General features: G+C 46.0%; 4 protein-coding genes across 7 annotated transcripts; 2 read left to right on the top strand and 2 right to left on the bottom strand.

Annotated features, from left to right (window-relative positions):
- The first annotated feature begins 62762 nt into the window (after positions 1-62762).
- On the top strand, positions 62763-69921 carry LOC103633202 (transmembrane E3 ubiquitin-protein ligase FLY2). 2 transcript variants are annotated; one of them, XM_020540873.3, is made up of 15 exons: positions 62763-63352; positions 63945-64014; positions 64911-65038; positions 65389-65504; positions 65646-65706; positions 65929-65992; positions 66071-66148; positions 66245-66402; positions 66503-66562; positions 66667-66760; positions 67817-67984; positions 68480-68808; positions 69045-69161; positions 69239-69399; positions 69488-69921. In XM_020540873.3, the coding sequence occupies exons 1-14, from the start codon at positions 63188-63190 to the stop codon at positions 69338-69340; spliced, it is 1710 nt and encodes a 569-aa protein (XP_020396462.1). In that variant the 5' UTR covers positions 62763-63187; the 3' UTR covers positions 69341-69399; positions 69488-69921. The 2 variants fall into 2 exon arrangements, with proteins under 2 accessions (XP_020396462.1, XP_020396461.1); XM_020540872.3 differs by having other exon boundaries at positions 62782-63361.
- A 563-nt stretch (positions 69922-70484) lies between these two features.
- Positions 70485-81109, top strand: LOC103633201 (receptor-like protein 4). Of its 2 annotated transcripts, XM_035961095.1 has the most exons (10): positions 70485-71052; positions 71281-71562; positions 72898-73956; positions 74283-74430; positions 75025-75096; positions 79671-79742; positions 80103-80174; positions 80262-80339; positions 80425-80609; positions 80703-81109. In XM_035961095.1, exons 2-10 carry the CDS (start codon positions 71460-71462, stop codon positions 80828-80830), a joined length of 1917 nt encoding a protein of 638 aa, XP_035816988.1. In that variant the 5' UTR covers positions 70485-71052; positions 71281-71459; the 3' UTR covers positions 80831-81109. The 2 variants fall into 2 exon arrangements, with proteins under 2 accessions (XP_035816988.1, XP_008653116.1); XM_008654894.2 differs by lacking the exons at positions 70485-71052; positions 75025-75096 and having other exon boundaries at positions 71109-71562.
- Positions 81110-81733: 624 nt separating this feature from the next.
- Positions 81734-89103, bottom strand: LOC103633200 (probable ADP-ribosylation factor GTPase-activating protein AGD11). Its single transcript, NM_001346568.1, has 3 exons — positions 88893-89103; positions 82291-82386; positions 81734-82211 (listed from the first exon to the last, which is right to left on the bottom strand). Exons 1-3 carry the CDS (start codon positions 89007-89009, stop codon positions 81924-81926), a joined length of 501 nt encoding a protein of 166 aa, NP_001333497.1. The 5' UTR covers positions 89010-89103; the 3' UTR covers positions 81734-81923.
- Positions 89104-89430: 327 nt separating this feature from the next.
- Positions 89431-114407, bottom strand: LOC103634303 (putative disease resistance RPP13-like protein 3). 2 transcript variants are annotated; one of them, XM_020541366.2, is made up of 4 exons: positions 113997-114407; positions 104741-104959; positions 89837-92438; positions 89431-89727 (listed from the first exon to the last, which is right to left on the bottom strand). In XM_020541366.2, exons 1-3 carry the CDS (start codon positions 114260-114262, stop codon positions 89846-89848), a joined length of 3078 nt encoding a protein of 1025 aa, XP_020396955.1. In that variant the 5' UTR covers positions 114263-114407; the 3' UTR covers positions 89431-89727; positions 89837-89845. The 2 variants fall into 2 exon arrangements, with proteins under 2 accessions (XP_020396955.1, XP_020396954.1); XM_020541365.3 differs by having other exon boundaries at positions 89431-92438.
- Between the last annotated feature and the right edge of the window lie 29216 nt (positions 114408-143623).

Here is a 143623-nt window from a genome sequence, read left to right as displayed (position 1 = left end):
GGCAGCTCATGGCCTAGCCGTCGAAATTAGCCGCAATCACCGAAAATGCTTACTGTTCGTGTTGTGGTAGTGTACAGAATGACTAATGAGAAATTATGCATCAAAACCACGAGGATGGCTAGTGAGAAATTGTACACATCAAAAGCACGAGGCACATGCATATTACCTTTCATCTCGTAGACTTGGGGTGTTTGGCATGGCTCCAGTTTAAAACTCCAAGGAACTAGCTATAGCCTGTCAAATACTCTAACTCCAGAGTTGCAAAATCTATAGAGTTTTTAGAGCTGCAGTGTAAATTTTTGAAGCATCAATTTGCTGCTCCAAAATCTTTATAAAAGCAAAGTAGATGTGGAGTTTAAAGTTATTTACCCGCCACTTCCACGGGCTGTGAGAAAAGCAACTTAAACTCCAGAGCAGAGCCGCTCCACCCAGAGTTTTAGGGCTGTTTGGCATCACGCCACTGCACTACGGAGCAATTCTACTCCAAAACTTTTGAAAGTCGCCTAGTGGAGGGGTGAATAGGCGAAACCTGAAATTTATAACTTAAAACACACACTACAAGCCGGGGTTAGCGTTAGAATTAAATTCAAGTCGGAAAGAGAGGGAAACAAATCAAACAAGAAATAAGGAGAGTGAAGACGATGATTTGTTTTACCGAGGTTCGGTTCCAAAAAACCTAGTCCCCGTTGAGGATGTCACAAAGACCGGTTCTATTTCAACCCTTTCCCTCTCTCAAACGGTCACTTAGACCGATTGAGCCTTCTTCCTTAATCTCACGGGTCACTAAGACCCCGCAAGGACCACCACACACTTGGTGTCTCTTGCCTCGCTTACAAAGCACTTGAGAATAAGAATGGGAAAAGAAGAAAGGCAATCCAAGCGACAAGAACTCAAATGAACACAAAAATCTCTCTCACAAGCCACTAAGTGTTTGGAATGAATTTGGGGCTTGGAGGGGATTTGATCTTTTGTATTGTGTCTTGGAGTGAATGCTAGAGCTCTTGTATTGAATGTGATCTTCAGAAAACTTGGATATGCCAAAGGTTGTGGTGGTTGGGGGTATTTATAGCCTCCAACCACCTTGTAGTCGTTGGCCAAGGCTGCTGGCGCCACCAGACAGGTATTGTGCGTGTCCGATGCGTCGTCACATCAGCCGACCATTAGGGTTCGAAGCTCGGTCGACCGTTGGAGCTTTGTCCTCTTGCGGCACCGGACAGTCCGGTTCCCTCTAACTTTGCGGCTCTGACTTCTGCGCGTCACTGTGCTGCACTGTTCACTTTGTAGAGTCGACCGTTGGCGCGAGTTAGCCGTTGCTCTGCTGGCATACCGGACAGTCCGATGAATTATAGCGGAGTACGCCTGCGTTTTCCCGAGAGTGATTGGTTGACACCTGTACGGACCTGGTGCACCGGACACTCCGGTGCGCCAACTTTCAGCACACTCAAGTTCTTTGCTCCATTTTAAATTGAGTCCATAACTTGATTATTTTATTGGCTTGTGTTGAACCTTATGCACCTGTAATACATGAATTCTAGACAAACTAGTTAGTCCATGTGTTTGTGTTGACTATCAACCACCAAAATTAATTATAGGAAAAGGTTAACCCTATCTCCCTTTCAACTTTGTGTGGAACAACTCTACTCTGGAGTCTAGATTGCTTTCTCATAACTGGTGGCAGCGGCGAGTAAATACCATTAAACTATATGTCTTGGTTGCATTTTAAGGATTCTAGAGTAGCAAAATAGGTACTCTAAAAAACTATATTGCAATTCTCAAGACTTCATTGAGTTACATTTTTGAAGCAATAGTAGTCTGCCTCTGACCCGTTCTGCCTCCGGTCGTACAGCCCCGCGCCAAAAAATCATCTTGCTACGGTACCAGAGACGTTCGTCTTAGCAAGAAACAGCACACACCAACACATCTAAGCAACAAACAACACACACCAACGCTTATAAGTCACGTTTCAACGCTCTGGGTGGCCGGTATGGCACTAATCAAATAACACCATAGCAGTGCCTGTGTTCGAGCGGTGTATGTGGCCCAACGATGGTGCGGCCCATTCTACAGCCCATCCTACGGCGCCTGCCTTCTACACCCCAGGCTACGGCGCCTGCCGCCTCCACTCCAGCGACGGCGCGAGCAGGATGCCCACGACCTCGACCTCCTCCTCACGACCACGACCACGGCCTCAACCGCTCCGCCAGCTCCGCCATTTACGCACACGACTTCAACCTCGTCAGGCTCAGGCTCCGCGACGGCCGCCACCTCGCCTACTGCGAGAGCGGCGTGCCCCGGGACCAAGCCAGGTTCGCCGTCGTCTTCTCCCACGGATTCACCGGCTCCCGAGAGGACAGCGTTAGCGCCTCCCAGGTACCGACCGATCCAAGCAACGGTGGTTGAGTACAAGCTGGGAAACCTAAACGGTGCTGCAGATGCCTTGTCCAGAAGGGAGGAACTTGCTTCGGTATTCAGTTTGACTCTGCCGACATTTCAGTTATTTGACAAATTACGAGCAGAACTGGCTACTGATACACAGGCAGCTGAAATACGTACTAAGTTGGCTAATGGTACCATGCGGGCTGGTTGGACAGAGGTAGATGGCTTGCTGTTGTTTAAAGGGAAGATTTTCATTCCTGATGCTTCGGAATTATGGGCTACTCTTTTGGCAGACGCTCATGACAGTGGCCATGAGGGTGTCCAAAAGACCTTACATTGGTGTCGAGTTTCATTTTTATAATTCACACGCGGTTGTCTGAATTAAGGAATTTGTCCGAGGTTGCAGCATATGTCAAAGAAACAAATCCGAGCACTTCCATCCAGCTGGGTTGTTGCAGCCTCTTCCAGTGCCTTCTGAGGTTTGGAGTGATATTTCTATGGACTTTGTTGAGGGATTTCCGGAAGTGGGTGGTAAATCAGTGATATTTGTTGACAGATTTTCTAAATTTGCCCATTTCATTCCGTTGGGCCATCCTTACACGGCTGCCTCAGTGTCCCAAGCATTTTTTGACAGCATTGTCCGGTTACATGGTCTCCCTTGTTCTATTGTTAGTGATAGAGATACAGTTTTTACAAGTTCTTTTTGGTCAGAATTGGGGAAGGGGGAAATGTTATAGATAATTTTGTTGGGTTGCAATATCAGTGACAGGCTGTCAGCCTTCAGATATGGATAGCAGCAGGGAGATAGCAGATTAATACTATACTATAAATGGGTTTTCTTAGATGTGCGATTGCTTTCTTTATGTAAGGAAATAAAGGGGATGCTTGTATGTATAAAGGCTTACCCGTAGCTTGTTTAAGGTTTTTACCGAAGGAATAAAAGATTTCAACCTTATTTATAAGGCCTCTGATAAGAACAATGCGAATATGAATAGTGCCATGATGGGAAAGTTTAGAGGGCTTTATAAAATAATATTGATATGTTTGTAACTGTCCTGTTTGATAGGTTGGGTTTTGCTTGTTGGCTACCTGTAATGAATCAGTGGTTAGCAGCTTCTGCTGTTTTATCCAAGGTTTTCAGTTAAGTGCAGAAACTACACTTATTTTTTCAATCAAACAAGCATTTGTAAGCTACCAGCTCCTGGCTTCAGCTTCAACCATGCACAAATCTCTGTCCACAAAATTCGACTACTTGGTTGGGCCAACAATTGTAAGTTACCAGCTCCTTCTATTTTGCTTGAGAAAATTTGATCTTGGTTCAAATATCAATGTCATTCCAAAAGAGAGTAAATCGCTAACAAGAAGTTTACTGGTTCCTTTATTAAACCGTTCCTTTCATTTTTTTAAACGAACAATAATTCATGTTGTTTGCTGATAGGTTGGTCGCATTATTATGGCAGGGGTTGTGGTCGCATTATTATGGCGGGGGTTGTGGGGCAATGGAAATAAGTCATTTGAAACAACAAGAACAAATAGGTTTTATGTGGTGCATGTTAGTTGAGAAATGCTACTTGAAAATTTTATAGGAATCCAGAATCCTAAATCCAAATTGTATATTTAATAATTAGAAGCAGTTTCTCTTGGTTAATTTGTTCTGCTACAACTATTATCATGACATCCTTAAAAAAATATGAAACTATTATCCATTGTTGGTTGTCCATATATCTTGAGTCTGAGTTGTTGTCTTTCCTTAGTGCATTTTCCAGTGAGAAGCTAATTTAACGTAGAGTTTTCTATTGAGAACTGAGTGCAGCTTGCATTTTATTTCGGCTGTTGGAGGAGCTAGAACTAAGTGCAGCTTGCATATATCTTGGAGCTCTGCATAAGATTAGTAACACTGATTGCTTTGTTTAGCCATTGGTCGATGTTCAAATATATTTGTACCTTATGCAATGTGTACCTGAGGTCATATCTCATTTGTTTGTTTGCATGAGCGAATCAAACCATATAGTATACGAGCTTTGGATTAGTAACACTAATGCTTCCCTTTGATATGCTTATTATGTTTAGTGCGCGTGTCGTCCAGCGACGAGTCGTGTCACAGCTGGCCGCCTCCGCCGTGAATGTCGTTAATTTATTCTGCATTGCAGACTGGAGAGACCACGGAGCCGTCACCGCCGTGAAGGACCAGCAGCAGTGCGGCAGCTGCTGGGCCTTCTCGGCAGTGGGTGCGGTATCATTTCCTTGCTTGTTTTACAAGATCCATTTTGATGGCGGCCGTGTAGTCTTAGTTGAGTGATAAATCCAGGAACCGAGTGGGTCCAGGTCCACGTGAAAGGGATCCTGTTGCGATGTTGGTCCTTACTTTGGTCACAACACAGGTCTGGTCAATTACAAAGGTTATGCTTGCTGTTGCTTTTCCTACATGTTAATAATTTGAGTTTACCAAAGATTCTTTATGATGTTCGGTTTGCATTTTTATCATTAACCATGCAGAGTAAATAAACTAATAAAAAAGGTGTGCCTGGCGAAACAATAACCTAAACAACAAACAGAGAATCAGAAGTCACTGATGGATCACAAGTATAGCAGTGGGTAAGATAATTTGAAACACAGAAGTAATATGTTAGCATTTTCAAGTAAATAAGTTAGCCGTTTCAAACAAATTACACTGCTCTTATGCTAGACTACAGTAAGAAGCCTTTCGGAGCCTTTTGCAACTGAAACTGAATAAACATATCTTTTGGCACATTTTTCACAAGATACCCTATTTGTATTCTGTATACTGATGGTGTCTCTGATCTATTGTGCAATGTCGTTCTTCCTAGGAACATGTCTGCCAACAATACTGAAGCTGTAATTATTCAGTTCATGTAGAAGATAAGAACTTTATGTTCAGCTAAAAGGAGTACACATCTTTTAGAACTGGTTATCGACACTGGTTGCATAAAACACCAACTAGAAGGCGCATACTATTTAGATATTTTAAGGTTAATAATTGAGCCATCTTAGTAACAATTAGAGGATAGGTAAATGACCATGCGATGCAATTGTCGTTATGGCTTAGCATTTTTTGTGTCCTTAATTCTCCAACTTTCTTTTGTCGTGTGCAGATTACCACATTCAATATTTTCTTAGTTGTCCTTGAATTTGGACACCGGGCACAGAGCTGATCGAGAGCCATGGGACATGGACCAGCTAGCGAGGACGACGACGATGGAGATGATGGATCGTCAAGCAAAGCAAGCCACACACAGCTGATGAGGTGCTCTTGCTCTGCTCTGGCCATGCATGTATTTCTCCACTCCTCAGTGCAGTACGTACCTGCTGTGCGCGGTCGGCCGGCGGCCCTATCTAATTCTGAAGCATGCATGCATGCTGGTAATAGTGACGCGCAAGCCTGATGCATATAGTATTTTGGTATTGTTGGGGGCCTTCGTCCTCCGAAGGTCCTCAAAAACATGATTTGACAATGTTTTCCAAGTGGATTATGTGAACAGGTACCTTCGGACTCAGAATTACGAACATGAAGTGCGGTCGGGACGAAGCCTGAACCAGACGAAGGACGGGCTGATTACCAAGCTCCACGAAGGATGGTGCACAGCCGAAGCTGTGCGCAGGGAAGCTTCGTCGCGATAGCAGAGAGGGGAACCGACTTAAAGATGAAAAGACTACGTGGGCCTTGTCAGATTTCCATAAGTCATTGACAAATGTAATGGACATAAATGTAATTTTACGTGGGCTGCGTCCCGCGTCTATAAATAGATGAACAGTACTCCCGTACTGTTCACGCTGACTTGGCATTTGCTTTTGCGTCACACTTGTACTTTTTATCTTCTCTCAGGACCGAAGGTACATTTGTAATTTGAAATCATTTCTATTTTTCCATGTTAATAAAATAGAAATGATTCTATGATGATGCTTATATTATATTTCATGCTTTATATGAATCCTTCGTCATTACTTGTTATGTTTACGAAGGTATGTCTCTTATGACCTTCGTCCGAAACTCATTATTTCCCGAAGGGACATAATGCTTCGAAGGACGAAGGACTTTAACATTTAACACTTTTTATGTTGCCTTGTTCTTAACTCTTAGCATTTGAGAACAAGTCCCCAACATTGGCGCCCACCTCCGGTGAACTCACTTCCACTTCGAGTTTTTTGAACACCTTCGGAAGCTATAGACCCTCGCTATGGCGCCGAAGAAAGCTTCAGCGACTGGGGCTGCAGCACTGCAACCGCTGGACCCCAACCAGGAGACCGTCTCTCTCCGGGAGGCCCGAAACCAGAAGAGGAAGGCTGTCAGCCCGACGATTCAGGAGGATGAACTAGACCAAGAGATCAGGGACATGGAGATGCTACATCAACAGGTGCAGAGGAAGAAGGAGAAGATGGCCAGGCTAGCTGAGCTGCAGAGGCAGATAGACGAAGCTTCTGAAGAAGTCCGTCATCTTACCCACGATGAGCAGAACCGAAGGCCTCAACAAAAAGACCTTCATCAGGAGGGCTTCTTCAATGAAGATGACTGGTATGACAATTTTCATCATGGAAATTTTGTTTTCGACGATGCTTCTCCTCTGTCCGCTGAGCTGCAGGCTACACCTTGGCCTTCGTCCTATAAGCCACCCCAGCTTCCCATGTTCGATGGCCATTCGGACCCGAAGCAGTTCTTGATGAGTTACGAAGCAACAGTGTCTTCGTATGGTGGCAATGCTGCAGTAATGGCAAAGTCTTTCGTTATGGCCGTCAGGAGTGTTGCTCAGACCTGGTATTCCTCCCTTCGGCCAGGAACGATCACTTCATGGCAGAAGCTGAAGGATATGTTATTGACCAGCTTTCAAGGATTTCAGACGAAGCCGGTCACTGCTCAAGCCTTGTTCCAGTGCACTCAGGATCATGAAGAATACCTTCAGGCGTATGTCAGAAGGTTCTTGCGTTTGAGGGCGCAGGCACCAACGGTGCCCAATGAAATTGTCATCGAAGCCATGATCAAGGGGCTTCGTCCTGGACCTGCTGCTCAATACTTTGCTAGGAAGCCTCCTCAGACCCTGGAGAAGCTGCTCCAAAAGATGGACGAGTACATTCGTGCTGACAATGACTTTCGCCAAAGAAGGGAGGAGGCCTTCAGATTTTCTGAAATGACCAGGGGCTTCGGAGGAAGATCCTATCCGAGGCATGTCAGGTCCATCCACAACTCCACTCAGAATGATGATAAGGGGAGTCAGCAGAACAGACCGCAGTGCTCCTCACAGGCTTCGGGGCAACAGCAAAGCTCCTTCCGACCACCAGCTCCAAGAGGCAGAGGCGCCAGGGGCTTCGGCGGAAGATTCGGGGATCAACCCAGAAGAATATTTTGCTTATTCTGTGGTGAAAACAAAGGTCATACTACCAGGATGTGTCATGTTACCATTCAGAAGCAAAAAGAGATAGCCGAAGCTGCCGCGCAACAGGCTCAGCCGAAGCAGGTCATGCACACTGCTTCGTATCATTCGCCCTACATCCCAGAATATGTGGGCAACCATCCTACAGTCTCTGCTGCTTCGGCAAGTCAGCCTTCAGCTTCCTGGCAACAGCCCCCGCCTCCACCTCCGTTGCAACAAGGCCAGCAGCCAGAAGGGAGCCAATATGCTCCACATCAAAGGGACTTCAGAGAACAGTCCGAAGCTCGCACGGTCAACAGCACCGTGCCAGAGTCAAAACACATCTATTGACAAATATCCTACCTTAATAGCAATCTTTTTTCATTCAGTTTTATTTTTTCTAATAAAGGACATTGTTTAGGTTTCATGTAATTAGTTTCGTTGATTCCTACAAGAAAAATATGTTTTCTTCACAGGTTTGTGATAATAAAAAGGACCTTCGGACTATCGAAAATCCTTCGAAGCAACAAAAAGTCGTTCTAAGGAACGCAGAGTAAGTCTGACGAAGTCACAAAAAGTCGTTCCGAAGGGAGCGCAGTGTAAGTTTTCTGCTCCAAAGTCGTTCCAAAAGGAATGCAGAGCATACAGCGAAAAGTCAACGCTGATAACGCCTAAGTAAAAGGCGAAGAAGCTCCAAAGACGTTCCTAAGGGAATGCAGAGCTTATACCGCCTAAGTAAAAGGCGAAGAAGTTCCAAAGACGTTCCTAAGGGGATGCAGAACTTACAGCGAAAAATAAACGCTGATTCCGCTGAAGTAAAAGGCGAAGAAGCTCCTAAGGGAGGCTTATAATGAAAAAGTCAGTATTGATACAAAAGATTGTGCCCCATTGCAGGAATGTGTGTATCTTCGGCACAAAATATCATTTTGCATAACATAACATCATCACATCATTTTGCATAGCATAATCATCATACATCATGCTGCATGTGGCACAAGAAGGGGGCATGTTATCGATATTCGGAAAATGCTTTGAAAAAGGGCAAATCATGCCAAGTTACAGGGAGAAACAATATTGATTTTCGAGGTATAGCTTCGGAGATTATTTTTACGAAGCTTGGATATTTCTTATCAGAACACTATGGATATTGTCGTGATAAATGATAAATTCTTCTTCACGAAGCATGAAAAGAAGGGAAGGTGTTTTTTCGTCGAAGACTCAAAAATGGTACGTGTTTAAAGTTTCATGCATCGTAAAGAATTGAATCATAAAACAAGTATATTACATACAGGATTACAGAATATTACACAAATCATATATCAAATGTTTTTTGTAATAGCACTTAGTCTTCCCTAAGTACTATCTCTGCAGCTTCGTTCAGCAGTCGATCGACAACCTGATCCATGATAGCTTCGGCCATCTTTTTAATTTCGTCGTCATCTTTAGGCTGAGGGCCCGAAGATGCTTTAGTAGGATCTGAGTGAGGACGGGATACTATTACATCATTATTACAGATCGCGAACGAACTATAAAAATAAAAGTTATAATGTAATGAAAACTATTCGTTAGTACCTATTTGCCCTTCGGGCTCTGCGTTTTTCTCAGCAGCCTCGGCTACTTTTCTAGCCTCATGAATCCCTTTCTCGCTTTTCTGAATGATTTCTTGGGCCATTTCTCTACCACCGTTGTCCCAGATGTCGGTGAAAAATTTTCCCCCAACCGCGCTAGCTTCGGCTGAAGGATCTTTTATATCTTCAGTGGACAAGGTGGCTTCGGACTGCGATAAAATCTTTACATGTTCACATCCTTTCCCCTCCAAAATAGTGGCAATCCCTCTGGCACCAGAAAAAGCGCAGATGTCTCCGCGACTATTTAAAATTTCTTCAAAGGCCTCCGCCTCATGATTGATCCATTCCAGGGGACCTTCGGGGTTACCTCTTATAAAGTTTTCTTCTTGCGAAAATGCGCCAACGCTGGCGAAGCTAGTTTTTATTTTCTTGACACACTCTATAGATTTGTCGAAGCATTTCTTCTTGGCTGACCGAAGCTCTTTAACAGTTTCTTCTAAATGATTTGCCCATTGGTCGCTGAGTTCTCGCCTTGTTTCTTCAAGTATGCATTCCTCTTTAGCTCTGGCTAATTGTTTACGAAGGTGTTCAATTTCACACTTCTGAGCTTCGGCCTGACCTTTGAAAATAGCTTCGTCTTCTTTTATTTTATTTATTAAGGAATACAATATTTTGTCTTTTTCGAGACCTTCGTTCCTCAGTTAAATTACTTCGGAACGAAGGTTGCTCAGGGCTATAGTACATCCTTCGTCCTCAGCATCTTTCTGTGCTCTGAGGGCATTGCTGAGTATCAGGCCCTGCAGACAGGAATATGTCTGTGTTAATAGTTTTAAACAAACGAAAAATCTTGAACTCAACAAAAATATAACAATTCCATTTGTCGCACCTTTAAACTGTTGTAAGCTAGGCTGTCAGCCAGATCGTTCTTTGACAGCACCGAAAGTCCGTCTTCTAAAGTTGGGAATCCGAAGCTTCTGCTTATCTCCCGACAGACAGAAATTTCCTTGCTGTCGGGGAGGCAATACAAGAAATCTTCTTCTCCACTGCCATTAAATATCAACGCCCCCTTTGGATATTTCAACTTTTGGGCATAGTGTTGGGCCTCTTGTTCTTCTTTTTCTGATAATTTTTTCCCCGAAGCATGACGAAAAATATAATCACGAATTTTGGGGGATGCTTCGGGGGTAACAACACCAGTTCCTTCAGCAAAAGTTGGCTTTGTTATTTTTTCTGCTTCACTTTCCAAGGTTTTTGCCTTTGTGGATTCTGAGGGCCCAGCTTCGGCTTCAATTTCTTGCTCTGGAGCTGCAGAACCAGAAATTTCAGCTGTTGTTTCAAAAGTAACAGCAGCCTTCTTCGGAGGTGTGCTTGAAGTCTTAATTGTTTCTAGTACATCTAGCACATTCGCCATTCTTCTTCTTTTTGGAGTCATTGCTGGCGCTTTTTGATTTTTTGTTGTCTCAACATTTGCTGCAGGACTCACAATTTCTGGTACTTTTTCTTCAGTTGGTTTTTCCACTTCTGCAATTTTTTCTGTGGATAGTGCTTCGGCCATTTCTTTGGTTTCTGGCAGCGAAACCTTTGGTTCTTTTAGTTCTATCTTCTTCGCCGTTTCGGTCATCTCTGCAGCTGCAGGTGGCGTGACTGGTCTGATTGGCTTTTCAGCTTCGGTGACCGAAGAAGATTTTTCGGTAAACTCCGGCACCGAAGCTGGTTCGATATAACGCGGCCGGTGAGTGAGGATTTTTATTTTCTTTCTTTCAGGCTCCGGCTCGCTAGGAGCAGTTCCAGCTTCTTCTTTTGCAGAGGTTATGTTCTTCCTTTTCTGCCTTCGGATGGGGTAGCAATAGTCAGGATAAACAAACCCGATGGCATCAAATACCCGATTCAGCCTTTTCTTTTTTCGGCCTCCGAAGGCTGCTGACATTGCAGTATCTTCGGCCTTCGAGTATGTCCCAAGCAGCTCATCACTTAAATTGTCAATGCTTTTCAACCACTCATCGTCTGGCTCAATAAATTTATCTTCAAATTTAAAAGTGTACTTAAACCTGACAAGTCCACCTTCGTCGGCCTTTTTAACGATTTCTTGTGGCATTTCCCATTTCTCCGCAAGCGGCCACACCCTGAAGGCAATATGCTCTTGTACTAAGTCCCTTGTTCCTATAAAAGAGCAGACAACGCCGAAGGCTCTTTGGCACTCTTCGGCGGCTTCGTTCATTTCAACCTTCGGCCTCCGAAGGCCGAAGCTTTGCCAAATAGGACGCATAATTATACCTTTGATGTCTTCTCGTGCTGATAAGTCATTCTTCACATAAAACCATTCTGTCATCCAATCCCCGGGCCATCTCTTCCGAAAGGTTGGTACGGGACAGCTTGCCCCGGAGCGAGAGACGAAGCTGTAGCAGCCAAAGTTATTGTGGTACTGTTCTTTGCCCCAAGGCTTTGTTTCATATAATAATTCATGTATATTACAGAAGCTTCTTGCGTCAGGCTTCAGACCTTGGCTTCTCGAGGCCCACACGAAGATATTTAGCCTTATAATAGCCTCTGGAGTAAGTTGATGAAGATAGACTTCGAAGATTTTCAACACCTCCACGACAAAGCTGCTCAAGGGGAATCGCAATCCGGCTTTCAAAAAGCTTCGGTATACCACAACTTCATTTTCTTCAGGGTGTGGACAAGTCTTTTCCCCTTCGTCCGCCCTCACAATGGACAGATCCCGGAAATACCTTCCTCTCATATTAACAAGATGATTCTCTTTGATAGTTGATTTACCATAAACTGAATGGCTTGGTCGCCAGGGGCGATCTTCGGAGTCTTCGCCACCGCTGTCCACATCATAACTTTCACTGTCACCAGTATCTTCAGACAGCCCTTCCAGAATTTCCCTGGTGATCTTTTCTGTGTTGGTCTTCGACATTGCTATAAGAAACCCTAAGTTCTTCTCTTCATCAAGACTCAGCTTCATTTCAGCAGCAGCCTTCTTAGCAGCTTCAGACATCTTCGGAAACACTAAAAAACTGTTTTCAAAGCCGAAGCTTCAAAGCTAAAAGCTTAGCAGATCACAGTGCACAAGAGCTAAAAAATGAGTGAGCAAGAGTGGCTGGCCAGAAAGCGTGCCAAATGAGTTTGTGGTATGATCTTATTTATACGCCCAGGGCGTTGAAAATTGAAAGACCCCACTTGTCAGTGAAAGTTGCTATTCTAGCAAAGGGAAGGTGTTTTTTCGGACCTTCGGCTCAAGGCCTTCGTCCATTTCGCAATCTGAATTTATCATTAACAAATTAATATTGCGAGGGGCTACTGTTGGGGGCCTTCGTCCTCCGAAGGTCCTCAAAAACATGATTTGATAATGTTTTCCAAGTGGATTATGTGAACAGGTACCTTCGGACTCAGAATTACGAACATGAAGTGCGGTCGGGACGAAGCCTGAACCAGACGAAGGACGGGCTGATTACCAAGCTCCACGAAGGATGGTGCACAGCCGAAGCTGTGCGCAGGGAAGCTTCGTCGCGATAGCAGAGAGGGGAACCGACTTAAAGATGAAAAGACTACGTGGGCCTTGTCAGATTTCCATAAGTCATTGACAAATGTAATGGACATAAATGTAATTTTACGTGGGCTGCGTCCCGCGTCTATAAATAGATGAACAGTACTCCCGTACTGTTCACGCTGACTTGGCATTTGCTTTTGCGTCACACTTGTACTTTTTATCTTCTCTCAGGACCGAAGGTACATTTGTAATTTGAAATCATTTCTATTTTTCCATGTTAATAAAATAGAAATGATTCTATGATGATGCTTATATTATATTTCATGCTTTATATGAATCCTTCGTCATTACTTGTTATGTTTACGAAGGTATGTCTCTTATGACCTTCGTCCGAAACTCATTATTTCCCGAAGGGACATAATGCTTCGAAGGACGAAGGACTTTAACATTTAACACTTTTTATGTTGCCTTGTTCTTAACTCTTAGCATTTGAGAACAAGTCCCCAACAGGTATAGGTGAACTGAATCTGATGTGGTGAAGTTGCTCGCTCATAGAATTCCAGTGTACCTGCTGCAGAACTGGATGGCCAAAAGACCAAGGTGTACAACTGTACATACAAGGACCACATAATCATTTTCATAATTGAATATTAGAACATACACCGCTGATTGTTAGCTTTTGCTTACCATCTTATTGGTTTAATATCATCAATATACTACTAAGCCTCTGCCTTTTAACCTTCTCTTTAAACATGCAGGACTCAGGTGGGAGACTTCAAAAGCATGTACTTCTGAAGCGTGACAATGGAGATGTCGTGAGCTTCTCAAGTCCGTCCATTTCGGACACCTGATAGCTAGATGGACCTATCTGCCGGCATCACCAGGCCAGCGCACCAAATAAACGAGCCCTAAGTCAAGTAGTACGGTCGGAGCAGCCCTTGCACCCACTACAAATGTAATTGCATGGACAATGAAAGGGAACAATCGTTGGGGGATTTGGAGAAAGAGTTGGAGGCAAAAGTGTCGGACACCCAGTGCGCTGCTGCTGAAATTCAGGATCTATTGAAACAAGTGGATGCTCAGCCGGTGAATGTGAAGGATGTGGATAGAATGCGTAGGGAGATGCAGGCTATTGAAGATGACATTGCCAACACCGAGAAGGGGAAAGCAGCACTGGAGGATAAGTTCTGGGAAGTTGAAGCTAAGCTGGTTACCAAGCTTGAGGAGCTTGAGAGGCATGCTCATCAGTTCAACCAGGCCCTCAAACAGTACGAACATGCCGCAGCATCTCCTATATTTTCTAAATTTTATTTCTCCAATTTATTAGAAATTGCCTATAGGTACACCTAAGAACAACCAATGCTAACCGTACCATTCTTATTTACCTATTATTGGTTCTTTTTTTGGTAGCAAATAATCCTTTCAATTCTGATGAAGAAAACTATATATAATCATTGGTTGTTCTTATATAATCCTTTAATTTTACACTGAAACTTATTGACTGATTTTGAAGTCCAATGATTAGTTTTCAAGAATTTTTTTGGGAAAAACATTTCACTAAACTTTTGGGGCTTCGAATAGCCAGCTGGCATCGTGTTATGTTTGTTGTTGTTGTGTTTACTAAACAAAAAAAGCAAACAAGTTTGAAATGTTAATTTTTTACTGTGGTTCTGCTGTTTGTATTTGCTTCAAATGAGTAAGGTTTGTTAGTTCTGTTTGTATTATGTGCTCATTTTCACACTTCTGGGCCACTTTTCAGGTTGAAACCTACTGTTGCTTTTCAGTACATGATAGATTCAAAAGGATCTTCTCCTGCTGAGATGCTAGGTACTGGTTACAAAACAGTACTAAAACCTGCACTTCTGGCTCATGCTGAGGAGAACAAAAGGATCTGTCTCTCAAATCTTGAAAACTTAAATGATCTACAGAAGCAGCTGCAAGGAAATGCCAAGGTTCTAGAGGAGGAAAGGAATAATATTTTCAGTCTCCAGGCAAAAAATGACGATGTCAGTCCATCTTTTCAAGCACTACATTACATTTTATAGCCTATAGAGTAAATGTGATCTGAATTTTTTTTGTCCTTACTCTTCCATTTGTATGCTATCTCTGAAATTACTTGCAGCTATGTTGTGCAGTAGTGGGAACTTTTTTAGGTTCTGGAAGGTCAGGGTGAGTTGGCTTGGGTTCAGTCGGTGATCTTGTTTTCTCACGCATGGCTTGTGGTTGCAGGGATGTACTTCCACGAACTGATCGAGATCTCACACGGCGACCGACGGCGGTAACACCGCTGATATGCAAATGCAATGCATGGTAGATCTGTGTGCTGATCTGCCCGGACATCGTCCCGCCATGTATGTTTGGTCCAAAATTCTTATTCTTTCCCTTGGTTCCTCAGCAGACTAATGCATTAAATTGCCCATATGTTTTACAGGTAAATGAATATTCTTGTGGTGTAGACACACTCAACATTTGAGGAAATGATTTTTAGCATTTCTTTGGCTGGAACTTGCATCATGGAGTTCAGAAAATATACTAAAGGCACTTGGCGTGTTCCAAGTGTGGTCAATGGAGTTGATGAAGATAGCAGCCAAGAGCTAGAATGCATAAGGAAAGCCATTTTTACCTCCTCGGTCAATGTTATTAATGTCAGGTTTATGCAAATCAGGGTGAATGTTAGACCTTTAGAATTAAGGTTAGCATGAGCATAATATATAGAAAGCATTGAATACATCAGAAAACTAATGGGCATCATTGCCAACATTTTAACAAGTAGTTCTATTCAAATACCAAGCATATTGACTTAATGATATGGTGTGAAAATATCATCAGACCTTACAATGTACAGGAAAAATTATAGCTTATTGTTATGGTAGTACATAAATTTAGGCAGTGTAAGAGTGAACTATTCGCTTCATTAAGATTCAACACTACTGTACCAAGATTATTACCATGGGATTTTGTGAAGTTAGGAGAGCAGTAAGCTTTGGTTGCTGCTGGAGAGCCTTTGCTCCATCAAACCTTCCACAAGTGTGAGGGTCATCTCTTTCAAAGTGTCCATCACTATTACCCATATCAGAACCCATTTGAGGTCGAATTGGTGATGGACCAGCATGATTTGGAACTACATGACCACTAACTGACTTTTGCTGGTACTTTGTACCTGCTCTACCTTGATGCATTTGAGCAGGTAAATTCATAAACTCTATGTTATTAGTCTCAGCAGAGAATGATCCACTAGGCAGATGCTTGGAAGGATATAAAGGCCCACCAACTCCACGAATATTTGGCTGGCTACTAAGGGCCCCGGGATGTTGATGACTAGAAGGTAACTGCTGGTTTGGAAGTGGAGCTTGGCCATGCTGCTGGCTAAGTGGTAATGAAAATCCAGTCCGTGTTATTGATGTCAGGAGAAGGTCGTTATGCCTGGCATCACTATATAGCATCATAAAGTATGTATTCTTCAATCCTATGCATTGCTTTTGCTTTGTTCTATGTTATTCACAATGCACAAATTCAACATGTAAATAGCGTGCTAATGTTTGTGCCCAGTTTTATTTTAGATCGATGTTGTGGGTGGTCAAGTCATCAAAAGGAATTCAATGTGAGTTTCTTTCACTTTCTAGAAGGTCAGTTTTATTTTAATCATTTCATGGAGCACTAAATTGAATCTATTGTTGTAGTTGAGCAGTTCACCAATAGTTTGCATCCTTTCCATTTTCTGCATTATCATTGCTTCTTAAGTTAAAGATGGAAACATCTTCATCTTTGGAAGCCAACAAGGCAATGTGCTACAACTCTCTCTTTGACATTCTAATCTCCGAGAAGTTTACCATGTTATGTGATGTGCTAGGTGGAGCATTCCACGTCAGTAAGCCAGACGATGTAAAGAACAGAAACAGAAGATGCAAGCGACTGGAATGAAGGAAAAATGTGCAGCCTATGATACATGTACATGTAAAGATACCAACACTTTTGTTTTTTACACCCATTCCCCTCCACCTAAAAAATGCTTGTATGATACTCATGATTGAATTTTTGCCGAAGTTCCTTGGCTTTACAACTACTATGTGTTGACAGTAGTAAACTGGTAGATGGTGGTGGTTGCATTGCATCTAGATGATAGTTCGGCAATTGATGGTACTATATAAAGCATCTTCATGATAACCATGGTTACGCTAATACATCGAGAATAGACAACCTGATTTTGTAACTCCTAAAAAAAGTTACAGCGTACGAGCACTTAACTATTATATGTTTTCGTTGCAACGCACGGGCACTCCCCTAGTTGTTATTGAAAAAGCAACGTTGTATCCAAAAGTTCTATATCAGTGATAATATTCAAAACCCTTTGGAAGAATAGATGGTCAGAAATACCTGTTTTATTTTAACTTTTTCATCCATCAATGACAGCAGCCTTTATAGAAGAAACGCTGATAGAACAAGATCCCTATCATGTTGTGTGTATTTCCTCTCGTACAGAGGCAGCATGACGAATTGACGATGGACAACTTGATTGGTCACCGGCGACTGGTATGAATGGTCGCTCACGGGTCTGAAGTACCTCTAGTAGGTGGTGAATAGCCGAATTTGATTGATTGTTCGGTTGCTGGTCCGGCAGCCACGCAATATCTGTCAGATCGTTCCAGATGATTGTTGTTGTGTGTTTGATTGCACTAAAGATAATAGGTACTTGACTAAAAAATACTAGTCTATCTGTTTGGTTTTAATCTGTACCGGCTTTTATTACTTATACAATGTTTTTTTGTCTTTATGAATTACAATTGTATCAGTCCAAATAGTTTGCTTAGAATTAGCTAGCTGTCGGCGTTTCGAGACCGGGAGGTCCCTAAGCCGACGAGTGAGTGTGCCGCGTGCCCCAGCCCAGATGGGTCGAGCGCGTGGGCGAGCGCGAAGGGGGGAAGGCGAGGTGGCCGGAGACGGGCGTGAGAGATGTGGAAATCCCGCGGCCTTCGTGTTCGTCCCGCGCCCAGGTCGGGTGCGCTTGCAGTAGGGGGTTACAAGCGTCCACGCGGGTGAGGGAAGCGAGCGGCCCCAAGAGAGCGCCTGTCCCGTCCTCGCTCCCGCGCGGCCAACCTTCTCTAAGAAGGCCCTGGTCCTTCCTTTTATAGTCGTAAGGATAGGATCCAGGTGTACAATGGGGGTGTAGCAGAGTGCTACGTGTCTAGCGGAAGGAGAGCTAGCGCCCTAAGTACATGCCAATGTGGCAGCCGGAGAGATCTTGGCACCCTGCTGGTGTGATGTCGTGGCTGTCGGAGGAGCAACGGAGCTTGGCGGAGGGACAGCTGTCGGAGCGGTCGAGTCCTTGCTGACGTCCCCCTGCTTCCGTAAGGGAGCTGAGAGCTGCCGTCGTCACAGGGCACGCGGGGCGCCATCATTGCCTATCTGGCGGAGCTAGCCAGATGGGACACCGGTCTTGTTCTCTGCGGCCCGAGTCGGCTCGGGGTAGGGTGATGATGGCGCTCCCTGTTGACGTGGCGGGCCCGCGCCCGAGGCCGGGCGACGTGGGGGCTCCTCCGAAGCTGGGGTCGAGTCTGTCTTCCGTTGCCGAGGCCGAGCCCGAGCCCCTGGGTCGGGCGAGGCGGAGGTCGTTCGGCAGAGGCCAGGGCGGAGTCCGAGCCCTGGGGTCGGGCGAAGCGGAGTTCGTCGTCTTCTGGGGCTGAGCCCGAGTCCGAGCCCTGGGTCGGGCGGAGCGGAGTTCGCCGTCTTCCGGGGCTTAGCCCGAGTCCGAGCCCTGGGTCGGGCGGAGCGGAGTTCGCCGTCTTCCGGGGCTTAGCCCGAGTCCGAGCCCTGGGTCGGGCGGAGCAGAGTTCGCCGTCTTCCGGGGCTTAGCCCGAGTCCGAGCCCTGGGTCGGGCGGAGCAGAGTTCGCCGTCTTCCGGGGCTTAGCCCGAGTCTGAGCCCTGGGTCGGGCAGAGCAGAGTTCGCCGTCTTCCGGGGCTTAGCCCGAGTCCGAGCCCTGGGTCGGGCGGAGCAGAGTTCGCCGTCTTCCGGGGCTTAGCCCGAGTCCGAGCCCTGGGTCGGGCGGAGCGGAGTTCGCCGTCTTCCGGGGCTTAGCCCGAGTCCGAGCCCTGGGTCGGGCGGAGCGGAGTTTCCTATGGCGCCTTTGGCAGGGCCTGACTGCCTGTCAGTCTCACTCTGTCGAGTGCACTGCAGTCGGAGTGGCGCAGGTGGCGCTGTCCTTCTGTCAGACCGGTCAGTGGAGCGGCGAAGTGACGGCGGTCACTTCGGCTCTGCCGGGGGGCGCGCGTCAGGATAAAGGTGTCAGGCCACCTTTGCGTTAAATGCTCCTGCGACTTGGTCGGTCGGTGCGGCGACTTAGTCAGGGTTGCTTCTTAGCGAAGGCAAGGCCTCGGGCGAGCCGGAGATGTGTCCGCCGTTAAAGGGGGGCCTCGGGCGAGACGGAAATCCCTCGGGGTCGGCTGCCCTTGTCCGAGGCTAGGCTCGGGCGAAGCGTGATCAAGTCGCTCGTATGGACTGATCCCTGACTTAATCGCACCCATCAGGCCTCTGCAGCTTTATGCTGATGGGGGTTACCAGCTGAGAATTAGGCGTCTTGAGGGTACCCCTAATTATGGTCCCCGATAGTAGCCCCCGAGCCTCGAAGGGAGTGTTGGCACTCGCTTGGAGGCTTTTGTCGCACTTTTTTGCAAGGGGACCAGCCTTTCTCGGTTGCATTTTGTTCCGGTGGGTGCGCGCGAGCGCACCCGCCGGGTGTAGCCCCCGAGGCCTCGGAGGAGTGGTTTCACTCCTTCGAGGTCTTAATGCCTTGCGTAACGCTTCGGTTGGTCTGGTTGTTCCCTCATGCGAACTGGCCGTAGCCCGGGTGCACGGTCGGGGCCCAAGCTCTCGGGCTGGTATGTTGACGCTGTCAACGGTTCGGCCGGAGCCGGGTTTGCGAGAGCAGCCCCCGAGCCTCCGCACAGGGCGAGAGGGCGATCAGGGACAGACTCGGCTTTTTACATACGCCCCTACGTCGCCTTTGAAAGGGAATTAGGCTTTCACCTAGTTTCCAAAATAATTTTGGTGGTTGAATTGCCCAACGCAAATCTTTGGACTAACTAGTTTGCCCAAGTGTATAGATTATACAGGTGTTAAAGGTTCACATTCAGTCAATAAAAAGACCAAGTGTTGGATTCAACAAAGGAGCAATGAGGCAACCGAGGGCACCTCTGGCTGGAGGCACCGGACTGTCCGGTGTGCACCGGACAGTGTCCGGTGCGCCCAGAGGACATCAACTCAAACTCCTCGCCCTCGGGAATTCTCGGAAGCCGGCGCGCTATAATTCACCGGACTGTCCGGTGTACACCGGACATGTCCGGTGCTCCAAGGAAGCGCGGTCTTCGGAACTCATCAGCCTCGGGTTCGCGCGGCAGCCGCTCCACTAAAATTCACCGGACTGTCCGGTGTGCACCGGACTGTCCGGTGTGCCAGCGGAGCAACGGCTCCCTGCGGCGCCAACGGCTCCCTGCGGTGCATTTAATGCGCGCGCAGCGCGCGCAGACGTCAGGCACGCCCATACCGGTGCACCGGACATCAAACAGTACCTGTCCGGTGTGCACCGGACACCTAGGCGGGCCCACAAGTCAGAAGCTCCAACGGTCAGAATCCAACGGCAGTGATGACGTGGCAGGGGGCACCGGACTGTCCGGTGTGCACCGGACTGTCCGGTGCGCCATCGAACAGACAGGTTCCCAACGGCCACATTTGGTGGTTGGGGCTATAAATACCCCAACCACCCCACCATTCATTGCATCCAAGTTTTCCACTTCTCAACTACTACAAGAGCTCTAGCATTCAATTCTAGACACACTAAAGAGATCAAATCCTCTTCAATTCCACACAAAGCCCTAGTGACTAGTGAGAGTGATTTGCCGTGTTCATTTGAGCTCTTGCGCTTGGATTGCTTCTTTTCTTTCTCATTTGTTCTTGAGATCACCACTCTATTGTAATCAAGGCAAGAGGCACCAATTGTGTGGTGGCCCTTGCGGGGAAGTTTTGTTCCCGGCTTTGATTTGAGAAGAGAAGCTCACTCGGTCCGAGGGACCGTTTGAGAGAGGGAAGGGTTGAAAGAGACCCGGCCTTTGTGGCCTCCTCAACGGGGAGTAGGTTTGAGAGAACCGAACCTCGGTAAAACAAATCCGTGTGTCTCACTCGCTTATTCGCTTGGGATTTGTTTTGCGCCCTCTCTCGCGGACTCGTTTATATTTCTAACGCTAACCCGGCTTGTAGTTGTGTTTATATTTGTAAATTTCAGTTTCGCCCTATTCACCCCCCCCCCCCTCTAGGCGACTATCAATTGGTATCAGAGCCCGGTGCTTCATTAGAGCCTAACCGCTCGAAGTGATGTCGGGAGATCACGCCAAGAAGGAGATGGAGACCGGCGAAAAGCCCACTACAAGCCAAGGGAGCACTTCATCGGAAGAGTCCCACACCAAGAGGAAGGAGAAGAAGAAGGACTCCTCCAAACGGAAGGAGAAAAAGTCTTCCTCTTCTCACCACAAAGAGAAGAAGGAAAAATCTTCTTCTCACAAGCCGCATCGGAGAGGGGACAAGCACAAAAGAATGAGGAAGGTGGTCTACTACGAGACCGACACTTCATCAACATCAACCTCCGACTCCGACGCACCCTCCGTCACTTCTAAGCGCCAAGAGCGCAAGAAGTATAGTAAGATTCCCCTACGCTACCCTCGCATTTCCAAACATACTCCTTTACTTTCCGTCCCATTAGGCAAACCACCAACTTTTGATGGTGAAGATTACGCTAGGTGGAGCGATTTAATGCGATTTCATCTAACCTCGCTCCACAAAAGCATATGGGATGTTGTTGAGTTTGGCGCGCAGGTACCATCCGTAGGGGATGAGGACTATGATGAGGATGAGGTGGCCCAAATCGAGCACTTCAACTCTCAAGCAACAACAATACTCCTCGCCTCTCTAAGTAGAGAGGAGTATAACAAAGTACAAGGGTTGAAGAGCGCCAAGGAGATTTGGGATGTACTCAAAACTGCGCACGAGGGAGACGAGCTCACCAAGATCACCAAGCGGGAAACGATCGAGGGGGAGCTCGGTCAGTTCCGGCTTCACAAAGGAGAGGAGCCACAACACATGTACAACCGGCTCAAGACTTTGGTGAACCAAGTTCGCAACCTCGGGAGCAAGAAGTGGGACGATCACGAAGTGGTAAATGTTATTTTAAGATCTCTCATTTTTCTTAATCCCACTCAAGTTCAATTGATTCGTGGTAATCCTAGATATACTAAAATGACCCCCGAGGAAGTTATCGGGCATTTTGTAAGTTTTGAGTGCATGATAGAAGGCTCGAGGAAGATCAACGAGCTTGGCGACTCATCCGAAGCCCAACCCGTTGCATTCAAGGCAACGGAGGAAAAGAAGGAGGAGTCTACACCAAGTCGACAACCAATAGACGCCTCCAAGCTTGACAATGAGGAGATGGCGCTCGTCATCAAGAGCTTCCGCCAAATCCTCAAACAAAGGAGGGGGAAAGACTACAAGTCCCGCTCCAAGAAGGTTTGCTACAAGTGTGGTAAGCCCGGTCATTTTATTGCTAAATGTCCTATATCTAGTGACAGTGACCGAGGTGACGACAAGAAGGGGAAGCGAAAGGAGAAGAAAAGATACTACAAGAAGAAGGGCGGCGATGCCCATGTTTGTCGGGAATGGGACTCCGACGAAAGCTCAAGCGACTCCTCCGACGACGAGGACGCCGCCAACATCGCCGTCACCAAGGGACTTCTCTTCCCCAACGTCGGCCACAAATTCCTCATGGCAAAGGACGGCAAAAAGAAGGTTAAATCTAAATCCTCCACTAAATATGAATCCTCTAGTGATGACAATGCTAGTGATGAGGAAGATAATTTGCGTTCCCTTTTTGCCAACCTTAACATAGCTCAAAAGGAAAAATTAAATGAATTGGTTAGTGCTATTCATGAAAAGGATGACCTTTTGGATTCCCAAGAGGATTGTCTAATTAAAGAAAACAAAAAACATGTTAAGGTTAAAAAGGCTTATGCTCTAGAAGTAGAAAAATGTGAAAAATTATCTAGTGAGCTAAGCACTTGCCGTGAGATGATTGACAACCTTAGGAATGAAAATGCTATTTTAAATGCTAAGGTTGATTCACATGTTTGTAATGTTTCAATTTCCAATCTTAGAAATGATAATGTTGATTTGCTTGCTAAGGTTGATGAATTGAATGTATCTTTTGCTAGCCTTAGAGTAGAAAATGAAAAGTTGATTACTAAGGCTAAAGAACTAGATGTTTGCAATGTTACCATTTCTGACCTTAGAACTAAAAATGAGATGTTGCATGCTAAGGTTGTAGAATTAAAATCTTGCAAACCCTCTACATCTATTGTTGAGCATGTATCTATTTGTACTAGGTGTAGAAATGTTGATATTGATGCTATTCATGATCACATGATTTTAATTAAGCAACAAAATGATCATATAGCTAAACTAGATGCTAAAATTGCCGAGCACAACTTAGAAAATGAGAAATTTGCTCGTAGCATGCTTTATAATGGGAGACGCCCTGGCATCAAGGATGGCATTGGCTTCCAAAGGGGAGACAATGTCAAACTTAATGCCCCTCCTAAGAACTTGTCTAACTTTGTTAAGGGCAAAGCTCCCATGCCTCAGGATAACGAGGGTTACATTTTATACCCTGCCGGCTATCCTGAGAGCAAAATTAGGAAGATTCATTCTAGGAAGTCTCACTCTGGCCCTAATCATGCTTTTATGTATAAGGGTGAGACATCTAGTTCTAGGCAACCAACCCATGCTAAGTTGCCTAAGAAGAAAATTCCTAATGCATCAAATGATCATGCCATTTCATTTAAAACTTTTGATGCATCTTATGTGCTTACTAGCAAATCCGGCAAGGTAGTTGCCAAGTTTGTTGGGGGCAAACACAAGGGCTCCAAGACTTGTGTTTGGGTACCCAAAGTTCTTGTTTCTAATGCCAAAGGACCCAAAACCGTTTGGGTACCTAAAGTCAAGAACTAAAATTGTTTTGCAGGTTTATGCATCCGGGGGCTCAAGTTGGATACTCGACAGCGGGTGCACAAACCATATGACCGGGGAGAAAAGGATGTTCTCCTCATATGAGAAAAACCAAGATTCCCAACGAGCTATCACATTCGGGGATGGAAATCAAGGTTTGGTCAAAGGACTTGGTAAAATTGCTATATCTCCTGACCATTCTATTTCCAATGTTTTTCTTGTAGATTCTTTAGATTACAACTTGCTTTCTGTTTCCCAATTATGTCAAATGGGCTACAACTGTCTTTTTACTAATGTAGGTGTCACTGTCTTTAGAAGAAGTGATGATTCAATAGCATTTAAGGGTGTGTTAGAGGGTCAGCTATACTTGGTAGATTTTGATAGAGCTGAACTCGACACATGCTTAATTGCTAAGACTAACTTGGGTTGGCTCTGGCACCGCCGACTAGCCCATGTTGGGATGAAGAATCTTCATAAGCTTCTAAAGGGGGAACACATTTTAGGATTAACCAATGTTCATTTTGAGAAAGACAGGATTTGTAGCGCATGCCAAGCCGGGAAGCAAGTTGGCACTCATCATCCACACAAGAACATCATGACGACCGATAGGCCACTGGAGCTCCTACACATGGATCTATTCGGCCCGATTGCTTACATAAGCATCGGCGGGAGTAAGTACTGTCTAGTTATTGTGGATGATTATTCTCGCTTCACTTGGGTATTCTTTTTACAGGAAAAATCTCAAACTCAAGAGACCTTAAAGGGATTCTTGAGACGGGCTCAAAATGAGTTCGGCTTAAGGATCAAGAAAATAAGAAGCGACAATGGGACGGAGTTCAAGAACTCTCAAATTGAAGGCTTCCTTGAGGAGGAGGGAATCAAGCATGAGTTCTCTTCTCCCTACACACCTCAACAAAATGGTGTAGTGGAGAGGAAGAATCGAACTCTATTGGACATGGCAAGAACCATGCTTGATGAGTACAAGACACCGGACCGGTTTTGGGCCGAAGCGGTCAACACCGCCTGCTACGCCATCAACCGGTTATATCTTCACCGAATCCTCAAGAAGACATCATATGAACTCCTAACCGGTAAAAAGCCCAACATTTCATACTTTAGAGTTTTTGGTAGCAAATGCTTTATTCTTGTTAAAAGAGGTAGAAAATCTAAATTTGCTCCTAAAACTGTAGAAGGCTTTTTACTAGGATATGACTCAAACACAAGGGCATATAGAGTCTTTAACAAGTCCACTGGACTAGTTGAAGTCTCATGTGACGTTGTGTTTGATGAAACTAACGGCTCTCAAGTAGAGCAAGTTGATCTTGATGAGATAGGTGAAGAACAGGCTCCATGCATAGCGCTAAGGAACATGTCCATTGGGGATGTGTGTCCTAAGGAATCCGAAGAGCCTCCACAGGTACAAGATCAACCATCCTCCTCCACGCTAGCATCTCCACCGACTCAAAATGAGGATGAAGCTCAAGTTGATGAAGTAGAAGATCAAGCAAATGAGCCACCTCAAGATGACGGCAATGATCAAGGGGGAGATGCAATTGATCAAAACAAGGAGGATGATGAGCCAAGGCCGCCACACCCAAGAGTCCACCAAGCAATACAACGAGATCACCCCGTCGACACTATCCTCGGAGACATTCATAAGGGGGTAACTACTAGATCTCGGGTTGCTCATTTTTGTGAACATTACTCTTTTGTTTCCTCTATTGAGCCACACAGGGTAGAGGAAGCTCTCCAAGATTCGGATTGGGTGGTGGCGATGCAAGAGGAGCTCAACAATTTCACAAGGAATGAGGTATGGCATTTAGTTCCACGTCCTAACCAAAATGTTGTAGGAACCAAATGGGTCTTCCGCAACAAGCAAGATGAGCATGGTGTGGTGACAAGGAACAAAGCTCGACTCGTGGCCAAAGGGTATTCACAAGTCGAAGGTTTGGATTTCGGTGAAACCTATGCACCCGTAGCTAGGCTTGAGTCAATTCGAATATTATTAGCCTATGCTACTTACCATGGCTTTAAGCTTTATCAAATGGACGTGAAAAGTGCCTTCCTCAATGGACCAATCAAGGAAGAGGTCTATGTTGAGCAACCTCCCGGCTTTGAAGACAGTGAGTACCCTAACCATGTTTATAGGCTCTCTAAGGCGCTTTATGGGCTCAAGCAAGCCCCAAGAGCATGGTATGAATGCCTAAGAGATTTCCTTATTACTAATGGCTTCAAAGTCGGCAAGGCCGATCCTACACTCTTTACTAAAACTCTTGAAAATGACTTGTTTGTATGCCAAATTTATGTTGATGATATTATATTTGGGTCTACTAACGAGTCTACATGTGAAGAGTTTAGTAGGATCATGACACAGAAATTCGAGATGTCTATGATGGGGGAGTTGAAGTATTTTCTAGGATTTCAAGTGAAGCAACTCCAAGAGGGCACCTTCATCAGCCAAACAAAGTACACTCAAGACATCCTAAGCAAGTTTGGAATGAAGGATGCCAAGCCCATCAAAACACCCATGGGAACAAATGGGCATCTCGACCTCGACACGGGAGGTAAGTCCGTGGATCAAAAGGTATACCGGTCGATGATTGGTTCATTGCTATATTTATGTGCATCTCGACCGGACATTATGCTTTCCGTTTGCATGTGTGCAAGATTCCAATCCGACCCTAAGGAATCCCACCTTACGGCCGTAAAACGAATCTTGAGATATTTGGCTTACACTCCTAAGTTTGGGCTTTGGTACCCTCGGGGATCCACATTTGATTTGATTGGTTATTCGGATGCCGATTGGGCGGGGTGCAAAATTAATAGGAAGAGCACATCGGGGACCTGCCAGTTCTTGGGAAGATCCTTGGTGTCTTGGGCTTCAAAGAAGCAAAATTCGGTCGCTCTTTCCACCGCCGAAGCCGAGTACATTGCCGCAGGCCATTGTTGCGCGCAATTGCTTTGGATGAGGCAAACCCTGCGGGACTACGGTTACAAATTAACCAAAGTCCCTTTGCTATGTGATAATGAGAGTGCAATCAAAATGGCCGACAATCCCATCGAGCATAGCCGCACTAAGCACATAGCCATTCGGTATCATTTCCTTAGGGATCACCAACAAAAGGGGGATATCGAGATTTCTTACATTAACACTAAAGATCAATTAGCCGATATCTTTACCAAGCCTCTTGATGAACAATCTTTTACCAGACTTAGGCATGAGCTCAATATTCTTGATTCTAGAAATTTCTTTTGCTAGCTTGCACACATAGCTCATTTGAATACCTTTGATCATATCTCTTTCATATGCTATGACTAATGTGTTTTCAAGTCTATTTCAAATCAAGTCATAGGTATATTGGTATTGAAAGGGAATTGGAGTCTTCGGCAAAGACAAAGGTTTCCACTCCGTAACTCATACTTCGCCATCACTCCAAGCATCTCTCTATTCTTTGGGGAGAAATGAGAATTCAAAGCAAAAGGACTTCGTCTTTGGTATAATCTTAACACATTTACTTATGACCAAAGGGGAAGAAATTACTTCGAGGGCTCTAATGATTCCGTTTTTGGCGATTCATGCCAAAAAGGGGGAGAAATGAGCCCAAAGCAAAAGGACCGCACCACCACCAATTTCAAAAACTTAGTACTTTCCAAAAGTATTTATCAATGGGTATCCTGTTGTGTTCAAAAGGGGGAGAAAGTAGTATTTCAAAAATGGTATATCAAAACCCTCTTGAACACTAAGAGGTGGATCTCTTTTAGGGGGAGTTTTGTTTAGTCAAAGGAAAAGCATTTGAAACAGGGGGAGAAAATTTCAAATCTTGAAAATGCTTTTTGCAAACTCTTATTCATTTACCTTTGACTACTTGCAAAAGATCTTTGAAATGGATTTACAAAAGGATTTGCAAAAACAAAACATGTGGTGCAAACGTGGTCCAAAATGCTAAATAAGAAAGAAACATTCCATGCATATCTTGTAAGTAGTTTTATTGGCTCAATTCCAAGCAACCTTTACACTCACATTATGCAAACTAGTTCAATTATGCACTTCTATATTTGCTTTGGTTTGTGTTGGCATCAATCACCAAAAAGGGGGAGATTGAAAGGGAATTAGGCTTTCACCTAGTTTCCAAAATAATTTTGGTGGTTGAATTGCCCAACGCAAATCTTTGGACTAACTAGTTTGCCCAAGTGTATAGATTATACAGGTGTTAAAGGTTCACATTCAGTCAATAAAAAGACCAAGTGTTGGATTCAACAAAGGAGCAATGAGGCAACCGAGGGCACCTCTGGCTGGAGGCACCGGACTGTCCGGTGTGCACCGGACAGTGTCCGGTGCGCCCAGAGGACATCAACTCAAACTCCTCGCCCTCGGGAATTCTCGGAAGCCGGCGCGCTATAATTCACCGGACTGTCCGGTGTACACCGGACATGTCCGGTGCTCCAAGGAAGCGCGGTCTTCGGAACTCGTCAGCCTCGGGTTCGCGCGGCAGCCGCTCCACTAAAATTCGCCGGACTGTCCGGTGTGCACCGGACTGTCCGGTGTGCCAGCGGAGCAACGGCTCCCTGCGGCGCCAACGGCTCCCTGCGGTGCATTTAATGCGCGCGCAGCGCGCGCAGACGTCAGGCACGCCCATACCGGTGCACCGGACATCAAACAGTACCTGTCCGGTGTGCACCGGACACCTAGGCGGGCCCACAAGTCAGAAGCTCCAACGGTCAGAATCCAACGGCAGTGATGACGTGGCAGGGGGCACCGGACTGTCCGGTGTGCACCGGACTGTCCGGTGCGCCATCGAACAGACAGGTTCCCAACGGCCACATTTGGTGGTTGGGGCTATAAATACCCCAACCACCCCACCATTCATTGCATCCAAGTTTTCCACTTCTCAACTACTACAAGAGCTCTAGCATTCAATTCTAGACACACTAAAGAGATCAAATCCTCTTCAATTCCACACAAAGCCCTAGTGACTAGTGAGAGTGATTTGCCGTGTTCATTTGAGCTCTTGCGCTTGGATTGCTTCTTTTCTTTCTCATTTGTTCTTGAGATCACCACTCTATTGTAATCAAGGCAAGAGGCACCAATTGTGTGGTGGCCCTTGCGGGGAAGTTTTGTTCCCGGCTTTGATTTGAGAAGAGAAGCTCACTCGGTCCGAGGGACCGTTTGAGAGAGGGAAGGGTTGAAAGAGACCCGGCCTTTGTGGCCTCCTCAACGGGGAGTAGGTTTGAGAGAACCGAACCTCGGTAAAACAAATCCGTGTGTCTCACTCGCTTATTCGCTTGGGATTTGTTTTGCGCCCTCTCTCGCGGACTCGTTTATATTTCTAACGCTAACCCGGCTTGTAGTTGTGTTTATATTTGTAAATTTCAGTTTCGCCCTATTCACCCCCCCTCTAGGCGACTATCAGCCTTTCCGCAAGGGGGGGGAGTGCGCCATGTTACCCTCGATGGGCACCGAACATGGTGTCTCCGGTGAGCTGCAAGCGGGTAATCCGAGTGGACGTCCGTGCCCCGTTCGTTAGGGGTCGGCTAGGGGCCCAGAGGCACGCCCAAAAGTACCTGCGGGTGATCTGCCGGACCCGGTCCCCTGGCGACGGGGTCCGAGGGCTCGATGCCTCCCTCCGATGGGATTCCGTTACAAGATCGCTCCCGCTGGTCTCGGAAATGTCCTAGGGTACCTCGGGAGCGCAGCCCAAGCCTCGGTTATGTATCGAACGTACCCCTGGTCATCCCTCGCTCGGTGTCTGAGGCGACTGTGAACCCTTCGGGGGCCAGCCTTCGAACCCCTGATCAGTAATGGGCACGGAGCCCGAGTAGCCTGAGGCGGCCGTGGAGCCCTTCGGGGGGCCGGCCTTCGAACCTCTGACCAGTAGTGGGTGTAGGGCCCACGCGATCTGAGGCGACTGTTGAACCCCTCGGAGGGCCAGTCTTCGAACCTCTGATCAGTAGGGGGGCTCGGAGCCCGGTTCCTTCACAGGGAAGGATCCTTTTCGGGGTATCCCCCTTTCCCGGTCCCTGTTGCAAGAGATAGAGAAAGAGGAAAAAAGGAAAAAGATACGAAATCGAACGACGTGGCGTACCTTTTTTGGAGCGGTTATTACGGTGAAGGCGAAGCGTCGCCCGCTTCTCCTGCTGCCTGTCCCGCCACAGAGTTAATGCGACGGGGTGAGTTGTTGGCGGGGCGGCCGTTGCGCGTGCGCGAGCCGTTCGAGGAACGGCTATTTCGCTTCGCGCTTTTTGAATCCCGCGTCCGGTCCGGGCGGAGCGCTGGAAACGGTCTCGCCCTGGTCTTTATATACCCGGGAGAGGGTCCGGTGACGGTTCTTCGCTCCGCTTCCTGCCTCTTTCTTTAGGTTTTCGCAACCCGAGAGGCTTTAACCAGAGAAGAGGAAACCGCCCTTCCTGCCCCTTGCGCCACCGTCCCTTCCGTCTTTGTGATGGCTGATCGGGTGACCATCATCTCACCGCGCGATCTGTGGCCCTTTTCCACGGTGACGGCGAGCGATCTGGAGGAGCTGGTCGGCGAGGGTTTGCTTCGCCCCCTCACCGATGAACAGCGACCTGAGTGGATTCCTCCCATGGGCGGAGTCGCTCCATCCCCACCGCCGGGGTACGTCGTGAGCTTCGTCTCCTTCCACGAGCGGGGATTCGGTGTGCCGACGGGCCGCTTTATGCGGGCAATCCTGTTCCACTATGGGGTGGAGTTGCATAACCTCACCCCCAACTCCATCTCGCAGGCCGCTATCTTCGTAGCGGTGTGCGAAGGGTATTTGGGGATCGCCCCCCATTGGGATTTGTGGACTCATCTCTTCCTCGCCGAGCCTTTCGCCTTGCCGATGGGGGAGAGGAGGGTCCGTGCAGCGGTGCGGGCCGGCGGCTGCACTCTCTTGCTGAGGCAGTCGCGGGCGCGCAGTACATTCCTGCCATCCTCGCGTCCTCGAACAAGGGGTGGCAGCGTCGGTGGTTCTACCTCCGGAATGACGGTGAGTTGCTCCCACCGTTCTCCCAGCGAGTAGTCACCGCCGCCACCGACGCCTGGCGTCACGGGACCCCGCACGAGAGATAGAAGAATCTCGAACCCCTTCTCCAGGCCCTGAAGGCGTTGCGGGAGGGGGGACTCACCGCTGCGGGAGTGGTTGCCGCCATCCACCGTCGGAGGGTGCTTCCCTTGGCGGAGCGGCGGCTGCCGCTTTGGGAGATGACCCCGGAGGCTGACTGGGAGGGCTCGCGAATGTCCCCTGATCCTCTTCCCTTCGACGCCCCCCAATGGCGGGTGTCGGTTGCGATGGGGAAGCCAGACTCCCACGCCTACTCCCAGCTTCGGATGCGCCCCGACTAGGGGTGCGTAACTCTGGTGAGTGTTCACTCCCTCCTTCTTCATACATTGGGTTGCTCCGGGTTCTTATGATCGGGTTTCTTTCTCTCCTTCTTTAGGAGGTGGGGTGGCACAAGCCCTCCTTGCCACGGGTCCTGGAGGACGCGGTGGACCGAGCAGCGCGACGGGTCGCCGCAGAGGAGGAGAAGAAGAAGAAGGACGCGGAGAAGGCCCGGGCCCGCGAGCGGAGGCGGGCTCGGGACGCCTTGGAGAAGCGTCGTCGCCAGCAGGAGAGGGAAGGACTCCCGAGGGAGCCGTCGCCGGAGACGCCCGACGACGACGATGACGACGATGATGAAGAGGAGGACGACATGGCCGCCCGTCTCGGCCTCAGCCCCGGCTTGGGGTGTGGCCAGGAGCCGTCGAGCCAGCCCCCGAGCGGGCCGACACCGTCAGTCCCCGGAGTTGGGGCGTCGGGGTCCCGGCCCGAGGCACGGGGGCGACCCGAGAGGTCACCTGACCCCTCGGCCGGAGGAGCTGAGGTGGCTCCAGAGGGCCAGGCCAGGACGTCTGCCCCCTAGGGGCCGCCGCTCGTACCGGCGGCGCATGGGGGTGACCCTCAAGTCATCGCGACCGCGCCCGGGCAATCCGCTTCCCGGGCATCCAAAGCAAGGGTGGCGCCGAAGATGCCGGCGAAGCGGACCCCGGCGGCTGTTTCGGGAGCCGGGATCCAAGAAGCCTCCCCCCAGGCGCGGTGGATCATGGCCCGAAGTGGGTGAGTATCTCGGAATGTCTTCGTCTTGGCTTCCCATTCATATGTCTCGGCTGTGATTTTCCCTTTCTCCCCTTTTTTTATCCAGCAAGCGAAGCCATGGCTAGACCGACCTGGCACCCCGGAAGGCCCTTAAGACGGCGCTGGACTGCGCGGCCAGCGCCGCCCCGGGTCTTGTCGTTCATGATAGTCGCCTAGAGGGGGGTGAATAGGGCGAAACTGAAATTTACAAATATAAACACAACTACAAGCCGGGTTAGCGTTAGAAATATAAACGAGTCCGCGAGAGAGGGCGCAAAACAAATCTCAAGCAAATGAAGAGTGTGACACGCGGATTTGTTTTACCGAGGTTCGGTTCTCGCAAACCTACTCCCCGTTGAGGAGGCCACAAAGGCCGGGTCTCTTTCAACCCTTCCCTCTCTCAAACGGTCCTTCGGACCGAGTGAGCTTTCTCTTCTCAATCACTTGGAACACAAAGTTCCCACAAGGACCACCACAAGCTTGGTGTCTCTTGCCTCAATTACAAGTGAGTTTGATCGCTATGAAGGAATCAAGAAAGAAGAAAGCAATCCAAGCGCAAGAGCTCAAAAGAACACAAACAAAACACTCTCTCTAGTCACTATGGCGTTGTGTGGAATTTGGAGAGGATTTGATCTCTTTGGTGTGTCTAGAATTGAATGCTAGAGCTCTTGTAGTAGTTGGGAAGTGGAAAACTTGGATGCAATGAATGGTGGGGTGGTTGGGGTATTTATAGCCCCAACCACCAAAAGTGGCCGTTGGGAGGCTGTCTGTTCGATGGCGCACCGGACAGTCTGGTGCACACCGGACATGTCCGGTGCCCCCGCCACGTCATCACTGCCGTTGGATTCTGACCATTGGAGCTTCTGACTTGTGGGCCCGCCTGGATGTCCGGTTCTACTGTTCCTTGTCCGGTGCGCCAGTATGGGCGCGCCTGACATCTGCGCGCGCGCAGCGCGCATTAAATGCACCGCAGAGAGCCGTTGGCGCCGAAATAGTCGTTGCTCCGGAGTTGCACCGGACAGTCCGGTGCACACCGGACATGTCCGGTGAATTATAGCGGACTAGCCGTTGGAGATTCCCGAAGATGACGAGTTCCTGGGACCGCGCTTCGTTGGAGCACCGGACACTGTCCGGTGTACACCGGACAGTCCGGTGAATTATAGCGCGCTGGCCTGAGAAATTCCCGAAGGTGGCGAGTTCGAGTTGGAGTCCTCTGGTGCACCGGACACTGTCCGGTGTGCACCGGACAGTCCGGTGCCCCCTGACCAGAGGTGCCTTCGGTTGCCTCTTTGCTCCTTTGTTGAATCCAAAACTTGATCTTTTTATTGGCTGGGTGTGAACCATTTACACCTGTATAATCTATACACTTGGGCAAACTAGTTAGTCCAATTATTTGTGTTGGGCACTTCAACCACCAAAATTAATTAGGTACTAGGTGTAAGCCTAATTCCCTTTCAATCTCCCCCTTTTTGGTGATTGGTGCCAACACAAACCAAAGCAAATGTAGAAGTGCATAATTGAACTAGTTTGTATAATGTAAGTGCAAAGGTTGCTTGGAATTGAGCCAATCTAACTACTTACAAGATATGCAAGGAATGTTTCTTTCTTATTTAACATTTTGGACCACGCTTGCACCACACGATTTGTTTTTGCAAACTATTTTGTAAATCCTTTTCAAAGTTCTTTTGCAAATAGTCAAAGGCAAATAAATAAGATTTTGCAAAGCATTTTCGAGATTTTGAAATTTCTCCCCTTGTTTCAAATGCTTTTCCTTTGACCAAACAAAACTCCCCCTAAATGAGATCCTCCTCTTAGTGTTCAAGAGGGTTTTGATATATCATTTTTGAAATACTACTTTCTCCCCCTTTTGAACACAATAGGAAACCAATTGATAATATTCTTGGAAACACGAAGTTTTTGAAATAGGTGGTGGTGTGGTCCTTTTGCTTTGGGCTCATACTCTCTCCCCCTTTGGCATGAATCGCCAAAAACGGAATCATTAGAGCCCTCGAAGTGCTTTCTTCCCCTTTGGTCATAAATAAATGAGTTGAGATTATACCAGAGACGAAGTCCTTTTGCTTTCTCCCCAAAAATGGAGAGACTCTTGGAGCGACGGCGAAGGATGAGTTACGGAGTGGAAGCCTTTGTCTCCGCCGAAGACTCCAATTCCCTTTCAATATACCTATGACTTGGTTTGAAATAGACTTGAGAACACATTAGTCATAGCATATGAAAGAGACATGATCAAAAGTATATAGAAGAGCAATGTGTGCAATTTAACAAAAGAAGTTCCTAGAATCAAGAATATTGAGCTCATGCCTAAGTTTGTTAAAAGATTGTTCATCAAGAGGCTTGGTAAAGATATCGGCTAATTGATCTTTAGTATTAATGTAAGAAATCTCGATATCTCCCTTTTGTTGGTGATCCCTAAGAAAATGATATCGTATGGCTATGTGCTTAGTGCGGCTATGCTCGACGGGATTGTCGGCCATTTTGATTGCACTCTCATTATCACATAGCAAAGGGACTTTGGTTAATTTGTAACCGTAGTCCCGCAGGGTTTGCCTCATCCAAAGCAATTGCGCGCAACAATGGCCTGCGGCAATGTACTCGGCTTCGGCGGTGGAAAGAGCGACCGAATTTTGCTTCTTTGAAGCCCAAGACACCAAGGATCTTCCCAAGAACTGGCAAGTCCCCGATGTGCTCTTCCTATTGATTTTGCACCCCGCCCAATCGGCATCCGAATATCCAATCAAATCAAATGTGGATCCCCTAGGATACCAAAGCCCAAACTTAGGAGTATAAGCCAAATATCTCAAGATTCGTTTCACGGCCGTAAGGTGAGCTTCCTTAGGATCGGCTTGGAATCTTGCACACATGCATACGGAAAGCATAATATCCGGTCGAGATGCACATAAATAGAGTAAAGAACCTATCATTGACCGGTATACCTTTTGATCCACGGACTTACCTCCCGTGTCGAGGTCGAGATGCCCATTGGTTCCCATGGGTGTCTTGATGGGCTTGGCATCCTTCATCCCAAACTTGTTTAGAATGTCTTGAGTGTACTTCGTTTGGCTAATGAAGGTGCCCTCTTGGAGTTGCTTCACTTGGAATCCTAAGAAATACTTCAACTCCCCCATCATAGACATCTCGAACTTTTGTGTCATGATCCTACTAAACTCTTCACATGTAGACTCGTTAGTAGACCCAAATATAATATCATCAACATAAATTTGCATACAAACAAGTCATTTTCAAGAGTTTTAGTAAAAAGTGTAGGATCGGCTTTTCCGACTTTGAAGCCATTAGCAATAAGGAAATCTCTAAGGCATTCATACCATGCTCTTGGGGCTTGCTTGAGCCCATAAAGCGCCTTAGAGAGCTTATAGACATGGTTAGGATACTCACTGTCTTCAAAGCCGGGAGGTTGCTCAACATAGACCTCTTCCTTGATTGGTCCATTGAGGAAGGCACTTTTCACGTCCATTTGATAAAGCTTAAAGCCATGGTAAGTAGCATAGGCTAATAATATGCGAATTGACTCAAGCCTAGCTACGGGTGCATAGGTTTCACCGAAATCCAAACCTTCGACTTGGGAGTATCCCTTGGCCACAAGTCGAGCTTTGTTCCTTGTCACCACACCATGCTCGTCTTACTTGTTGCGGAAGACCCATTTGGTTCCTACAACATTTTGGTTAGGACGTGGAACTAAATGACATACCTCATTCCTAGTGAAGTTGTTGAGCTCCTCTTGCATCGCCACCACCCAATCCGAATCTTGGAGTGCTTCCTCTATCCTGTGTGGCTCAATAGAGGAAACAAAAGAGTAATGTTCACAAAAATGTGCAACACGAGATCTAGTAGTTACCCCTTTATGAATGTCGCCGAGGATGGTGTCGACGGGGTGATCTCGTTGGATTGCTTGGTGGACTCTTGGGTGTGGCGGCCTTTGCTCTTCATCCTCCTTGTCTTGATCATTTGCATCTCCCCCTTGATCATTGTCGTCATCTTGAGGTGGCTCATTTGCTTGATCTTCTACTTCATCAACTTGAGCTTCATCCTCATTTTGAGTCGGTGGAGATGCTTGCGTGGAGGAGGATGGTTGATCTTGTGCATTTGGAGGCTCTTTGGATTCCTTAGGACACACATCCCCAATGGACATGTTCCTTAGCGCGACGCATGGGGCCTCTTCAATACCTATCTCATCAAGATCGACTTGCTCTACTTGAGAGCCGTTAGTCTCATCAAACACAACGTCACAAGAAACTTCAACTTGTCCAGTGGACTTGTTAAAGACTCTATATGCCCTTGTGTTTGAATCATATCCTAGTAAAAAGCCTTCTACAGTCTTAGGAGCAAATTTAGATTTTCTACCTCTTTTAACAAGAATAAAGCATTTGCTACCAAAGACTCTAAAATATGAAATGTTGGACTTTTTACCGGTTAGGAGTTCATAAGATGTCTTCTTGAGGATTCGGTGTAGATATAACCGGTTGATGGCGTAGCAGGCAGTGTTGACCGCCTCGGCCCAAAACCGATCCGAAGTCTTGTACTCATCAAGCATGGTCCTTGCCATGTCCAATAGAGTTCTATTCTTCCTCTCCACTACACCATTTTGTTGTGGCGTGTAGGGAGAAGAGAACTCATGCTTGATGCCCTCCTCCTCAAGGAAGCCTTCGATTTGAGAGTTCTTGAACTCCGTCCCGTTGTCGCTTCTTATTTTCTTGATCCTTAAGCCGAACTCATTTTGAGCCCGTCTCAAGAATCCCTTTAAGGTCTCTTGGGTTTGAGATTTTTCCTGCAAAAAGAATACCCAAGTGAAGCGAGAATAATCATCCACAATAACTAGACAGTACTTACTCCCGCCGATGCTTATGTAAGCAATCGGGCCGAATAGATCCATGTGGAGTAGCTCAAGCGGCCTGTCGGTCGTCATGATGTTCTTGTGTGGATGATGGGCACCAACTTGCTTCCCTGCTTGGCATGCGCTACAAATCCTGTCTTTCTCAAAATGAACATTGGTTAGTCCTAAAATGTGTTCTCCCTTTAGAAGCTTGTGAAGATTCTTCATCCCAACATGTGCTAGTCGACGATGCCAGAGCCAGCCCATGTTAGTCTTAGCAATTAAGCATGTGTCGAGTTCAGCTCTATCAAAATCTACTAAGTATAGCTGACCCTCTAACATACCCTTAAATGCTATTGAATCATCACTTCTTCTAAAGACAGTGACACCTACATCAGTAAATAGACAGTTGTAGCCCATTTGACATAATTGAGAAACGGAAAGCAAATTGTAATCTAATGAATCTACAAGAAAAACATTTGAGATAGAATGGTCAGGAGATATAGCTATTTTACCAAGACCTTTGACCAAACCTTGATTTCCATCCCCGAATGTGATAGCTCGTTGGGGATCTTTGTTTTTCTCATATGAGGAGAACATCTTTTTCTCCCCTGTCATGTGGTTTGTGCACCCGCTGTCGAGTATCCAACTTGAGCCCCCGGATGCATAAACCTACAAAACAAGTTTAGTTCTTGACTTTAGGTACCCAAAAGGTTTTGGGTCCTTTGGCATTAGACATAAGAACTTTGGGTACCCAAACACAAGTCTTTGACCCCTTGTGCTTGCCCCCAACATATTTGGCAACTACTTTGCCGGATTTGTTAGTTAAAACATAAGATGCATCAAAAGTTTTAAATGAAATGTCATGATCATTTGATGCACTAGGAGTTTTCTTCTTAGGCAACTTAGCACGGGTTGGTTGCCTAGAACTAGATGTCTCACCCTTATACATAAAAGCATGATTAGGGCCAGAGTGAGACTTCCTAGAATGAATTCTCCTAATTTTGCTCTCAGGATAGCCGGCAGGGTACAAAATGTAACCCTCGTTATCCTGAGGCATGGGAGCCTTGCCCTTAACAAAATTGGACAATCTTTTAGGAGGGGCACTAAGTTTGACATTGTCTCCCCTTTGGAAGCCAATGCCATCCTTGATGCCAGGGTGTCTCCCATTATAGAGCATACTTCTAGCAAAATTAAACTTTTCATTCTCTAAGTTATGCTCGACAATTTTAGCATCTAATTTTGCTATATGATCATTTTGTTGTTTAATTAATACCATGTGATCATGAATAACATTGATATCAGCATCTCTACATCTAGTACAAACGGAAACATGCTCAACACTAGATGTAGAGGGTTTGCATGAATTAAGTTCAACAATCTTAGCATGCAAGATATCATTATTATCTCTAAGATTGGAAATTGTAACATTGCAAACATCTAGTTCTTTAGCCTTAGCAATTAAATTTTCATTTTCTACTCTAAGGCTAGCAAGAGAAATGTTCAATTCTTCAATCCTAGCAAGCAAATCATCATTATTATCTCTAGGATTGGAGATCGAAACATTACAAACATGTGAATCAACCTTAGCATTTAAACTAGCATTTTCATGTCTAAGGTTGTCAATCATCTCATGGCAAGTGCTTAGCTCACTAGATAGTTTTTGACATTTTTCTACTTCTAGAGCATAAGCATTTTTAACCTTAACATGCTTTTTATTTTCCTTGATTAGGAAGTCCTCTTGGGTGTCCAAGAGATCATCCTTTTCATGGATGGCACTAATCAATTCATTAAGTTTTTCTTTTTGTTGCATGTTGAGGTTAGCAAAAAGAGTGCGCAAATTATTTTCCTCATCACTAGCATTATCATCACTAGAGGATTCATATCTAGTGGAGGATTTGGATTTAACCTTCTTTTTGTCGTCCTTTGCCATGAGACACTTGTGGCCGACGTTGGGGAAGAGAAGCCCTTTGGTGACGGTGATGTTGGCGGCGTCCTCGTCGTCGGAGGAGTCGCTTGAGCTTTCGTCGGAGTCCCACTCCCGACAAACATGGGCATCGCCGCCCTTCTTCTTGTAGTACCTCTTTTTCTCCTTTCTTCTCCCCTTCTTGTCGTCGCCCCTGTCACTATCACTTGATAATGGACATTTAGCTATAAAGTGACCGGGCTTACCACACTTGTAGCAAACCTTCTTGGAGCGGGACTTGTAGTCTTTCCCTCTCCTTTGCTTGAGGATTTGGCGGAAGCTCTTGATGACGAGCGCCATTTCCTCATTGTCGAGCTTGGAGGCGTCTATTGGTTGTCGACTTGGTGTAGACTCCTCCTTCTTCTCCTCCGTCGCCTTGAATGCGACGGGTTGAGCTTCGGATGTGGAGGGATCATCAAGCTCGTTGATCTTCCTCGAGCCTTCGATCATGCACTCAAAACTTACAAAATTCCCGATAACTTCCTCGGGGGTCATTTTAGTATATCTAGGATTACCACGAATTAATTGAACTTGAGTGGGGTTAAGGAAAATGAGAGATCTTAGAATAACCTTAACCATTTCGTGGTCGTCCCACTTCTTGCTCCCGAGGTTGCGCACTTGGTTCACCAAGGTCTTGAGCCGGTTGTACATGTGTTGTGGCTCTTCCCCTTTGCGAAGCCGGAACCGACCGAGCTCCCCCTCGATCGTTTCCTGCTTGGTGATCTTTGTGAGCTCATCTCCCTCGTGCGCGGTTTTGAGTACATCCCAAACCTCCTTGGCGCTCTTCAACCCTTGCACTTTGTTATACTCCTCTCTACTTAGAGAGGCGAGGAGTATTGTTGTGGCTTGGGAGTTGAAGTGCTCGATTTGGGCCACCTCGTCCTCATCATAATCCTCATCCCCTACGGATGGCACCTGTGCTCCAAACTCAACAACATTCCATATACTTTTGTGGAGTGAGGTTAGATGAAATTTCATTAAATCACTCCACCTAGCATAATCTTCACCGTCAAAGGTTGGCGGTTTGCCTAATGGAACGGAAAGTAATGGAGTATGTTTAGAAATGCGAGGGTAGCGTAGGGGAATCTTACTATACTTCTTGCGCTCTTGGCGCTTAGAAGTGACGGACGTCGCGTCGGAGCCGGAGGTGGATGCCGATGAAGAATCGGTCTCGTAGTAGACCACCTTCCTCATCCTTTTCTTCTTGTCCCCACTCCGATGCGGCTTGTGGGAAGAAGATTTTTCCTTCTTCTCTTTGTGGTGAGAAGAAGATTTCTTCTCCTTCCCTTTGTTGGAGGAGCTCTTCTTCTTCTCCTTCCTCTTGGTGCGGGACTCTTCCGATGAAGTGCTCCCGTGGCTTGTAGTGGGCTTTTCGCCGGTCTCCATCTCCTTCTTGGCGTGATCTCCCGACATCACTTCGAGCGGTTAGGCTCTAATGAAGCACCGGGCTCTGATACCAATTGATAGTCACCTAGAGGGGGGTGAATAGGGCGAAACTGAAATTTACAAATATAAACACAACTACAAGCCGGGTTAGCGTTAGAAATATAAACGAGTCCGCGAGAGAGGGCGCAAAACAAATCTCAAGCAAATGAAGAGTGTGACACGCGGATTTGTTTTACCGAGGTTCGGTTCTCGCAAACCTACTCCCCGTTGAGGAGGCCACAAAGGACGGGTCTCTTTCAACCCTTCCCTCTCTCAAACGGTCCTTCGGACCGAGTGAGCTTTCTCTTCTCAATCACTTGGAACACAAAGTTCCCACAAGGACCACCACAAGCTTGGTGTCTCTTGCCTCAATTACGAGTGAGTTTGATCGCTATGAAGGAATCAAGAAAGAAGAAAGCAATCCAAGCGCAAGAGCTCAAAAAGAACACAAACAAAACACTCTCTCTAGTCACTATGGCGTTGTGTGGAATTTGGAGAGGATTTGATCTCTTTGGTGTGTCTAGAATTGAATGCTAGAGCTCTTGTAGTAGTTGGGAAGTGGAAAACTTGGATGCAATGAATGGTGGGGTGGTTGGGGTATTTATAGCCCCAACCACCAAAAGTGGCCGTTGGGAGGTTGTCTGTTCGATGGCGCACCGGACAGTCCGGTGCACACCGGACATGTCCGGTGCCCCCGCCACGTCATGACTGCCGTTGGATTCTGACCGTTGGAGCTTCTGACTTGTGGGCCCGCCTGGATGTCCGGTTCTACTGTTCCTTGTCCGGTGCGCCAGTATGGGCGCGCCTGACATCTGCGCGCGCAGCGCGCATTAAATGCACCGCAGAGAGCCGTTGGCGCCGAAATAGCCGTTGCTCCGGAGTTGCACCGGACAGTCCGGTGCACACCGGACATGTCCGGTGAATTATAGCGGACTAGCCGTTGGAGATTCCCGAAGCTGACGAGTTCCTGGGACCGCGCTTCGTTGGAGCACCGGACACTGTCCGGTGTACACCGGACAGTCCGGTGAATTATAGCGCGCTGGCCTGAGAAATTCCCGATAGTGGCGAGTTCGAGTTGGAGTCCTCTGGTGCACCGGACACCGTCCGGTGGTGCACCGGACACTGTCCGGTGTGCACCGGACAGTCCGGTGCCCCCTGACCAGAGGTGCCTTCGGTTGCCTCTTTGCTCCTTTGTTGAATCCAAAACTTGATCTTTTTATTGGCTGGGTGTGAACCATTTACACCTGTATAATCTATACACTTGGGCAAACTAGTTAGTCCAATTATTTGTGTTGGGCACTTCAACCACCAAAATTAATTAGGTACTAGGTGTAAGCCTAATTCCCTTTCAGTTCAGTTGACCCTTTCGCAGGGCGTTTCACCGCAGGGGGCTCGGGCGTCGCCTGTCTCTGGGGAGCGGGCTCCCGAGGCCGGCTCTTCCGCCGAGGCGGCCATCGTGATAGGGGAGGCGGCTGACGCCGACGTGGCCCCGAGCCCGCCTGTCGTGTCGGCCATGCTGGCGCCTGCCGCTACCGAAGTCGCCGCCGTTTCAGTCGGAGAGCGACCGGTCGCTGCCAGCGTCGGGATGGCTGATGTGTCGGCGCCCAGTGCCTCGGAAGAGGTGGGCGTGGACGTGCGATCCGTCCAGCCGGGGGGCAGCCTCATCGCTGTGCGGCGGAGCCCCGAGGCCCGGCGCCAGTTGCTCCGATTCCGGACCCGCGAGGCCTCGGATCCCGTCTTTGTTCTCAACGATGAACAGGAGGACCAGTCCTGGGATGAGCTCCGCGAGCGCGCTGAAGCAACGGTGGGGTCGCTCCGGTCGTCGCTGGAGGTTTTCTGCAGGGACGTCCCCAAAATCCTCCAGGTAGTGGTTTCAGACATACCTTTTTCTTTCTGTGAGCGAGACGTTCGTCGTGACGCCCTGTTTCCTTCCCCCAGGATCTGACGAACCGGAGCGCCGCCAAGTCGTCGTTCATCCGCCGCGAGGTCGATGTATGGGGCTCGCTGCGATCCCTGAGGACCTCGCTCGCCGGGGCCACTGCGCGCCTCTCTCAGCAGGATGCCAAGGTAGCGGACCTCCAGTTGCTCTGCGCTGACCTGAGAGCCGAGGCGGTGGCAGCACGTGCGGAGGCGCAACGGCAGCGGTCGGAGTTCGTCCAGGTCGTCGAGGAGCGGGACCAATCTCGGGGCCGGGCCGCCGAGGCCGAAAACCGGGCTGAGACCCTCGCGGCCGACCTAGCCGCAGCCCAGGTCGCGGCCTCGGAGCAGCGTGCCCGAGCCGGAGGTATGCCTTGGCCGTCCCTGGTTCTTGTTCTTGTCTGTTTCCTCTGCTTGTGCTTGAGGTCTTTCTTCTGGTTGTTCGCAGAGCTCGAGTCCGCCCTTGACGAGTCCGCCAAGGCGCTCGCCGAGGCGTTTGCCGGAGCTGCCGAGCAGAGGGAAGCTGACCTTGCGGCCATGTCCGAGGCCGTCTCGGACGTTTATCGTATCCTTGGCTCCGGCGACGTCCCTTCAGGAAGCTCCCCTCAAAGCCGCCTTCAAGCCTTGGGTGATCACGCGCGGCAGAGTCCGCGAGGCGCTACACCACGGCGTCAGGCGGGCCTTCGCCGTGCTCGCTTCCCACTACGTTGTGGACCTGGAACGGGTTAGTGAGGGGTACTGTCTTCCTGACGAAGACGAAGCTGCCCTGGCAGAAGTCCAGCGGCTCGACGCGGTCGCCGCGGGTCCGAGCGCGGCGCTGGCGACCACCTTTGAGGCGGAGATCCTTCCCCCTGCACCGTCGCCGGAGGCCGAGATGGACCCTACCGACGGCGGGGACGGAACTGAGGGCGCGGCTCCTTCCCAAGGCGGCGCCTAACTCTTATTGGAACAATTTCTATTGGATGTGCGTTTCACCGCGGCCGCTGAGGCCTGAACACTTTGTCTTTCTTGCATGAAGTCGTACTCTCCTTTCTTTCGATTTGCGTGTCCGGCCTAGCTTGTCAATAATAGGGTGGCTTCCCGAGTTGGGTCATTTTTTGTGGCAGGTGATGAGTGAGGTGTCCCTAACCCGGAGGCATAGGAGTTCCTCGGCTCAGTCGGCCTCGCCACTTACACGCACCCACGTTCGCGCCTCGGGACCCTGCTTCTGACATAGCCAGGAGAACGCAAAAAAACCCCTTTTTGATCGAAAATTTTTGATGTTGAGAAGTACACCCAATCTCGACGCAGAGGGGTTCCCCCTTTTTAGCCCCCGAGGGAGGGTCGGGCTCTGCCGAGGCGAGGCCGACCCTTCCTAGACGACTGAGGCGCAGAGGCTGCCTGACGGGTCGGGCTCCGGCCTGAATATCCAGCGAGTGCTCGGCGACATCCCTCAGTGTGCCGGGCATGTCCGAGGGACTCCACGCAAAGACGTCGGCGTTTTGCACGGAGAAAGACGACGAGCACTGCTTCCTATTTGGGGTCAAACCCGGAACCGATCCGGATCTGCTTGGAGGTGTCCCCACTGGGGTCGAGAGGGATGGCCTTAACCGTCTCCGCTGGCTCGAAGTTGCCGGCATGTCGCTTCACGTCTGGCACCTCTTTGGAGAGGTTCTCCAGGTCGGCGATGAGAGCCTCGGATTCGGCGAGGGCCTCGGCGTACTCCACGCTCTCCACGTCGCATTCGAACGCGTGTTTGTACGTGGGGCCAACGGTGATGACCCCGTTGGGGCCCGGCATCTTGAGCTTCAGGTAGGTGTAGTTGGGGACGGCCATGAACTTCGCGTAGCATGGCCTTCCCAGTACCGCGTGGTAGGTTCCTCGGAACCCGACCACCTCGAACGTCAAGGTCTCCCTTCGGAAGTTGGAGGGCGTTCCGAAGCAGACGGGAAGGTCGAGTCGTCCGAGGGGCTGGACGCGCTTCCCAGGGATGATCCCGTGGAAGGGCGCAGTGCCTGCTCGGACGGTGGACTGATCGACGTGCAGGAGCCTGAGGGTCTTGGCGTAGATGATGTTGAGGCAGCTGCCCCTGTCCATCAGGACCTTGGTGAGCCTGACGTCGCCGACGATGGGGTCGACGACGAGCGGGTGTTTCCCCGGGCTCGGCACGTGGTCGGGGTGGTCAGCTTGGTCGAAGGTGATGGGCTTGTCGGACCAGTCTAGGTAGACTGGCGCCGCCACCTTCACCGAGCAGACCTCCCGGCGCTCTTGCTTGCGATGCCGAGCCGAGGCATTCGCCACATGCCCACCGTAGATCATGAAGCAGTCGCGGACCTCGGGGTACTCTCCTGCTTGGTGATCTTCCTTTTTGTCGTCGTCGTGGGCCCTGCCACCCTCTGCGGGTGGCCCGGCCCTGTGGAAGTGGAGCCGAAGCATGACGCACTCCTCGAGGGTGTGCTTGACGTGCCCCTGATGATAGGGGCACGACTCCTTGAGCATCTTGTCGAAGAGGTTAGCACCTACGGGGGGCTTCCGAGGGTTCTTGTACTCGGCGGCGGCGACAAGGTCCGCGTCGACGGCGTCGTGTTTCGATTGCGACTTCTTCTTGCCTTTCTTCTTGGCGCCGCGCGGAGTAGACGCCTCGGGAGCCTCCTCCGATGGGCGGCCCTGGGGCTGCTTGTCCTTTCGGAAGATAGCCTCGACCGCCTCCTGGCCAGAGGCGAACTTGGTGGCGATGTCCATCAGCTCGCTCGCCCTGGTGGGGGTCTTGCGACCCAACTTACTCACCAGGTCGCGGCAGGTGGTGCCGGCAAGGAACGCGCCGATGACATCCGAGTCGGTGATGTTGGGCAGCTCGGTGCGCTGCTTCGAGAATCGCCGGATGTAGTCCCGGAGTGACTCTCCCGGCTGTTGCCAGCAGCTTCAGAGGTCCCAGGAATTTCCGGGGCGCACGTACGTGCCCTGGAAATTGCCGGCGAAGGCTTGGACCAAGTCATCCCAGTTGGAGATCTGCCTTGGAGGCAGGTGCTCCAACCAGGCGCGAGCAGTGTCGGAGAGGAACAGGGGGAGGTTGCGGATGATGAGGTTGTCGTCGTCCGTTCCACCCAGTTGGCAGGCCAGGCGGTAGTCTGCGAGCCACAGTTCCGGTCTCGTTTCCCCCGAGTACTTTGTGATAGTAGTCGGGGGTCGGAACCGGGTCGGGAACGGCGCCCGTCGGATGGCCCGACTGAAGGCCTGCGGACCGGGTGGTTCGGGCGAGGGACTCCGATCCTCCCCGCTGTCATAGCGTCCCCCACGCCTGGGGTGGTAGCCTCGGCGCACCCTTTCGTCGAGGTGGGCCCGACGGTCGCGATGATGGTGCTCGTTGCCGAGGTGGCCCGGGGCCGCAGGCGCGGTGTTGCGCGTGCGCCCGGTGTAGACCGAGGCTTCCCGCATGAATCGGGAAGTCGCAGCATGAGGTTCCGAGGGGTATCCCTGCCTTCGGGAGGCAGAGCTTTCGGCCCGTCGGGCCGCAGCGCCTTCCAGGAGATTCTTGAGCTCTCCCTGGATTCGCCGACCCTCGGTGGTTGATGGCTCCGGCATCGCGCGGAGGAGCATCGCGGCGGCTGCCAGGTTCTGACCGACCTCACTGGATGCGGGTGGCGGTCTGACCCTGACGTCGTTGGCGACGCGGTGCTGGAAACCTTGGGGCAGGTGACACATTTCTCCGGCCGGGGGTTGGCCCGCCCATACCTGCCTGACGTACCGACGGATTGGTTCAAGCGCTCCTGCTTCCTCGTCGAGCCTGGCCTGCGCCCTGCGGACTTGCTCGAGCTGTGGGTCGTGACCCCCCGCTGGAACGGGGACCACAGCTAGCTCCCGCGGGATGTCGGCGTGAGGCACCGGCCTAGGAAGATCACCGTCCTCCGGCATGCTGAGATGGTTGCCTTCGGAGGGATCCCCTAGCTCGACGTGGAAACATTCGCGGCTTGGGCCGCAGTCCTCGTCGTCAAGGCTGCGGCTACCATCGGAACAGTCGGAGAGGCAGTAGTCACATGCGGTCATGAAGTCCCGCATGGCACTGGGGTTGCTAAATCCGGAGAAATCCCAACAGATGCTGGGATCGTCATCTTCCTCGGACCCAGAGGGCCCGTAGGTCGAGACGTCCGTCAATCGGTCCCAAGGCGACCGCATACGAAACCCCAGTGGGGTTGCACTCGCCTCAACGAGAGCGCCCGCCAAAGCAAGGCCGCTAGGCGGGTTGAGGCCGAGTCGAAATGATGTAAGATGGGAATTAGTCGGTACCTTTTGGTCGACGAGGAGCGTCATAGTCACGTCGGGGACTGGTTGCACCGTCGTCTCAGGTTCGAGGGCGACGTCCCGCAAGCTTTCCGTGAGCGCGCTGGCGTCGTCTTCTTGCTCGGGATCAGCGTGTCGCGGGGGGACGGCGCTTGCCTTCGTCTCGAACGCGAGGTCGACGCCCGGAGTGCCCTCCGTTGGGGTGCTGGGGACGTCGATTCGCTCGACAGCCGACGAAGCGCGGCCTCCCGCTTGGCCTTGGTTGCCCCGCGTCCTCCTCCGTTGACGGGGGAGAGGACGGGGCGAGCTCGAATGTTGTTCTTCCACCAAGCGGGGAAGATGTCGTCGGTTCCGCCGCGGGCGGGCGGGCTGTCGGCCACCATTGTCGTTGTCGCGCGGCGGTGGAAGGAGTATCATGTTGTAGCTGCCGTCGAAGGACATGAACTCAAGACTCCCGAAACGGAGCACCGTCCCGGGCCGGAGAGGTTGCTGAAGACTGCCCATCTGGAGCTTGACGGGAAGCTGTTCGTCAGCACGCAGCAGGCCCCTACCTAGCGCGCCAACTGTCGACGTTTCGAGACCGGGGGTCCCTAAGCCGACGAGTGAGTGTGCCGCGTGCCCCAGCCCAGATGGGTCGAGCGCGTGGGTGAGCGTGAAGGGGGGAAGGCGAGGTGGCCGGAGACGGGCGTGAGAGAGGTGGAAATCCCGCGGCCTTCGTGTTCGTCCCGCGCCCAGGTCGGGTGCGCTTGCAGTAGGGGGTTACAAGCGTCCACGCGGGTGAGGGAAGCGAGCGGCCCCAAGAGAGCGCCTGTCCCGTCCTCGCTCCCGCGCGGCCAACCTTCTCTAAGAAGGCCCTGGTCCTTCCTTTTATAGTCGTAAGGATAGGATCCAGGTGTACAATGGGGGTGTAGCAGAGTGCTACGTGTCTAGCGGAAGGAGAGCTAGCGCCCTAAGTACATGCCAATGTGGCAGTCAGAGAGATCTTGGCACCCTGCTGGTGTGATGTCGTGGCTGTCGGAGGAGCAACGGAGCTTGGCGGAGGGACAGCTGTCGGAGCGGTCGAGTCCTTGCTGACGTCCCCCTGCTTCCGTAAGGGAGCTGAGAGCTACCGTCGTCACAGGGCACGCGGGGCGCCATCATTGCCTATCTGGCGGAGCTAGCCAGATGGGACACCGGTCTTGTTCTCTGCGGCCCGAGTCGGCTCGGGGTAGGGTGATGATGGCGCTCCCTGTTGACGTGGCGGGCCCGCGCCCGAGGCCGGGCGACGTGGGGGCTCCTCCGAAGCTGGGGTCGAGTCTGTCTTCCGTTGCCGAGGCCGAGCCCGAGCCCCTGGGTCGGGCGAGGCGGAGGTCGTTCGGCAGAGGCCAGGGCGGAGTCCGAGCCCTGGGGTCGGGCGAAGCGGAGTTCGTCGTCTTCTGGGGCTGAGCCCGAGTCCGAGCCCTGGGTCGGGCGGAGCGGAGTTCGCCGTCTTCCGGGGCTTAGCCCGAGTCCGAGCCCTGGGTCGGGCGGAGCGGAGTTCGCCGTCTTCCGGGGCTTAGCCCGAGTCCGAGCCCTGGGTCGGGCGGAGCGGAGTTCGCCGTCTTCCGGGGCTTAGCCCGAGTCCGAGCCCTGGGTCGGGCGGAGCGGAGTTCGCCGTCTTCTGGGGCTTAGCCCGAGTCCGAGCCCTGGGTCGGGCGGAGCGGAGTTCGCCGTCTTCCGGGGCTTAGCCCGAGTCCGAGCCCTGGGTCGGGCGGAGCGGAGTTTCCTATGGCGCCTTTGGCAGGGCCTGACTGCCTGTCAGTCTCACTCTGTCGAGTGCACTGCAGTCGGAGTGGCGCAGGTGGCGCTGTCCTTTTGTCAGACCGGTCAGTGGAGCGGCGAAGTGACGGCGGTCACTTCGGCTCTGCCTGGGGGCGCGCGTCAGGATAAAGGTGTCAGGCCACCTTTGCGTTAAATGCTCCTGCGACTTGGTCGGTCGGTGCGGCGACTTAGTCAGGGTTGCTTCTTAGCAAAGGCAAGGCCTCGGGCGAGCCGGAGATGTGTCCGCCGTTAAAGGGGGGCCTCGGGCGAGACGGAAATCCCTCGGGGTCGGCTGCCCTTGTCCGAGGCTAGGCTCGGGCGAAGCGTGATCAAGTCGCTCGTATGGACTGATCCCTGACTTAATCGCACCCATCAGGCCTCTGCAGCTTTATGCTGATGGGGGTTACCAACTGAGAATTAGGCGTCTTGAGGGTACCCCTAATTATGGTCCCCGACACTAGCTAACTATTAGCTAATTTACTAAAAATAGATAATAGCTAAATTATTAGCTACTTCCTCCTTCCACATGCTTTAGTCATTTTGGATTTGTCCTAAGTCAATTATTGTCAATTATGATCAACTTTGATAAGTTATATCGGATGTTTCATAAGATTTATAACATAAAACTAAAGTTACTAGATTCTTAATGACTTGAACTACCATATTATGTAATTATTTTAGTTCAAAATAGTTTAATTATATATATATATATATATTTGGTTAAAGTTAAAATAATTTGACTTAAAACAAACTTAAAATGACTACTTATGTGAACGGAGGGAGTAGACTGTTTGGATGTCTTAAGATAATTTTAGTAGCTAATTATTAGCTCTAGTGCATCCAGACACACCTTAACCCTTTTTTCTCTAAAATGTAGAATTTACATTACAATCCGAAAGTTCCATGGGTCAACGCTATATGGCATGCGCCAATGTAAAATGTCTCCACTACACGGTTGTTTCGATGTGATGATGTCCGATTGATAATATGGCGTTGATATAGCTGCCACTTAGCCACCACAATTCTCGGTACCGATTTTGGCGTCATATATCTTGGCACTAAGTGTTAATTAAGTTGAGAGATACTTATAGTAGTTTAGGACCACATTTTTTTTTCTTTGCTCGTACTATAAAAAAGATATAAACAAGTAGCTTGACCTAGATGAATCTAATGAATTTAGTGCGATGTGCTATAGTTGTCTTTAACTCTATGTAGCTTATGTGAGGCACAAAAGAAGTTTGGAAAAAGCCATGTTCACAAAGATTTCAAGTTCGAGAGTGTCTGGAGGGTTTAAAAGTGTTGTACTGTGAGTTTCAGGGTCCTTGGACCAATGGTGATGGTCGCCTCTACGTGGACAACTAGCGAGTGCTTGATTGTCGGACCCTATGAATAAGGTCGCTAGACCATCGTGGATGAGTTCAACGGTCTAGAAAATCACATTAGAGAGCTCTAGGGTGCGTTATATTGGTTCGTTGAAGGGGGTAGACCATACAGTGCAAATCGTTACTGTAGTACATATGGTTCTTCCTACAATAGCATCAAACCTTATAAGAGGGTTTTCGTTGGACCAATGGGTCTTGATCCAACACTATCTACGATGTGGCTAGAAAGGTTTTCAAGAGCATCAAAATAGTTTGAAGATGAGCCTTGGACCACACGCTCGGTGTAGTACACTTCAACTATGTCTTCCATATAAAGTATATAGTTACCCTTGTGACTCATTGGACCAAATAGAAAGGTCGAACAGTGGGGTATCCGGCGATCAAACGCTCATGGATTTTGTAAGAGCTAGTTGGTCGATTGAGGGTTACAAATACATCTCAAACTTGTCCATTCCAGCACTCCTGCCTATTTTAAGAGTTGACTCATTTGAAGTGTGAGGAAGAGACTTTGCCTAGTGAGGCATTAAAGAGTTGATAATTGCTTGATTAGTGTCACACCCGAAATTTAAAGACAAAGGCAAGCATCTCATATGTGCGCCAGGATCAATTAACACACATATAATGACTTCAGCGTGTCTCAACTAGTGTCATACCTTTATTACATAAATTGAATAACTAAATAAAAGAAACTACATAGCGACAGTGACCATAATGACGACAATCATGACAATGATCCACATGTAATCGATTGGAGCAACGTAGGCCTATAAACTCCTTGAAGTCTTCATAATAGTCCTCTCGTTGACATTGGTCTGAGAAATTCAGTAAGAATAAGTGCATTTATAGTTGGTACTCGTGTGTAAGAAGCGTAGTGTAAGGCCAACCAACATTAATGTTGGGCATATCATTCCACATCAGTTTGTTTCAGTTTTTTTTAAGATTTTGTACTTCGACTTTTGGACACCCTAAAACCCAAACAACTCTCATGAGCCAAAAACCTAAAAACTTACCATAATGGGTTTCCAATTTTAACTTATAGAAGCCTTTTCACTTTTAAATGGTTCAAAAGCTACAATACAAAATCTAAAAAATGCTAAAACAAGCAGGACTTCAATTAATTTAGTTAAAAATTTATTAGCATTTACTAAATATAAGTTGTTACCATCTCAATCAATAAAAGATCATAGATACATTACTAATAATAAACAACATATGTATGTTCGATTTTCCCCCATAGTTTAATGATGATGTTATCTAAGACTACACGTCGCATGTAGGAGCCGCACCCGCACTTGTCGCCCCTACTCCAAGCGGCAGGTTCCTGCCGTCTAGGCCATCTTCCCGCGGGTTGTAGGAATCATTTGGTAAAGGAAAATTAAAATATAATTATAGGAGTTTGCTCGTTTTGCTTTTAATCTATACAGATTAGGTGAGATTGAGTGTGTTTAATTTCAAATAAATCAACATTTTTCATAATTTTTTAAGTCATCCAATCCACATGGGATATAAATAACCGAACAAGACCTATTTAGGTCTGTACCGCTCTTGCTCTCACGATACACCTCTAGATTTGTAATATTTAGACATGGAAATATAGACCCTGTTTGGAACTGCTTAAGCTTTACAAAATTTAGTGAAGTTGATGAAGCATGTCATTAGGAGCTTCAAAAATCGTGAAGCTAAAATTGTAAACTTTTAAAAAACATTTTGTTTCTTATTTAGATCACAAATATTTTTTAAAATCATTTAAATTTATATTATACACCACAGCTTTGTGAGGAAGCTAGAACCAGAGCAGTGTCAAACAGTTTTATACTATTGAAATTTGAAATATTTTTAAATATAAAAACGTAAAAGGTACTTTCTCAGGGTCTGTTTGGTTGATTTGTGGCTGTAAAAAATTGTTGTGTGTCGTGAGATGTGAAAAAATTGTTGTGTCTGTGAACTGCTAAAAAGCTAAAAACAGTTTGATGGAAACCAGTAAAAGCCGCTAAAAAATCTTTCATATATATTTTTACAATTCCATCCGAAAGCTAGTAAAAATAAGTCCAGACGTGTTTCCGTTTTATACTACGAGAAAGTTAATTTTTAGAAAAAGTAATTTTCTAGATCCAACCATTTAGCTTGGCTTTTGACTTTTAGAAGACAAAAGCCAAAGCCTCAGTTTGAAGTTTCAAATGTCCAAAATCTCACACGAACCTGTCGTTATCCAATGACAAGGCAGACCTAAACCCAGGAGCCTAGATAGGGATGACAATGAGTACTAATATAAATAAATAACCACGTATAATTATTCATTAGACATAAGGATGGATATAATAAAGTATTCACGGATAATTTTTTTGCGGATATAAATATCCAGTATCTATACCCGTTACCTGATGGGTATTTGGCACATGGAACATCCAAATTTAATACATTATCATAAATTTCTAGTTTTCAATTTTCATCCATGACATGTTATTTGTGAGAGCACCTAGAGGGGGGTGAATAGGTGATCCTGTGAAAACTTAACCTTATAGCCACAAAACTTGTTAAGTGTTAGCACAATAATTGCCAAGTGGCTGGAAAGGAGTCTCAACAAAACACAATACCACAAGAGATCACACACAGAGATGACACAGTGGTTTATCCCGTGGTTCGGCCAAGACCAACGCTTGCCTACTCCACGTTGTGGCGTCCCAATGGACGAGGGTTGCAATCAACCCCTCTCAAGCGGTCCAAAGTCCAACTTGAATACCACGGTGTTTTGCTTTGCCTTTCAATATCCCGTTTGCGAGGAATCTCCACAACTTGGAGCCTCTCGCCCTTACACTTAAGATTCACAAAGAAATACGGAGTAAGGGAGAAACTAGCAACGCACACAAGACTCAAAATCAGAGCAACAACACGCACACAAGTCGCAACAAGAGCTCGCAACACAACTCAATGAGTTCACAACTCAACAAGAGCTCTAGATGCTATCACAATGAACCAGATGCGTGGAATCGATGTCTTGGTGCTTAGGAATGTTGTAGGAATACTTGGTGTTCTCCTCCATGCGCCTAGGGGTCCCTTTTATAGCCCCAAGGCAGCTAGGAGCCGTTGAGAACAATTCTGGAAGGCCATCCTTGCCTTCTGTCGTCGGGCGCACCGGACAGTCCGGTGCACACCGGACACTGTCCGGTGCCCGATTTCCTTCCTTAAACAGCGCAGCCGACCGTTGCAGATGCGGGAGCCGTTGGCGCACCGGACATGTCCGGTGCACACCGGACAGTCCGGTGCCCCCTTCTAGCCGTTGGCTCGGCCACGTGTCCCGCGCAGATCGCGCGGCCGACCGTTGGCCCGGCCGACCGTTGGCTCACCGGACAGTCCGGTGCACACCGGACAGTCCGGTGAATTTTAGCCGTACGTCGTCGGCGAATTCCCGAGAGCGACCACTTCGCTCGAGCCAGCCTGGCGCACCGGACACTGTCCGGTGCACCACCGGACAGTCCGGTGCCCCAGACCGAAACAGCCTCTTGGCTGTACACAGCCAACTCTTCTCTTTTCTTCTTCATTCTGTTTCTGATACTTAGACAAGTATATTAGTACACAAAACCAATGTACTAAGACTTAGAAACATACCTTTGCTCTTGATTTGCACTTTGTTCATCCATGGGCATAGATTCACATTTAAGCACTTGTGTTGGCACTCAATCACCAAAATACTTAGAAATGGCCTAAGGGCACATTTCCCTTTCAATCTCCCCCTTTTTGGTGATTTATGCCAACACAACATAAAGCAACTAGAACAAGTGCAATATCACTTCAAATAAAAATGAATTTGAGTTTTATTCAATTTTGGCATATATGGATCATCCTTTGCCACCACTTGGTTTGTTTTTGCAAATCAAACTCAAATCTCTATCTCTAAGTCAAACACACATGTTGAAGCACAAGGAGAGTCATTCCAAAAGAGATTGATCAAAGATTTCAAAAACTCCCCCTTTTTCCCATAATAACTACTTCTCCCCACAAGAGGCCAACTTTTGACAAAAGAGACAACAAAAGAGTTTTGACAAACCAAGAGCTCTACTCTACTATTTTCAAATCTCTCAAGTGGTAGCTGATCCATCTATTGCTTTGGCCTTTATTTTCTCCCCCTTTGGCATCAAGCACCAAAATGGGATCAATCTTGGCCCTTTAACCCCATTGCCTCACCAAAATCTTCAATTAAGAGCAAATAGGCAATAAGAGTCTAAAGATGAACTTGGTATAAGTTACCCTCTCATCGGAGTGCAGTGGAAGTCTTTCATGGTCCAAGTCCACCTTTTCCGTTTCAATTCTCCTTCGAGACTAAATAACGCAAACTCAAGCATATGGTTAGTCTCAAAAGGGTCAAGTTGTAACACAACTCCCCCTAAATATGTGCATCACTTACACAAGGACTTGTGAGGTCCAGGGAATGTTTGTACAACTTGAGCACCACAATAAGCAACAAAATGCAAACAGGAACATGATCATAAGACATAAACACATGTATGCTACACTTCAATCCAAGTTCCGCGAATCTAAGACATTTAGCTCACTACGTAGCCTGCAAAAGGTCTTCTCATCTAGAGGCTTGGTAAAGATATCGGCTAGCTGGTTCTCGGTGCTAACATGAAACACTTCGATATCTCCCTTTTGCTGGTGGTCTCTCAAAAAGTGATGCCGGATGTCTATGTGCTTTGTGCGGCTGTGCTCAACAGGATTCTCCGCCATGCGGATAGCACTCTCATTATCACATAGGAGTGGGACTTTGCTCAGATTGTAGCCAAAGTCCCGGAGGGTTTGCCTCATCCAAAGTAGTTGCGCGCAACACTGTCCTGCGGCAACATACTCGGCCTCAGCGGTGGATAGGGCAACGGAAGTTTGTTTCTTAGAGTTCCACGACACCAGGGACCTTCCTAAGAATTGGCACGTCCCCGATGTACTCTTCCTATCGACCTTACATCCAGCATAGTCGGAATCTGAGTATCCAACCAAGTCAAAGGTAGACCCCTTTGGATACCAGAGCCCGAAGCAAGGCGTAGCAACCAAATATCTAAGAATTCGCTTCACCGCCACTAAGTGACACTCCTTAGGATCGGATTGAAATCTAGCACACATGCATACACTAAGCATAATATCCGGTCTACTAGCACATAAATAAAGTAAAGACCCTATCATTGACCGGTATGCTTTTTGATCAACGGACTTACCTCCTTTGTTGAGGTCGGTGTGTCCGTCGGTTCCCATCGGAGTCTTTGCGGGCTTGGCGTCCTTCATCCCAAACCGCTTTAGCAGATCTTGCGTGTACTTCGTTTGGGAGATGAAGGTGCCGTCCTTGAGTTGCTTCACTTGGAACCCAAGGAAGTAGTTCAACTCGCCCATCATCGACATCTCGAATTTCTGTGTCATCACCCTGCTAAACTCTTCACAAGACTTTTGGTTAGTAGAACCAAATATTATGTCATCGACATAAATTTGGCACACAAACAAATCACCATCACATGTCTTAGTAAAAAGAGTTGGATCGGCTTTCCCAACCTTGAAAGCATTAACAATTAGAAAGTCTCTAAGGCATTCATACCATGCTCTTGGGGCTTGCTTAAGTCCATAGAGCGCCTTAGAGAGCTTACACACGTGGTCGGGGTATCGTTCATCCTCGAAGCCAGGGGGTTGCTCCACGTACACCTCCTCCTTGATTGGCCCGTTGAGGAAGGCGCTCTTCACATCCATTTGGTACAACCTGAAAGAATGGTGAGCGGCATATGCTAGCAAGATACGAATTGATTCTAGCCTAGCCACAGGAGCAAATGTCTCCTCAAAGTCCAAACCTGCGACTTGGGCATAACCTTTTGCCACAAGTCGAGCCTTGTTCCTCGTCACCACCCCGTGCTCGTCCTGTTTGTTGCGAAACACCCACTTGGTTCCCACAACATTTTGCTTAGGACGAGGCACCAGTGTCCAAACTTCATTGCGCTTGAAGTTGTTGAGCTCCTCTTGCATGGCCAATACCCAATCCGGATCTAGCAAGGCCTCCTCTACCCTGAAAGGCTCAATAGAAGAGACAAAGGAGTAATGCTCACAAAAATTAACTAATCGAGATCGAGTAGTTACTCCCTTGCTAATGTCACCCAGAATTTGGTCGACGGGATGATCCCTTTGAATCATCGCTCGAACTTGGGTCGGAGGTGCCGGTTGCGCTTCTTCCTCCATCACGTGATCATCTTGTGCTCCCCCTTGATCACCCGCCTCCTGTTGATGAACCTGTTCATCGTCTTGAGTTGGGGGATGCACCATAGTTGAGGAAGAAGGTTGATCTCGTTCATCTTGTTCCTGTGACCGAACTTCTCCAATCGCCATGGTTCGTATAGCGGCCGTCGGAACATCTTCTTCATCTACATCATCACAATCAACAACTTGCTCTCTTGGAGAGCTATTAGTCTCATCAAATACAACGTCGCTAGAGACTTCAACCAAACCCGATGATTTGTTGAAGACTCTATACGCCTTTGTATTTGAGTCATAACCTAACAAAAACCCTTCTACAGCTTTGGGAGCAAATTTAGAATTTCTACCCTTCTTCACTAGAATGTAGCACTTGCTCCCAAATACACGAAAGTAAGATACATTGGGTTTGTTACCGGTTAGTAGCTCATACGAAGTCTTCTTGAGAAGGCGATGAAGGTAGACCCTGTTGATGGCGTGGCAAGCCGTGTTCACGGCTTCCGACCAAAAACGCTCGGGGGTCTTGAATTCTCCAAGCATCGTCCTCGCCATGTCGATTAGCGTCCTGTTCTTCCTTTCTACCACACCATTTTGTTGTGGTGTGTAGGGAGCGGAGAACTCGTGCTTGATTCCTTCTTCCTGAAGGAACTCCTCCACTTGAAGGTTCTTGAATTCGGACCCGTTGTCGCTCCTTATCTTCTTCACCTTGAGTTCAAACTCATTTTGAGCTCTCCTGAGGAAGCACTTGAGGGTCCCTTGGGTTTCAGACTTATCCTGCAAAAAGAACACCCAAGTGAAGCGGGAAAAGTCATCAACAATAACTAAACCATACTTACTTCCTTCTATGCTTAGATAGGCGACGGGTCCGAAGAGGTCCATATGTAGCAGCTCCAGGGGTCTTGATGTGGTCATCACATTCTTGCCGTGATGCGCTCCTCCCACCTGTTTACCTGCTTGACAAGCTGCACAAGGTCTATCTTTTTCGAATTGAACGTTAGTCAAACCTATCACGTGTTCTCCCTTTAGAAGCTTGTGAAGATTCTTCATCCCCACATGTGCTAAGCGGCGATGCCACAGCCAACCCATGCTAGTCTTAGCAATTAAGCATGCATCTAGACCGGCCTCTTCTTTTGCAAAATCAACTAAGTAGAGCTTGCCGTCTAATACACCCTTAAAGGCTAGTGAACCATCACTTCTTCTAAAGACAGACACATCTACATTTGTAAAAAGACAATTATATCCCATATTGCATAATTGACTAACAGATAGCAAATTATATCCAAGAGACTCTACTAAAAACACATTAGATATAGAGTGCTCATTTGAGATTGCAATTTTACCTAACCCTTTTACCTTGCCTTGATTCCCATCACCGAATATTATTGAATCTTGGGAATCCTTATTCTTGACGTAGGAGGTGAACATCTTCTTTTCTCATGTCATATGGTTTGTGCATCCGCTGTCGATAATCCAGCTTGAACCCCCGGATGCATAAACCTGCAAGGCAAATTTAGGCTTGGGTCTTAGGTACCCAACTCATGTTGGGTCCTACAAGGTTAGTGCAAATATCCTTAGGGACCCAAATGCAAGTTTTGTCGTCCTTGCATTTTGCCCCTAACTTCCTAGCAACTATTTTCCTATCCTTTCTACAAATAGCAAAGGAAGCATTTAAAGCACAATAAATTGTAGAATGTTCATTCACTACTTTCCTAGGAGCATGAATAATATTCTTTCTAGGCACATGATGAGTAGCATTTCTCCTAGACATATTTCTACCATGCATATAGGAAGAACTAGACGCAAACATGGCATGAGAGTCAAAATCATCATAAGCATTATAATTCCTATAAGCATTTCTAGTTTGTCTCCTATCATGATACATAAAAGCATGGTTCTTTTGCACACTACTAGCCATAGGGGCCTTCCCTTTCTCCTTGGCGGGAATGGGAGTCTTATGGCTTGTTAAGTTCTTGGCTTCTCTCTTGAAGCCAAGTCCATCCTTAATTGAGGGGTGTCTACCAACCGTGTAGGCATCCCTAGCAAATTTTAGTTTTTCAAAATCACTTTTGCTAGTCTTAAGTTGGGCATTAAGACTAGCTACCTCTTCATTTAGTTTAGAAATGCACGCTAGGTGTTCACTATAAGCATCAAGGTTAATATCTTTACATCTAGTGCACGTTATAGCATTTTCTACACAAGAGGTAGATTTACTAGCAATCTCTAACTTAGCGTTCATATCATCATTAATGCTCCTTAATTTAGAAATTGTCTCATGGCAAGAAGATAATTCACGAGAAAGCATTTCATTTCTTTTAACTTCTAGAGCATGAGATCTTTGAGCTTCTACAAATTTATCATGCTCTTCATACAATAAATCCTCTTGTTTCTCTACGAGTTTATCCTTCTCATTCAATGCATCAATCAATTCATTGATTTTATCAATTTTATTTCTATCCAATCCCTTGAATAAGCATGAGTAATCTATCTCATCATCATCACTAGATTCATCATCACTAGAGGAATCATAAGTAGTACCGTCTCAAGTACATACCTTCTTTTCCTTTGCCATGAGGCATGTGTGACGCTCGTTCGGGAAGAGGGATGACTTGTTGAAGGCGGTGGCGGCGAGTCCTTCATTGTCAGAGTCGGAGGAGGAACAATCCGAGTCCCACTCCTTTCCTAGGTGTGCCTCGCCCTTGGCCTTCTTGTAATTTTTCTTCTTTTCCCTCTTGCTCCCGTGTTCCTGGTCACTTTCATTTTCGGGACAGTTAGCAATAAAATGACCAATCTTACCGCATTTGAAGCATGAGCGCTTCCCTTTTGTCTTGGTCTTGCTTGGCTGCCCCTTGTGACCCTTAAGCACCGACTTGAAGCGTTTGATGATGAGAGCCATCTCTTCATCATTAAGTCCGGCCGCCTCAATTTGTGCCACCTTGCTAGGTAGCGCCTCCTTGCTTCTTGTTGCTTTGAGAGCAAGAGGTTGCGGCTCATTGATCGGTCCATTCAAGGCGTCGTCCACGTACCTTGCTTCCTTAATCATCATTCGCCCGCTGACGAATTTTCCTAGGACTTCTTCGGGCGACATTTTGGTGTACCTGGGATTCTCACGAATATTATTCACCAAATGAGGATCAAGAATGGTAAAGGACCTTAGTAATAGTCGGACGACGTCATGGTCCGTCCATCGCGTGCTTCAATAGCTCCTTATTTTGTTGATGAGGGTCTTGAGCCGGTTGTATGTTTGGGTTGGCTCCTCGCCCCTTATCATTGCAAACCTTCCAAGTTCGCCCTCCACCAACTCCATTTTAGTGAGCATGGTGATGTCGTTTCCCTCGTGAGAAATCTTGAGGATGTCCCATATTTGCTTGGCGTTGTCCAAGCCACTCACCTTGTTGTACTCGTCCCTGCACAAAGAGGCTAGCAACACAGTAGTAGCTTGTGCATTTTTATGAATCTGTTCATTAATAAACATAGGGCTATCCGAGCTATCAAACTTCATTCCATTCTCTACAATCTCCCATATGCTTGGATGGAGAGAGAATAGATGACTACGCATTTTGTGACTCCAAAATCCGTAGTCCTCCCCATCAAAGTGTGGAGGTTTGCCAAGAGGAATGGAAAGCAAATGCGAATTCGAACTATGTGGAATACGAGAATAATCAAATGAAAAATTCGAATTGACCGTCTTCTTGTAGTCGTTGTCGTCGTCCTTTTGGGAGGAGGAAGATTCGTCGCTGTCGTAGTAGACAATTTCCTTGATGCGCCTTGTCTTCTTCTTCCTCCCGTCTTTTCTTTTGTGGCCCGAGCCTGAGTCAGTGGGCTTGTCATTATTGAGCTCGTTGACGAAGGTCTCCTTCTTCTTGTCGTTGATCACCATCCCCTTGCCCTTAGGATCCATCTCTTCGGGCGGTTAGTCCCTTTCTTGAAGAGAACGACTCTGATACCAATTGAGAGCACCTAGAGGGGGGGTGAATAGGTGATCCTGTGAAAACTTAACCTTATAGCCACAAAACTTGTTAAGTGTTAGCACAATAATTGCCAAGTGGCTGGAAAGGAGTCTCAACAAAACACAATACCACAAGAGATCACACACAGAGATGACACAGTGGTTTATCCCGTGGTTCGGCCAAGACCAACGCTTGCCTACTCCACGTTGTGGCGTCCCAATGGACGAGGGTTGCAATCAACCCCTCTCAAGCGGTCCAAAGTCCAACTTGAATACCACGGTGTTTTGCTTTGCCTTTCAATATCCCGTTTGCGAGGAATCTCCACAACTTGGAGCCTCTCGCCCTTACACTTAAGATTCACAAAGAAATACGGAGTAAGGGAGAAACTAGCAACGCACACAAGACTCAAAATCAGAGCAACAACACGCACACAAGTCGCAACAAGAGCTCGCAACACAACTTAATGAGTTCACAACTCAACAAGAGCTCTAGATGCTATCACAATGAACCAGATGCGTGGAATCGATGTCTTGGTGCTTAGGAATGTTGTAGGAATACTTGGTGTTCTCCTCCATGCGCCTAGGGGTCCCTTTTATAGCCCCAAGGCAGCTAGGAGCCGTTGAGAACAATTCTGGAAGGCCATCCTTGCCTTCTGTCGTCGGGCGCACCGGACAGTCCGGTGCACACCGGACACTGTCCGGTGCCCGATTTCCTTCCTTAAACAGCGCAACCGACCGTTGCAGATGCGGGAGCCGTTGGCGCACCGGACAGTCCGGTGCACCCTTCTAGCCGTTGGCTCGGCCACGTGTCCCGCGCAGATCGCGCGGCCGACCGTTGGCTCACTGGACAGTCCGGTGCACACCGGACAGTCCGGTGAATTTTAGCCGTACGTCGTCGGCGAATTCCCGAGAGCGACCACTTCGCTCGAGCCAGCCTGGCGCACCGGACACTGTCTGGTGCACCACCGGACAGTCCGGTGCCCCAGACCGAAACAGCCTCTTGGCTGTACACAGCCAACTCTTCTCTTTTCTTCTTCATTCTGTTTCTGATACTTAGACAAGTATATTAGTACACAAAACCAATGTACTAAGACTTAGAAACATACCTTTGCTCTTGATTTGCACTTTGTTCATCCATGGGCATAGATTCACATTTAAGCACTTGTGTTGGCACTCAATCACCAAAATACTTAGAAATGGCCTAAGGGCACATTTCCCTTTCAATTTGGTGACGAAATTATTGTTTGATGATGCTAGAATGATAACTTTATGAAATATGATAAATTTATTATTTGGTGTTGAATGCTAAATTTGTAGTAGGCATGCAGTTAACATGTACCCACCGGATAACGAATACCTAGCGGGGTACGGGGACATATATGGATACAAGTATGAGTTTCTCGGGTATAGATTCGTGAACCATATATCCGTGTACTAACCGACTCGATTCGGTTTGTGTGGCTTGGTGACTGAACGGGCTCGACTCGGCTCAATATTTGGCTCGCGAGTCATTTTTCTGATACTTATTATTGTATTATTCAGTAGTTTAACATTATATAAATTTGAATTATGGAACCATGATCCAATATTATGAGTAATTTAAAGTATAAATAGTAATATATTCATTATCAAGGACTAAAAATGAGTTATTATTCACAAAATTATCTAATAATCACCATTATTCTATAAATTGGTTATTTTAGTACGGTTCAACTCGGCTAGCAGCAATAATGAGCTCGAAAAACTGACTCAACTTAGCTCGACTCGTTTAAGTCTCGTGAACCGACTCGCGAGCCACAAACTTATTTTCCAGCACTACTATCCGCCCCGTCCTATTGCCATCTAGGGGTGAATAACGAGCCAGCTCGGCTCGACTCGTCCGAGTTCGAGCTGACTCGTTAAGCTAACGAGCTAGCTCGGCTCGACTCATTAAGTTAACGAGCCACATAGTCAGTTCGGCTCGACTCTTTTACGAGCTCGAGCTCGCTCGTTTAGCTCGCGAGACAGAGCAAAAAGAAATAATATATACATAATAATTAATTTTTAGATAATTTTAAACTAATTTAACAATAGAAAATAGTAATTATACTCATAGTTTCACAAACCACATCAATGTAACACCAAATTATCACAATTCATCACTCAGCAATTCACAATTCACATACATGTTCATCAGTTTAACCCACAATTATATTTGCATAGACCAAATTAACACATAGACATAGTTCATTAATCATTAGTTTAACTTATAAGCCATAGACACCTCACATATGTAACATGTTCATCAATTATTATGTAAATGATATGCATATAGTTACGTTTTGCTGAAATGTGGTAGCTCGTTTAGCTCGTGAGCTGGCTCGTTAACGAACCGAGCCGGTTCGTTAACAAACCGAGATAGAATACCAGCTCAGCTCGTGAAAATAATCAGAGTCTATCCGAATCGAGCCGAGCTGATTATGAATCGAGCGAGCAAACGAGCCACGAGCGTAGGGCTGGAAAATAAGCTCGAGGCTCGCGAGCCGGCTCGAGCTCGGAGCGGCTCGGCTCGGCTCGGAGCGGCTCGCGAGCCTCGAGCGAGCCGAGCCGAGCCTGCCTTTTGGGCTCGTTCTTGTGGCGAGCCGAGCCGAGCCGGCTCGCGAGCCGGCTCGCGAGCTGTGTCAAATTACTTAATATGTATAATACTGGTGGATATTAGCTAATTTTATAGGTTGTCAATTTGTTTCTTAGCGTTTCATGATAGATATATGACAATTAATAATTTAGATTCCTCATAATAATGAATTATATCTATATATTTCATATTTATATACTAATAATTCACTATATAATGAAATTATATAATATCAGGGTGTGGCTCGCGAGCCGAGCCGAGCCGGCTCGCGAGCCGCCTTCGAGCCGAGCCGAGCCTGGTTCCTCAGCTCGTGAAATGGCCGAGCCGAGCCGAGCCGAGCTCGGTCAGCCACCGAGCCGCACCGAGCCGAGCCGAGCCGAGCTCGGCTCGGCTCGTTTCCAGCCCTACACGAGCGTTTCGTCGTCCACCACTCTTGCGTCCCTAAACCTAGCAGTACCACTATCGCAGACAGGCGGGCCCCGGGATGCTCCCACTCCAGCCCGTCTCCAGCCACGCCGCCCCCCGCACCAACCCACCCCCACCACACGGAAGGCGGAAATCCCCCACGCGCAAGCGTTTGCCTTGTTGCTTGGCGTCCGTCTGCCGAAACAAAAGTCGCCGTCCTCCCCCCTCGTCGCTTCATCACCTCACCTCCGCCGTCGCCTCCCCTCATCCCTCCACCGGCCCGTTTGACCCTCTCCCTGGCTCGCTCGTTCTCCTCCTCCTCCGTACCCGTCCTAGTAGGTTTAGCGCTCAACAGAACCCCAATCACCACCCCGGCGCCCCCCGAGAGCAGTTGCCTTGCCGCTTGCTGCGGTTCCATATGGTGCCCCCCGCGTCGGCGTGAGGGCTGCGCGCGCTCGTGCTGTTTATCGGGAGGAGATAGATGGGGCCCGCCGTCCGCAGTAGCGTCGTGATCAGGGCCACTGTGGTAGGGCTCGTGCTGGTTGGCATCGCCCTGGCCCTGCCGCTGGCCGCGGCGCTGCGGCCGCTCCGGGAGCACGTCGCGTCCATCGGAGCCGCAGCCTCCGCTGGTTCGTGGGGCGATGAGGTGAGTAAGGTGCTGTGGGACTTCGATTGCCGGGTTGGAAGTTCTTTCCCCTATTTTCTGTATAACGTGCAACGGACTTTATTCTGAAATTAGTGAATTGTGAGCATAAGGTTTGGCAATCGGAGTAGATGAAATGCAGAAGATGGTTGGTTTTGGCTTAATTCTGTGATTGTGGGTTTCATTTTACAGACTTGCGCCGGAGACTGTTCTCTTGGCCCGCAGTTGGATGGCTACGAATAGGAGTTGGCTAATTTGAGTTAAAGTTTAGGTTTGGGAATCCACTTAATGCATATAATTCAAATATTTATTTCATTTGAACTGCCTATGCTGTGGATTCACTTGACCCAAGCGCTTGTAGAGTCTAGGTAGTTGGGAGTACCCAGGTGCCTGTGCCATTTCTACTTTTGAATGATGAGTAGGTGATAGTTGAATGCCAGTTAGTTGGTTATCCTGATTTTTCATGGTAGGAAATGCTAGCTGATTGTAGTCCTGAGATAACTTAACTAGTACTAGCATCTATTGCTCTGGAACTATTAATTGTGTTGGTATGGTTGCGCCTGAGCTAGTTGCTTATAATCTGTGTGTTTTGTAGCATGCCTTCTACAAAAGGGATGAGAACGATATAGGCCCATATTCATGGAATATTACTGGAACATATAAAGGTAACATCTGTGATTTCCATAATTGTGTGATGGTTATGCAATATTTGTGTTTTGAGTAGTATTAGGTTTGCTTCCCCTTTCTCTTAAAATTGTGTTTTGTTAGCTTATTTTTGTGTTCAAGACTCAATATGAATGACCTTTGTTTTTGAACTGCATAAATTAGCATGATTACCTGCCATGCCATGTTGGCCGGTAGACAAATCCAAGTTAGTTGGGGTAGATTATAGATGAAAACCTAGCAAAGGGCCATCAAAAGAGTTGGCTGGCAGACAAATAGCCAGATATACCATTTGAAGCATTGGAGCATATCCCTTAATTCTTAAGAGTTCACTGTTGCAGGCTTTGAAATTCTATTATCTGGGATGTCTTTTCTTATGACATTGCTGATTTTATTCTAAAGATATCAAGTGATATTTATTTATTGGGCTATTCCAGACCACTACCATGTATCCAAATTATGTGGTTTCTTTATTTTTTCTATCATTATTGTTTAGAGACTTCCTTGTGCTTAATGTGTTCCTCATGTTTGGACATAATATTTGCCGAGACTCTAGAAATGTCTTATTCTTAGGTTTGTTGCTTCTATGTTGTACAGTACATGTTGGAACCTTTAACATTTTCTTCAATATTATGCTGTAATGACTTCACAAAAGGATTGAAGCCATGGTCACTCCCAGCAAAAGTAGTCGTGTGAACATTTATGAATCAGATACATATATGCACTGGCTCGATTACCATAGTCTCGACTCTCGAAATGATCTTAATGAAACATACACACTGTGCCCTCCACTCCCCTGAGTGTACCCTATTATTGCTTTGCTATATACTGATTACTACTGTTTTTTGTATCAGTATTACTTCAATTTGTGGACTAACATAAAGATTTTATGGTTTAGGGAGCTGGACTTTTGCTGGTGCCACAAATGGTTCGTCTAGATTTCTTGAGTTTGTGGAATCTAAAGGTGATTCAGTTTTGGAATTGTTGAGCACTCCAACAAAGATAAGCGGGGTGCATTATGTTCAGGTAGATTGAGCTCCTTTTTTTTATTACTATATTACTTTAAAAAACAAAAAACTATCACATGAACCAATTGTTGGCCCTTGGTCATACCTGCTTTTCTTTTGTCATTCTAGTTAAGCCCACATGAAATAAATAAATTGTTCGTTTCATTTTCTACCTGAGTTAACTGTAATAAAGAATGCTGTCGCAAGCCTGGTTTGTATGCAGAGGTTGTTCTTGTTTAGGGTTAGATTAAATAAAATGACGCTTTTTAATGATCGACCTTGAGCTAATTATCATTATGGATGTTGTTGCAAGCTTGATTCTTCTCCATAGCATGCTGTACTCACTGATTACTTTCCTTACATGGACAGGGTTCAGTTACATTCCATGATGTCATTGACAATGCCCACAATGGTGGAGTGGCTCAAATAAGGTTAGAAGGAGTTTACATATGGCCTTTTAGACAACTTCGCATGGTAGCAAACAGGTAACTGCCTTTTTTTCTCTTTGTAACTGAAGGTCTGTTTGAATTTCATTCTTCCGTGGAAAGTTTCTTGTTAAATATAAATGTTTTGGACGCGCTCCTTTTCTTGTATCACTTAGTGAAACTTTATTTTGTCCTTTCTAGTGGTGCAGATGGTGAACCACTCCAGGAAGAGGATTATTTCTTGTCAAATCCATACCATTTAGTAAGCCCACAAATTTAGCTTATTTTGTTTCTGATTAGTGCAGGGATATCATAATGTATTGTTCAAAATTCTGTTTTGCTTCATGAGTTTTCAGAAGCTTCTTGGTATCTATCATACCTTTTCGAAGTTGTCTTCAAATGTGCATTTATCTAGTACCCAGAAGATCTCTTACAATTGATGCACATGTTTATGAAATATATTTTCCTGGTTCTTTTGTGACAGTTGCGGATTTTCTCCTCTCAAGTGTTTCAAGAATCTTCTGAAGAGAAGAACCGAAGGAAGAATTGTAAGGTTCAAATTGTACACTCAAATACTATATATTGCCTCCAACATGTTTTGATGTGTGTTATTTCATCCTTATCAGCTCTCACATATGACATGGAGAAACATTGCAACACAGAAATAGCTGCTAAGGTGGTTCGTGTGTCATCTAACCCAAATGGTATGTAATAATCCTCACATTCAGTTGGTAATTTCCTCACATTCAGTTACAGCTAAAACGACATCTGCTTTTGCAAAAAACTTTTTGTTTAACTAGATGGAGAACACGAGAAGTACCGTTTGGAGGGTTTGATGGAGAGTCCAGCCGTCGATGATGATGGGGAATGCTTCTCTCCTATCTTATTGAATGCAACTTCTTTGAATGTTGAAGTTTATTACAACAAAGCAGTCAACTACACACTGATGGTCACTTTTGTATCCTCTGGCTGTTTTTATTTTTATTTTTATGTCGATATTATCTTTATTGATCTGTCCACTTGTCCAGTCTGTGAATTTCTTAACTAAAGTATGGTAGATCTCTTTCCTTCAAGTTTTGCTGCTGATTAGACAAATGGAGCATAGCAACACACAATCTGTAAGCATTCCTTTTCCCTTTGAGAAACATTTAGTAAAAGGAAACCACATGCATTACATGACTTCCAAGCTCATTTGCTTGAGTTGCTTATGTCTTGCTTACAGGGAGCTGCTAAGGTTTCTATTTTAATGATTGGCCAACAAGCTATCATGGATGCATATCTCTGTCTACTTCACCTGACTGCTGGGATATTGGTTGGTGAGTACTGTGACTTCCATAATTTGTTTGTGTTCTGTTCTCTGACTGTTCCATTGTACCATCTGCTAATAATTTCTTTCTTTCCTTTGATTGTGAACTAAAACATGACCAAGTAGGATTTCATCTATTTTTTTTCAAGGATTTGTCCCCTTGTGGTCTGTATTTGGTTATATTTTCTTTAATATTCAGTCCCCTTTTGCTCAGTTACTCAGTTCATGCTTAAATGATGGCACCTTACAATATAAGGGAGATCTGAGCCAAATACAAATGTGTCTGTATTATGGTTATTTTACATACCTAGTGGAGATTGTGGAAAGTTAGATAATAGCTTGCTCAAACTCATGTCCATCAGGCCATGGCAACTACCTGCTAAATTTCATACACTGATGAAGTACCATTTATTACCCCAGCTTGCTTAATGAGATATAAGGGCATGTACAACCTAAGACATTGGTTTGGTTTTCCAAGTACAAGAGACACTTAAGAGACTTTGTGATGCAACCCTGAGCCCCAAGACTATAAATGCAGTTAAGAGACATTATGCATAGAGAGTTGTGTAGAGACGGGCTCTTCGACTATAAATGCAGTTAAGAGACAATATGCATAGAGAGTCGTGTCTTGTATTTTTTTCATCTAAACCCCTAGAGACCCTTCAAGAGACTTCATATTAAATGGGGTTTTACATGCCCTAAAAACATCAGCTTCTACTATAGTTAATTATAATATTAACTACTCCCTCCATTCCAAATTATAGTTCACTTTGCTTTGTCCTAAGTTAAACTTCTTTTAACTTTGACAAAGTTTGTAGAAAAATGCATCAACATCAATACCAATTTAGTTTCATTAAATTCTTCATGAAATATTTCTTGATAGTGCATTTAATTGAACTTATAAATGCTAATACAAATTTCTAAAAAACCTGATCAAAGTTAGAGAAATTTGGTATAGTACATAGCTTAAGTGAACTATATGGCCTGCTTAACTTCTATTGCCATTTCTGCATTGTGATTATGATTGACTTGAATAACACTTTCTTATGTGTTTAACTTTCTACAGAGTCACTCTTCAATGCCTTCGCAACGGCTGCATTCTTCAAATTTGTTGTATTTTCTATTTTTGAAATGAGGTACCTTCTCGCCATATGGAAAGCAAGTAGGCCTTTAAACAGTGGAGAAGGTTGGGAGATAATGAGGCGAGAGCTGTCTGTTCTTTACAGCCGCTTTTGTAAGTAGTTACTATGCTCATTTGGTTTCTTTTCACGAAGAATCACGCCAATAGATCAATGAATCCCAAACAACATGGTTTTCATACAGAGTGGTGGCATGCTTCTTGTCATATATTTGTTTCAATTAGAACTTACATATGCAATCAATCTGACATTTCCCCTGTTAGCTGGTGACCTTTATTGTCCCATTTACCTGCTGCATGTAAATCACTATTACCCATGTTTTTAGTTGGTAGGTGAAGTACTTGATGCTTGCTATAAATGGAAACATGGATATTCTGTTAGAGCCTTTGGAGTGTTCATTCCCTTTGTTAAATTGATACAAGATACCTTACCGCCTCCCATCCAAGGAAAAAAACACTTGAAACAACTAAGTAGTATGCCATTATTTCAGTTGATGCGAACTTGTTTGCATCTTCCACACACCGGTAAAATGTTTACCTATTTTCTCAACCAACTTCAAGGTATTCTTTAATTTGCTTTATGCTCTGCAGATGGCATTCTGTTGGGAGGAATCCTTCTAATGTATGAGCTGCACAATTTCTTACGCCCACTTCTCCTCCTGATGTACTCCTTTTGGGTACCTCAAATTGTCACAAATGTCATCAGGGATACAAGAAAACCTCTGCACCCACAATATATTTTAGGCATGACAGTTACACGGCTTGCTATTCCATTGTATATATTTGGTTGCCCTAGTAATTTCATGCGTATCGAGCCCGACAAGAAATGGTCCATAGCTGTTACAGTATTCATGGGTATCCAAGCAGCAGTGCTTCTGCTTCAGCACTATCTTGGTTCTCGCTGCTTTATTCCTCGCCAGGTAATAACTATATAATGCTGCCATTGCACCACATGCATTCTGTTATGCTGTATCATAGATGCATTTTAGTTGCCATTCAAGCAGCTAATGCTTTCCTTTGAAGGCTGTTTAGGTTGCCACTGTAGACATGTTTCACTGTCGAGCTGTTCCTTGTATTGATGTTCATAGTGTATTTTATTAGTATCGGTTTTTAGGAATAATATATTGTGTCTACTTTCTACTCTTTTTTTTTTCAGATACTGCCTGAGAAATACTGCTACCATAGGAAGGTAGAGGACAGCACAAATCAGCCCATCGATTGTGTTATTTGCATGACTACAATCGACCTTACCCAAAGAACAAGTGAATACATGGTAAATTGTGAAATACTTTTTGGCATTTCACTTTGCAGGCAGCTTTTGCTCGTTACTCACCGCCCTCCCTCCTGCAGGTGGCACCTTGCGAGCATATATTTCACTCAGGCTGTTTACAGCGTTGGATGGACATTAAGATGGAGTGCCCTACTTGCCGGCGCTCCCTACCACCAGCTTAGATGAGGCTTTGTATCATATATAATAGTGAACAAGAAGTAGGTAGCTCAGCTTATACAAGGTATGATGGCATCCTGTACCTCCCTCCCTCCCTCCCAGAAAGTCAAGTTTCTGTGGCCTCAATTAATTGTGTACGTTGATGTTTACAGGTGGGGGAACTGATGTACAATAAGGTGAGGCTGCAATCGTGTGAAAGCTATGAACAGAACTGTAGAAAAGTTTTATACTATTGATTTCAAGAGGTCTTGTGTTGTGCAAACTAGCGTATCAAGCATCCCACGAAGAAATCGTCCTTCCCCGCTCATGCGGTTATCACTGTTGCATGCCTTTGCCTGCTACCAGTATTTCGGCCCAGCGTTTTGGTCTGAGCTTTGTGCAAAGTTTGTTAACGCCGTGAAAGAGTTCGAGATGTGCATTCTTGATTTGGTGGACACATTAGTAGCGTGTTTGGTTTGAGGAATGAGATCTCTCTCACTCACTTTTTTGTTTGGTTTGTGGAATGAAATGAATTAATCTATCACCATTTCATTTCTCGTAGACTCATAATTAGTAATAATATGAGGAATGGGTTTATTCCACTAAATTCGTGAAATAGATTTATGATGCACCACCTTATTTAGAATGGATTGATTCTTCAATCCAAACACTCCCTATGATTTTTGCATCATGAGCAGCGCCTTTTTGTTCTATCGTAGGTTAGGAGTCACGCTGCTGATCCAGTTGTTCGATCTCGTGTTCGTCCTGGTGTTTTCAGGTTTGAGACGTCAGTTAAGTACTTGGTCATTTCTACTTACCCTAGCTTCATCCGGAGGTGGAGTTGGATGACAGGATGAGAAGCTGGGAGGAGCCGAGTGTTTCGTGTACGATCAGGCAAGCATGGTTTTCGCTTACTGGTCGTGTTTAGCTCCGGCTAGGAGGAGGCACGGGCGCTGTCGGCCTTCCTGCATCTCATTGTTTCCTCTCTCGCCCTCGCATTGCCGATAGCCGTTGTTGCGCTACAGATTCTGGTACCACCCATTTCGCCAGCCTGTTCTACGTCTCTACGCAAAGTCGTGAGGCGCACGACGCTGCACGACCCGGCGTCTGATTGGGCGCGCAATCCGCGCATTGTAGTCCCAACAACCGGCGGGGGGGGGGGGGGGGGGGGGGGGTGCGTTGATGGCGCGGCCGCACAGCCCCACGACTGCGAGCCCATCATCTCAGCTCCGCCTGCAGCTTCCGTTTCCTCTCGATCTCAACTATTACTACTGAGCTGACAACCTCATTGTTTTTGTCTATATAGATTTTAGCTGCGGCTTTTTAATCTAGCCCTGAGCCCGTCATCGCACTCGCACAGTCGCACGTGACCTGAGCCGGGCTGCGCCCGCGCTGCTGATCCGTCAGCTCCTTGCCCGCGTGTCCGCCTGCCCCCCTCTCCCTCCGGTTCGCACGTGACCCACCAAAAGTAGCTTTGGCAGTTTCGGCGTCCGGCTAGATTTCATACGAGAGAATAAGAAATACGGTCGAGATGCTCTAATAATCCCGTCAAATACCCTAAACTTGTCCTGAGTTCAGCTTAAATCCTGAGCCACATCCTGGCACTCACGTTATTATTTTTGTTTTAAAATCAGGGTAGGAGTGGGACATTCATTCTCACAGCCGTGCAGTCCTTTCTTTTTCAAATCTTCAGGGGTGGCTCGTCAGTCGTCATCACTCATCAAGATCCAAGAACAACGTGAGCTGCTCCACTGTACTAGTCTAGCCCTCCACCCCCTTTGAGGCCGCGACCAGAATAAATAAATAGAAACCATGCGACCACATCGACTCCTGCCTTCATTACTACCGTCATAAAAGCAGCCACCTTAGCACCGTCTAATCGCCATTGCTCTACTCCAATTATGCTCTCAAATCCAGACAGTTCTTCGATTTTTTTCAGCCTTTTCTCCTTCTTCTAACGGAACAGGAAGGAGCGAGCAAGACGCCGTTGAGAAAACACGGGGTGGTATTCTGCAGTAAAAAAAAAAAAAAACACTCGAGGCGAAAGTGTCCAAAGCCAGAGGAGAGAAAGAGAAGACTTGTACTTGGAGGGCAGCTGGGCAGGTGAAAGGAAGAGGAAAGAGGGCGAGTGCGACGGGAGGCGCAATGCGGTGGAGATCTCCCGCCGTGCTGCGGCTGCAGCTGTGGCTGCTCGCCGTCTCCGCGTCGTTGGCTGCCCTCGGTGTTCTCGCGGCTGATCTTAGCAAAGGTGAGCTCTCTTGCTTGCGTTGCGTCTAGCTGGAGATTCGGCCCCTCATGCTGGAAATCTTGCTAAATGCGGCACAGTGGCCGCCAGGTTCTCGCTCGCATTTGTGTTGCTGCTGGTACTGCGCCTTTAGCGGAAAATCTAGTACTTTCTAGTCAAGTTCTGTGCTTATTTTGCTTGCTTGCTTTCTTTTTCTTTTCTTCTTTATACATCGTAAATTCGTAATCCAGCAGCTCTAGGTCCTTCCAATTTCTCGCCCAACAGAAGGAAGGAAGAGAAGGCCTCCCGAATTCTTGATTTTCTCGTTACTTGGTGTCTGCATTCCTGGTCAAATTCGTTGTCATTTGGTCCCATCCTGGAAGCTTTTCCTACAGTATCCATGTTTGTTTAGCTATAGGTCCGTTTCTGTGGCGAGTACCAGATGCAGAACTGATGGATGTTTGGTTTCTATGGACTAATTTTTAGTCCCTAAATTATCAAATACGGAAACAAAAATAAAGTTTTAATTTTCGTATTTGTTAATTTAGTGACTACAATGTAACAATATAGAGACTAAAAATTACTCTCTCCGTCCCAATATATAAAGTGTAACCACCTTTGATTCAAAGACTAATACTCTCTCCGTCCCAATATATAAAGTGTAACCACCTTTGATTCAAAGACTAAGAAATGCATTTAATTCTTTCTATACTGCTGCATCGATGTACATATGTCTAGAGAGAGCATGCCTTATATTATGGGACAAAAATAAAAAGTAGTTACACCTTATAAACTGAGAGTAGTCCATAGAAACCAAACACTTCAGAGTCTTAACCATTTTGTGTTCATTCAGCTGATACTGGTCACCTCTTAGCTACTTCTAATTAGTACAGTACGGTTTCTACCCTTTCTTGGTGACATGCTCATACATTTGACAATTTTGTCATCTTTAGGGGGTGTTTGGTTTCTAGGGGCTAATTTTTAGTTCCTCCATTTTATTCCATTTTAGTCTCTAAATTGCTAAACACGGAAACTAAAATAAAGTTTTAGTTTCTATATTTGACAATTTAAGTACTAAAATGGAATAAAATCGAGGGATTAAAAATTAATCCCTAGAAACCAAACACCCCTTAAGATAAATTAAAGCTTGCTCAAGCTAGGACAAAAGAGGATGGGGGCATGTGGAAGTTTAGTATAGGTGAAAAAAAGGAAACACAGAAACCTTCCATTCAGTATGCTAGAAATTCATGATTCAATGGAACACTTGCTGTGTATATAACTCACATGCTGCATCTCTTTACAGCAGCTCTTTGGTTTAACTTCTCTGTCGTGTAGTCCTTAATGCATGTCTATTTTCAGAACCATTTACTATCCGTATAAGCTGTGGAAGCTTTGACGATGTCCGGACGGAGCCTACGAACACATTGTGGTACAGAGACTTTGGTTATACTGGAGGCAGGTTCGCTAATGCCACCCGGCCAAGCTTTATCGTTCCTCCTCTTAAAACGCTTCGATATTTCCCGCTATCTGATGGCCCTGAAAATTGCTACAACATCAACAATGTTCCCAATGGCCACTATCAAGTTAGACTTTTCTTTGCGTTACTGGACAACCCTAATCTTGACAGTGAGCCGATTTTCGATGTTTCTGTTGAGGGTACTCTGTTCAGCTCTTTGCTTCTGGGCTGGAGCAGCGACGATGAGAAGACATTTGCAGAAGCTTTGGTTTTTGTCCAGGACTCAAGCTTATCAGTTTGCTTCCATAGTACAGGGCATGGTGATCCATCGATTCTTTCTATTGAAGTTCTACAAATAGATGACGATGCCTATAACTTTGGTCCACCACGGGAAAAGGGGACAGTGCTTAGAGCAGTCAAAAGGCTGAAATGTGGCTCAGGAAAGCCTGCTTTTGATGAAGATCTAAATGGGATTCACTGGGGTGGGGACAGATTCTGGTTAGGATTGCAAACTTTATCATCCAGTTCTGATGATCAATCAATATCATCCGAGAATGTTATAGCAGAGACATTGCTTGCACCAAATTTTTACCCTCAAGGCATATACCAATCAGCTATCGTGGGCACTGATAGGCAACCGAGTTTGTCTTTCGAAATGGATGTTACCCCAAACAAGAACTATTCAGTATGGCTTCACTTTGCAGAGATTGATAATGGGGTAACTGCAGAAGAACAAAGAGTATTTGATGTACTCATCAATGGAGACACTGCTTTTAAAGATATTGATATAATTCGCATGACAGGAGAGCGTTTTACTGCACTTGTCCTGAATAAAACTGTTGCTGTCAGTGGAATAACACTAAAAATCATCTTGCAACCTGTGAAAGGAACCCGTGCCATTATTAATGCCATTGAGGTGTTTGAGATAATCCCAGCTGAAAAGAAGACTTTGCCTCAGGAAGGTTGTTATCCGAATTCTCTATACTCACCACTTTATTTTTTTTCTAGGTGTCCAAAACAGAGTAAAGTTTCAAGACTCTTTTGTTTAGAATCGTGCAAAGGATCATCTAGCAGTGCATTTATCATGGAGGAGATGAAAAGAAGATTTAATGATGCATGGGGATAATTGAGAAAACCTACTACTGAAGAAAAATGCTTTAGCTGAGTCTGAATGAGTAGCACATCTTATGGATTTTTTGTTTTTCATAGATCTGTAATTCACATGAGGGCTACAAGGATTTGGCTATCATTTTTATGCTTTAATTTTCTTGTTTTTAATTACCTACAGTGAGTGCATTGCGAACGTTGAAGGGTTCACTTGGTCTTCCTCTTCGATTTGGCTGGAATGGTGACCCCTGTGTTCCTCAGCAGCATCCATGGAGTGGAGTTGATTGCCAGTTTGACAGCACCAAAGGGAACTGGATCATTGATGGATTGTATGTTCTCTAGATCATGCTCATTCTGTGATTTATACCAAGAAGGATTGATATTTTTATGGTTAGAATGCCAGAAGTGATGTAAATGATTTTGTTCATTGGTCATTTGAAACTAAGATAATCCTGTGCACAAATTTGCAAGTATATGTTTAGATTAAAAGATAGCCACATTACTATTATGTAAATACTGTCTTCTTATTTATTCGAAGCATAAAGTTTAAATGTAGCAGATGCATTCCAGCAACAGTCTCTAACTGAACTTCCAAATTTTCCATGAGCTGACACCAGCTTACATCATTTATTTTCTCTTCTAAGTAATTCCCAAATGGAAGTTGAAGCAGGTATTCTAGTAGCTTGAGGCTTACAACAATTCGCTCCTAGTCTTGTTGCATAATCATTTAAAACTGTCAGTAGTTCAGAGGCTTGCTTAATAGGTCACAGAGGTTTTTTCTTAGTTCTTGTATTGTCATATTTATGGGTTTAAATGCAATGTTTTTGCTTCCTGTTGTATGCGTCATAACTACAAATTTGTTAGTCAATGATAGTTTATACTTTTTTTGCCACAAGTTTTTAATACTACTACTGAATGTGCAGAGGTCTTGACAACCAAGGTTTAAAAGGGGTCATACCTAGTGACATATCTAAGTTGCAACATCTACAAAACATGTGAGTTTCTCTATAGAACTGCCAGGGCCTAAGGAGGCCCACGGAGTGGCTGCGGCAGCAGCAGCCATGGGCCCTCCAAGGGAGATTAGATAAGGATAGTTAGAGATAAGATTAGAAGATTAGTTGAGATTATCTAGGAGATTAGTTGAGATTATCTAGGAAGGTTATCAGATAGTAGTTGTTGAGAGTTTTTAGGAGAGTTTTAAGGAGATAAGGATCTCTAGTTAGATAGGGACGGCTAGCTAGCCTATTTATGTAATCAATGGATGAGAAATAAAGTAGGCAAGAATTAGAAGGGACAAACCCTCCTCTTGCTCGGCCGTGGGCAGAGGCCCCCGGCCGGTGTTCCTGCCCATCGATACCCCTCTCCAATCCCTCACCGATCTAGCGACCATTACATCTGGTATCGGCTACCTTGGGTTTCGATCTGATCCCATGGCTTCTGCTGCCAATTTCGCGGCGACATCTTGGCAACCGGCGTCCCCATCTCCATGGACAGCGCCACATGTCACCTTCGTCACGCCGTCCTGGCAACCAACGTCCCCATCTCCATGGGCTGCGCCGCATGCCACCTTCGTCACGCCATCCTGGCAACCAGCGTCCCTATCTCCATGGGCAGCATCGCCTGCCAATTTTGTCACCACATCCTGGACGCCGGCGTGCCCATCCCCAGGGATAACGCCAAATTTCATCACATCATCTTCGTTGACGGCGTCTCCGTCCCCATGGGCGACGCCACTAGGGGCAGCCACGGCTCAGCAATCATCAGCTCCATCGATGGGAGACTTGTGGACCAACATAAGGGCTGATCTCGCAAAGATGCAAGCCACGCTCCAGAAGGTTGAGCAAGGGCTACTGCAAATCAAGGTAGCAGTGCAACATGAGCAGCACCAGCTGGCGTTGTCTACACGGCTCCAGACGTTGGCGGCTGTGGGCATACAAGCTGCTGCTCGTGGCTTCCTTGCACGACAGAGAGTGCGGGAGATGCGCCGACAGATGCTCGAGGCAGCCTTGGTGACGGTAGACCTCGGCACACGGGGGCGCGACCTCGCCTTGTCGGACGGCCATCAGCAGCGGCTCCGGGCCGCTATTTCCAAGTGCGGGCATGGTACGTTTCCTGCGGGCGACGAACTTCAATTCTACGGCAGCAGCGGTAAGGAAGGCACTCCCCTCGTCATCGGCAAGGGCGCACTATTTAGCGCCACCACATTCCGCTACCGGCCGCCACGAGGGCGCCTCCGCTGGTTATTGTTGCGACCTATTCCAGGTGCCCGTCCATGTGCTCCCCTTTCGTCCAGATGGCATCCATGGGATCCAGGTGGCTGCACACTTGCAAGTCCAATGTGCGGAGGGTGACCGCCTTATCTTATAGGGTCAAAAAAATTCGGATTCGGAATAATAAGATAAGCCGAGATGTAAAAGGCTTGTCTTCTAGGTGTCTGCTTTTGGGTCAAGTAGACTCGGTCTTTGAGCATCCGTCATGCTGCAGCTCGAGGACGAGCTGCTTGTCCAGGAGGGGTGTAGTGCCAGGGCCTAAGGAGGCCCACGGAGTGGCTGCGGCAGCAGCAGCCATGGGCCCTCCAAGGGGGATTAGATAAGGATAGTTAGAGATAAGATTAGAAGATTAGTTGGTCTTTGAGCATCCGTCATGCTGCAGCTCGAGGACGAGCTGCTTGTCCAGGAGGGGTGTAGTGCCAGGGCCTAAGGAGGCCCACGGAGTGGCTGCGGCAGCAGCAGCCATGGGCCCTCCAAGGGGGATTAGATAAGGATAGTTAGAGATAAGATTAGAAGATTAGTTGAGATTATCTAGGAGATTAGTTGAGATTATCTAGGAAGGTTATCAGATAGTAGTTGTTGAGAGTTTTTAGGAGAGTTTTAAGGAGATAAGGATCTCTAGTTAGATAGGGACGGCTAGCTAGCCTATTTATGTAATCAATGGATGAGAAATAAAGTAGGCAAGAATTAGAAGGGACAAACCCTCCTCTTGCTCGGCCGTGGGCAGAGGCCCCCGGCCGGTGTTCCTGCCCATCGATACCCCTCTCCAATCCCTCACCGATCTAGCGGTGCCAGGGCCTAAGGAGGCCCACGGAGTGGCTGCGGCAGCAGCAGCCATGGGCCCTCCAAGGGGGATTAGATAAGGATAGTTAGAGATAAGATTAGAAGATTAGTTGAGATTATCTAGGAGATTAGTTGAGATTATCTAGGAAGGTTATCAGATAGTAGTTGTTGAGAGTTTTTAGGAGAGTTTTAAGGAGATAAGGATCTCTAGTTAGATAGGGACGGCTAGCTAGCCTATTTATGTAATCAATGGATGAGAAATAAAGTAGGCAAGAATTAGAAGGGACAAACCCTCCTCTTGCTCGGCCGTGGGCAGAGGCCCCCGGCCGGTGTTCCTGCCCATCGATACCCCTCTCCAATCCCTCACCGATCTAGCGACCATAACATCTGGTATCGGCTAGCTTGGGTTTCGATCTGATCCCATGGCTTCTGCTGCCAATTTCGCGGCGTCATCCTGGCAATCGGCGTCCCCATCTCCATGGACAACGCCGCATGTCACCTTCGCCACGCCGTCCTGGCAACCGACGTCCCCATCTCCATGGGCTGCGCCGCATGCCACCTTCGTCACGCCATCCTGGCAACCGGCGTTCCTATCTCCATGGGCAGCATCGCCTGCCAATTTTGTCACCACATCCTGGACGCCAGCGTGCCCATCCCCAGGGACAACGCCAAATTTCATCACAGCATCTTCGTTGACGGCGTCTCCGTCCCCATGGGCGACGCCACTAGGGGCAGCCACGACTCAGCAATCACCAGCTCCATCGATGGGAGATTTGTGGACCAACATAAGGGCTGATCTCACAAAGATGCAAGCCACGCTCCAGAAGGTTGAGCAAGGGCTGCTGCAAATCAAGGCAGCAGTGCAACATGAGCAACACCAGCTGGCGTTGTCCGCACGGCTCCAGACGTCGGCGGTTGTGGGCATACAAGCTGTTGCTCGTGGCTTCCTTGCACGACGTAGAGTGCGGGAGATGCGTCGGCATATGCTCAAGGCTGCCTTGGTGACGGTTGACCTCGGCACACGGGTGCGCGACCTCGCCCTGTCAGACGGCCATCAACAGCGGCACCGGGCCGCTATCTCCAAGTGCGAGCATGGTACGTGTCCCACGGGCGACGAACTTCAACCCTACGGCAGCGGCGGTAGGGAAGGCACTCCCCTCGTCATCGGCAAGGGCGCACTATTTAGCGCCACCACATTCCGCTACCGGCCGTCACGAGGGCGCCTCCGTTGGTTATTGTTGCGACCTATTCTAGGTGCCCATCCATGTGCTCCCCTTTCGTCCAGATGGCATCCATGAGATCCAGGTGGCTGCACACGTGCAAGTCCAATGTGCGGAAGGTGTCCGCCTTATCTTATAGGGTCAAAAAAAAATTCGGATTCGGAATAATAAGATAAGCCGAGATGTAAAAGGCTTGTCTTCTAGGTGTCTGGTTTTGGGTCAAGTAGACTCGGTCTTTGAGCATCCGTCATGCTGCAGCTCGAGGACGAGCTGCTTGTCCAGGAGGGGTGTAGTGTCAGGGCCTAAGGAGGCCCACGGAGGGGCTGCGGCAGCAGCAGCCATGGGCCCTCCAAGGAGGATTAGATAAGGATAGTTAGAGATAAGATTAGAAGATTAGTTGAGATTATCTAGGAGATTAGTTGAGATTATCTAGGAAGGTTATCAGATAGTAGTTGTTGAGAGTTTTTAGGAGAGTTTTAAGGAGATAAGGATCTCTAGTTAGATAGGGACGGCTAGCTAGCCTATTTATGTAATCAATGGATGAGAAATAAAGTAAGCAAGAATTAGAAGGGAAAACCCCCTCTCTTGCTCGGCCGTGGGCAGAGGCCCCCGGCCGACGTTCCTGCCCATCGATATCCCTCTCCAATCCCTCACCGATCTAGCGACCATAACAAGAACACTGTCATGAATGGATGGCCACTTGACATTATTCTGTTTATTACTAGTTTTCATTATCTGTTAAAGTGAAAAGCCTGTAACATTTTCACAACAATAGCTGGAATTATTTTTTTAAATATGTGTAACTTATTAAACCTGTGCAACATAAAATACCACTGGAAACAGGCTGAAGCATAAAGAATCAGTGTAATGCTGCTTTGCAATTGTTTCATGTTATCTGGAAGTAGACGATGCAGAATTTTTTAGTGTTCAATTATGTTTTTATGCACAATGCATGAAGAACAGCTAATATGTTCATCATTTATTTAATATGCTTTCAATAGTTTTAATCAGGGGGACTGATTTTGTGGCATATGCTGATAGTAATAATAAAAAGGAACTGCAAACCCCCTGCAGCACAGAGTTTTAAGCTCTTATGTGAACTGCTGTCCAGAACTGGTTGGGTTATGGTCCATGGTGACATGGCTTAGTAGATTACAGAGTAATCCGTTATTGTTTAAGCAATTAAATCTGATTGCAGATTGAAGTAGTAATTTCGAGTTCTTACTGTCAATTCATAAGGAAGTGCTAGCACTTCTGGTTATTCTGACAGAAGTAACTGCCTATCTTGTGAAACAGAAACTTGAGTGGCAATAGCATAAAGGGGAACATTCCAATCTCCCTGGGTACCATCTCTGTGGTGCAAGTACTGTAAGTGCACTTCAATGCAGTGAAGTTCAGTATATGTCATATTTCTGTTCTTTCAAGGACATCCTAATTCATAATGTGATTTTCTTATGAAATTAATCGGAAATTTTGTAAACAGTACTCCATATCCATTAAGTTCACACCTGGTTGATGTACAATACCAATTGATTTTGGATAGGTGATTGTAGGGAAAACTTATTTATTTGGCTGAAGATTTGCCATCTAAGTAATAACTGGATACAGATTACAGAATATCAGAATGTCAATGCTATTTTCTTTTTTCTGATTTTAATTTTTCTTCAAGGAAATATGTTCTATCACTTAGATCAGATAAATAGTTTTTTTTTTTAATTTTCTTCGTAGGGATCTGTCATACAATGAGCTTAATGGATCTATTCCAGAGAGCCTCGGCGAGCTGACATCATTACAGATACTGTGAGTGCACTAGTTACCCTGTTTTAGATTGATATTTCACATTCATCTTTTCCTTCCTCAAAACCTAAGAGAGTTTGTGCTATGCAGGAACCTGAATGGCAATCGTCTTTCTGGTCGTGTTCCAGCCAGTTTGGGAGGAAGGCCTCTGCACAGAGCTAGATTTAAGTAAGAAACGGCTCGAGTTGTAAAAAGAAAATCCCTTCCCCTTTACACGGTAAGGAAACTTAACGATTGCTGACAACAACTGCAGCTTCACGGACAATGCCGGACTATGTGGAATACCTGGGTTACGTGAGTGTGGCCCTCATCTATCCGTGGCTGCAAAGATCGGCATGGCTTTCGGCGTGCTTTTAGCTATTCTATTCCTAGTTGTATTCGCTGCGTGCTGGTGGAAGAGACGCCAGAACATTCTCCGTGCTAAAAGATTAGCTGCAGGTAAGAAATGCAAACAACTGTCCAATGAGAAAAGCACGATGTACATAGGTTTGTGCTGTGACGGATCGATTACATTTGCCCTTCTCATTGCAGCAAGGGAAGCTCCTTATGCAAAATCAAGGACCCAGTTCACCCGCGATGTGCAAATGGCCAAGCATCAACGGACACATGAAAATGCTCGGAGCAGCAACAGTGAAGGCTCGCCACATTTGCTTTCCTAGCTCGGTGAGAATACTGCGACAGTGACTTGGCTTCCATCTATTCTTCAGTTCCTCCTTTGTATGCTCCTCTGCAGTCTTGAAAGACGAAGCTGCTGTACATACTAGCTAGGTCACGAATGGTGTATATACTTGTATTTTTTTTGGTGATCTAGAACTCAGTCCAGGAGAGGGATCAGTCTATCAGATGAGAGAAATTACCCATTTCATCCTACTTACTGTTCTGATTACTGCTGTTGATTTCCCCTTCACTGTTCAAGTATGCTTATTGTCAGTTTTGTACTGTGGTCTGAAGCTCTGCAAAACTGCATTTTGCCAGGAGCTGGAGCCCCAGGCTGGGCTGTGTTGAGATATAGAGTGAATTCTACACCTTTTCCTATTAGTTAAGTTTTTAGGTTGAACTAATCGGTCAACTCAATACTGTACCTAGGGCTGGTAATGAGCTCTACATTTTACACTATAAAATTGAAGGATTGAATCAGGTTAGGATCTATAAAATTTAAGGATCGAAAGATTAGGATCGTGCTCTATTCATATTCATTTTTGAACTAAAATTAATTAAGAGCTCTAACTTCTTATGAAGAAGCATTTGAATCATAATCCATTACCACCCTTAACTGTACCTGAGCAGAGTTGACACAATTACATAAACATAGTTGCAGCCCTCTTCTATTAGGAGTGTTGAATTACAACATGAATTGTCCATTTCTTTTTCTATCAGTTTAAACTTTTGGTCGGTGCACGCAACCTCACCAATAGGTTGAATCTGAATATCCAGTCCTTCCTATATCTGTGATGTTTGAAGCAATTTTTTTTTTCTTTTGCTCTACATGGTGACCTACTGATAAATGGTTTTATGGAAATGTGATCAACGAGAACAAATGTAATTTGTGGATAAAAAACCCGCAGAAGCATTGCTCCCAGTAGCATGAGCCTTCTTGCACACCTTATCAGAACTGCAAACAAACATTACACGCATCCAAGGGTCTCCTTATGCCAATACCAGGTAAACGGATGTATAATCAGCTGGGCAGGCGTCGGTCGGGTCGCCGCCGCCTCATGCCCTGGCCCCGTCCCCGCCGATCGAGGGGATGATTCACCGCGCGACGCCGGGGATGTTGACCCAGGTCAGGCGCAGGACGAGGTCGCCGGTCTCGGTGTCCCTGAGCCTGAGCAGGATGTCCTGGGAGACCTTGCCGTCCTTGCACGTGATGTGGCTGTCGGTGGCGAGGCAGCTGCCCTTCTCCGTGTGGATCGTCTTCATCACCGTGCCGTCGGGGACGTCGCTCAGGTCCTGCTTGGCGATCTCCACGAAGTTGAGGATGGAGAACTCGGCGTTGCCCATGCTGTCGTCCTTGGTGAACGTGTCATGGTCGAAGAGTTCCTGTCGGTCCAAGCACCAGAGAATGCTCAAGGTTGCTGCATTAATTCTGCCCATGGAAGATCATGGCGATGGGGCTTACAATCTTGACCGGGTTCATCATGTTTGTGATGGACAGGGTGAGTTCCTCGTTCCATTCCGGATTGATCGTGCGGTATTTTATACTTGACTTGACTTTCTGCGCAGTATTATTTATACAAAAAACAAATGGTCACATTAGTTAGCAGTTAAAGGAGGACTAAGATACAAAAGAAGACAGGAATTGAGCTGGAAGATCCTTATAAGAATAAAGAAATGCGTGCAAATACTTTCGCGAGATCTAAAAGAGGAACAGTGAAAGAAATTTGGGCGTTAGGTCAATTAAACTAGTGGAACCAGTCGCACATTTTTTTATTAAAAAAACCCTGATGGACATATGTCACTTCAATATCCTTATGGTCTTGTTTGAATACTCTCGTTTTCACCCAATCCATATGTATTAAAGTGGATTGAGATGTAATTTAGTTTAAGTTACACCTCAATTCACCTCAACACACATAGATAGATGTGAATACTAGAGTACTAAAACAAGGCCTAGAGCTTGTTTGAGAGCAAGAGTAATGGAAGAGATTGAGAGTGCTAAAATCCCTCACTATTTAATAATACTCTTGCTCCTAAATAACCCTTATTGTCGCAGTTTAGCCCCCACTATTCACTAATAATTGAAATATTGTTTTTAGTTGGTAATTTTCTCAATTCAATGATGCAATATTGTTTTTTTCTTTTGTGGATGAACTGCTAGCCCATGGCTAGTTTGAAACCCCATTTTTTGGGGACCCCCTCATTTCTTAGGGTGGCCAATCTCAGTGAGTGTCATTTGAATAAGATATTTAATTATATATGGGTGATTTTCTATCTCTGGGTTTAGTCATCCTTTTCCCAAACTAGCCCTTTAGGTGGTTGTGTCCTTGGCATGGGAAAAACCCTGGCCAGTTTAAAATATCTACTTGTCAGTGGCCTAGCCTAACGGTCTCCAGCAACCTTCCTATCCCATGTCGTGGGGGCAACGACAGTTGTGCAAGCAGTTCTTGAGTACAAGCGTACAAGAGAACCTCTTGTTCCGTTAGATCATTTAAACCCTTCCACCACCAACTCATATAATTTTATATAAAAACCCCTAACAAACATCTATTTCAAACCCTACTCCGCAAACAGTGTAATCTACAGTGTAAAAGAGTGTTTTGCACGGTTATATACACGCTCTGCTGAGTACGGTCACATGAGAATTTTCTAAGGTCTCCTTCCGAAAGCATAAAGTTTGGGAGGTTGCCTATCTCCATAGACCAAGTTTTTTATTGATCTTTTTATTTTTTTGGGGCGAGGACAGTTTGTAAGTGATTCTACTTATCTTTCTTCTACTTATCCTGGTGGTGAAAATGATATTTTTAAGATTAGGAGTCTGTTTGGTTGGGCTGTGGTGTGAAAAAAGCTGATGTGAGCTGTGAAAAACGCTGTTGTGGGCTTTGAGCTGTTAAAAAGCTAAAACCCATTTGATGGAAACCACTAAAAGTTCTTCCATATATATTTTCATAGTTCCATTCAAAAGCCACTAAAAGCAGGTTCAGAGGTGCTATCAGTTTTTGCAATACGAGAAAGTTGGCTTTTAGAAAAGGTTGCTTCATGGATCCAACCTTTTGATTTGCTTTTGGCTTTTAGGGGCAAAGCCAAAGCCAAACCAAACACACCCTAGGGCTCCAAATATTGTGATTTTGGAACTATATATAGATAGATAGATAAAATGTAGCCTAGATACTATCCCATCCTAAAATATAAGTGATTCTCACCTTATACAAAAAAACCTCAGGGAGACAACCAAAATACCGTATATTCTGGGACAGAGCTACTAGATGGCCAAAGATAGTGAAACATCTATAAACACTTAAGTATTTTAGGGTTTTAAAATTCATCTCTTTCCAACTTTAAGATCAATGAGTGGGATTAACTCAAAACCCTATGCTAAGAAAAATAAGTGTTATGAGAGGAGAGACTCTAACACCATAAGTTTATTAGTAAATGTGACATGCATTTTATTAGAATGTATAGTTCATTGTGCAGTCACCCTAGATGATTTCTGGCTCCAAGATTTATTCAACAATCATTGTTTCTTCCAATATTTTGAAATCGAAATTCATATCATTACTTGATGTGTCTTGGAATCAAACTTTATACCATCATTGGACGTGCATTAATCTAACTCATATGAGTACGAGATATGAATCTAGACCACATTTGAGGACATAGGGTGTTAGAGCATTAGGGAAAGTAAAAACAAGATGAAGAGAAGAATCTCTTCTATTTTTAATATTATTTATAGATATTACATTTATCACTATCTAGGAAAGGTCACATCATCAAATGTTGCCAAGATGCCTTTCAAAGATTTTGATAGAAGAATATAGCAAAACCCTAGCTAAAGCTAGCCACGTGTCCCTAGGGTCCTCGCCTCAGGAGGGCTAGCTCACCTCTCGTTAAGGTGTGGCCAATCATGGTGGGACTCGATCTCGAGGCCCTCCAAGACTCTCTTAACCTCTGATGCCCATTAGAACAGACGAGGCCCATGACACCTGGGACTCTCTAAATTTCGAGGCGCTCCTAGACTTCATAGGCTCTCCTGGTCTCCCGATGCACCCTTGGGCCTCCTTGGACCTCTGAGACACCTAGGCTTAAAACCCTCCTAGCTAGTGACAGGGTCTTAGGGCCCTTCATATGGAAAACAAGGCTCTCCACTTGACCAAGTACGGGCTTTGTAGTAAATTAAGTTATACAACTGTTGGGTTTGTACTGCAACACAAATGTGGCACAATCTATATATCAAAGTTTAGGTGTTGGAGACCATTTAAACTGAGGATCTCGAGAAGCTCCTGAAAAATTATTTGTAAACTTATGATTGTACTAAGTGAACAAAATAAATATAAAACTCTATTTTTCATTATCAATAGTTCTAAAAAGGTGGGTTCCTAAAACTAAAAAATGTTTGGGAAGGAAGGAAATTGTACAAGAACCGCGAAAGAGGCAGATACAAAGACAAAACATAATCACATATCTAGGAGTTAAGGTGTAGATTTACCAAACACCTACCTTTAAGGAGTTGCTTTACAAAAATATTGGAGAACCATTTCGGTTTTTGTGTAAAAAACCGAATAGGGAGTTGTTTTAAGGAGAATTTATTTGGAGATATTGTTGGTTTTAGCTTTTATTGAGAAAAAGATATTCTCACACGAGAGAAGTAAAAATGTTTATTGTGTCGAACCACTTATTAGTATGTTAGTCCTTTCAATTGTGTGGACTTGATCTATGCACGAAAACTAACTCAACATAAGGACAATATATAAGCATTAAAAAATAAAAGTTCATATGTACCTTTTCGGACGTATTTTACCATAATCCAAACAAATCCTAATCATATAAGGAAACTACTCCGCAGTAGGAGGATTTCTATGTTCATTAGTTAGAGTACCAACAGCATAAAATGATGATGTGTTATTGAAATTAGAGATTTTTAAAATTTTATTTTCTAAATAACCATTTGGAGAGTTATTAGACTAATAAGTGCTTTCTATATATTTATACCCCCAACAAATTTTCTATACAGTGTAGGCACTCTAGGGAGCTATTCTCACTCTTTTAGCTAGCGAGAAGACTGGAATAAAAAAACAATTAGACCCCGTTTGTTTCGTTGGAATTGAATTCCATTTTAATAATTATAATTTAGATAAAACTAATTAAATTTATATAGTTATATATGTAATATATTTGTATATTATGCTAAATTATATGAGAAAGATAATTATATACTACATTTATGTTATAATGAAGCAAGTAAAAAAGTGTGTTATAAGTTGTACATCGGAAAAATAACATATAAATCTATAGAATCAATTTCTATCTCTCACCCCATAAATTTGAGATAGACTTATATGATAACTTTGGAAAGTAGTGGAATGTCACGTTCTAAAAAATAGCCTATTCTATTAGTAAGATTCCAATTTCTCAAAATGAAACGAAACAAATGGGACCTTAGGTTCCAGTTTTCTAGCGATAAGACTGGAATAGAAAAACAATTAGTGCGAATAGCCTTATGGGTAGCAATATCTGGTACCGAGATTATTAAAACAAATGCAGCCCATTGCGGTGTCTCCCACCTCCACTCTCCAGCGTGTCATGTGTTGTCCCCGCCCTCCGTCTCTAGATCGTGGTCGCGGTGTGCGGTGCCGCCTTCACCCGCGCCATCTTGCCGCTGTAGGATTAGGAGTGCGCCAGCGCCACAGCCTCCTCCAATGGTCCCTCGCTAGCTCCACTTCGGTAATCACTCCCTCTACCAACCTTCATTAAGATCCGGCCTTCAAATCGACGGTGCCAAGCTACCAAGGACGTCGGCTTGGAGACGATAGGGGAGAGCGGAGAGGCCGCAGGGGAGGCATGAGGAGTGACTATTGGACTGGTTGCTGATATCAGGTTGTTCGGTTTTAACCGAGCCTGATAATTAGGGTACCCAAAATTTTGGGTAGAGGGTAATACCAAATCGAGTTCGTGTTAGACTGCTAGATACACAAATTTTCAAAAACCTAAATACCGTATCCGAATTTTTGGGTATTTCCGAACGCCCAGCCCTAGTTTTAGGACAAATTAGTGTTCAAAAGAAATTAATGCACCCATATTTATTGAAGTCGAATCGTGTTAATTAAAAAACGAGTCTCATCAATCAATCAAAAGAAATGTGCGAAGGCATGCAGACTGGATTTTCAAGTTAGATATGAACACATTTCTATTGTCCAAAAGCTAAAAGATCAAATTCATTGGTGAAAGGGAAATGAGATTTAATCCATTTCTAGACTTGTTTTAATACTTGATGACCATCACAACCACATGGACTAACTAGTTTGCTAAGTATATGTTTACATGTTCATAAGATCAACCATTGTGATTATAAGTCAGAAAACAACTCAAACCCAACCGAAAAGAGGTATATTTTGGAGAAGGCGAACTACAAGTAATTTAACATCTTGGATAAGTTCTAAACACTCCTAAGATTTTTTATACTAACTAGCGAGGTTGGAAAGCTCAGATTTAAGATTCGACACTTTTGGAGCTAAGTTTGAGCCAAAACCGGAATATGAGTTAAAGAAAATCAAAGCGACTAAGTTTCATGACTTAGACTAGTTGGCTAGTCGCTAGATATGTTTGTATAAGTCATAGAACAACTTCAAGTACAACCAAATCAAGTTGAAGAATAAAGGCCAAAATTTGACAAAATTTTGCTATGTAGAGGCGCATTGGTCCGGTGGTGCACCAGACCGAGTCAACAGAGAGCACTATAGATGGACTTTTGTCGGCTGACGCACCAGACCGATTGCGCAGATAGTGTGTTTTTGGAGCTTGAAGCGGTTGGCGCAGTGGATCTGTCATAACTCAATGGTCGAATTTCCAGATCCAACTGCTAGCTGACGTGGCAACGACATGGTGGGGTCTGGTGACACATTAGACCAATTTTGTGAGTGTGATAAGACTTCTCCCCATCAGAACGGATACCTACAGCAACAGTCTGACAAAGTCTGGAGGTGCACCCGACCAGTAATGTGCAAGGTCCGGTACACCCGCATAAAGTGTTGTTTTGGCCATTCAATGCCAACAACTATATGGGTTGTTGGGGGGCTATATATACACCTCAACCAGCACATTCAATACACATGAGCAGAGCAAACATTCATACATTCGATAACAACACTCCAAGTAATCCAAAGCCTCCCAAGTGCCACATTTCAAGTGTTTGACCTAGAGAAAGTGTTAGTGTCTTGTGTGAGTGTCTGAGTAGAGTCGTTGTTGTGTTCTTGTGCTATTGAGCTTGGAGTTGCAACTCTCATTCATTGTAAAGCTAGCGAGAGACTCTGATTTATGTGGAGATCATCGCAGAGACTCCGATCTCATTCGAGTGAAGACAGGACTCAAGCTCTATTGTGTCACTTGTGTTGTTTTGCTTGCGATTTGTTTTCCTGTCTCCCTCTCCTAGTTCTATTGCTCGATCGTCATCGAAATCGTTTTGGGTTGCCTCTAAGTTAATTCCGCAATCATTTGAGCAACACTAGCAAGAAAAACTCCTCTCTTCTACCCCGGTTGATTTTACTTCTTGTTGTAACGCTTAAGCGGGATCGAAGTTTTTGAATGAAGTAATAAAATTCAGGTTTTTGCTTATTCACCCTCTCTAGCCGACCTTTAATTGGTCCAAGAGCTAGAACATCAATTTTGTTGGAACAATGCGTATTAGTACAATAATTTAGGGGTAGCATTAGATAGTTGACCTCATTTATACTGGCTTACAACATGTTTCAGATATGGAAATAGCTAGGACGGGTTATAACAACAAGTCATCCCTCCGTCCACATGAGTTTGTGATTCTCTATATAACCGGTCAAAGTTGACAGTGATTGACTTATGAGAAACCTAAAAGACAAATTCATATGCATGGATTGAGTATTTGCTTTAGTTACGCTTCGAACTCAATATCTCTAACGCTAATGTCATGTTGAATCGAATGCAGTAATTATTTAAACTCAAAATCTTAAACCACGGAGAAATCAAGAGTTGATAATTATTTAAGCGGCAGGTGAGAGTAAATGTCGAAGCTGGCTGGAGCGGCATGCAGTTTACCTGCTGTCCGTGGCGGAGGACGACGTAGGGGTCGCTGCTGTGGGTGAGGGGGTCGCAGATGGCCAGGTGCACTCCTCGCACCACCCTAACCTTGAGCAGCCCCAGCAGGCACTCCATCTCCCTCGATCTCCTCCTCTGTGTCCCCGACCACGGCGACGCATGCAGCAGGACGACCCAGCAGAAGGGCCTGACCGTCAACGGATCGGAGGACGTACGTCCGACAAGCCCGGCCGCGTCAACAACGGGAGATGTCATAAAAGTTTTGCTTGCTCGATCTGGCTTGGCCAACTGGACGGAGCTAGGGAGGGAGGCAAGAGTATGCAGAGGCTGGACGACAAACGCGGGGAGCGGCCGGCTCTACGCATGCTCAAATACATGCGGCTCCCAAACTGTCTCGTCGCTGTCTGTGTCGCCTTTTCTATTCTATATACCTAGTCCATAATTAATAAGCTCATAATTTATTGAACAGCACCTTCAATATTAATCTATGTGGAGTAATGAATTTAAGGTTTAGCACAGCATAGATAGAATGGGAATGTACAAAGAAAAAGGGCAAGCCCGTAAGAGCCAATGTGTACATGATATGGATGCACAAGTAACTACATAAGGGATTATATTTCTCTAAACAAAAAACAGAGTCTAAAGAACATCTGGTTACAAAAACATCCTTCAACATTCAATGATCCACTTGTTTTTTCTTTCACTTATTTTACAATTTAGGAGTACACACCATGATACACGCGCACATATGCGTTTTTTCACTTATTTTACAATTTAGGAATACATGCATACTGTAGACAGGTGCGGCCAGCAATTATTATGTAGACATGCCAATCTGCCATCACATCCACACTAATAAACTCACGACTCATGACAGAGTTGTACATACTGAACAGGCAAATCGAAATAACAGCAAGTGGTACTATATTGGTGTCTTAGTTTACCTGTGATCTTCAGCTAGCCACGCGTTGCTTCATGCTAGGAAGCTGACCAATTTTCTTTGGAGCAACCGGAACTTGAGTGATACGGCCATAGAGGTATTCATCCACTTGTTCAATTTTCTTCACAAACTCATGCTCGCCATATACCTCGATTTCGATTTCGTCGTAGTACAACTCAACCTCCAAATCTGTGAGTTCTGGAAGTGCATATTTCTTTATCTCGAGTTTCACAATTTCCAGATCAGAAAGTATCAGCTTTGTAAGGCTTGTAAATCCACCAGCTTGGAAGGCAAGTTGATCTTGATCATCCTTGTAGGATTTTACATCCAATATTAGAGTGGTGAGCGAAGGCAGCTTCCCAAGCTTGTTGATAAAGTTCTGCGACACCTCTGTGTTTGCCAATGATAGGAAGCTAAGGTTGGGGAAATGAAATTTTGACTCCTTTTCTTTAGATTGCAGCACCAACATGTCCAACTTGCCGTCTAAGTTTAGGGTACGAAGACGCCTCAGGGAAGAACTGGTGAACACACTCAATGGGATGTCATGAACATCAAGAGTGAGGGTATCTAGGTGTTCGAGGAAATTAGCTTTATCAATAACAGCAGATAGAGCCTCAGCATTAACTCCATTCTCCTTAGAATCCCAAACATGAAGGGACTGAAGGTGAGCCATTTTCTCAAAAGTGCTGCTGTCCCAACCATTATCCTTATCAGGATCTATGCTTTCAAGTGTCTGCAGGTGTTTCAAGTCACCCACCTGCTTAGGCAAGAAAAGACCCTCACCAAATACATGCCGCAGTGTCGTTATACTCCAAAATGCTTCTGGAAGTTTATAAACAAACGTGTCTCGAACATCCAACGTCTGAAGATTTTTAAGGTTTTCAATTGTCGATGGGATATATTTCAAGGAACAAGCAGTGACACCGAGGTACTGAAGGTGTGCTACATTCCCAATAGTTGTTGGTAAGCTCTCACCGATCTCGATGCCTTGTAGATTGATGACACGAAGAAACTTGGATACTTGCAACATTTCTTTTATGTATGAGTTGGTGCTCTCTTGAGGGCTGCCATGTTCCCCACAACAACGAAGCAAGCCTGATAGTGGCGTCACCCAACACTGAAGCAAGTTTGGTAATAATGGCATTGTTGTACTGGGCATCACATCCTGTTTTGCTTCTTCACTTGTTTCATTTTCCCCTCCTTCCTCAGTAATTTCAAATGACCCCTCAACCTCCCCATTGTTTTCATTGTCTCCACATAACACAATCTCAGTATTTTCATCTTCTTCTACCTCTACCTCTCCATCGCCATCACCTTCTACCTTATGCCCTGCCTCCATGTCTCCTTCCTTTTCTGAATCTTCCTCGTCATCTTCACTTTCCTCACTGTCTTCATCTTCCTCGTCATCTTCACTTTCCTCATTATCTTCATCTTCCTCGTCATCTTCAACCTCTTCCTGGAAATTGGACAAGATAGACCGTAGTTTTGGCAAAGAGCTGGACAGAGCAGCATATTTATCTGTATAATTTTGTAGAGATAGGCGACGAGTAGTTGCCAAAGAAGGGATATCGTCACCATTGTGGATATCCACAAAGTTAGCTTCTTGAGCTTCGTGCTGCAAAAATTCATGAACCTTATGGTGGACGGCCACAAATTCATCACCACCACCGGCATTGTCTGTCTTCACTAACTTAACTAGATGCCTCATAACCAACTCCTTCAAATAGATTCTTCCAACTTTCTCCATTGTTCTCCCATCTTTTGGTCTTAGAAACCCCTCTGCCATCCACATGCATACCAATTTGCGAGCCTCAACAGGCGTGTTCATAGGCAATGCAGCAAAGTAGAGGAAGCATGATTTTAGGTCATGTGGGAGATCGTCAAAAGACATGGCAAGTATGCTATCAAGCCTTTTTGATTTCTTGGATTTGAGGTGTTCAAGTACTGCCTGCCACTCATTTGGGTACTCCTTTGTTCGTACAAGGCCAGACAGAAGAACAATGGCAAGAGGAAGGCCTTTGGTTATACCATGCAGAACTTCATCAAAGTTTTCAATATTTATTTTTTCTTCCATGCACACCCTTTGGCTGAATAGGCTAGTGGTTTTTTCTGTTTCAAAACATTTCAGCTCAATCCAGTGTTTTGCAGCAATACCACGTGGCTGCTTATGTATACCTTGCATGATACGGACAATCCTACTACCGTTGTTCTTTTCTGGTAATGCGGCAAGGATGGCATTCCAATCACTATTGCTAACATCTCCATCTATGACGAGCAAGAACCGGTCCTTATCCAATATTTCGTGCAGTTTCTTGTCTACTTGTTTTCTGGGACACCAAGTATCTGTTTCCTCCAATTCCTGATGGATTAACTGTAGGATGCTTGAAGAACTTAAATACGGTGGGAAGCTAACCCAAGCTTGACATTCAAACTGCTTTGACTTTGTTGTTGGCTTTTCATATAGTTCTCTGATTAGTGTTGCCTTGCCCACACCACCTTCCCCTGTCACACATATAACAAGTCGGTTCTTATTGTCACAGAAAAGTGCTTCTTCAAGCTGCTTCCCCAGCTCCTCCCGTTTGATCGAAGATGGTTGGACATCATCCCTACACATAATTATGATTTTTCAGTCCTTCCCGTAAAAAAGAGAGGCTTTAGTTTTTGAAATTCACTCATCATAATACCTACTCCCTTCGTTTCTTTTTATTTGTCGCTGAATAGTGTAATTTTGCACTATCCAGCGACAAATAGAAAGAAACGGAGGGAGTATAATCTAAACGGGAGACAGCAGGACACGGCAGGCAGGAAGGAGAAACGTGTAGGTGATTAAACGTCAAATTTCCTTGTAGTTTCCCTCCCAGTTATCGTCGGTCTGCTTGTTGGATTTTTAGGATCAAGTCAAATCAGGAAACCTATAGGTGGCAGCTGTGCGTGGGTTTTTGCATAAAGTTGAACTGATCAGAGTTTTTGTTTCTTAGAGACCGAACTACAGAGCACAAGAGGTTGATTAATTGTCTGTGGGGCAAACGGTATACACGCCGCCAGGGATAAGGCGGTTGAGATTTAGTAGGAGTCTAAGGTTTAGATAAGAGTAAGATTAAGATGAGAGTATTTAGGAGAGTTAGTAGGAGTCGGTTTGGATAAAGATAGGAGAACAAGATTAAGACAAGAGTATTTAGGAGAGTTAATTATCAGGAAGACTATATGTAAGCCGGGTGGGCAGCAGGAATAAAGCAAGCAAGAAATTATATCATCTCCCTCACCTCCTCTCCAGCAAAGATAGGTAGCCGAGGGGCAAAACCTCGCACTGCCAACGCCGGCGGCTACGCCATGCGCAGCCAGGGGTCGCCACCTCCGGCGCCCATCCCCTCTACTAGAACACGCCACAACATCTTGGTATCAGATTCCAGGCCATCCTCCCCACCACTTCCGCCACTCAAATCCATCTCTTCACCACCATCCGATGCAGCCTCATCAACCTCTGCTATGGTTGTTATGGCGGAACCCAATACATCCGACCTAGTCACCATCATCCAATCCCTTGTAGCAACGGTAGAATCCCTCAAGCTTTCGGTCGCCGAACTCAGTAGGACCGTCGAACTGAGTCCTCTGCCCTGGGCGGGAAGGGACAACGCACCGGCGATCATCACCAGGATTGACCTCCGCGGTTCTAGAAGTTGAACTTCCCAAAGTATGATGGCAAAACTGATCCATTGGTGTTCCTTAATTGATGTGAGTCCTACTTCCATCAACAGCGCACCATCGACGAGGAACGCGTGTGGATGGCCTCCTACAACCTCGACGACGTCACCCAGCTGTGGTTCATCCAAATACATCAAGATGAGGGCACTCCATCATGGCGCCGCTTCTCCGAACTCCTGAACCTACGCTTTGGACCCCCTGCGTTCAAACCCGCTCGACGAGTTTGTTGCATGCCGCCGAACGGGCTCGGTGGTGGACTACCAGGACCGCTTTCAAGCCCTCCTGCCACGCGTGGGCCATCTCACGGAGACACAACGTGTCCAGCTCTTCACTGCAGGCCTCCAACCGCCACTCAGCCTCGACGTCGAGATCCACAACCCCCAATCCTTGTCCGTCGCCATGAGCCTCGCCAGGAAGATGGAAGTCCGGGAATAAATCGTGGCGCAGACCACGCCGCAACGGGCCACAGGCCATGGTCTCTCTCTTCCCCTCCCTCCCACCCTCTGCTATCAGCTGCACCTCCATCCCAACCGTTGGAACCTCCCACCCATCCCTGGCCGGCCGGCAACCAGCCCTAGCCGTCGTCCACTGCCAGGCATGCACATGCCCGTCTGCGCCACTGGTCGCCGTTCCTGCTAGGCTTCACGCGTCTCAGCCTCGGCCACGCTTGGGGCTCATCTTCCCTAGCTCCGGTCGGCCGCGCGCCCATCCTTGGACGGCGTTCACGCCCCTATTGCGCTCGCCTGCGCCTCCCGGTCCCAGCGCGCTCCCTCTCTGGGCCTTGAGCACGAGCAGCCACCCCTGCTCCCTTCAGCGCTCGCCGACGCCGGACCGCACCCCATATCGCGCAATCCTAGCGCCCCCGCGTCATCTTTCCCAACTCCGGTGGCCGTCGTCGGGGCACCACCTCAGGCCCAGCCATCCCTGCTCCGTTAGCCTCTCTGAACTCCGACGCCGCCGCGCGCTCCCTCGGCACAGCCCCGACCCCGAGCTCCCCCTACTGCTGCTCTTCGGCCATCTGTTGCTGCTTCCCTAGGCGGCTTCCTGTCTCAGTCGTCGCGCCATCCGGACTCCTGCCGCCGCGCGCCTCCAACAGCCGTTGGCGCCGCCCGGAACCCCCTGCTCGACGGCGTCCCCTTGCACCCGCCCCCGACGCCCTCGGCGACCCTGCCCCTTCCCCACGTCGGGCCCGTCCATCCCGGCTTCCCAGCAGCCATGACCGTGGGCGGCACTAGCGCCTTCTTCCCCCTCACCTCATGGATTCCACCACCCGACATCCCTCTCGCCACCCTCAGCGACCCTGCCCCATCTCCACATCGGGCTCGTCCATCCCGGCTTCCCAGCGGCCATGACCACGGGCGGCACTGACGCCTTCTTCCCCGTCACCTCATGGGTTCCACTACCCAGCATCCCTCTCACCGCTGCGACCACCACCGTCGCCGATGGCCCTACTGTGCCGCCACCCCTTCCCATGGCCCCTTCCGTGGCTCCCGGCTTCCCTAGCCTTGTTGTTGCCCAGGGTGTCGTCGCCACTACCTCCCTAGCCCCGCCCTTTCCCGCCGGGATCGCTGTGCGCGTCTCCCTTCACGACGACCAACTTGTTCGGGGCATTTTTGTGGCCTTTGATCAGGCCATGGATCTTGTCCTTCGTGACTGCGTCGAGCTCCACCCTAAGGCGGACCGAAACGCGCCTGGGCCGCTTGTCTTTCCCCGTGCTGTGATTGCCTCCCTGGCGACCGATACCTTGTTATCTCCCTCCCCTCCCAGTGGCTCTGTCGGAGCACCTCCCCTGGCTCTTTCCACGCACACCATGCCTTCACCACCCCCTCCCTCTCGCACCGATTGGGTGGTCGACTCCGGAACCTCCTTTTTCACACCACTCCTATCACCAGCTCGTTATCCCACTTCCATCCACCACACCCCTCACATCCTCCCTCTATCGTTGTGGGCAACGGTTCCATCCTTCCGGTCACCTCAGTAGGTGCATCGGTTATTCCAGGACCATTCTACCTTAACGACGTCCTTGTTGCTCCCGGTATGACTCACATCCCCTTCTCTCAATTTGTCGTTTCACTAGTGACAACCACTGTTCTCCCGTATTCGAGAAAAAAAATCCTCGAGCAGATTGGAACCGGCCAACGACTCATAGATGTGTTCACCAAGCCGCTAGGAAAGATCAACTTTGAGAAACTCAAGACCCAGGTCGGCATAGTGGAGATTAGACAAGAGCATCCACATTAAGGGGAAGAAATGTTAGCATTAATGTACGTGCTCTTGTGCTTAATGTACTAGAATAATCTTTAGACTTCTAGATAGTCAGCTGTCAAACAGCTGCCAAGTATTGCAGCAACCAACCTATTGCAGCAGACGGTTCACTGTAGCAGCCGGTGTACTGTAGCAGTCGACCTTAAAGGCCCTGTAAATAGGCATGTACCCCTCTCATGTTTACCAAGCTTGTGAAATAAGACTTCTACTTCATATCAGCTCCATACTTCATCCAAAGGCAGTGTGTGGGTGGTGTGGCTGAGTTGAGGGAGGTGCTGGTTGTGCTAACATTGTCAAAGTTGACTTATTTGTGTAAGATGGGATGTAAGTTAATGTATTGTCAAAGTAGACTTATTTGTGTTAGCTGAGATGCGAAAGAGCCTCTATCTGAGTTGGTTAGGTGGTCTGAGTAGCACTCCTTAGGTCCTGAATTTGAATCCCAGTGGAAGCGAATTTCAGCCTGAGATTAAAAAAGGTCACTCGCTGATTCCCCTGGTCGTGTGCACAAAGCATCTAAAAAAGGGCTCAAAGCACGAGTAAAGATCTGGCCTATAGGGGGCGGACCCTCATGTTGCACGGGGGACCAGCTTTCGTGACCTTTTCTCGGTCGGGGCTCAGATTGAGCTTCTTCTTAATATAATACCGTGGGGGCGGTCTTTCCCCTACCGGCCGAGTTTATTTGTGTTAGCTGAGATGTCCTAATTATTGTATTGTGGTTTATTTGTGTTAGCTGAGATGTTCTAATTATTGTATTGTGGTGTGACTCGTGAGGTTGATCGTTGATGTCTAATTAGTTTGTCTATATTTGTTGATGTTTCTCTGTTATGTTTGAGACAAGTACTATATGTTCTTGCTACGCTTTTAAATAAGATGCTGCACAAATTTTGTGCTTTCATAATAATTTTAATTGATAGTGGTAGGGTGTTACCCTACCAAACAGTCAATTAGAGTTTGACGATTGGTGGCCTACGTAAAGCTCTATCAAGCTTACCTTATGCAATCTTCATGTTTGGTTTAGATGCATGTATAGGATCTTATTTCAGACGTGGAAATAAAGGGGTAGAGGCATATAATTCAAAACCTCTGGCTCTGATATCATGTTAGAGTGGACACATTAACCAATTCAACACAAAATCTTAAGTTGTTAGGACAAGGTAGATAATCCACTTATACACTTCAACAAAGACATCCCAAAAGGCGGCCCACATGATGAAGTTTGTTCACCTTCCCACCTCTGTTGCTTGCGCTGCGTGCCGGTGCCACACCATTTTTTGTTGCACAACATAAGGTCAATAAAGTCTCCAATTCTTGTGGTCAGGTTGTCAAGATTACCAAGGCCGGGAGTGGCTGCTTCGAACCTGGGACTTGGTGACTCAGTGTCTCAGTGAGGGAAGGAAAAATACGCCATGCCCACCAGTAGCCCTCCCCTCCCGCCCCTCCCTTTTCTCTCTCCCCCCGGTGCCTCAGCCCCCCACAACCCCACGCCGACGTCTATCCTGGACCCGGCGTCCACATCCCTTTCTCTCTAGGCACCGGGTGATTCTCCTGCTTCCATCCCTGCTGGTCGGTCCAAGTCGCAGCGCTGGAGTGAAGACGGTGGTTACTCCTCTGACGTACCCCAGAGGCCTTTCAAACTGCAAGCTTCGTACAAGGACGTTCTGGTATCTTCTACAAGCTCTGTCCTCCCTTCTTCTGGCCGGGAGGATGGCGATGGCTGGGTGCAAGTTCTTGGCCGTCGTGCTCGTCGACGGAGCTCCTCCCATTCTAAGCCCCTTCCTATTTCGATGCCCATTGATCTGAGGGGAAAGTGCTTTAATTGCCTCTCGCCATCTCATCGAGTAGCCGTTTGTCATCATCAAGTGCGGTGTTTCTGTTGCCGGCTGCCTGGGCACCATGCTCACGTGTGCCCGCGCCGGAGGACAGAGACGCTTCATCATCATCGTACCCAAGTGTGGCGTCCGGTCTCCCAGGGGACATCTTCCGTGAAGATCATTGGGTGCAGAATGGAGGATTCTGCGCGTCTTGTCGATGGAATTTCTGGTGGCAGAGGAAGAAGGCGTACTCGTCGTGGTCCGAGGAAGAGTTCTCGGAGGGGCAGTGGTCATGATGATCCTCCCACCTCTTCCTCATCGCCGCCTGTCCCTGATCCTGCCACTGCCTCCGTCCGTCAGGTGTGTTTCATCAAGCGCTCCAGGAGCATCTCTCAGGCTGAAGAAGAGCTTCGGCGTGCTTTACTTGTCTCGGTTATTGCTTTAGAGGGCTCTTTCTGCGCGACGGATGTCTTGGATGCGCTCATCTCAAGTTTCAACCTTGAGGCTGATGCGCTCGACTTACGCATGGTGGCGTCAAACAACTTCATTGTTCAATTTTCAAGTGTTGAGCTAGCGGATCGTGTGCTTGCTGGTGGGCATTCTCTGTATGTCCCCCCCTCCGGCTGAACATCAAGCGCTGGTCTCGTCATGCTTCGGCCTCAGGGGGTGGAGCCTTACCTCAGCTTATGGAATTAGAGCTTCATGGAATTCCTGCTCATCTTTGGAGGATTGAAACAGTGGAGAGTCTTCTATTTGGTCTTTGTATGATTCATGAGATCCTTCCAAGTTCATTTGAGGACAACAACAGGGCTATTTTCAAGCTTCGTGCATGGTGCCCTGTACCGACATTGTTGCCTTCAATTGTTGATCTGCATGTTGAGGAACCACCTGTGGCTTTTGAGGTGGATTCGTCGTATCCCCGATCACTGGTATATCCTATCTCCGTTTTGGCTTCATGTTTGGATGATCGGATGGTACGTGAGACAATCCTTTCTCATCCACCATTGCTGGATCAGTCTGATGATGATCGAGATATTGTTCAGCGGAAGAGACGGTTCGGTTTCCATGATTTGACTGTTCGTGCTTCGGTTAAGTCTCGCCTTGGTCCGCGAGTTTCTATTAGTGCTGATAAAGGCGGCCCAGTTGATAGCCTCGCTCTCCCAATTGTTTTGGACGCTGAGCTGATGGCGCCTGGGATGGGACCCTTGATATCTGCTTCATTAATGTTTGGCTCTTCGGGTCCTGGCAGTTTGTCTGCTGCTTTGGCGCCCCCCCATGCATGCTTTAATGAGGGTATCTCGGTTGAGACGTCAGTTAATGACCTCTGGTACTCTGTTAAGGGCGGCCCAGTTGATTGCCTCGCTCTCCCGATTGCTTCGGAAGCTGAGCTGACGGCGCCTGGGGTTAGACCCTTTATCCCTGATTCATTGATGAATGGCTCCTCGGGTTCTGTCAGAAGGGCGGCTGCTTTGGCGTCCCCCCTTGCTTGCTTTAATACGGACGTTTTGGGTGGGGCGGCGGCAGTTAATGCCCTGGCCCGTATGTTTAATCAGGCAGTGATATTATTGACTTCGGATATTAGTTGGATGACGCCTAGGGTGGAGAGATTTCGTTTCTCTGCTACCTTGTGGGAGGTTTCTAGTTCTGGCTCCCTGGTTTCTGCTTTGGTGCCTGCTGTTTTGGCGCCATCTAGTGCAGATTCAAAAGTGGATGACTCGTTGGTGCTGTCAGAGATTGGTGAAGCTCATGACTCTTTGACTTCTGCTCTTATGGTGTCTGAACCTGCTCAGAATGGTGGATTGGCTCTTCTGGACACAGTCGGTTCTCAGATCTCAGTGGATTCTGATGATTTGTCTTTTGAGCAGAATGATAACCTTCACAGCTCTTTGGACTTTATGTGGCCTCCTCCTACCCTGGTCCAGCAGCCTTGCAAGGTCTTGCAAGTGTATTCTCGAAGAAAACTCCCCAAGCAAAGTCGTATAGCTTCAGTGGAGGAGGTGGCTATGACATTCATTAACAAGATCGTAAAGCCCCTCACAAATGTGTTACCGGTTCCTTCATCTCCAAAGCTTAAAGCCAGAAAGACTATCCCGCCCAACTTCGTGCCAAGAAGATCAAGACGTGTTGCCAAACTTCCTCCCCTTAGGGTGAACTCAGCGGCTCACACTATTTGTTTGAAGCTGGGGTTGAAAAATGGAGATGCTCCTGTTTCTGCGGATGATCTAGATCGCTGTGCTAGAGAATTTGATAAGCCTCTTTCTGTCAGTCAGATAAAGGCTTTAGCTACCTTGTTCCGATGGGAGATCCCTGATGAGGAGTTCCTCGTTTGTCCAGCTGATGGGCTGCTGCAAGCCTCGTAATGTGGATTACCCCACATGGTCGTATTCTATCTCACAATGAATAATTTTGCTATACTGGTTTGGAATGTGAGGGGTTTGAATGACCCTCATCGCAGGGATACTCTCAGATCATTAATAAACTGTGTGATGCCTACTATTGTATGTATTCAAGAAACCAAGCTGAATTCTATCTCTCACTGGGATGTTGCTTCCTGTCTTGGCTCAGAGTTTGGGGATTTTGTTTTCTTACCTTCTAGTGGTACTAGAGGAGGTATTTTGATAGCCTGGCGTAGAGGGCTCATTTCTGCTATAGACTCCAAAATTCATGACCATTCAGTGTCAGTCTGTTTTATGAAAGAAAACAGCACCGCTTGGTGGTTCTCGGGTGTCTACGGACCCCATAGAGATGAGGAGAAATTGGCTTTTTTAGAGGAGCTTTCTCTGGTCAGAACCAGTTGTCCTGGCCCCTGGGTGATCGCAGGGGACTTCAATATGATCAGATGCGCTGATGACAAGAGTAATTCAAATATCAATAGAACTCTTATGGACAGTTTAAATATTTGGATTAATAATCACTCCCTCAAGGAGTTGCCTCTCACTGGAAGAAGATTCACCTGGTCAAATCAAAGAGATGTTCCTACTTTAGTCAAGCTGGACAGAGTATTCTACACTTCTGATTGGGAGGACTTATTTCCTGATTGTTCTCTACTGAGTTCTGCCTCTAATATGTCTGATCACTGTCCTCTGATCCTAAGGCTTAATGAGACCTTTAAGGGAAAGAAGCGTTTTCATTTTGAGAGTTTTTGGACCAAGATGCAAGGTTTTCAGGAGGTGGTGGCTGGTTCCTGGAATGCTTCTATTTTGGCTGCTTGTCCCATGCAGAGATTATCCCTTAAATTTAAGAGACTTGCAAAGGACCTGCAATCCTGGAGCCAAAAATCTGTGGGTAATGTTTCTACTCAACTTGCTTTGGCCAAGATGACTCTACATCTTCTGGAAATTGCCCAAGACAGCAGATCCTTGTGGATGGCTGAAGAGTGGTTGCGGAAAAAACTAAAATTATTATGTCTGCATCTTTCTTCTTTGGAAAGAACCATTGCTAGATTAAGGTCTAGAGTGAAGTTTATCAAATCTGGAGATGCCAATACGGCTTTCTTTCATGCGCACGCCAGGTTCAGGAAAAAGAAGAACTTTATTCATAAACTGATGGTCGACGAGAATCTTGTTACTTCTCAAGAGGCTAAACAGCAGGCTATGTTTCAGTTCTATAAGGATCTGATTGGTAAAGCGTCTGAGCGAAATTTTAGTCTTAACCTTGCTAATTTTCACAAAGGCAATTTGGAGCTCTCACATTTTGATAATCCCATTTCTTTGGAGGAAATCAATTCTGCTGTTTTAAGTCTTCCTAATGATAAAGCCCCTGGACCTGACGGATACACAGGGCGTTTTTATAAATGTTGTTGGGACATAATCAAATGGGACCTTCTGGCTGCAGTCTTATTTCTCCAACAAGGATCTCCTGGAAGGCTTGATTTGTTGAATTCAGCATATATTACTCTCATTCCAAAGCATGTTGAGGCTATTCTTCCGGGTGATTTTAGACCAATCAGCCTAGTTCACAGTTTTGCGAAACTTCTCACTAAAATTCTAGCTAACAGGTTAGCTCCTGAGCTGGATAAAATGGTTAGCACAAATCAAAGTGCCTTCATTCGGGGAAGATGTATTCATGATAACTTTATTATGGTTAGTCAAACTGCCAAGATGTTGCACCAGAAAAAAATCCCTGCAATTTTCTTGAAGCTGGACATTAAAAAGGCCTTTGACTCAGTGCATTGGGCATTTCTGCTGGAAATTCTTCGACACTTAGGTTTTGGGCAGGGTTGGTGCAATCTGATTTTGAACCTGCTATGGACATCTTCCACTCAAGTTCTTGTCAATGGAGTGCCTGGACAGCCTATAAATCTCAAGCGTGGGTTGAGACAAGGTGATCCTTTATCTCCCCTTTTATTCATCCTAGTCATGGATGTTCTTAATAGCCTATTCATCAGGGCAGATGAGTGTGGTTTATTACACCCCCTTGCTGGCAGAAACATTAGCCAAAGGGTTTCAATGTTTGCAGATGATGTTGCTGTGTTTGTAAAACCAGTTTCTGGGGACTTAGTGGTAGTCAGAGAAATTTTGAGGTGTTTTGGTGTTGCCTCAGGTCTTCATACTAACTTGCAAAAAAGTTTCTCCTACCCAATTCAGTGCAATACTGAGAGGACTACGCTGGCTGTTCAGACCTTGGGTTGTGCCTCAAAAAATTTTCCCACAACCTATCTTGGTCTCCCTCTAAGCAGCAAAAAACTTAGTGCTGGGGATCTCGCTCACTGGATAGATAAAATTGCTGCCAAGCTTCCAGGATGGAAGGCTGAGCTTTTAAATCTTGCGGGAAGAATCACTCTTATCAAATCTGTCCTCTCTGCCATCCCAGTTTACTTATTTATTGCTCTTAATGCTCCTAAATGGGTTATCAAAGCCATTGATAAAATTCAACGGAACTTCTTGTGGAAAGGAAGAAAGGAGGCTAGAGGAGGTAATTGCCTTGTAGCTTGGGATAAAATCTCTCGGCCTCTTGATTTAGGGGGCCTTGGAATTCCTAATCTCCAAAAGATGAACTGGGCCCTACAATTGCGATGGCTTTGGCTACAAAAAACTGCTCCTTCGAAGCCTTGGAGTGGCCTGGATCTTAATATATCTTCCCAGGCCCGAGCTTTCTTTCAGATAGCAGTGACTACCACCATTGGTAATGGTATTTCAACTTTATTTTGGAAAGATAAGTGGATTCATGGGTATTCTATTGTGGATATAGCTCCCCTTATTGCTGCTGCAGTTCCGATGAAGTTTAAAAAAGTGAGGACTGTGCAGCAGGCCCTCACCTCTCATTTTTGGGTTCAAGATATCCAGAAGAATCTCTCTCTAGCTGAGATTGAGCAATATCTACAATTATGGGAGGTAATTGAATCTTTTCAGCTTCAAAATTCAAATGATCAGCATGTGTGGATATTTAGCAACGATGGTCTGTACACCTCCAAATCTGCCTATAAAGCTTTATTCATTGGAGCAGAATCCTTTGAGCCCTGGAAAAGAATTTGGAAGAGCTGGGCAGCGCCTAAGTGTAAGACCTTTGTTTGGCTGGCCATAAATAACAAATGTTGGACAGCGGACAGACTTAAAAAAAGGGGACTTCAGCATCCTGAATTCTGTGTTCTATGTGACCAGGAAGACGAAACTGTGCAGCATATTCTATCTAATTGCGTCTTCACAAGACAGTTTTGGCATAATATTTTAACCCCCATTGGTCTCTCTTCTGTGGGTCCTAAGAGAAGAGATTCAGTTTTTGCTGAATGGTGGAGAAAGGCTTCAACCAAGATTCCTAAGAGCAAAAAAAAGGGGTTTAATAGTATGATAATCCTTGGGGCTTGGAGTATTTGGAAGCAGCGAAACAGGTGTGTTTTTGAAGGAGCTCGACCCTGCCTTAATACCTTAGAGGATGGATTTAAAGACGAGATGAGATTGTGGGTTTCTGCTGGAGCCAAGAACTTGCGCTCTCTTTTTGACCCTGGATAGAGAAAGGAAAGTCTTATAGCCTACTAAAAGACGGGGGTGTTGGGGTGTCATATGTGTCTGTGTGGTGTGTGCTTTGTAAGGGTGAGTGTGTGTTTGTGTTTTGAGTGTGTGTTCTGTTTGTCCCGGGCCACAGGCCCTTTTTCCCTCTACTTTAATTTAATGATACGCAGTCCTCCTGCGTATTCGAAAAAAAAAAAAGATTACCAAGGCCACAAGACAATGTTGTGCTTGCCATGGTCCGCGGACAGGTCGCCGGCGTCATTGGCCATGCTCGCCATGATTTAAAATTTTAGATGATAGAAGTCAGCAGCAAAATTATCCCCTCTGTGCTCTTCTTCGAGAAGCTCCACCCAGGCTACCGAGGAAGAGCAGCCCCGAGGAGATTGAAGAGTTGTAGCAGTGCAAAGGACAACAACGGTGTGAGTGAAAAATATGAAGGAGCACTGCATGTTGCCCAAAGCAAACAAGTGTTAGATTTGCACAGGCATGGAGGATTTGGCTGAGTTGGCAGCATAGCAGTAGGATTGGCTGGCGTCGGCCGCGGCCCACGATCACATGCAAGCAGTGAGCAGCCACCCCACGGTGCTGGCCATGGCATGTGACACCGGGCATGCCAGGAGGCTGCATCAACCTAAAATGTCCAAAATCAATCTCCTCTAAACATGATTGAACTCGAATCAACATGTTCTGCTCGAGATCTTGTGAATCCCAACCCGAATAAACATCCTCTCATGTAATTTGAGCGAAGTTGTTCTTTCCATTGTAGGATCTTTGTATGTATGTGTTCATAAGGTAAAGGGAGGTAGAAAAGAGAAATGCGAAAGAAAGAAGAACAAGGGAACAATAAGTTGAACTAGAGCAGCAGAGGGATTCAGAAGGTAAATAAGAATTCGGTATCCAATAATTCGGTTTCAGGTATCCAATAATTCGATTTCAGGTATCCAATAACTCGGATTCAGGTTTTACCTCATATATACCCAAATTGATAAAACTAACAATATTGACATAATTTTAGTAGCGTTTTAAAGCAATAAACAACAGTCTTTTAGATCACTTATGTTGTCATATCGACGTGACATGATGGTTTGAATATTTGTACATGTTTGAGCGGTCATTAACAAAGTTCTATTTACACTCAACTCCTCGAACGACACTTTAGAGAGTAGTGTTGTGGGAACTTACAAACTTTTTGCCACAGTAGAGATGTCCGTAGAAGGTTTCCATGTCACCAATGGAAAATCATTGGGTGCAGCTTCAATCTTGTATTTCTCCTTATTGTTAATGATGTCTTCAAGCCTTAAGTTGATCTCTGCGATCTTTCTTGATAGATTGTGTCGAATGCTTACTTGTGTAGTGAATCCAGAGAAAAAACAAACAATGGACTGGCTCCAATTTGGATATCTTCACAAGAGAAAAAAATATATTCAATCAAATTTCAAATTATGTAGAAATTTGGGAAGTTATCATTAAGAGAGGTCGCCAAGCAAAGAGGAACGTTGTGCCAACAATTCAGATCTTGATTAATGACAAGCTATTTGTCTTCATAAGAGGTTGATGTAATGTGAGATCAAGTGATGAAAATTTTATTTAAGATGAAATTGATATTTCAAAATGATTAAAATTTTGGTATAGGTAATGTGCATGTATTACTTATATATGCATGTTATAGCATGGTGATTTGTTATTGTCGCATGATACACACATTTGAGGTGGTATGCGGATTAATTGAATTGAGTCAATGGACTTATGCTCGAACACGATTGTGTGTTTGTTCATGTGCAAGTGTTGTTTTGAGGCGAAACATGGTCAATAGCGAAATGGAACCTAGATCTTATATTCAAATTTAGGGCTTTGCAATATGGGAGAAGGTATATAAGCCTTATTAGGTGTCCGAGAACGTGAGATAAGAGCCATGGACACGGCCCAAGTGGAGGTTAATATCATGGCAAGAAACCCATCACTTAATTCTTGTAAGGAGCGACTTTGGTCCCATTATGCATCATAAATCCATATATCGAGTACAGAGAGCACTTCCTGATTATCATGAGGGTTTATCTTCAAAAAAAGAGGTACGCCAAGACATGTACAAAAAAGATTAAATGCATTTTGAGATGAAATCTGATGAATTATTAGATGATTTCTTTGCTCACTATAATAAAATTCTTAGTGACCTATGTGATATCAATGTTACTTATACTAATGTGAAAAATGCACGTCAATTACTTCGAGCTTTAATATGTCTATATAGGAGAGGAAAGTTACTTATATTACTAATGTTAACCTAAATTGAAAACTCATGAATATTTTGGCCAGAAATAATAATAATTAGTCAATTGATTTGATCTCTCAACCTAGCATGTCTAATATTGAATCTCCATCTAGTTTTTTTGTTATCATTCTTGTCTTCACTAACTAATGAATAGCTTGAGGACCTTCTAGAAGAAGAACTAGCACACTTCTCTTCTCAATCTGATGAAGCTTTAAAGAATGTAAGAATGATAAAAGAAGTGGAGATCCTCAAAGGTGTTTTGAGTGTGGTCCACTCAACTATATTCCCTCCAAAAGCCCAAAGTTTCTAGTAAATTGACAGGGGTGAAGGTGAACAGGAAAAAGAAATTGAAAGAAGTGAGACAAAAAAACACATTCAGCAACAACAGACTACTTGAACCACAAGGTGGTACATCATGTTCTTCTTTGATCAAATCAATTTGAGTGATGTGGACACAAACACAAACAATGAGGATGGTGCAACTCCCAAAAGTAAGAACCATTTGAGTGGATTGTGTTTAACGGCAAGTAAAAAGTGTTTAACGGCAAGTAAAAAGAGCTCCACAAATAGCGAGTTTGACAACGTAAGTAAAGGTCGTGCATTAGAGTCGTGTTACAATGATGTAGCTTGTGCAGTTAAAAAACCTGGTACTTCACTAGAGAAAGTAAATAAAAAAATTAAGAAATATGATACTTTGATTAAATCTTAAAATGCTGAAACTGCAAGACTTAAAACTTTGATTTCTAAAGATGACTCATGCAAATCATGTGACTTAATTTATCCAAACTTACTTCAACAATGGATGTGCATGTTCCTACTTTAGAACAACTTAAAACTGAAAAGAACAAAATGAGAAACATGTTTGTGCTATTGTTAAACCAACTTCATATGATAAATGTAAATTCATTGAGTTGAAGTTGAAAGATGTTGATGTTAAGATACATTACATCAACTAAAAAATATAGCTACCATGAGGTTTTTTGTACTCTAATTGTGGTAAAAAAGATAAATATAAGAATAACACTTGTGATAATCATTCACCCCTTTAAAATATATTGGATACTTTAAAGGAAGATGGAAAATAAAAGCTTGACCCAAATTTTAGAACAAAAAACAAGCTCCCTCTCACATAAAACTAATTTAGGTTTGATCCTTATGCTCGTTCTAAGACTTATGCACCCATATGTTAGACCTTTTGGTAGTGACAAATTTAAGATAAATAATAAACCTAAAAATGATTTTAACTCCACTAGTATCATATCTCATATAATGGTGTTTGTTTCACCCTATGCAAAAATAAAAATGCCACAGTCTCAAGAGAAATAAAAGCCCTTCTGAAATTAGACAGTCATGGCACTTTCTGTTCTTTGTTGTTTAGCTAGTCTAAAGCAAAAATGTACTATGTGATCATCTTTACCGTAATGAGTGAAAATATACTTAACTTTATGTTTAACTTGTGAAGTGGAAATAGCGTTTGCATTCGCTTGACATGTATATCTGTATAGCAAAAACTATGTATCTAGAATACTCAAAATGTCTCTTAATTTAGAATAGAGAGTTACATATACTAGTATGTTAAGTTACTCTAATTTCATTTTTTAAAAGAATCATGATTCATGAGTTAGCAAGTTAATTTTATTGTTGATTGTTGAAGGTGTTCTTACAAAAATCAGAGGAAGTCTAAGGCACGTTTGCGACCGCTTATACAAAATTCGGATTTAATGTAATCATAGTTTTCTTATAAGCCGTAGTCCAAAACTCCAAACAATTTCCAGGATATAGAATCAGAAATGTCTGACAAAGTGACAATCCTGATCATTATAGCAATCGGGAGTGTAAAATAACCTTCGTGTCCTTCGTCAAATCACCATCTGTTCGATCTCCTATGACCTCGAGCGCACCACCGTCCTCCGATTGAGCCAGGGCGGGAAGCAAACGGGAGAGCTCACACGCCTCACGTCACCCTCGAGAGGCGCCTCCGACGGAGCGATGGGTGGAAGTCAGATACGGAGTGGATGGGAGCGCTTCCGACCGACCGCAGTGCGGGGGAGTGGATGAGGAGCCGCCTCCAACCCAGCAAGGCTTGTCTCTGCAGCGCAGGGGAGCGGACTGGAGGAGCTCATCTGCGACCCAGCAGGCGGCGGGGGAAGCCAAAGCTGAGAGGTATAGGGATAGGGGTATGGATGATCGACTATTTTGCAAGAAACAAATACGGAGAGGATTGGAGAGCCTAAAATATCTCGTTATTTAATTTTAAATAAACAGAGTTAAATAACCAGAAAAATTTAGTCCCTCTAATTCTCTCTAATTTTTCGACTCCCAAAATTATTCTAAATATTTCGGTTACTCTCTACTAAAGTTTAGCCTCTCGAATGTTTAGTTTAGGCTTTCGAGTGTTAAAATGATAATTACGAGTATTAAATATAATTTAAATATAAAACTAATAACATAGACGAAGATCAAAAGACGAGATTGTTTTATTAAATTTAACTAAATTTATATTTAACCCTCATAATTGATATTCAAATATTTGATATGATACAGATTAAACTTTAGTCGGTGTCATGGGGAACCAAACACTCCTTAAGTTAGGACCTTAATTAATTTTAATTTAAAAATAAATAGATGTAGAGCTCGAGTTTAATCTGATTTAATACTTAAATTTTATAGTGTAAAATTTAAAATTCGTTACCGAGACCAGGACTACACAATTAGCCGAACATTTTTAAAGACAAATAAAAGGAACCGTTGGAGGGTAGGCTTTTTTAGATGTAAGTATTTTTAGGAGATCCTAATCTGAGAGGAGCTGTTGGAGATGCTTTAAACGCGAGAGGAAGGATGCCTGCGGTACAGAGAACACCAGGCCTGTTTTAGGTGAAATTCTCGATTATTTTGGCTTATTCGTGTAGAGTGAATTAGAAGGGATTGAAATAGATTAAACTAGTGAATGGCGTGCGACATCGCACGTGCAAAGCGACACGGAGAGTTGATTCATGCGCTTTGTTTTCTTTTTTTTTACTGGCAACATGGGTGGCACAAGATTGCTGCGTGTGGCAGTAATTTTGAGTAACATGGAGTCATGGACGCTGTGGTTGGCCGTTCGGCTGCTAAGAAAAAATCCCTTTCTATTTTAATGAATAGAGCGGGTCTGTATGGTTAGAGAGTCACATGAGTAAAACAGTTTTATTCTAGATTTAGAGGGTAGAGCAGCTTTATTTTAGATTCTAAGTGTGCAGTGGAATTGTTCCATTTTTATTTAGGTTCACCACAAAGAAAGAGGGAGAAGTGAAAAGGTGATGTTCCTTTGTTTTTGTGGATCGAGTTCGCCCCAAATCTAATAGAAATATTCTTGTTTTGAATCATTTTACTGCACCTGTTTCATTCCCTCTTTAACTAAATGCACAATAGAACAGCTCTATTTAACCTCGTTCCTCAATGAAATGGACTTAATCTCCATCATTCAATCTCCTTCAGTTCTATGCGACCGAATAAGGCTCTAGTGGGGTACGTTTTTCCAAATATCTCCAAGATATGGTCACGCGTACTCTAACAAAACCCACCACTAAATCTACTTTGGGTCTCTTTGACATGGCTTTTTAAACAGCTCTAGCTTAGATTCATATACCAAACGGTCATAAAAAAGTGGCTTCTATCGTCTTCTTTTTCATTTCCCTAATACATCATTCAAAGTAAACACAAGAGAAACTGTTTTGCTAAATCCAAATTGCAAAACGGCCCCGCCAGAAAAACCATAACTTTTTTCAGAGAAATTGAAACCCTACCAAAGCGGTCTTTATATATCACTCGAAAATAGAAAGGAAAAATAGCGCTCGCGAATCTCGCTCTCGTCTGCGAGTTTCCTCGGCTGCAGCACGGCCTCGCTTCCATCCGCGAGCAGGCAACGACGGAGTCCGACGAGCAGCCAAGCACCAGTTACCGAGGATCACGGCCGGCCGCGAGGAAATAGACGAGAAGATGCAGCGAACTTCACCGGCAGCTAAAAGCGACGGCTCCAATGTGTATATGCCTTTCAGATCCTGTTTGTGCGAATGTTAAACTGAAATCGAATATGCAGCTGTGTAGCGTGGAGGATTTGACAAATCGGCGACAGGCTGCTATTCTTCAGCGGCTATCCTATTTCAAACTTTACTGTATATAAAGTGTAATTTATATTATAAATTCTCTATTTTATATGATCTGCTGCGGATAATTTTAAAAAAGTCTATGTTTTATAGCTCTACAATCTTAGCTTAAGCGTATGGATCTAAATCTCAAAGGTTTGAGATATCTAAGTCCCTGAACATTGATAACTCCTTACTATTTCCAGAGCCTCAGGTTCAGGGTTCGGAGCTCAGCATCTCAGTCCGAACCTCGATCGTTTATCAAAAGCTTTCTTTCTCATCTTATATGTAAATCATCTAAACAACCTTTAGCAAAAAGTCTTATTACTACCTTCATTCTCAAATATTTATTGTTCGCTAGTTCATTTTTAACTAAAATGTGACAAATAAAAAAGAACGGAGAGAGTAGTTGATACAATACAACCCTCTTCCATTTTTGTTAATTCAAAATATTTAAACATGTACTGTTTTGGTAGATATAAAACTTCTGGATTTTACTAAATCTTGCTGTTATTTGGAACATCATTGTCTTTTGAGGTAACATTTAACCACTATTTACTGAATTGCTAAATAGATTTTATTGAATCACACATAAGCGTCTACCCTATGAAAAAAATCCTCGATCTAGTACTAATTACGCTTCCCTAAATCATTGACTATGATGCGGTTTACTCATTTGTTATAAAATATACTACTATGAACTTTCATATATGACATGCTAAAAGTCTTTGTACTATAAACATATTTATATATTACGCTAAAAGCCTTCTTCCACACGTAAATTGAATCATGTGGTTCCTCTTCTGTCCTTATCCGATCGTCACTACCTTCGCAAGCTGACATGGCCAAAGGAGGCATAGCAAACCCAATCAACATCGCGCTTTAAATGGATCATCTCCCCGTCATTATTAGTGTCTTTGGTTTGAGGATTGAGGTAGTCCACCTTCTTACTCCTCACTTTTTTATTTGGTTTGTGAAATGTAATAAGTTGATACATCACTATTTCATTCCTTATAAACTAATAATTACTAGAGTTTATTCCACTAAATTTGTATAATAAACTTATGATACATGACTTTATTTAGAATAGATTGATTATTCAAATAAACACCCCTTATATGTGAGACATAGACTTGACCATAACTCCCACGAGCAGTTGGACATATTTTTTTTTCTTTTTTATATTTTCAGATATTAAGTAATTCTTCTGTCTCTAAATAAATCAATCTTTAATCAAAATATTTTTAAACTTAACTGAATTTGTAGAACAGAGTACAAATATTTTTAACAATAGTACATTAGAAATGTATATTATGGTGTATCTTATAATACTAATTTGGTTCTATAAATTTTGACTTAAAATAATTTTAACAAAAAAATTATTCGAAGATAAAGAGTGTATTCTACTATAGAAATGTATATTATGGTGTATCTTATAATATGTCAAAAGGAAAACATCTTGCTTATTGCCTCTCTGGCCTTTATCACGAGCGGCCACGTTTGTGGGGTGCAACAGGTCTCGTCACTTTCTTTTCTGTTTCAATTCAAAAGGAAAAAATCATTTTCTTCTATGGTGTAAACAGATAATTTCGTAAATATTATCAGAGTCAATTTCCATTTTGTCATGATCAAATAGCCTGTCGACCAAAAAAAAACTGCAAAAAGACTTATCACTGAATAATAAAAGTCGGTAATGAACTCAATTACTCAACATCCCTTCAATTCAGTTTGCCTGCTAATATCATATGATACATATAGCACCGATTATTGTTACTTTTTTCTGTTACCAATTTTAATCGAATTTACCAAAATTTAATCTTGAATTTTTTTTACTAGAAATATAACATGTACAAGTCCAACAATGTTAGACCCAACATGCCCGTAAATTCAACAGGTCGCGCCTAGCCTCACAAAAAAATAAAAAAACAATGCAACTGGAGTGCGATTTTGGTGGTTGTGTGCTTTATCGGTTCCGTACTTGTCTTGACCCTACCATGGTGAAATCACTTGTTTGCACCAAAGATAGGATACCTAGAGCAAGGAAATGTTATATAGCATTAACTTATATTTGTTTACAATTTAATTCGTCATTGCCCTTTTACGAATGTACTAATTGATCTTTATATTCTAGGTTCCAAGGCTAAGTATGTTGATATTCCTAATATAGCTTGTGAAATGGAGGAATTGTGGACTTGTGAACTTTGTGAAGTTGTCAATTTGTGAATTGTGAACTTGTTATATCGTGAATTGTGAACTTGTTATATTGTGATTTGTGAACTTGTTAATTTTAAGAATGTGAACTTGTGATCCTTATGAACTTGTGAACTTGTTATATTGTGAATTTTGTATAATATGAATTGTAAATTTGTGATCTTTGCCAACTTTATTATATTGTGAATTTGTCATATATATTGAGATATTTTTATGTTGATATGTTTACCGGTCGTATTTTAGATTTTGATCGAGTATTTTTCATACCGAACTTTCATTTACGATGTTTCCGAAATACCGATATCGTTATTGTTTCTGGAGTTACCATTTTCGATTCCGTTTCCGATAAAAAAATGTAAAAATAGAAATGATTTTACCATTTTCACCCTACCTATTGCGGTGCGCTTACTTTTCCAGCAATGACTCTGGTGGGATTACTACGTCTCCTTGATCAGCTTTGGATTTCTTAAATATATGAATATGTCAACTTGATTGCAGTTCTGAATTATATTAGCCCATGTTGTTTGGAATCCTATAGAGTATAGACTATGGTTGTTGTATTATTGTGCATTTCACCTATAATTTTCTATTAGATTAAGATAGATTTTAGGATTCTAATAGCATGTTGACTGAATTAATATAACTGAGTCATAATCACCCAGAATTATTTTATCTGATTAATATAATCCTGATTCCCAATCGACCTGTCGTTATTATCCACGGTCACACGCCACATTCCCCCACGGGCCACGGTGGTGGCCTCTGGCCTCACGTGGGGAAGTTGGTGTAGTACTTTTATATCGGAATTGATTGCGAGCACACGATGGTAGGTGTGGAGTTTACCGGTGAGAGTACAATGATTGATGCCACTAGGATTATTGTTGTGATGGAAATTGGCCGCGGCAATGCAACATGCGCGGGCACCACCGCAATGCTAAAACTTTTGCAAGTACGTCGGCAAAATATACCTAGCAGCTTTCAAAATAGTTAATTTTTTTCACAGCTAGGTGAAAAATGTTTCAAAGTTTCTTTGTTCTGCTGCAGCACGTTAACAAAACCATGGACAGAAAATTTCGATGCCATATTAAAATTATGTTTAGCAAATAGTTTAGCACTTGTAAGAAGAAAAGATGCACTGTAGTGCTGCTACCGCTGTATCTTATCATTCGATTCCTTGTCGTGCATATATATAGATTCTGTTCTGTATGTTTAAACCTGAAATTTTGCATGAACATGGCATGACCCAGAGCGGTGCAAATTTCTAAAATTTTGAAAGCCTATAGATATTATTTACAAATATTTTGTGGCACTTGACTTGCTATCTTTTTTTTAGGTAGAGCTTTTATTCAATCAACCAAAGTCTTCACAGATCAGAGACTGAATGTTCTCCGGAACGAAACACAAAAGAGAGAAGCTCAGCTCCAACCTAGTTCTAATGGCCAACTGTGGGCTGCTAAACTCGTGCAGACGAAAAGAAAGTCAAGCACCACCGTTGAACCTATATATTCATCTTACTTATTAGAGTTCTTTTCTTACTTACAAAGAAAGGATGTTTGATTTGTCAGTGGCGATGTGTACTCCCAGTCTCCCTTCAGGTTCTTGGCTAGGCCGATATAGACACAGAGAAGCAAGCCAACATGTAGACTAGCAGGTTGAAAGTGTGTTCATCATGCACGTTTATGTTTATAGAGTTGACAAAAGCGGCCACAGTTTGTTTTTTACAAAATAGCCTTGAAGCTTTGGTTGTTTTATTTTTATGGATATATACAAGAAAACCTTCAAGCTTACTTTGCTGGAAAGAAAAAGCGAAGCGCAGGGTGTATGTATATATTCATACCTTGAGAGGTCGACCTTGAGGGAGTAGTCGTCAATGGCGTCCTCGGCGTCGAAGGCAACATCGCGGGTCTGCTTGAGCCACACCCTGATGAGCTCGTCGGAGGTGTCGCGTCGCCGCGGGTCGGCATGCCGCAAGAAGGCCTGCATCCACATGAGCCGGTCCCGGAGGCCGCGGATGTCGTCGTTCACTGCCACTAGAGCCTTCGCCTCGCTCACCGCCATCTCCTGGAGCTTCCCCACCAGCGGACCAACGATGGCCTCCGCCATCCTGGAGCTGCATGCAGGCGCTACGAATCCTGAGAGCTGCTTCTGGTTGTGAATTTGTGATACAAGTAGGGGTGCCTTATACGAGGAGCCGTTGACCGGGAAGCTAGACTTGCTCTTATTTTGTTTTATTTATTGATGAGTACACTTCGTCACAAACAGTACTCACTCCATCTAGTAATGGTTTGTCATTTTTAATAATGTTTGGTCCACATAATTATAACGTGATGGGTTACAAATAATATTAAACTATGTTTATTTAAGTCTAAACTGTAACCAAATACTACACTAAAAATTGATACATGTCTATTCAAACTTATTATCGCTGTCACTCGATGCGAATCTTCACCGTTGTCATTTACATTATAATTCGTGAACTAAACAACACCTAATTCAATCCAATTAGTCATTTATTGAGTTTTAGAGAATTATGATTGTCCTTATCCATGATCGACAAGATCCACTTGACAAAATATATTGTAGTTAGAAGTATTATAACCAAATAAATTATGTTACTTGTAATATGTAAGCTCATCTAAGTTTTGAATAGATGGCAAAGTATTGTAATCGATTATTCTGATAAAATGGTTATCTAGCAAGATATCAAAGATGTGATCAACAAAAGTAAATTCAAAGGTATTGATTTCTTTAGCAGACTCTTATGAGGTTGGTTTTGAAGCTATGCAAACAAAGGATTAGATTTGACATCAACTCATTCGACTACACCATTGCACTTGTTCTAGAATTGATTACAAAATCAACATCAGTATCTGCAATATTTTTCAATCTTGGTCCCAAATCATTAAATCCAAAACAATTATAAAAAGTGCACCTCATATGGGACCAAGTATAAACTAGATTTAAAATAAATAAAACAACCCAAATAGATACATAATCCAAACTATTCATTGGTGTAAGATTTAACTTCGATAAAATATTGTCATCAATCTCTCTATAGGCAATAATATGTTGGCCAATGTAATTTGGGTTTATTTCATTATTGATAAGTAAATTAACTTCCTCAATCGGTATCTTAATATTTCAAGAAAAAATGTCGCTGATAGATGTATCAATTGAAATAATACAACTAGATTCAAAATTTGGAAAAATACTTATGCCTTATACCTTTTTAATCAAAGTGGAGAAGTATATATACTCGATGACATAGATCCTTATCTCTAAAGAATGGTTATTTATAGCTTGATCCACAGAAAATTCTTTGAAATCCATAAGAAAAGTCTGCTTGGTCGCCATCAACCTAACCTGGTCGACTTGTACAATAAAAGGCACAACTGAAGTTGACCTAGAAGGCTGAAACCCATCCTAAGTAGATAATGTCGATCTGGCTAGCTAAGATCTGGTCAAACCTACCTGGAAGGGTAAAGTCAGACTGGGAAGCTTATGCAGTAAAGTGTGAAGTCGGTCTACCAACCCTATGGTGGCCTAGTCCACTTTTGCATTGTAAGCTTCTCCTTCTTTGATGCTTTCAGGGGTTTGATCTTCATCACCTTTATATTAAAGTCTAGCCATTTAGCTCCTAAAAATCAAGTCTATCCAGTTTCTTGTGCTTTCCATGATTTTTTTGTGGCTAAAATTGTTTCTTGAAATGTTATTAATTTGGAAAGGATACTATTTGTCTTCCCCACATCTGGCCACCAAGCGAATGAGCTCTAGCGTAGGACCTAGCAGCGCCCCAATGTAGGTGAGGCCCTAGCGATAGGCGAGCACCCTCCATCTTTGTCTTCCTCACAGTCGATCACCGATCAGATAAACTTCGACATGGGATCCAATGGCCTCCATGGCGTAGAAGCATGCCCTTCATACGAGCATGGCCCTAACACCAAGTGAGCACACCCTCCATCTTTGTCTTCCATGTGGCCTACCACTGAGTAGGAAAGTCCCAGCTTAGGACCATTCGTCTTCCTCGCGAATGGTGCAGGTTATGATGAGGGTTGAAGCATAGTGGTGAAGATTGGGAATAGTGAAGAGATTGACATGCTGGATCAACTAACAATTGGGACCTGCTCACAACTATTTTTCAAGAAGCTACAGTTGTGCAACCAAATTATATTGAGCTTTAGCATAAGTGCACAAGGCACAACAAGTTTTGTAAATCCCATAGCTCATAGCAGCTTTTTTTCAAAAGGCACAGCTCAATCAAACACACCCTTATACTTGATACCGACACCTGAAGTAACTAGCTAGGATATATGTCCTGGTGCTTGTGACTTGAACTTGCTACTAAGACAGGAAATGACCAACTAGGTTATATGTCTCAAGTATGAATAGGAAGTAGCAAAGCATGTTGTTATATGGTCTAGTGTAAGGGACAAACATCATGATGTATGTTGGATAGGGGAATCAATGGTGTAGCCATTGTATGCTCTTAGAGTGGATAGAGACAATATCATGTTGTATGTCAGGCTTGTAGAGTGGGCAGGGACAACATCTTATTGTATGCCAGGTAGCAGGAACCAACAGTGTATCCATCGTATGTTCCTAGGTGGTGGACAGAGACAACATCATGTTGTATGCTGAGTAGCAAGAACAAAAAATGGAGCTATTGTATGGTACTTAGAGTAGGTAGAGACAACATCTTGTTGTACGTCGAGTAGGAGGAACCAACAATGGAGCCATTGTATACTACTTAGAGTAGGCAGGGACAACACCCTGTTGTGTGTCGAGTAGTATGAACCAACAATGGAGCCATTCTATGCTACTTAGAGTAGTTGAACTAGTTTGGACTATAGTTGTCCGATGGCTTAGGGGACAACTCAGAAAATATGGTCATGTCTGAGTTCTATCCGTACTCATAGTCAAATTGGGGTTGGACCGCAATTATCTGATGGCTTAGAAGTCGTCTCGCAAGACTTGGTCGTGCTCAAGTTGGACTCGTACTCATAGTCAAACTGGATTTGGACCATAGTTCTCTAATGGCTCAGAAGCCAACTCGAAAGACTTGATCATACCCAAGATGGATTTGTACATGTAATCAAGTTGGGTGGACTATAGTTGTCCGATGGTTGAGAAATTGACTTAGAAGACTTAGTTATGCTCGAGTTAGACTCATGGTCATAGTCGAACTAGGTAGGTTTTGTCCAACCAATGTGGTACAGAATGGTGTGGGTACTTCGTTGGTGTCGTGACATGGCGGTACTTGGTCGCTCGCCCTAAAGAGTAGTCAATCATTGTATAACTGAAAGGGAAATAGGGTTTAACCTTTTCCTATAAATGATTTTGGTGGTTGAATGCCCAACACAAATAATTGGACTAACTAGTTTGCTCTAGATTATATATTCTACAGGTGCATAAAGGTTCAACACAAACCAATAAAAGATCAAAGTTAGGGTTCAAAAGAAAGGAGCAAAAGAAACCGAAGAGAATCCTGGTCTGGCGCACCGGACTGTCCGGTGCACCAGGGTCGTACGACTTCAAACTCTTCACCTTCGGGTTTCTGATGCCGCGCTCCGCTATAATTCACCGGACTGTCCGGTGCACCAGTGGAGCAACGACTAGCCAGCGCAACGACTAGCCAGCGCAACGGTCGCCTGCAGAGCTACAGTGCGCAGACAGTTGGCGCAGAAGTCAGAGCAGTCGCTAGAGGCGCACCGGATAGTGAACAGTACCTATCCGGTGCGGCACCGGACTGTCCGATGCCACAAGAAGACAAAGCTCTAACGGTCGAAACCGTCAGAACCCTAACGGTTGGGTGACATGGCTGGCGCACCGGACAGTGTCCGGTGCGCCCATCTACAACAGCCTGCCCCAACAGTTGAATTGGTGGTTGGGGGCTATAAATACCCCACAACCACTTCCACTCCAACCATCCAAGCATTCATCACACTCCATTCAATACAAGAGTAAAACACAACACTCCAAGACACGAATCAAATCCTTCGATCCGATCAAAGTCCCCAGTTCAATTCTAGTCTTTAGGACTTGTGAGAGGATTGTTTCTTGTGTTTCTTTGTTGCTCTTGTTGCTTGGTTGGCTTTCTTCTTCCTCATTTTTGTTCTATAAGTGACTTGTAATCAAAGCAAGAGACACCAAGTGTGTGGTGGTCCTTATGGGGTTTAAGTGACCCGTTTGATTAAGGAGAAAGCTCACTCGGTCTAAGTGACCGTTTGAGAGAGGGAAAGGGTTGAAAGAGACCCGGTCTTTGTGACCACCTCGACGGGGACTAGGTTCATTGGAACCGAACCTCGGTAAAACAAATCACTGTGTCATCCGCTTTACTTTCTTGGTTGATTTGTTTTCCCCTCTCTCCCGCATTTGGAATTTATTCTAACGCTAACCCCGGCTTGTAGTGTGTTTAAAGTTGCAAATTTCAGTTTCCGCCTATCCACCCCCCTCTAGGCGACTTTCAATTGGTATCAGAGCCTGGTACTTCATTAGAGTCTAACCACTCGAAGTGATGTCGGGAGGATCTGCCAAGAGGGAGATGGAAACGAGCACAAGCCACAGGAAGGCTTCATCAAGGGAGTCCGGTGCCAAAGGTAGGGAGGAATCACCTCCCCGCGTCAAGTCGCACCGGAGTGGCGACAAGAAGAAAATGAAGAAAGTGGTCTACTACGAGACCGATTCTTTGTTGCCCTCCGCATCCGGCTCCGACGCGTCGTCCGTCACTTCTAAGCGCCATGAGCGCAAGAAGTTTAGTAAGATCCTCCTACGCTATCCTCACATTTCTAAACTCACTCCTTTACTTTCCGTCCCATTAGGCAAACCACCGGTTTTTTATGGTGAAGATTATTGTATGTGGAGTGATAATATGAGGCATCACCTAACCTCACTCCACGCAAGCATATGTGATATTGTTGAGTTTGGAGTGCAGGTACCATCCGTAGGGGATGAAGGATATGACTCGGACGAGGTCGCCCAAATCTGGCACTTCAACTCCCAAGCCACTACTATACTCCTCGCCTCTCTATGTCGAGAGGAGTATAATAAAGTGCAAGGGTTGAAGAGCGCCAAGGAGATTTGGGACGTACTCAAGACCGCGCACGAGGGAGATGAGGTGACCAAGATCACCAAATGGGAGATGATCGAGGGGGAGCTCGGTCGTTTCGTCCTCAACCAAGGAGAGGAGCCACAAGCTATGTACAACCGACTCAAGACCTTGGTGAATCAAGTGTGCAACCTCGGGAGCACCAAATGGGATGACCATGAAATGGTCAAGGTTATTCTAAGATCACTTGTTTTCCGCAATCCTACGCAAGTTCAATTAATATGTGGTGATCCTAGATATAAGCTAATGTCTCCCAAGGAGGTTATAGGAAAGTTTGTGAGATTTAAATTGATGATCAAAGGCTCCAAACAAATTGTCAACTTGGAGCAAGGCGGCACCTCCACACCCGAGGTGCAACCCGTCGCATTCAAAGCGACGGAGGAGAAGAAAGAAGAGTCTACATCAAGTAGGCTCCCCATCGACGCCTCCAAGCTCAACAACGAGGAGATGGCGCTCATCATCAAGAGCTTTTGCCAAATCCTCAAGCAAAGGAATGGGAAAGACTACAAGCCCCGTTCCAAAAGGATGTGCTACAAGTGTGGTAAGCCCGGTCATTTCATTGCTAAATATCCTATGTCTAGTGATAGTGACAGGGGCAACAACAAGAGGGAAAGAAGGAGAAGAAGAGATACTACAAGAAGAAGGGCGGCGATGCCCACATGTGTCAGGAATGGGACTCCGACATGAGCTCCACCGACTCCTTCTCCAACGAGGATGCTGCCAACATCGCCATCGACAAGGGACTTCTCTTCCCCAACGTCGACCACAAGTGCCTCATGGCAAAGGACGACAAAAGGAAGACGGTAAAATCTAGAGCCTCCACTAAATATACAACATCTAGTGATAAGGGTAGCTCTAGTTTGCTTACCCTTTTTGCCAACCTTAACATGCAACAAAAGGAAAAATTGAATGAATTGATAGGAGCTATTCATGAGAAGGATGAACTCTTGGATAGCCAAGAGGAATTCCTTATTAAGGAAAACAAAAGACATGTTAAAGTGAAAAATGCTTATGCTCAGGAGATAGAAAAATGTGAAAACTTGACTAAAGAGCTTAGCATTTGCCATGACACTATTTCTAACCTTAGAACTGAGAATGCTAATTTATTTGCTAAGGTTGAGAAGTTAAATGTTTGTGATAATTCAATTACCAATCTTAAAAATGATAATACTAGTTTAATTGCTAAAATTGATAAATTGAATGAATCAATTGCTAGCCTTAAAACTGAGAATGATAAGTTAATTTCTAAGGCTAAAGATTTGAATGTTTGCAATATTTCTATTTCCAATGAGAATGTCATTTTGCATGCTGAGATTGATGAATTAAATGCTTGCAAACCCTCTACATCTACTGTTGGTCATGTCTCTATTTGTACTAGATGTAGAGATGTTAATGTTGATGCTATTCATGTACACCTTGCCTTAATTAAACAACAAAATGATGATATAGCACAACTAACTAGTAAAATTAATGAGCATGAGATAGAAAATGAAAATTTTAAATTTGCTAGAAGCATGCTCTATAATGGGAGACGCCCTGGCATCAAGGATGGTATTGGTTTCCAACAGGGAAGCAATGTCAAACTTAATGCCCCCAAAAGATTGTCTAACTTTGTAAAGGGCAAGGCTCCCATGGTTCAGGATAACGAGGGCTATATTTTATATCCTGCTGGTTATCACGAACACAAAATTAGGAGAATTCATGCTAAGAAGTCTCATTCTGTTTCTCACCATGCATTTATATATAAGAATGAGGCATCTAGCTCTAGGCATTCGACACATGTTAAAATGCCTAAAAAGAAATCTCCTACTGCATCAAATGAGCCTAACATATCATTTAAGACTTTTGATGCATCTTATGTTTTAACTAACAAATCAGGCAAAGTAGTTGCCAAATATATTGGGGGCAAACACAAGGGCTCCAAGACTTGTGTTTGGGTATCCAAGGTGCTTGTTTCTAACGTGAAAGGACCCAAGACTGTTTGGGTACCTAAGAACAAAGCCTAAATTGTTTTGCAGGTTTATGCATCCGGGGGCTCAAGTTGGATTATTGATAGTGGATGCACAAACCACATGACAGGGGAGAAAAGGATGTTCTCCTCCTACGAGAAAAACAAAGATCCCCAACGAGCTATCACATTCGGGGATGGAAATCAAGATTTGGTCAAAGGACTTGGTAAAATTGCTATATCACCTGACAATTCTATTTCCAATGTTTTTCTTGTAGATTCTTTAGATTACAACTTGCTTTCAGTTTCTCAATTATGTAAAATGGGCTACAGCTGTTTATTTACGGATGTAGGTGTTACTGTCTTCAGAAGAAGTGATGATTCAGTAGCATTTAAGGGAGTATTAGAGGGTCAGCTATACTTAGTTGATTTTAACAAAGCTGAACTCGATACTTACTTAATTGCTAAGACTAATATGGGTTGGCTCTGGCATCGCCGACTAGCCTATGTTGGGATGAAGAATCTTCACAAGCTTCTAAAGGGAGAACACATTTTGGGACTAACAAATGTTCATTTTGAGAAAGACAGGGTTTGTAGCGTATGTCAAGCAGAAAAGCAAGTTGGCTCCCAACATCCACACAAGAACATCATGACAATGGACAGGCCACTGGAACTACTCCACATGGATCTATTCGGCCCGATAGCTTACATAAGCATCGGCGGGAGTAAGTACTTTTAGTAATTGTGGATGATTATTCTAGCTTCACTTGGATATTCTTTTTGCAGGAAAAATCTCAAACCCAAGAGACTTTAAAGGGATTCTTGAGACGGGCTCAAAATGAGTTCGGATTGAGAATCAAGAAGATAAGAAGCGATAATGGGACGAAGTTCAAGAACTCTCAAATTGAAGGCTTTCTTGAGGATGAGGGCATCAAGCATGAGTTCTCTTCTCCCTACTCACCTCAACAAAATGGTGTAGTGAAGAGGAAGAATAGAACTCTACTGGATATGGCAAGTACCATGCTTGATGAGTACAAGACTCCGGACCGGTTTTGGGCTGAGGCGATTAACACCGCCTGCTACTCCATCAATCGCCTCTACCTTCACTGAATCCTCAAGAAGACATCTTATGAACTCCTCATCGGTAAAAGCCCAATGTTTCATATTTTAGAGTCTTTGGTAGCAAATGTTTTATTCTTGTTAAAAGAGGTAGAAAATCTAAATTTGCTCCTAAGGTTGTAGAAGGCTTTTTACTTGGTTATGACTCAAACACAAGGGCATATAGAGTCTTCAACAAATCCACTGGATTAATTCAGGTTTCTTGTGACATTGTGTTTGTTGAGACTAATGGCTCCCAAGTGGAGCAAGTTGATCTTGATGAGCTAGATGATGAAGAGGCTCCATGCGTCGCACTAAGGAACATGTCCATTGGGGATGTGTGTCCTAAGGAATCCGAAGAGCCCACACAAGAACATGATCAACCATCATCTTCCGATCAAGCATCTCCACCAACTCAAGATGAGGATCAGGCTCAAGACAATGAAGATGAAGATCAAGAGGATGAGTGTAGCATCCCAAAAATTCAAATTCTGAAATATTCTCGAACTTGCTCTAAATTCAAAATGAATTTTAAATTTTGTTTCAAAATGTTTGTTTGCAAGTTGATATCAACAAGTAAAATATAGTGGTCTATATTCTCTCTAAAATCCTCCTCAAAATATCCTACAAATATTTCCCCAGTGATCACCCTCAAACTTGAAAGGGAATTAGGCTTACACCTATTTCCTAAATGATTTTGGTGGTTGAATTGCCCAACACAAATAATTGGACTAACTAGTTTGCTCTAGTCTATAAGTTATACAGGTGCCAAAGGTTCACAAAAAGCCAATAAAAAGACCAAGAAAAGGGTTCAACAAAAAGAGCAAGGGATAACCGAAGTGTGCCCTGGTCTGGCGCACCGGACTGTCCGGTGTGCCACCGGACAGTGTCTGGTGCACCAGGGGACTCCAAGCTAAACTTCGCACCTTCGGGAATTCTCAGAGGCGCTTCGCTATAATTCACCGGACTATCCGGTGTACCACCAGACAGTGTCTGGTGCCCCAGGGGAGAGCGACTCTGAACTCGCCAGCTTCGGGAAACCGCTCCGCTATAATTCAGCGGACATGTCTGGTGCACACCGGACTGTCCGGTGACCCAGCGGAGCAACGACTACTTCGCGCGCAACGATCGACTGCAACGCATTAAATGTGCGCCTGCGCGCGCAGAGGAGCAGTGCACGCGTGGGTGGCACACCGGACAGTCTACAGGACTTGTCCGGTGCGCCACCGGACAGCCGGGCGGGCCCACAAGACAGAGCTCCAACGGTCAGAACCCAACGTCCTGGTGGCGTGGCTGGCGCACCGGACACTGTCCGATGGCGCACCGGACTGTCCGGTGCGCCATGTGACAGCAGCCTCCACCAAACGGCTAGTTTGGTGGTTGGGGCTATAAATACCCCCAACCACCCCACATTCAAGTCATCCAAGTTTTCCACCTTCCAACTACTTACAAGAGCTAAGCATTCAATACAAGACACATCCAAAGTGATCAAATCCTCTCCCAATTCCACACAAGGCTTTAGTGATTAGTGAGAGAGATTTGTTGTGTTCTTTTGAGCTCTTGCGCTTGGATTGCTTTCCTTCTCATTCTTTCTTTAGATCAAACTCACTTGTAATTGAGGCAAGAGACACCAATCGTGTGGTGGTCCTTGTGGGAACTTTGTGTTCCAATTGATTGAGAAGAAAAGCTCACTCGGTCCGAGGGACCGTTTGAGAGAGGGAAAGGGTTGAAAGAGACCCGGTCTTTGTGACCTCCTCAACGGGGAGTAGGTTTGCGAGAACCGAACCTCGGTAAAACAAATCCACGTGTCACACTCTTTATTCGCTTGTGATTTGTTTTGCACCCTCTCTCTCGGACTCGATTATATTACTAACTCTAACCTGGCTTGTAGTTGTGATTAAGTTTGTAAATTTCAGATTCGCCCTATTCACCCCCCCTCTAGGCGACTTTCAATTGGTATCGGAGCCCGGTGCTTCATTAGAGCCTAACCGCTCGAAGTGATGTCGGCAGATCACGCCAATAAGGAGATGGAGACCGGCGACAAGCCCACTACAAGCCACGGGAAGGCTTCATCGTAAGAGTCCCTCAACAAAGGGAAGGGGAAGGAGAAGAAATCCTCTTCCCACAAGTCGCATCGGAGTGGTGACAAGAAAAAGAAGATGAGGAAGATGGTCTACTACGAGACCGATACTTCATCACCTTCCACCTCCGGCTCCGACGCGCCATCCATTACTTCTAAGCGCCATGAGCGCAAGAAGTTTAGTAAGATCCCCCTATGCTACCCTCGCATTTCTAAACATACACCTTTACTTTCTGTCCCATTAGGCAAACCACCAACATTTGATGGTGAAGATTATGCTAGGTGGAGTGATTTGATGCGATTTCACCTAACCTCACTCCACAAAAGTATATGGGATGTTGTTGAGTGTGGTGTACAGGTTCCATCCGTAGGGGATGAAGATTATGATGAGGATGAAGTGGCCCAAATCCAACACTTCAACTCCCAAGCCTCAACTATACTCCTCGCCTCTCTAAGTCGAGAGGAGTATAATAAGGTGCAAGGGTTGAAAGGTGCCAAGGAGATTTGGGACACGCTAAAGACCGCGCACGAAGGAGACGAGGTGACCAAAATCACCAAGCGGGAAACGATCAAGGGGGAGCTCGGTCGCTTCCGACTTCGCCAAGGGGAGGAGCCACAAGACATGTACAATCAGCTCAAGACCTTGGTAAACCAAGTGCGCAACCTCGAGAGCAAAAAATGGGATGACCACGAAATGGTTAAGGTTATTCTAAGATCACTTGTTTTCCTTAACCCTACTAAAGTTCAATTAATTCGTGGCAATCCTAGATATACACTAATGACTCCCGAGGAAGTAATCAGGAATTTTGTGAGCTTTGAATTGATGATCAAAGGCTCATAGAAGATCAACGAGCTTGATGGCCCCTCCACGTCTGAAGCACAACCGGTCGCATTCAAGGCGACAGAAGAAAAGAAGGAGGAATCTACTCCAAGTCGAACACCCATCGACGCCTCCAAGCTCGACAACGAGGAGATGACGCTCATCATCAAGAGCTTCCGTCAAATCCTCAAGCAAAGGAAGGGGAAGGATTACAAGCCCCGCTCCAAGAAAGTGTGCTACAAATGTGGTAAGCCCGGTCATTTCATTGCTAAATGTCCATTATCTAGTGATAGTGACAGGGGCGACGACAAGAAGGGGAGAAGAAAGGAGAAGAAGAGATACTACAAGAAGAAGGGCGGCGATGCCCATGTTCGCCGGGAGTGGGACTCCGACGAGAGCTCCACCGACTCCTCCGACGACGAGGACGTCGCAAACATCACCGTCACCAAGGGTCTTCTCTTCCCCAACGTCGGCCACAAGTGCCTCATGGCAAAGGACGACAAAAGGAAGAAGGTAAAATCAAGATCCTCAACTAAATATGAAACCTCTAGTGATGAGGATGATGCTAGCAATGAGGAGGATAACTTACGCATTCTTTTTGCCAACCTAAACATGCAACAAAAAGAAAAATTAAATGAATTGATTAGTGCTATTCATGAGAAGGATGATCTCTTGGAAACCTAAGAGGACTTCCTTATTAAAGAGAATAAAAAACATGTTAAGGTTAAAAATGCTTACGCTCTAGAAGTAGAAAAATGTGAAAAACTATCTAGTGAGCTAAGCACATGCCATGAGACTATTGACAACCTTAGAAATGAGAATGCTAATTTGTTAGCTAAGGTTGATTCAAATGTTTGTGATGTTTCAATTCCAAATCTTAGAAATGATAATGTTGATTTGCTTGCTAAGATTGAAGAATTGAACATTTCTCTTGCTAGCCTTAGAAATGAAAATGAAAAATTGCTTGCTAAGGCTAAAGAATTAGATGTTTGCAATGCTTCCATTTCCGACCTTAGAAGTAAAAATGATATATTGCATGCTAAGGTTGTAGAATTAAAATCTAGCAAACCCTCTACATCTACCATTGAACCTACTTCTATTTGCACTAGATGTAGAGATGTTGATATTGATGCTATTCACGATCATATGGTATTAATTAAGCAACAAAATGATCATATAGCAAAATTAGATGCTAAAATTGCCGAGCATGACTTAGAAAATGAAAAGTTTAAATTTGCTAGAAGCATGCTCTATAATGGGAGACGCCCTGGCATCAAGGATGGCATTGGCTTCCAAAAGGGGGACAATATCAAACTTAATGCCCCTCCTAAAAGATTGTCTAATTTTGTTAAGGGCAAGGCTCCCATGCCTCAGGATAACGAGGGTTACATTTTATACCTTGCCGGTTATCCCGAGAGCAAGATTAGGAGAATTCACTCTAAGAAGTCTCACTCTGGCCCTAATCATGCTTTTATGTATAAGGGTGAGACATCTAGCTCTAGGCAACCAACCCGTGCTAAGTTGCCTAAGAAGAAAACTCCTAGTGCATCAAATGACCATAGCATTTCATTCAAAACTTTTGATGCATCATATGTTTTAACTAACAAATCCGGCAAGGTAGTTGCCAAGTTTGTTGGGGGCAAACACAAGGGTTCAAAGACTTATGTTTGGGTACTAAAAGTTCTTGTATCTAATGCCAAAGGACCCAAAACAGTTTGGGTACCTAAAACAAAGAACTAAACTTGTTTTGTAGGTTTATGCATCCGGGGGCTCAAGTTGGATCATCGACAGCGGGTGCACAAACCACATGACAGGGGAGAAGAAGATGTTCTCCTCCTACGAGAAAAACCAAGATCCCCAACGAGCTATCACATTCGGGGATGGAAACCAAGGTTTGGTCAAAGGATTGGGTAAAATTGCTATATCACCTGACCATTCCATTTCAAATGTTTTTCTTGTAGATTCTTTAGATTACAATTTGCTTTCCGTATCTCAATTATGTCAAATGGGCTACAACTGTCTTTTTACTGATATAGGTGTCACTGTCTTTAGAAGAAGTGATGATTCAATAGCTTTTAAGGGAGTGTTAGAGGGTCAGCTATACTTGGTAGACTTTGATAGAGCTGAACTCGACACTTGCTTAATTGCTAAGACTAACATGGGTTGGCTCTAGCACCGCCGACTAGCCCATGTTGGAATGAAGAATCTTCATAAGCTTCTGAAGGAGAGCACATTTTAGGATTAACAAATGTTCATTTTGAGAAAGACAGGATTTGTAGCGCATGCCAAGCAGGGAAGCAAGTTGGTGTTCATCATCCACATAAGAACATCATGACGACTGACAGGCCACTGGAGCTCCTACACATGGACCTATTCGGCCTGATAGCTTACATAAGCATCGGCGGGAGTAAGTACTGTCTAATTATTATGGATGATTATTCTCGCTTCACTTGGGTATTCTTTTTGCAGGAAAAATCTCATACCCAAGAAACCTTAAAGGGATTCTTGAGACGGGCTCAAAATGAGTTCGGCTTAAGGATCAAGAAAATTAGAAGCGACAACGGGACGGAGTTCAAGAACTCACAAATCGAAGGCTTCCTTGAGGAGGAGGGCATCAAGCATGAGTTCTCTTCTCCCTACACGCCACAGCAAAATGGTGTAGTGGAGAGGAAGAATAGAACTCTATTGGACATGGCAAGAACCATGCTTGATGAGTACAAGACTTCGGATCAGTTTTGGGCCGAGGCGGTCAACACCGCCTGCTACGCCATCAACCGGTTGTATCTACACCGAATCCTCAAGAAGACATCATACGAACTCCTAATCGGTAAAAAGCCCAACATTTCATATTTTAGAGTCTTTGGTAGCAAATGCTTTATTCTTGTTAAAAGAGGTAGAAAATCTAAATTTGCTCCTAAGACTGTAGAAGGCTTTTTACTAGGATATGATTCAAACACAAGGGCATATAGAGTCTTTAACAAGTCCTCTGGACAAGTTGAAGTTTCTTGTGACGTTGTGTTTGATGAGACTAACGGCTCTCAAGTAGAGCAAGTTGATCTTGATGAGATAGGTGATGAAGAGGCTCCGTGCATCGCTCTAAGGAACATGTCCATTGGGGATGTGTGTCCTAAGGAATCCGAAGAGCCTCCAAATGCACAAGATCAACCATCCTCCTCCACGCAAGCATCTCCACCAACTCAAAATGAGAATGAGGCTCAAGTTGATGAAGGAGAAGATCAACAAGATGAGCCACCTCAAGATGATGTCAATGATCAAGGGGGAGATGCAAATGATCAAGACAAGGAGGATGAAGAACCAAGGCCGCCACACCCAAGAGTCCACCAAGCAATCCAACGAGATCACCCCGTCGACACCATCCTCAGCGACATTCATAAGGGGTAACCACTAGATCTCGTATTGCACATTTTTGTGAGCATTACTCTTTTGTTTCCTCTATTGAGCCACACAGGGTAGAGGAAGCACTACAAGATTCGGATTGGGTGGTGGCGATGCAAGAGGAGCTCAACAACTTCACTAGGAATGAGGTATGGCATTTGGTTCCACGTCCTAATCAAAATGTTGTAGGAACCAAGTGGGTTTTCCGCAACAAGCAAGATGAGCATGGTGTGGTGACAAGGAACAAAGCCCGACTTGTGGCCAAGGGATATTCACAAGTCGAAGGTTTGGATTTCGGTGAAACCTATGCACCCATAGCTAGGCTTGAGTCAATTCGTATATTATTAGCCTATGCTACTTACCATGGCTTCAAGCTTTACCAAATGGACGTGAAGAGTGCCTTCCTCAATGGACCAATCAAGGAAGAGGTCTATGTTGAGCAACCTCCCGGCTTTGAAGACAGTGAGTATCCTAACTATGTCTATAGGCTCTCTAAGGCGCTTTATGGGCTCAAGCAAGCCCCAAGAGCATGGTATGAATGCCTTAGAGATTTCCTTATCACTAATGGATTCAAAGTCAGAAAGGCCGATCCTACACTCTTTACCAAAACACTTGAAAATGATTTGTTTGTATGCCAAATTTATGTTGATGATATTATATTTGGGTCTACTAACGAATCTACATGTGAAGAGTTTAGTAGGATCATGACACAAAAGTTCGAGATGTCAATGATGGGGGAGTTGAAGTACTTCTTGGGATTTCAAGTGAAGCAACTCCAAGAGGGCACCTTCCTAATGCAAACAAAGTATACTCAAGATATTCTAAGCAAGTTTGGGATGAAGGATGCCAAACCCATCAAGACACCCATGGGAACCAATGGGCATCTCGACCTCGACACGGAAGATAAATCCGTAGATCAAAAGGTATACCGGTCGATGATAGGCTCTCTACTCTATTTATGTGCATCTCGACCGGATATTATGCTTTTCCGTATGCATGTGTGCAAGATTCCAAGCCAACCCTAAGGAAGCTCACCTTACGGCCGTAAAACGAATCTTGAGATATTTAGTTTATACTCCTAAGTTTGGGCTTTGGTATCCTAGGGGGTCCACATTTGATTTAATTGGTTATTCAGATGCTGATTGGGCGGGGTGTAAAATCAATAGAAAGAGCACATCGGGGACTTTACAGTTCTTGGGAAGATCCTTGGTGTCTTGGGCTTCAAAGAAGCAAAATTCCGTCGCTCTTTCTACCGCCGAAGCCGAGTACATTGCCGCAGGTCATTGTTGCACGCAATTGCTTTGGATGAGGCAAACCCTTAGGGACTACAGTTACAAATTAACCAAAGTTCCTCTTCTATGTGATAATGAGAGTGCAATCCGCATGGCGGATAATCCCGTTGAGCATAGCCGCACTAAACACATAGCCATTCGGTATCATTTTCTAAGGGATCACCAACAAAAGGGAGATATCGAGATTGCATATATTAACACTAAGGATCAATTAGCCGATATCTTTACCAAGCCACTTGATGAACAAACTTTTAACAAACTTAGGCATGAGCTGAATATTCTTGATTCTAGGAATTTCTTTTGATGTCTTGCATACATAACTCATTATTATACCTTTGATCATGTCTCTTTCATGTGCTATGACTAATGTGTTTTCAAGTGAATTTCAAACAAAGTCATAGGTGTATTGAAAGGGAATTAGAGTCTTCGGCGAAGACAAAGGCTTCCACTCTGTAACTCATCCTTCGCCATTGCTCCGAGCATCCCTCCGTCTTTTGGTATAATCTTCACTCATATGTCTTTTACCAAAGGGGGAGAAAGTAGTTATGAAAGGGCTTATATTTCACTCAAAGTATCCGTTTTGGCGATTCATGCCAAAGGGGGAGAAAGTATTAGCCCAAAGCAAAAGGACCGCACCACCACCTAATTTTAAAACTATGATTTTCAAATTGGTATCTCATTATGTTCAAAAGGGGGAGAAAGTAGTATTTTCAACATTGATATCTTAAAACCCTCTTGAACACTAAGAGGAGGATTTCATTGAGAGGGAGTTTTGTTTAGTCAAAGGAAAAACATTTGAAACAGGGGGAGAAAATTTCAAATCTTGAAAATGCTTCGCAAAATCTTATTCATTTACCTTTGACTATTTGCAAATGGACTTTGAAAAGGATTTACAAAAGAATTTGCAAAAACAAAACAAGTGGTGCAAGCGTGGTCCAAAATGTTAAAATTAAAGAAACAATCCATGCGTATCTTATAAGTATTTATATTGGCTCAATTCTAAGTAACTGTTGCACTTACATTATGCAAACTAGTTCAATTATGCACTTCTATACTTGCTTTGGTTTGTGTTGGCATCAATCACCAAAAAGGGGGAGATTGAAAGGGAATTAGGCTTACACCTATTTCCTAAATGATTTTGGTGGTTGAATTGCCCAACACAAATAATTGGACTAACTAGTTTGCTCTAGTCTATAAGTTATACAGGTGCCAAAGGTTCACAAAAAGCCAATAAAAAGACCAAGAAAAGGGTTCAACAAAAAGAGCAAGGGATAACCGAAGTGTGCCCTGGTCTGGCGCACCGGACATGTCCGGTGCACACCGGACTGTCCGGTGAGCCAGTGGAGCAACGGCTACTTCGCGCGCAACGGTCGACTGCAACGCATTAAATGCGCGCCTGCGCGCAGAGGAGCAGTGCACGCGTGGGTGGCACACCGGACAGTCTACAGGACTTGTCCGGTGCGCCACCGGATAGCCGTGCGGGCCCACAAGACAGAGCTCCAACGGTCGGAACCCAACGCCCTGGTGGCGTGGCTGGCGCACCAGACACTGTCCGGTGGCGCACCGGACTGTCCGTTGCGCTATGCGACAACAGCCTCCACCAAACGGCTAGTTTGGTGGTTGGGGCTATGAATACCCCCAACCACCCCACATTCAAGTCATCCAAGTTTTCCACCTTCCAACTACTTACAAGAGCTAAGCATTCAATACAAGACACATCCAAAGTGATCAAATCCTCTCCCAATTCCACACAAGGCTTTAGTGATTAGTGAGAGAGATTTGTTGTGTTCTTTTGAGCTCTTGCGCTTGGATTGCTTTCCTTCTCATTCTTTCTTGAGATCAAACTCACTTGTAATTGAGGCAAGAGACACCAATCGTGTGGTGGTCCTTGTGGGAACTTTGTGTTCCAATTGATTGAGAAGAAAAGCTCACTCGGTCCGAGGGACCGTTTGAGAGAGGGAAAGGGTTGAAAGAGACCCGGTCTTTGTGACCTCCTCAACGGGGAGTAGGTTTGCGAGAACCGAACCTCGGTAAAACAAATCCACGTGTCACACTCTTTATTCGCTTGCGATTTGTTTTGCACCCTCTCTCTCGGACTCGATTATATTACTAACTCTAACCCGACTTGTAGTTGTGATTAAGTTTGTAAATTTCAGATTCGCCCTATTCACCCCCCTCTAGGCGACTTTCAAAACTCTTTCAGAAATACTGCCCAAATATTACACCGATATATCTCCAAGTATTTTCTTCCTGAGAAATACCTTCAGAATCATTTTTAAGTCCCTACAAATATTTTCTTCATAACTTTCCTCATGCTCATACGTATACGTATGCCTCCGGTGTCATACGGTGAGCTCTACAGGCTAATTACACTCATATAAGACAAATCCATGCTAATCTCCCACTAATCCTCTCATCCTCCCATTAATCCTCTCATCCCTCCCCCTAATCCCCCCACCATGGCTATAAATAGAGGGGCAAGGGCCTCCTCTCATCCCACCCCAAGCCATTTCATGGCAACTCCCTCCCCCCCACCCGCCCACTCCCACTCCACCTCCCACACAAGCACCCACTAGCACAAGGATCGTTCAGTCGTTCTTCGATCGTTCGTCCCCCTGTTCTTAGTTTGTTTGTTCGTTCGTCCGATCGTTCGATCGTTCGTCCGATCGTTCATGGTTCGTTTGTCCGTTCGTTCGTCCAAATAATCTTTTTCCTGCCGTTATGCTGGCGAAATTTTGATCGTTCGTTCGTTCGATCATTCGATCGTTCATCGTTCGTTCATAGTTCTTATTCATCGTTCATCGTTCGTTCATCGTCACTATTCACCTTCATCGTTCGTTCATACGAACTATTCACCATCACTATTCACTGTTACTATTCATTGTTACTATTTATCGATCATCCGATCACCCCAAATTTCAACTACTCATCCATCATGTTGTCCAGTCCACCTAAGACCAGCCAGACTCATATTTCAGTCATACGAACTCCGGTGACTGTGATTTTCATTCCAGTAGGGAACTTCCCATCTGGTCACCCATCCTAGATTTCTCCAAGTTGAGCACGCTTAACTTTGGAATTTTTTCAAGCTAGACTTCCAAAAAGAAAGGTAAACCATGTTTGTATGGATACGTCTTCAATCCTATAAAACCTGGCCCAAGATACCACAACCCACTAGGACAAGAATACCACAACATTCCAGCTATTTGGGTCTCGCCTCACTGCTGTCTAATGTGACAAAGTAGGTAGGAACAGTTTCCACCAACATAAACCTCTGCCCAAGAAAAGCCCAAAAATAATTCCTCGCACCCCGCTCAAAAATACATGTACTTTTGATTTTCCAAATATCTCTAAATATTCAAATTCTAGAATATTCCAAGAATATTCCTTTCCTTTTATTTTTCTCCCTATGATTATAAAATCCAAAACTCCTCCATCCAAACTCAGATTTCAGTCATTCTTGTTTCTAAAATTCTTGTCAAACTATTCCCTATCCAACCATGTCATCCCTTAAGCATGGTTCATATTCCAGAAAACTCCCAAAATACTCTTGTCCCATATTCTGCCTATAACTCTCCTGTTCATATTAAGTCAGACGATTCATTCGTCACTATTCTCACCAACAGTGAACTTCACTGTGCTACACCACATACACCCAGCTATAAATACACCCAGCTACCCTCTCCCACTCCACACACTCAACACCCTCAGCCAAGGCAAACACCCCACCCACTCAGTTACTCTGCTCTACCGGCTACACGCATAGTATCGCTTCGTCTCCAGTCCACCCTCCTGGTAAGCACCTTCGCTCCACCACCAGTAGTATCTCAACACCACATGACACAGATTCTACTCACGACTCTACCCATCCATATATCTAACCACTATACTAAATATTTGTTGGTATACTTGTTGGTTTGTATGTTTGTTTGTTCATGTTGCATAGTTATCGGAGCGTTCGTGACGTCTCGTGGAGGCCAGATCTGCAAGTCTACGCCAGACAGTGGAGCTAGAAGCCAGTTCCGCGAGCTCCTCTTCCCCCTTCGCTGGATAAGCACGGCAAGCTCACTGGATCCCTTTGATGCATAAATTACCTATGTTTTCAACCACAACCCTCAGCCTATTATTTTATGCATGATATGATTTTGAGACAAGTTATTATGGCCACCCAACCGCTTGCCGCAATCAATCCCTGATATATTTGTTACAAACGATTTGAGGAAAGGTGTGAGTTTTCAAAAGAAAATGCTTTTCAAAATGTGTATGATGAAGGGTTTTCACCCTTATCACCTTTGAGTAGGGATGATCAGGGACTCCCTGGTTTAGGGGAGGGCCTAAGGCGATGGCTCAGTTGGTTTAGGTGTGAGCAGAAGGATTGTCCCCTCACATAAGGACCGGTTTGTCATCCTTCACTACCTATACTCATGATAAGTACAACCACTCGAGACTGTGTGGGCAGTCACTCAATCTGAACTCGTACGGTCCAACCCCAGGGTTATGAAGGCTGGGGAGCACCGGGAGGATAAGGAGGGGGAATGTTTTGTCCGGTTTGGACATGGCGGTGGCCTGACTCCTTCCGGTATAACCGTTAAGGTTAGGACGTGGGAGGAAAGAAAGAGATTCGGCATTCGGGTCTCACAACGGTGAGATCGCAGAAACCGGACTAGTGGGTAAAGTGTACACCTCTGCGCAGAGTTTGAAAACCCATTCGAATAGTCCGTGTCCACAGGAATGGACGAGTCTGATGTGGTATGGTAATTAGTGTTTTGTTTTCAAAAAAGGTGCGTTTGAGAAAAATGGTTTTTTTAAAAGGTCCGGCGGTTGAGCCGTGAGCTATGGTGGACAGGAAGTCCAGTAGCTGTTTTTGAAAATGAAAACCAGTGGGAAACTGCTAAGATACCTGGATGGTTTAGTCCAGGGGATTTTGTTATAATATTGAAAAACTTCCTGCTCCTTTGGGAGAGGATGCGCTTTGAAAAAATACAAAATGTTTTACAAAACAACCCTGCATAAAATATTGCTGTTTCTGCAAAATATCCTGAGCTCCACATATTCCATGCATTATATCTAATTTCCCCATTCCGCGAGTGAAGGTGGGCTGCTGAGTACGTTTGTACTCACCCTTGCTTATTTGTTGTTTTTCAGAAAAAGGAGATCGGGTAAGAGTTACGACTGTTCCCAACCTTGCCTGTGGCTGTTGGACCGCTTAATTGCTTCGTTGCGTATATCGGGCTGCTTCGGCCCCACTGTGATGATATGTCCCGAGTTGTGGACCAACTCTTAAAGTTGATCGCCACCTTTATAGGCTTGTCTTGTTTAAGCAGATCTGTAATCATCTGATGTATAAATGTGTTTACTAGCCTCCTGGGACTAGTAATTGTATCACATTTGAGTCCCAGAGGATTGGGGCACTTCAGGTGGTATCAGAGCTGTTAGGTTGGCCGCAGGACGTAACCCTTAGCCTGATCAAAAGTTTTTGAGTCAAAACTATTTTCTTAAATAAATCTTGCTCTCATCCTTTCATTTCAAAAATGTTTTCCCCCTTTCCTTCTCTCAGAAGTCAGATGGAGGTCCGCTGTCAATCCAGCTTTTGCCAGAATGAAGATAGTTTTCCCAAGCTGCTGAAAGCATGCATAGTTCGCCTCGGAATCAGGAGCCAGCCAGAGTATGATGGTCGTGAATTCGTCGAGCATGGCACAGAGAAGTGTGTCGTGGCTGTATACATTGGATCCAGTCCGCACCATGTGGAATGGAGTGTCACTGCTGCTGGGCACAGATTCAAAGACACCTGTCAAGTCGTCGCTCACAAGGCATTGAGGGCCCTGTGTCAGATCTATGAAGAAGAAGTGACCGACACACCGCTCAGATTCTTTCCGCCCTTTCAGAGAGACCGTGCAGTTTGGATGGCCAGGATGCGTGCATTGGAAGGTCAGTAGCTGCTTGAGGACGACCCCTCAGTCGTGTACCTCACTGCATACCTACTCACCCTGGATGCACAGTATGATTTCTTGGCTCGGCACCACCGTCAGATGATTGCCCGAGCAGAATATACAGAGAAGCTCAACCGTAAGCTCCATGTGGATCTCACCACAGCTCAAGCCCGTGTAGCTGCCTTGGAAAGTCGTGAAGTCATTGCTGTTGAAGCCCTGAAGCAAGCCAAGGATGAGCACGTCCAGAAGTTGATGGAGGCCTACTTGGTAACCCATAACCAACGTAGAGCCCTGCGGATCCAAGAGCCCGCTTCATCCAACCCTGTTCAACCCATCAGAGCTGAAGACCCCCAGATTCTTGAAGGTCACTCGGTCTCTATCAGAGGAGAGAAGAAGGCTTGGGAACTCCCGGAAGGAGCCTGTTGGGGACCATAATTAGGGGTACCCTCAAGGCTCCTAAATCTCAGCTGGTAACCCCCATCAGCACAAAGCTGCAAAGGCCTGATGGGTGCGATTAAGTCAAGGATCGGTCCATTCAAGGGACGCGATCGCGCCTCGCCCGAGCCCAGCCTCGGGCAAGGGCAACCGACCCTGGAGGATCTACGTCTCGCCCGAGGCCCAGTCTTCACTAAGAAGCAACCTTGGCCAAATCGCCACGCCAACCGACCAAATTGCAGGGGCATTTAATGCAAAGCTGGCCTGACACCTTTATCTTGACGTGCGCCCTCCAGTTGACAGAGCCGAAGTGACCGTAGTCACTTCGCCGCTCCACTGACCGGCCTGACAAGAGGACAGCGCCGCCTGTGCCGCTCTGATTGCTGTGCCACTCGACAGAGTGAGGCTGACAGCAGCTAAGTCCGGCCCCAGGCGCCATAGGAAACTCCGCCTCGCCTGACCCTAGGGCTCAGACTCGGGCTCAGCCCCGGAAGACGACGAACTCTGCTTTGCCCGACCCCAGGGCTCGGACTCGGGCTCAGCCCCGGAAGACGACGAACTCCGCCTCGCCCGACCCTAGGGCTCGGACTCGGGCTCAGCCCCGAAAGACGACGAACTCCGCCTCGCCCGACCCTAGGGCTCGGACTCGGGCTTAGCCCGAAAGACGACGAACTCCGCTCAGCCCGACCCCAGGGCTCGGACTCGGGCTCAGCCCCGGAAGACGACGAACTCCGCTCCGCCCGACCCCAGGGCTCGGACTCGGGCTCAGCCCCGGAAGACGACGAACTCCGCTCCGCCCGACCCTAGGGCTCGGACTCGGGCTCAGCCCCGAAGGACGACGAACTCCGCTTCGCCCGACACCAGGGCTCGGACTCAGCCCTAGCCCCAGCCGACGGTCTCCGCCTCGCCCGACCCAGGGGCTCGGACTCGACCTCGGACTTGGAAGACAGACTCGACCTCGACCTCGGAGGAGCCTCCACCTCGCCCAACCCAGGGCTCGGACCGACCACGTCATAGGAGGCGCCATCATTACCCTGCCCCAAGCTGACTCAAGCTACGGGGAACAAGACCGGCGTCCCATCCGGCTCGCGCCGCTAAACAAGTAATGATGGCGCCCCGCACGCTCTATGACGACGGCGGCTCTCAGCCCCCTTACGGAAGCAAGAGGACGTCAGCAAGGACTCGACAGCCCCGACAGCTGTCCTTCCGCCAGGCTCCAGCGCTCCTCCGACGGCTACGACACCACACGAACCGGGTGCCAAAACCTCTCCGGCTGCCACGATGGCATGTACTTAGGGCGCTAGCTCTCCTCCGCTAGACACGTTAGCACACTGCTACACCCCCATTGTACACCTGGATCCTTTCCTTGCGCCTATAAAAGGAAGGTCTAGGGCCCTCTTACAGAGGGTTGGCCGCGCGGGGAAGGACGGGACGGCGCTCGCGTGAGGCCGCTCGCTCCCTCCCGCATGGACGCTTGTAACCCCCTACTGCAAGCGCACCCGACCTGGGCGCGGGACAAACACGAAGGCCGCGGGATTTCACCTCTCACGCTCGTCTCCCTCCGGCTCCTTCCCCCCTTCGTGCTCCGTCTCGCGCCGACCCATCTGGGCTGGGGCACGCGGCGACAATTTACTCGTCGGTCCAGGGACCCCCCAGGTTCGAAACGCCGACAGTTGGCGCGCCAGGTAGGGGCCTGCTGCGTGTTGACGAACAGCTTCCCGTCAAGCTCCAGATGGGCAGTCTTCAGCAACCTTTCCAGCCCGGGACGGTACTCCGTTTCGGGAGTCTTGAGCTCATGTCCCTCGACGGCAGCTACGACATGATACTCCTTCCCCCGCCGCGCGACAGCGACAATGGCGGCCGACAGCCCGCCCGCCGGCGGCGGAATCGACGACGTCTTCCCCGCGTGGTGGAAGAACAACATTCGAGCTCGCCCCATACCCTCCCCCGCCGATGGAGGAGGAGGTGGGGCAACCAAGGCCAAGCAAGAGGCGGCACCTCGTCGGCTGTCGAGCGAGTCGACGGCGCCGGCGCCCCAACGGGGGGCACGTCGGGCATCGACCTCGCGTCTGAGATGAAGACAAGCGCCGTCTCCCTGCAACATGCCAATCCCAAGCAAACGGACGACGCCAGCACGCTCACAAGGGACTTGCTGGGCGTCACCCTCGTACCTGAGACGGCGGTGCAGTCTACCCCTGACGTGACTTCGTCACCGCCCGTCGACCAAGAGGTACCAACCGATTCCCATCTCATGCCTTTTGGATTCAGCCTCGACCCACCAAGCGACTTCGCTTTGGTGGACGCTCTCGTAGAGGCGAGTCCAAACCCTCTGGGTATCGTGTGCGGTCACCCTAGGACCGGCTGACGACCGTCTCGACCTACGGGCCCTCGGGGTCCGAGGAAGATGACGAGCCCGACTTCCGTTGGGATTTCTCCGGACTTGGTAACCCCAGTGCCATGCGGGACTTTATGACCGCGTGCGACTACTGCCTTTCCGACTGTTCCGACGGTAGCCGCAGCCTTGGCGACGAGGACTGCGGCCCAAGTCGTGAATGTTTCCACGTCGATCTAGGGGGTCCCAACGAAGGCAACCATCTTGGTATGCCGGAGAACGGTGATCTCCCTAGGCCTGTGCCTCGCGTTGACATCCTTCGGGAGCTAGTTGTGGTCCCCGTCTCGGCGGGGGGTCATGACCCACAGCTCGAGCAAATCCGCGAGATGCAGGCCAGGCTCGACGAGGGGGCAGGAACACTTGAGCCGATCCGCCGGGACATCGGGCAGGAATGGGCGGGCCAACCTCCGGCCGGAGAAGTGCGTCATCTACCCTAGGGTATCCAGCACCGCATCGCCGACGATGTCAGGGTAAGGCCGCCACCGACTTCCAGTGGAGTCGGCCAGAACCTGGCCGCAGCGGCAATACTTCTCCGCGCGTTGCCGGAGCCATCAACCACCGAGGGGCGGCGAATTTAGGGAGAGCTCAAGAATCTCCTGGAGGATGCCGCGGTCCAACGGGCCGAAAGCTCCGCCTCCCGAAGGCAGGGGTACCCCTCGGAACATCGTGCCGCGACTTCCCGATTCATGCGGGAAGCCTCGGTCCACACCGGGCGCACGCGCAACACAGCGCCTGCGGCCCCGGGTCGCCTCGGCAACGAGCACCATCACCGCAACCGTCGGGCCCACCTCGACGAGAGGGTGCACCGAGGCTACCACCCCAGGCATGGTGGACGCTACGACAGTGGGGAGGATCGGAGTCCCTCGCCCGAACCACCCGGTTTGCAGGCTTTCAGTCGCGCCATACGACGGGCGCCGTTCCCGACTTGGTTCCGAACCCCGACTACTATCACAAAGTACTCGGGGGAGACGAGACCGGAACTGTGGCTCGCGGACTACCGGCTGGCCTGCCAACTGGGTGGGACGGACGATGACAACCTCATCATCCGTAACCTCCCCCTGTTCTTTTCCGACACCGCTCGCGCCTGGCTGGAACACCTGCCTCCGGGGCAGATCTCCAACTGGGACGACCTGGTCCAGGCCTTCGCCGACAATTTCCAGGGCACATACGTGCGCCCTGGAAACTCCTGGGATCTCTGAAGCTGCCGACAGCAGCTGAGAGAGTCTCTCCGGGACTACATCCGGCGATTCTCGAAGCAGCGCACCGAGCTGCCCAACATCACCGATTCAGATGTCATCGACACGTTCCTCGCCGGCACCACCTGCCGCGACCTGGTGAGCAAGCTAGGTCGCAAGACCCCCACCAGGGCGAGCGAGCTGATGGACATCGCCACCAAGTTCGCGTCTGGCCAGGAGGCGGTTGAGGCCATCTTTCGGAAGGACAAGCAGCCCCAGGGCCGCCCACCGGAAGATGTCCCCGAGGCGTCAACTCAGCGTGGCACCAAGAAGAAAGGCAAGAAGAAGTCGCAAGCGAAACGCGACGCCGCCGACGCGGACCTTGTCGCCGCCGCCGAGTACAAGAACCCTCGGAAACCTCCCGGAGGTGCCAACCTCTTCGACAAGATGCTCAAGGAGCCGTGCCCCTATCATCAGGGGCCCGTCAAGCACACCCTTGAGGAGTGCACCATGCTTCGGCGCCACTTTCACAAGGCCGGGCCACCCGCGGAGGGTGGCAGGGCTCGCGACGACGATAAGAAGGAAGATCACCAGGCAGGAGAGTTCCCCGAGGTCCGCGACTGCTTCATGATCTACGGTGGGCAAGTGGCGAATGCCTCGGCTCGGCACCGCAAGCAAGAACGTCGGGAGGTCTGCTCAGTAAAGGTGGCGGCGCCAGTCTACCTAGACTGGTCCGACAAGCCCATCACCTTCGACCAAAACGACCACCCCGACCGCGTGCCGAGCCCGGGGAAATACCCACTCGTTGTCGACCCCGTCATCGGCAACGTCAGGCTCACCAAGGTCCTCATGGACGGAGGCAGCAGCCTCAACATCATCTATGCCGAGACCCTCGGGCTCCTGCGGATCGATCTGACCTCCATCCGGGCAGGCGCTGCGCCTTTCCACGGGATCATCCCCGGGAAGCGTGTCCAGCCCCTCGGACGTCTCGATCTACCCGTCTGCTTTGGGACGCCCTCCAACTTCCGAAGGGAGACCCTCACGTTCGAGGTGGTCGGGTTTCGAGGAACCTACCACGCAGTGCTGGGGAGACCATGCCACGCCAAGTTTATGGCCGTCCCTAACTACACCTACCTCAAGCTCAAGATGCCGGGCCCCAATGGGGTCATCACCGTCGGCCCCACGTACCGACACGCGTACGAATGCGACGTGGAGTGCGTGGAGTACGCCGAGGCCCTCGCCGAATCCAAGGCCCTCATCGCCGACTTGGAGAGCCTCTCTATGGAGGCGCCAGACGTGAAGCGCCACGCCGGCAACTTCGAGCCAGCGGAGACGGTTAAATCCGTCCCTCTCGACCCCAGCAACGACGCCTCCAAGCAAATCCGAATTGGCTCCGAGCTTGATCCCAAATAGGAAGAAGTGCTCATCAACTTTCTCCGCGCGAACGCCGACGTTTTCGCGTGGAGTCCCTCGGACATGCCCGGCATACCGAGGGATGTCGCCGAGCACTCGCTGGATATCTGAGCTGGAGCCCGACCCGTGAAGCAACCTCTACGCCGATTCGACGAAGAAAAGCGTAGAGCCATAGGCGAGGAGATCCACAAGCTAATGGCGACAGGGTTCATCAAAGAGGTATTCCATCCCGAATGGCTTGCCAACCCTGTGCTTGTGAGAAAGAAAGGAGGGAAATGGTGGATGTGTGTAGACTACACTGGTCTAAACAAAGCATGTCCAAAAGTTCCCTACCCTTTGCCTCGCATCGATCAAATCGTGGATTCCACTGCTGGGTGTGAAACCCTATCTTTCCTCGATGCCTACTCAGGGTATCACCAAATTAGGATGAAAGAGTCCGACCAGCTCGCGACTTCTTTCATCACACCCATCGGCATGTACTGCAACGTTACAATGTCGTTCGGTTTGAGGAATGCGGGTGCGACATACTGAAAGGGAATTAGGCTTACACCTAGTTCCTAAATTATTTTGGTGGTTGAATTGCCCAACACAAATAATTGGACTAACTAGTTTGCTCTAGATTGTATGTTCTACAGGTGCCAAAGGTTCATCTACAACTATACTAATTCGACTGTCTGGAATACCGTAGATTATTCCGAACAGGAGAAGCTTTTTGGAAAATCAGGCCAAGCGCGGACCGTCCGGGCCCCTGTGGCGGACCGTCCGCGACACAAGAATGACCCTCGGACAGAACCATTGCAAAAACACAAGTTTCCACTACAGACTGTCCGGAGGAAAAGCAAAGACCGTCCGAGCCCTCGCGCGGACCGTCTGGCCTCAGGCGCGGACCGTCCGGCCTCAGGCGCGGACCGTCCGGTCGGTAAGAAACCGAAAAACCCGAAGGTGACGGGTTCGGAGAAATGAATTATAGGGGGCCTCGCGGACCGTCCGTGGTGCACGACCGGACCGTCCGCGACTGGCTCTGTCTGACATCTGCCGACACATTAAATGCAATATAGCCGTTGATATAGCCGTTACTGCTGACCGTTGCATTTTCAGCCGTTGATCTACAGGGGCGAACCGTCCGGACCTGGCTCGCGGACCGTCCGCGCTCAGCAGAATGGGGCAACAGCTAGGAAGTGGTTGGTGGCTATAAATACAACCCCAACCACCTCCATTCACAACACCCAAGCATTCCAACCTTCAACATTCAATACAAGAGCTAGCAATCCATTCCAAGACACATTCAAAGCCTCCATCTCTCCAAGTTTCACAATTGAGAAAAGAGATCATTAGTGATTAGTGGCTTGAGAGAGAAAGTGATCCGTGTGTTATTTGTCGCTCTTGTCGCTTGGCTTTTTCAATCGTGCTTTCTTGATTCTTTCATTGCGATCAAACTCACTTGTAATTGAGGCAAGAGACACCAATCTTGTGGTGATCCTTGTAGGAACTTTGTGTTCCAAGTGATTGAGAAAAGAAAGCTCACTCGGTCCGAGGGACCGTTTGAGAGAGGGAAGGGTTGAAAGAGACCCAGCCTTTGTGGCCTCCTCAACGGGGAGTAGGTTTGCGAAAACCGAACCTCGGTAAAACAAATCCGCGTGTCACACTCCTTATTTGATTACGATTTGTTTTGCACCCTCTTTCACGGACTCGTTTATATTTCTAACGCTAACCTAGCTTGTAGTTGTGATTAATTTTGTAAATTTCAGTTTCGCCCTATTCACCCCCCCTCTAGGCGACTATCAATTGGTATCAAAGCCCGGTGCTTCATTAGAGCCTAACCGCTCGAAGTGATGTCGGGAGATCACGCCAAGAAGGAGATGGAGACCGGCGAAAAGCCCACTACAAGCCACGGGAGCACTTCATCGGAAGAGTCCCGCACCAAAAGGAGGGAGAAGAAGAAGAGCTCCTCCAACAAAGGGAAGGAGAAGAAATCTTCTTCTCACCACAAAGAGAAGAAGGAAAAATCTTCTTCCCACAAGCCGCGTCGAAGCGGAGACAAGCAAAAGAGGATGAGGAAAGTGGTCTACTACGAGACCAACACTTCATCAACATCGACCTCCGGCTCCGATGCACCCTCCGTAACTTCTAAACGCCAAGAGCGTAAGAAGTTTAGTAAGATCCCCCTACACTACTCTCGCATTTCTAAACATGCACCTTTACTTTCCGTCCCATTAGGCAAACCACCAACTTTTGATGGTGAAGATTATGCTAGGTGGAGTGATTTAATGCGATTTCATCTAACCTCACTCCACAAAAGTATATGGGATGTTGTTGAGTTTGGTGCACAGGTACCGTCCGTAGGGGACAAGGATTATGATGAGGATGAGGTGGCCCAAAT

This window comes from Zea mays, chromosome 7 (genome assembly GCF_902167145.1).
Source record: "Zea mays cultivar B73 chromosome 7, Zm-B73-REFERENCE-NAM-5.0, whole genome shotgun sequence".
NCBI classification, from domain to species: Eukaryota; Viridiplantae; Streptophyta; class Magnoliopsida; order Poales; family Poaceae; genus Zea; species Zea mays.
The sequence above is the reverse complement of the archived record's forward strand: the minus strand, read 5'-3'. Positions and strand labels throughout refer to the sequence as shown.

Coding starts and splice junctions, on each gene's coding strand:
- LOC103633202 (XM_020540872.3), top strand. CDS start 63,188: ATGGGGCCCGCCGTCCGCAGTAGCGTCGTGATCAGGGCCACTGTGGTA. Junction 65,707..65,928: donor TGTCAAATCCATACCATTTA/GTAAGCCCACAA, acceptor CTTTTGTGACAG/TTGCGGATTTTCTCCTCTCA. Junction 66,149..66,244: donor TGTGTCATCTAACCCAAATG/GTATGTAATAAT, acceptor TTGTTTAACTAG/ATGGAGAACACGAGAAGTAC.
- LOC103633201 (XM_035961095.1), top strand. CDS start 71,460: ATGCGGTGGAGATCTCCCGCCGTGCTGCGGCTGCAGCTGTGGCTGCTC. Junction 71,563..72,897: donor CGCGGCTGATCTTAGCAAAG/GTGAGCTCTCTT, acceptor GTCTATTTTCAG/AACCATTTACTATCCGTATA. Junction 80,340..80,424: donor CTGCACAGAGCTAGATTTAA/GTAAGAAACGGC, acceptor CAACAACTGCAG/CTTCACGGACAATGCCGGAC.
- LOC103633200 (NM_001346568.1), bottom strand. CDS start 89,009: ATGGAGTGCCTGCTGGGGCTGCTCAAGGTTAGGGTGGTGCGAGGAGTG. Junction 82,387..88,892: donor TCCTCCGCCACGGACAGCAG/GTAAACTGCATG, acceptor AATACTGCGCAG/AAAGTCAAGTCAAGTATAAA. Junction 82,212..82,290: donor TGATGAACCCGGTCAAGATT/GTAAGCCCCATC, acceptor TTGGACCGACAG/GAACTCTTCGACCATGACAC.
- LOC103634303 (XM_020541365.3), bottom strand. CDS start 114,262: ATGGCGGAGGCCATCGTTGGTCCGCTGGTGGGGAAGCTCCAGGAGATG. Junction 104,960..113,996: donor CTCAAGGTCGACCTCTCAAG/GTATGAATATAT, acceptor TCTCTTGTGAAG/ATATCCAAATTGGAGCCAGT. Junction 92,439..104,740: donor TCTACTGTGGCAAAAAGTTT/GTAAGTTCCCAC, acceptor AATTATGTGTAG/GGATGATGTCCAACCATCTT.